The following is a 144,179-nucleotide window of genomic DNA, read 5'->3' as shown; positions in this document are numbered from 1 at the left end:
TTGCTCCACGAGGTAGACCTATATTGTTATACACAGTCCTCTTAGAACCACTTTTGCTGCATCCCAAAGGTTTTGGACGATCATGTTTTCATTTTTATTTGTTTCCATGGATATTTTTAATTCTTTGATTTCCTGGTTGAGCCATTTATTGTTTAGCAGCATGTTGTTTAATCTCCATGTATTTATTGTCTTTCCAAATTTTTTCTTGCAGTTGACTTCTAGTTTCATAGAAAAGGTGCATGGTATGATTTCAATCTTTTTGTATTTGTTGAGGCCTCTTTTGCGATCTAATATATGGTCTATTCTGGAAAATGTTCCATGTGCACTTGAAAAGAATGTGTATTCTATTGTTTTAGGATGGAATGTTCTGAATATACTGGAAGTCCTAGCCACAGTGATCAGACAACAAAAAGAAATAAAAGGCATCCAAATCAACAAAGAAAAAGTAAAGCTTTCACTATTATCAGTTGACATGATACTCTACAAAGAACATCCAAAAGACTCCTCCAAAAATGGCTAGAACTGATAACCAAATTAAGCAAAGTTGCAGTATACAAAATTGATGTACCCAAATCTGTTGCATTTCTGTATACCAATAATGAAACAACAGAAAGAGAAATTAAGGAGTCAATCCCATTTACAATTGCACCAAAAACAATTAGATACCTAGCAATAAACCTACACTAAGACGTGAAAGACTTGTACTCTGAAAACTATAAAACACTGATGAAAGAAAATGAAGATGACACAAAGAAATGCAAAAAACTTCCATGCTCATAGGTTGGAAGAACAAATATTGTTAAAATGTCAATGCTTCTCAAAGCAGTCTACACATTTACTGCAACTCCTACCAAGAGTATTTTTCACTGAGCTAGAACAAACAATCCTAAAATTTGTATGGAATCGCAAAAGACCCTGAATACCCCAGCAATCTTGAAAAAGAAAAATAAAGCTGGAGGCATCACAATTCTAGACTTCAAATTATATTACAATGCTGTAGTGATAAAAACAGTATGGTACGCACACAAAAAATAGACACCTAAATCAATGAAACAGAATAGAATACCCAGAAATGAATCCACAGCTATATGGTCAAGTAATCTTTGACAAAGTAGGAAAGAATATCCAATGGGAAAAAGGCAGTCTCTTGAACAAATGGTGTTGGGAAAATTGGACAGTCACATGTAAATGAATAAAACTGGACAACGTTCTTATACCAAACCCAACAATAAATAAATTCAAAATGGATTAAAGACCTAAATGTGAGACTTGAAACCATAAAAATCCTAGAGAAGAACACAAACAATAACGTTTTTGACATCAGCTGTAGCAACTTCTTTCTAGATATGTCTCCTGAGGCAAGGGAAACAAAGGCAAAAATAAACTATCGGTACTTCATCAGAATAAAAACTTCTGCACAGTAAAGAAAACCATCAACAAAACTAGGTTTGGAATGGAAGAAAATATTTGCAAATGATGTATCTGATAAAGGGTTAGTATTCAACATATTTTAACAACTTATAAAATTCAATACCCAAAAAACAAAGAACCAGTTTAAATAATGGGCAGAAGATATGAATAGATATTTTTCCAAAGAAGATATCCAGATGGCCAACAGACATATGAAGAAATGCTCAACGTTCCTCATCATCAGGGAAATATGAATCAAAACTACAATGAGATATCACCTCATACCTGTTGAAATGGCTAAAAACAACCACAGGATAAACAAAGGTGTTTGTGAGGATGCGGAGAAAGTGGAACCCTCTTGCACTGTTGGTGGGAATGCAAACTGGTGCAGGCACTCTGGAAAACAGTATGGAGGTTCTTCAAAAAGGTAAAAATAGAGCTCCCTTATGATCTAGCAATTGCACTGCATAATGGCCAAATTATTGAAATAGCCCAAATGTCCATCAGCTGATGAATGTATATAGAAGACGTGGTGTGTGTGTGTGTGTGTGTGTGTGTGTGTGTGTGTATACATACACACACACAAAGGAATATTATTGAGCCATAAAAAGAACGAAATCTTGTCATTTGCAATGACATGGATGGAGGTAAAGAGTATTGTGCTAAGTGAAATAGTCAGAGAAAGACAAATACCACATGATTCCCCCATATGTCAAATTTAAGAAACAAAACAAATCAACGAAGGGAGAAAAAGAGAGAGGGAGTCAAACCAAGAAACAGACTCTTAACCATAGAGAACAATCTGATGGTTACCAGAGGGGAGGGGAGTGGGGGAACGTGTACAATAGGTGATAAGGTTTAAGGAGTGCACTTGATGCGTTGTATAGAATTGTTGAATCACTGTATTGTACACCTGAAACTAATATTGCACTGCATGTTAACTAACTGGAATTTAAATTAAACTTTAAAAAGCAAATAAAATGTATTCTGTAACAACCTGTACCTCTCATCAACAACTAGTTTGAAGTTACTCTCAAGCCATGTGTGCCTGCTTTTTGTTTTTGCTTTAAATCACCATTTTAATTTCTATCTAACAAAAGATTATATATTAATTTTATCTGTTTTTGTATGATTTATTATTTTCTTTTCAAGAGTTTAACATTTCTTCTAACTTTTCCAAATTTATTGATGATATACAGCTTGTAATTTTTATAGTCACTATGGTATCTCTAGTTGCTTTTCTATCTGAATTTTGTTTATGTGTATTTCTTTTTGTTTTTTATTACATCTTATCATTTCTGCTTTATGTCCTTTTTTCCAAAGAAGCATTTTTTTTAAATGTCACATCTATTAAATTTTACTGTGGTCATTTTTCTCAATTTCATTGAGCCTATACTATTTATATATTCTTTATTTCCTGCCTTCTTATTTTGAGTCTGACTTCCTTTTCCTAGATCTTTCCCTCATCTTATTTTCCAATAAAATTTTTTAAATGCTTAAAAATAGAAAAAGGAGAAAATTGGAAGCAAGTATGAATAGGCAGTTCACATATGTGGTTTAGAGATCTGTGTAGAAATACCAAACTTTCTGGAAATCAGAAAAATGATACACCGTATTATTTCTGTCAGGTTATCAAATATTAGAGAGTTGTATAATTCCCTGTGTCAACCAGATTTGGGCAGGGGAGCAAGGGAGCTCAAATATTTTTCAAATTTTAAACTCAGCAAAAGTATTTCAGAGGGGATTCTGACAATGAAATTAAGACTGTATGCCATAAAATCTGGATAGTCCCTTTCCTGGATATATTCTCTAGAGAAAATCCACTAGTACATAAACTCTTTGAAGCCAGGGTTTTTAATATTTTTGTTCAGTGACATATCCTATAGGCCTAGAACAGTGCATGGCACTTATCAGATGCTTAAGTGTTGAATCAGATACATATACATTGAATTGAATAATTCTCACATGAGTGCTACGAATGGATACGTGTGAGAGTGTTCGCTGCAGCATGATTTTCAGGAGCAAAGACGCCTTCACTGAGTTCAGAATGAAGAGAGAATATAAGCAAAATGAAATCATAACATTCATTCAAGGGAACACTGCTGTAGGGAAGTAGCAAGCAGACAATAATCTGACTAGATCAATGTGGAGTGATGAGCAATCATCAAAACAAGATCAAAGCAATCTATCAACTGTTAAAAAAAACACATAAGAGAGGACTCTTTATTTTGAAGGAAGCATACATTTGAAGCACACGAGTTAAAGCGATTAGAGTAGGTAGGAGAATGGAGATACGAGAATAGGAAATTAAAGTTCAGAAAATAAAATAAAATGAAGACACAAAGGCGCCTTGCAGTGACCTACAGTGGGATGCCCTAGTTCAGCCTGCATGATGCCTCTGAAGTCCAAGCAAAAAAAAGCGTGCGCGCATGTCATTTGAACTTGTTTTGTCTTTTTAACACACCATTCAATTTACTGATGACATAGTTTCCCAAGAAGGCTTTGGATTCCAAAATTACTCTTTTGCTAAGTAAATTGATGCTCAACCCCAAACCAGGTATTTCCTCGAGATTAATTTACAATTAACAATCTGGCCTGCCCGTTTGAGGCAGACGGACCACCTGTTTGTTTTGGTGTTACGCATCCAGCACTGTAAACAACAGCGTCATGTTACAAAATAATTGAGGGACTGAGTAGCCATGGAAATAATACACGAGGAGAATATAAGCTACACGTTTTTATGTGACTTGTTAAGTCAGATTGGTGTCTAGAAACTGAAAGTTATTACCATCAGCAATTAGCCCTTGGCCTACTAGCGCACATGTGAAATGACTGTGGACCAGGCCCATTTTGCAATGCATCCCACCGTTGGCACCTGTGTGGTGAAGCTGGAATGAGGAAATGTCAGGCTTTCACAGTGAGACACCATCCATCTATGTTCACATTGAAGGCCAATGGTCATGGAGGAAAAACCTAATCTTTTTTTTTTAAGAGCAAACTATTTTCTCAGGGGTTTTATTAGAAATGGGTGAAATGAGTAGTAAAGGGGAAAAATGAAGTAGAAAATGCCCAGCTGATGCAAAGTTCTCCTTCTGGGGAAAGAGCACAGCTGACTGTGTAAGATCAGGGACGCACAGAAAGGAAGTGAATGGGTCCTCTTGTGCTCGAACTCCTCCAGGAGCTGAAGAAAAGAGACCAGAATGTAAAGCACAAGGAGAAAAAGGAAGATTACAAAAGAGCCTTTCTCTTAAAGGTCCTATTCAAAGATGTAATTTTGTTTGCAGGCAAGCACAACAGTTACAAGAAGTAGCTTTGTCTCTTTACCTATAAATTTCATGCTACCCCTTGGCATTTGTGACAGCAACATTTGAGAAGAAGGGCCCCCATTTTTTGTTAGCCATAATTAGGGGAGAAAGAGTTTGGAAAATAACTGTAACATTTCTGTTGTTTGATCACAGATCTTGTTTGATTCCACCATAACTTTTACTTTCTAATTATATGTATGTATTAATTATATCCATGTAATTCTAAAAAGGATTACTTCTTTGTAGTCTATATGCCAAGGTATTGTGTTATATTAAAAAACATTTTTGATGACCGGTAGATACTTTAATAAAACCTCAAATAAAATATTAAAATCATATGAGTAAGTGGACCTTAGAAATATTATATTGATATTATATAGTATAAGAACACATTTTCCTAGTAAAAATTGTAACAAAAAAGATAAGCCCAAGGGATCTCTCTTGAAGAAAACTTTTGGGGGGTGCCTGGGTGGCTCAGTCGGTTAAGTGTCCGACTTCGGCTCAGGTCATGATCTCACGGTCCGTGGGTTTGAGCCCCGCGTCGGGCTCTGTGCTGACAGCTCAGAGCCTGGAGCCTGTTTCGGATTCTGTGTCTCCTTCTCTCTGTGACCCTCCCCTGTTCATGCTCTGTCTCTCTCTGTCTCAAAAATAAATAAACGTAAAAAAAAAATTTAATAAAAAAAGAAAACTTTTGGTGGCAAATGACTGAAAAATTAACCCAACTGTCTTAAGCACCTGGGAGTACCAGTCAATTGATTAATATGATGGAAGCTCTTGGCTTCCCAGGGTTCGAATGGTGGAAGGATCTTGAGTCTCTCTTTATATAGATCTCAGCACCATCACCACAAAGCTGGCAAGTTCTCAAGCTTTTTCTCTCAGGTTGCAAGATGAGTGTAATTGCTTCTGTTTTGTATTTTATAAAAGCTCTTAAAAAGTTTCCAGAATTGACTTTAATTTGTTTTGATTTATAGGCCTGAACCAGTAACTGTTTCTAGGGAACTGGTAGACTTTGATTGCTTGGGTTTTGTTTACCTGTTTCAGTCTTCAATGAGCAATGCCCGATTCACCCAAGCCTATTGGTTGACACAATAGGTCACACAAAAAGTTTTCTCCAAAAGCAAAATCAGTGGGCTTTACAAAGGGGGAATAGAACTGGTGGGTAAAAATAATAGATGTCTGTTACACTGTCCTTTGATGATCTCTTTCAAATGCCCATCCCGTCCTAACTCCAACAATCACTCTTGCCAATGTGCATGTGTGTGTGTGTGTGTGTGTGTGTGTGAGAGAGAGAGAGAGAGAGAGAGAGAGGCTATTCATCCAGACCTTTCTTCTGTAAATTTATATAAGATATTCATATATGAATGGGAAGATTTTATTGTGTATTTCTATTCTTACACTTTTTTAATCTGCATTTTTACATTAATGAAGTAGCATTTTCTTCAACTTGCTTTTTACCCTTGATCTTGGAGATATAATGAAGTGAATCTATCTTGACAGTCTAAGTACACAGAAAGCTATCACAAGGAAGCTAGTACTTAGAGATTTACCTTAACCACTACTGCATGATTTTATATAACATACACATACCTCAGTAGATGTAACTATATTTAAGTACAGTGTATTTAGCAATTGCTTAATTAAGGATTTCTGTCTTTTTCTCTGTCTTCTACCTCTGCTTCTAGCAACAGTAATACCATAATGAACATTCTTGTGCAAGTCTATTCATACATATGGACCTATTTCTTTAGTTTCTTTGGTAAATATTGTACCAAAAAGTAGCATCATTGGATAATGCCACATTCTCTTCAAAATGTCTTTACCAATTTGTACTCATTGTGATTTACAGTTTACTTTTATAGCAGTACATTAGTCTGTTCACCCTCTCACCAATGCCTGATATAATCCACTTGTAAATTTTGCTAATGTAAAGATTAAAAATAGTATCAGTTTTTTTTGTTTTAATTTGAATTTCCCTATTGATTATGGAGACCGTTCATCTTTTTATGTTTTTATGGTCTTTTGATTTTTATTTTTTCTATGGATTTCTTGTGTGTATATATATATATATATATATATATATATATGGATATATATAAGCATATATATATATATGGATATATAAAAGCATATATATATGCATTTATATATATGCATATATATACATAAGCATATATATATAAGCATATATATATATATATATGCTTTCCCAAGTCAATAAATGTGTTCCTTTAACTGATCTGTAGAATTTTTTTCATGTATTCTGAATACCAATTCTTAGTCTTATTATCTAAGTGATAAATACTATTACCCAGTGCATTATTTGTGTTTTTAAGTGTATTAATTTTTTGCTTCATAGCTTTTTTTTATTTTTAAAAATTGAGATATAATTGACATATAACAATGTATCCATTTTAGGCATAGAAGATAATGATTTGATATATATATATGTATATATATGTATATTGCAAAATGATGATTACAATAAGCTTAGTTAATATCCATAGCATACATAGTTACACTTTTTCTTCTTCTTATGCTGAAAACTTAAGATCAACTCCCTTAGCAATTTTCAGATATCCAATACGGTACTGTTAACAATAGTCATCATGCTGTACATTATATTTTAAGATTTGCTTGTCTTATAACTGGAAGTTTGTAGCTTTTGGCCACTTTCACCCATTGTGCTCACTGCACCTCCAACCTCTGGAAACCACTGACCTGTAATGTGTTCTCTATGTCTATGAGTTAGGTGGTTTTTGGTTTTCGTTTTGCTTTTTTTTTTTTTTTTTAGATTCCACATATCAGTGAGATCATAAAGTATTTGTCTCTGTCTAAATTATTTCACTCAGCATAATGCCCTCAAGGTTTCTGTAGGCCTTCATGTTTTTGTAAATTTTTGCTATATGATCATAAACATATGCTTATACTTTTCCTTTAATACTTGCTTAGTTTTATTTTTACATTCTTACATTTGAGACATCATTTCACTTAGTATTTATGTTTGTATAGTATGAGTAAGCATCTATCTTCATTTTGTTTTATTTTTAATTTCCACAACACTACTGACTGGAAAGTATAACTGTTCCTTACTGAGGTGAGTTGCACACTAAATTCTTGTGTATGAATGATCCTGGAGTCAAAATTTGAGGGTTTAAAATTTTTTCATTCTCCTGCTTGACACAGTAAAATCTCTTATTCTTCTTTGTTAAAATTGTCTTGGCAATTCTGTTTCCATAAAAATTAAGAATCAATTTTTCAATGGCCATAAGAAATAATTTTTATGCATTGAGTTGGGATAGATGGAAATTATGCACAAATAAAGAAAAATGAACATTTTTGCAGTTTTCAGTATACCCAAACACTAACACATTACAGCCCCCCATTTACTTTAGTTTTCTTTTATGTTACTAATTAAAGATTAACAGATATATTTTCTAAAAAGTCTAGTGTATTTCCTGGTAAACACTTTTTCTAGGAACATAACTGTTTGTTATCTTTGCTTTTAGATTAAAAAAAAACCCTACTAATTAAAAAAAGTACTGATGTAGTCATAAAGAAAAATACGTATACCCTAAGTATACAGCTTGATGAATTTTTCCAAACTAAATCTACCCATGCAAACAACAGTATCAGATTAAGATACTGAATGTGATCATACTTCAGAGGCCATACTATACTTCCTTCTGGTCAATATCCCAATCTTGATGACTGGTCACTATCCTGGCTTCTTATAGAGTAGATCAGTTTTGTCTTTTTATAATTTATAGAAAAGAAAGCATTCTGAGTATATGTGTCTGACTTCCTTTATTCAGGATTACATAGATGAGTTTCATACATACTGTTGCATGTGGTTGTAGAGATTTCAATCCATACCCTTGCTGTGTATTAGTCCACTTTATGAATATATGAAATATCGAATTCTACCATTGATAAGTATCATAGTTTTAGTCTATTATGTATAATATTGTGTTGAGTATTTCACTCAATGAATTTTGACGAACTTTTTTTGGTGCATTTATCTTGGGTATGTATCTAGAAGTGAAAATGCTGGGTCATAAAAATACACATGTTTATCCTTAGTAAACATTGCTAGTTTTCCAGAATGCTTGTGCCAATCCGCATGGTCATGCACAGCAACATAAGAGGAATCTGTTTACTTCACATCCTGGATGACAATGGGCATTTTCTGTCTGGTTGTTTGTAGTGGTATCTCATTGTGATTTTAATTTGCATTCACTTAATGTCTAATAAAGTTGAGCTTTTTTTTTTTTTCCTATTTTACTGCCATGTTGACAGTCTCTTTTGTGAAATGTCTGTTCAAGCCTTTTGCCATTTTAAAAATTGCTTTGTCTCTCTTTTTATTAGTAATTTGGAATTTCTTTATATTTGCTTAAAATGAGTCTTTTATTTGATATATTTTGTTTAGGTTCTGTGTTGTTTCTCCACCCTCTTAATAAGGTCTTTGAAGAAGTTCTTAATTTTTAGAGTTCTTAATTTTTAGAGTTCAATTAAACTTTTCTTTTATCATTACTGCTTTTTGAGTTCTGCTTAAGAATATATTACCTATCCAAGACCATATTTTCTCCTATATATTCCTCTGAGAACTTTGTTTTACCTTTCCTATTTAGATCTTCCATCCATTTGGAATTCATTTTTTTTTTTTTCTTTTAGGGTGAGGTAGGAGGTCAGGATTCATTTTTTCCAGAATGAATATCCGATCCATCTGGCACCATTTATGAATAAGACCATACTTTCTCTTATTACACTGTGTGTCATGTTTGTCATAAAAAAAAAACAGTGGCTAAATATTCTAGACTCCATTCTGTGCCAGCGATCCCTTTGTCTATCTTGGGTTGATATTACACTATCTTAGTATAACTTCAGAACAGGTCTTGGTAGCCGGTAATGTCAGTCCACCAACTTTTTTCTACTTCTTCTAAGATGCCTTGGCCATTCTCATATTTTGCATTGCAAAGCTTTGCATTTCCATCTGAATTTTAAAAACAGCCGGTCAATCAAAAGTATTGCTGAAATATTGACAGGAATTGCCTTGAATCTATTGTTTAATGGGGGAGAATTAACATCTTTACAGTGGTGAGTCTTTCAATCCACAACTTTGGTATATCCCTCAATTTACTTAGGTCTTTTAAATTTTCTCGGAATATTTTTTATAATTAATTTTTATAATTTTTAATACTTTCATATTTTTAATAATTTTTAAAATTTATACTTTTATAAATTTCCATATAAAGATGTACATATCCTTTGTTAGATTTTTCAGAGTTATTTTATGTTTCTGGGTGCTACTATAAATGGTTACTTTTTTTTTTTTTTTGCTGGCTGGTATATAGAAATACAATTCATATTTGAACATTGACCTTGTATCCAGTGACTTACTATACTTTTCAACTCTAATAGTTTGTCTACAGATTCTTTGGGATTTTCTTGGTAAACAAACATGACTTCTGTGGATAATGACCTTTCATTTCTTCCTTTACAAACCTTAGATCTTTAATTTGTTTTTTATTTCACTGGCTAGAGCCTCCAGTACAACACTGAGCAGAAGTTGCATTCTTGTCTCATTTAAGGGAAGAAAGTTTCAATATTGAATATGACACTTGCTATAGATTTTTAAAGATATTATTTTTTGATATTGAGAGCATTCTTTTTTATTCCTGTCTTGCTAAGACATTTTATCATAAATGGATGTTAAATTTTATGATATACCTTTTATACATATTTTGAGATGATCACATGTAATTTCTCTCTTGTTTTAATGCAGGAAATTACACTGTTTTCTAATATTGAAACATACTTGCATTTCTGAAATAGACATTAATTAGATGAGACATATTGGACTTGGTCTATATCACTGGATTCTTTGTTCTTATACCTGATTAAACATTTTTGCATCTCTGAGTTAATAAATTCACCTGTAATTTTCCTTTATTTTAATGTTCCGGTTAGGTTTGGAACCAAGTTTTGTTATTCTCATAAAGAGAGTTATAAAGTTTCCCTATTTTGCTAATACACTGAGAGTTTAAGGTATGTTATGTCTTCCTCAAGTTCCTGGAATAAATCAAATTCTTGGTAAAGGCTGAGTAGTCTTCAATTTTTTTTTTTTTTTTATTGATGAGGATTTTAATTACAGATTAAATTTCTTTTGTATGTGTAGGATTATTTAGATTTTCTATTCTGTCTATCATTTTAGTTATTTTTAGTGAAGATTGCATCTATTCTTTACAAATAATCAGCTTTATTGATATTCTTTTTAAAAAATTTTTTTTTAATGTTTACTTATTTTTGACAGGGAGAGAGACAGAGCATGAGCGGGGGAGGGGCAAAGAGAGAGGGAGACACAGAATCTGAAACAGGCTCCAGGCTCTGTCAGCACAGAGCCAAACGCGGGGCTCGAACTCACAGACTGCGAGATCATGACCTGAGCTGAAGTCGGACACTCAACCGACTGAGCCACCCAGGCGTCCCTATTGATATTCTTATATACTTTTATTTTCTTTAAAAGTTGGCAAATGTATATATAATGTCTACTTTAAATTTGTGATATTGATAACTTGTGTTTTTTCTTTTTTTTTATATAGATCAGTCTTACTAAGGGTAAGTCAATTAGTCTTTCCATGAAAAAAAAAAAAACAGTTTTTGGCTTTGTTTATTATTTTACTATTTATCCTCTTTACTTTGTATGTACCATAAATTTAGATTTATTATTTATTTTTACTTCCTTAAGTGTGATTTGTTGTTATTTTTCTAGCATTTTAACATTGAAATTAGAAATACTGAGTTTTGGGGCACCTGGGTGGCTCAGTCGGTTAAGCGTCCCACGGGTTCAGGTCCTGATCTTGCAGTTCGTGAGTTTGAGCCCCGCGTCGGGCTCTGTGCTGACAGCCCAGAGCCTGGAGCCCGCTTCCGATTCTGTGTCTCCCTCTCTCTCTCTGCCCTTCCGCTGCTCACAGTCTGTCTCTCTCTCTCTCAAAAATAAATAAACATTAAAAAATAAAAAAAAAAAATAAGGATTCAATCCTTAAAAAAAATTGAGTTTCAGCTTCTCTTTTCATATATATACATATTATATATAAATTAAATATAATATTTTTAAAATACGTTTTAATGTTTTAAATTTATTTTTAAGGCTAGAATGTCTTAGAAGTATTGCTTTAGCTGCATTCCATAAATTTTGACATGTGGTATCTTTATCATTATTTATTCAAAAATATTATTTAATTTCCATTTTGACTTTTTTTTGACCTATGGTTTTTCTAGACCTATAGCTTTAACTTCCAGACATGTCAAGTTTTTCTACTCATCTTTTGTTATTGATTCTATCTTTTTTGCAATCTGATCAAAAGACATAATCTGAAACTTTTTAATCTTCTCAAGTCTGTTGAGGCTTTCTTTTTTGCCCCGGTTTGATATCCTTTGATAAATGTTCCTTGCACACGCTTGGGGAAAATGTGAATTATGTTACTATTAGATACAGTGTTCTATCTGGGTTAATTAGGTTAAGTTTTTTAAATGTGTGGGGTTTTTGGTGTTGTTTTTTCTTTGTGTTTGTATTTGTTCTGGTTTTTGTTTTTGCTGTGACTACAGATTTAGCACTGTGATGTTTTCTGTTAGGATGACTCCTAAAATGTCTTTTTATTTCCTTATGTCTAGTGATGTTTCTTGCCTTCAAGCCTATGTTGTTTTATAATAATTGTCAAGAAGGGCGCCTGGGTGACTCAGTCGGTTAAGTGTCGACTTCAGCTCAGGTCATGACCTCACTGTCTGTGGGTTCCAGCCCCGCATAGGGCTGGCTCTGTGCTCACAGCTCAGAGCCCGGAGCCTGCTTTGGATTCTGAGTCTCCTTCTCTCTCTGCCCCTCGTCCACTTGTGCTCTGTCTCTCGCTCTCTCAAAAATAAAGAAACATTAAAGAAAATATCATAATTGTCAAGAACTGTGAAGGCCGTGAGACTTTGACTTTTCTGGCAAGCTAACAAACTAGGCTGGGATAGTTTCATGGATGTCGGTAGAAGCCCTAAGATAAGAGCAGTAACAGTAACCAGAGCCTCAGAGTTTTATTGGGCTGTCCCCCTGAACCCCAATTCCCACAAAGTGTTGCAGTCCATTGCGTACCTCTTGATCTTAGCCTAGCCAAATTACTAGCACACCCTGCCTCGGCATTTTGGGGGAACTCTGTGAATCAAGGGGCACTTCGTACCCGTAGCTTTATTTCTGGAGACAAATGGAAGAAGAAGATGTGTCGGAAAGGAATTTAGCCTATTTGGGCTTCATTCGGCTTCTTAAAAATGTGGGTTGACAATTTTAATCAGTTATGAAAAATTTACACAGATATAGACTTCTTTTACATCTCCTTGTTCAACTTTTTACTAGTCTCCTTCTTTTCAGCCCTGCCTCGCAGTTTCTCTTGCCTCCAATTCCTGAGCCTTTTGGGGGGTTATGCTACATCAGTTGGCTTACTTCTCATTAGCACGATCCTTTTGAGACACCTGATGTTCAGATTTTAAATTCTTCTAAAGTCTCTTTCTGCTTTCCACCTTTGAGAACTGTGTTGATGCCTTTACCCACTGTTTTCTTCTGTTCTCTTTGTCTGTATGCCTGTTTGATTCTTCTTTTCGTTTTTTGAGGGAATTTATAGGAAGATCAGAGATAAATAATGTATTCATGCCATCATATGCAACTGAAAATCTCCATCCCATTACTTTCAATTTTCCTCTTTTATTTGGGTTTTAATATGTCTCTTGTAATTATCAGTTAACTGGATGTAAATCTAGAATGAGTATCTCTATAATCCAGTTTAAACCATTCACATTACATATTATTCACATTTATCGTCACTGATAATTCATATTGATGGCACTTGTCAAATGTTGGGTGATTTTATATTTTATATTTAAATTCACATTTAAAGTTCTTTGCCTCTGTCGGTTTCGACTTGGACAGTCATCCTATGGGATGGCTTGGGAGCTACTTGAAGGTTGTGGTCCACTTTGTTTTAGCAGAGGGTGACAGGATGTACAACTATATCACTGCCTTGTCTCTCTTCCCCAAACTCCTACAAACATTCCTGCTGACAGTACGGTACCTCAAACGCTGCTGTTTGGCCCCGGGGTTAGAGGTTGGTATAGGCCCATCTGTCTGTCTGGTTTCTCTCACTTTGTTATTCTGGTTGTGTCCCCTGCTCCTGTCTCTGGATGTTCTTTGCTCATGGGTTCTGCCACCATGGTCATGCTTAAATTTGCTACAATCTTCTGGGTCAGTACAGCCCTATAACCTAGACGGTGCTCAATATGCAGGCCATATTATGAAGCATACCCACCCAATCATTCTGTTTTTCAGTCTCTTATGGATTTTTCATACTGTGAACCACTAAGAGTATTCATTTCCATTTAGAGCAATGCTATCTATAAATTATTTATAGGATTTGGTGTGTGTGGGGGTGAGACTGCTGATGTCAGAGATGATCAGTCTGCCTTCCTAAAACCATATCTCTGAAGCGCAGCCATATTTAGATACTGGACAGCTCAGTATTTCATTATTTCATTAGAATAATATTTCATTATTCTTCAGTGAAAATTAGACTTCTGCTAAATCCTGCATTTTATATTGACGAGTACAGTTTGAGCTCTCTGTTCCAAAAGCTCTTAAGGATTCGATTAAAATTCTCTCATACAGTATGAATATTATATAAAACTATAAATCATTTGGATTCTCTATGATAACACGGCTGTGTCCTTCCCTTTAAGAACATACAGCACAACTTTAATTTCTAGATTAGATTAGACTGATGGCTGAAATCTAATGTCACCTGTGATTGGTTGCTCTTTTTTTTTTTTCAATCTCCAGAATCTTAAAATTCTTACTTATTCCTGATGAAAGTGCATTTTGAGAATGGTTTGGGAGATTGTTCTTATTTACGTTCTATTATGAGCTATTTTGGAGGATGATATGATAATCCATTTCTCTATTAATAAATTTAGGTCTTTTATTACAGTCATTAGTGGATTTAACTCTTCCATTTCCCTAACTTGTCTGTTTTCTAGAAAAATAAATCAATTCCCTTTTTTCAGTTTTTTTCCTTTTAAAAATACCCTTATAAAGATTGTTTTCCGTTGTATTCTGTCTCCATCCTTGGTCTCTAGAGGCTCTTGGAAGGCTAGACATGGAAGTTACTGTGTGCGAAGACTAGAAACACGTGCATCTCAGGTCTGGCATTGACTGGAGTGTTGACAGTTTGTGGTAGATGCAGTGATATTAAATTTAGTCAGGTATAGCTATGCTCTGAGTTATAGAAGACCCAGCTGTATTTAATTTAAATTTAACCTACAAAAGAGTGAAGAATTTTTTTTAATAGAATGTTTAAATATGGAGGCTTATAAGAGGCACCGTTAGGATTGCCTGTCAGGCAACCATGGGGGAAAAAGCAAAAGAAAGTGCAAGAAGATGGAGAAAAAGAATGAAGTCTAGAGAGCAAAATATTCTTACAAATCAGCTTCAGAACAGTAATGTTCTTAGATTACAAATTAAAGTGATCTTAATCAAGAGCTTAAATTTGGAGACACAGGTTGTATCTCCATATAGCTACATATAAATAAATTTCTACGTATGTAATCGCATAATCACATTATATATATGCAAATGTTTTTGTATCAGTGAAGGTGGAAAAATAAGTTTCTTCATGTGACCAGAGAAGTACTTGCTGTTGAGAAGAGAAATGAGAAAAAGAGTATTGGTAGAGGTCCCTTCGACATTTTCCCACCAAGGCATCTGTATAGTAGACCGTCAGCCACCCTCATGTCAAAGCCTTCCTTGGACACCAGGTCTCTATGTTGTTTCTTTGTTCTATCTTTGTAATTGATATGTGGATAGCAACATGTCATGGATTATGTGCGTGGTCACATAGAGGCAGAAAAAAAAAATGTGGATAGACAGGGGCGCCTGGGTGGCTCCGTCAGTCGAGCGTGGGACTCTTGATTTCAGCTCAGGTCATGATCTCACGGTTCAGGGTTTGAGCCCCTCATTGGGCTCTGTGCCGACAGTGTGGAGCCTGCTTGGGATTCTCTGTCTCCTTCTCTCTCTGCCCTTCCCTCGTGCACGTGTGCACGATCTCTCTCTATCTCTCAAAAATAAGTAAACGTTAAAAAATGTAAATAGACATATCTTTTCCCTTTATGATGTTCTGGACAAACCCTTTACTTCTCTAGCCCTGTGCTAATGTACCACACTGGGGTCTTATTCAGAAAAAGTTAGGTAAAATTAAATGACGAATTCCAGGCAACTATCTTAAAGAAGACTCAAGAAAAGTGCATAGTTGGTAAGTAAGGGAAGTTGGTGCACGTTTGTTAGGCCCCATACCCTCCATAATGGAACTACTAAGTTGCATTTGCCTTAGTTTCAATGTTTTTGTCATTTTTTTTCTCACTCCCCAGTTGCATAAAGCAAACAAAATACTATTTTGGAAAGATGTATGTTTTCCTCTGCCCATCACATGATTTCCCAGACCCAATAAAAAGGCTTAATTGTGACAACTAGTTAGCCCCGGAACACAAATTTATCTACATTTACACCTCACTGAAATGTTATGATGAAACAATGTTATTTTTAAATGCATTAACAACATGAAACAAGGGTTAGATGCAGATACATCTGGGAAAAGCCAGCATCTGCCCAAATGGGAAAATGCCTAGCTGCCTCCAGTGCTCTGAATTCTAATTTATTTTATCTTATTCTGGCCCGTTTACAACATTTCTATCTTTCTTGAAGCAGCTTCTTGGCCATCCTTAATCTCAACATCGTTTTTGTTTTCTACATCTGCTCCCTTCCCTACAAACAGATGTTTGAGGAGCAAGCAGGGTTTCTAAGATTATAGAGACCTTAGACCCCTAAGGTGTCCCTAAGACATATATCCTGGGTATCTTGATTTCTATAAGATTTTTAGTATTTTAATATTTCAAACATTTTTAAATTTAATGATATTCTAAAACAATTACACATATATTATGAAAAATTTAAAAATGATGTTATAACAGAATAATGTATAATTTCAGTGTTTCTGTTATCCTTATTGTCACTGTCCTGCTTGTGCCCAAGGAAAACATATATATATATCCATATATATATATCTATATCCATATATCTATATCCATATATATATCCATATATATATCCATATATATATATATCCATATATCTATATGGATATATATATATATATATCCATATGGATCCCGCCACCACATTTTCTGTTCAAGTCGCTGAACAACTTTGAGGTTTATATAGCATGACATATGACCATACATATATCCAATACCTCAAAGTTGTTCAGTGACTTGAACAGAAAATGTGGTGGCAGGATTTGACCATCACATGACACACGCAAAATACAAGCAGAGCATGCTTTGTAGCCAATACCGTGGCCACGTTTTGAGCGCAGTTCTTGAGCAGATACTCTTTTTGTATACCCCAATTAAATATGAGAATTGTAGGAAATATACAGTGAAACATTGTTTGGTCAACCATACTTTTGAAATTCTTTCACTATTGGACTTTGGATGCAGTATTAAATTTATTAGCTTATAAAATAGCCGACCAATGTTTAAAAACTGCCTCATTGCTAAAACAATAACAATAACCACAGTGACTTATGTGACTGTCCATTGCTAAAGCACAAAAGGACCAAGATGATAGAAAATGAAGCATCAGGCACAGAAAACTGAATTCCCTGATTATTACACCCAACTTAGGCAATGGATGCTTAACAGTGAAACCCCATCCACTACTGTAATGTTTTTACGTTGGAGCATAATTGACTTTGTAGTTTTGTCTTCATTTAATTTTTTAAATGAAAATCTCTAAGGTATGGAAGTACTGGTGAGTTTTATCACTTTTTGTTTGTATGTGTTAAAGTTGCATCTGAAAACAAATATCGTTAAGTTAACACAGGATATGTCAGAATTAATTTTATCCAAAGCAGAGCTACATATTATGTGAGTTGCTTAACCGCTCTGTATGGTTTTGCCCCACATAAAGAGTAAATTCGTCTTGAGAAAAGATAACGGTGCAGGTAAGCGGTGAATAGATCGTGAAGGGTAGCAGCGGTAGGAAAGAGCTTTATTTCCTGTCTTCTAAAAACTGTACTGACCTTCACGGGATTTGTTCTGTGTCCACGGAGATAAGTTGCTGTTACATGGAACCTTATATGACTCTTGTAGAAGAGTTTCAGAAAAGTATGCAAACTAAGTAAAAACTGAAGCACCTGTTTTGGCACTAAGTCAAATGTAATTGCACAGTCGTCTCTAATAAACTCTGAAGTCAAGGACAACACCTATTTCTAATTTCGGAAATATTCCTTTCATGGTGTTAGTCACATGTGGGGCCCCAGGTGGTATAACAGAATGAAGATGAGCTTAGGTAAAAAGATGGATAATGCTTTATTTTGGGAGCAAAGTGAACTTACAGACACAAGTGAAAATGCTTCCCAAAGAGCCTTTACATTTGGGTGGAAAAATAGACGCATGTTATTACTTTATTTTTTTTTTTAAACCAGAAATCGATTTTTCTGTTTTAAGTGAGTAAAAAATCCATTTTTGAAAAATGCCTCAGGGGAGTTTCCCAAATTATAGGAAATAGCAGTCTAGATAAGTTTACAAAATAAATGAATAATAAAAATATAAATGTCCCCAACTTTTGTTATAGCTTAGATTTAATGGATAATACGTATGTCAAAATTATATTATAGAAAGCAGTACAATTTTCGTAAAGAGCATTTATAATCATGTTTTAGTCATTGGGAAGTAATTTAATGTACTGAAATTTCCTTTCTGAAATCAAATTTCAGTTCTAATCCAAACTTAGTGTAAGTTGTTTAAAAAAAAATCTGCTGAGTTTTTTGTTCATTTGATGAAAGCTGACTTTACTTGAGCAAAACATCATTTAAGCTCAGAGGTTTTCTGTTTATTATTCTGAAAAATTATTAGACATAGGTGATGATAGAGTTTCAGGGAGAATTTTTAACTTTTTCTAGAACACTTCTTTATTACCAAATAATGAACACATTCAATTACTTGGGAAACAAATTTTTTTTTTTAAAGAAGTGAACTTTAATTCACATTTCCACAAAGAAAGAAATTATTTCTCTTGAAAAGAAACAAGTCTCTTGGGAATGTAGCTCCATAGAAAAGAGTTCCTGGTATAAATACAATCAAATGGCTGGTGGATCTAAATCATTTTAAAATTGGTGAAAATCACTGATGCTTCAGAACTCAATAACTGTTATTGGTGATAGATAAAGCTGAGGCATTTCGGATTAGTAAAGGGAAGAAATAAGATTGAATTGGGGCTGTGTGAAAAAAAAAAGGAAGCAAGAGAGAAAAAAAACAACTTCATGGATGAGTTTGTCATCTGTGGTTTCGCTATAACTTGCTCAGAGTTAAAACTGAACATTTGTGGCTAGCTATAGGTTAAGGATTGATCAAATTTCACTTGATTAAAAAAATAGAAAGAGTCCAGAAAGAAAGAAGCTCGCACCACAATCACAAAAGATTTGGGAACTCTCAGCAATGCTTCCTTTAACTGCAGTGGCGAGAAACAGAGGAAAGGGACAAGCCATTTCTGCACACCACGGATGTGCCTTCATCTCACAACTTTGGCTATTCAATGTAAATGACGTTTTACTGAATGTCACCTTTTCAGACCCTTGCACTTCACCAACACCTTGCAAATAAAATGAACTATTTTATTTGGAGAAATCAAGAGCAAGGCGTACTAAAGTACTGATTTTATTCTCATTCTTACAGAAAAGAAGAAAAATCAATTTCTTTATACAGACCAAAATAACACACCCTCCTGGATATTTGCTCCCATCTGTTGTCCAAGAAGCCAAAGACAGTCACACCTGTAATAGCAGAAAAACAAACTGAAATTGCATTGGAGATCTTGAAAAATAGGACTCTCTCCATTATTTGCATATCTTTTTAAAAACATTTTGAAATTTTTTTTTTTTTTAATTTTGAGAGACAGAACAAGTGGAGAAGGGGCAGAGGGGGGCGGCGGGGAGAGAATACCAAGCAGGCTCCGCACTGCCAGTGCAGAGCCTGCTGCGGGACTTGATCTCACGAACTGTGAAATCATAACCTGAGCCAATGTATCCAGAGTCAGACATGTAACCAACTGAGCCACCCAGGTGCCCCATGATCTGCATCTATTTCAGAGTTACACTCAACAGGTTTTCTTCTCTCCCAGACAGCAGAAGTAGTCTGCATCACTATTTATCCACATAAATAAATCTCGTTACATTCCTTTGTACATCAATTGTTAAAAATCCTTCCCAAACCATTACAACTGAAACAGGTATGCACTGAAGCACTTACGTAGAACCTGTCACAAAATAGAGATTCAATAAATGCCAGTTATAATACTTTGAGTGTGAATTTATTTTTATAGTTTTATGTACATTTATGTGAATATATAGTTTTGAGGAGTATCTCCATATCTCTCAATAACACGACTATATTGCTTATATTAAATTCTTCCTGATTTTTTCAATGTTTCACATGATTTAGGAACTTTCCATTCTATCATGGGAAGATTTAAACTTTGCTTTCTTTCATTCCTGTGTATCTATCATATAAACTTTTCCTATTACCTGTTCTCTGTGTCTTTTTATAGACACACGCATGTATAATGACATTAATAAATATAATACATAATATATGACATATAAATATATATATTATAGAGAGAATTCTGGTTAAATCAATATTTCCCTTTATATTCATTTGTAAATAAAATAGAAAAGATTTCACTTTATATATTTTTATTACATATAACATAATAGCATTGTTTTTAATATTATATTAATTTTCTGATTATGATTCATTCAATCCTAAATCCAGCAGCTGCCTGACGCTCTTCTCCCTGTGTTCAGATATGTGATATTTTTATCAATCTCTTCGGGGACCTTCTAACTTGACTCAGTATGGACTGGATCCTCACTTTGCTTATTAGACAGCCATTGTGTCATATTACTGCTTTCCCATTATCCTGGATATATTGTTTTACTCCTATGTTAAATCTCTTGGCTTCTAATGCTCATATCTTCCTTCATCTTGAATTATCTTTTCCTTTAAAAAAATATTTTAGAGACAGAGTGAGAGTATGAGCAGGGGAGAGGGGCAGACGGAGAGAGAGCAAATCCCATGCAGGCTCTACACACCGAGCACAGCGCCTGAGGCAGGGCTCCGTCCCACAACCCTGGGATCATGACTGGAGCCAGAATCATGTGTCCAACGCACAACCAACTGAGCCACCCAGACAACCCTTACCTTTTTCTTTTAAAGGACTACACACCCTAATAACTTCCAGAGAAACAGTGCATGGGAAGTAATTTGTTTGTGTGTGTGTGTGTGTGTGTGTGTGTGTGTGCGTGCGTGCATGCGTGTGTGTGTATGCATGTCTGAAAATGGCTTTATTTGATTCTCAGAATTTTAAAGGTTTGACTTGGTATAGAAATCTAGATGCAAATTTATTTCAATCAGAATTTTCAAGGTGCCTATGTAGTTTCCAATGTTACTATGGAGACATTAGAGGCGATAAACATTTATAATATATTTTTTAATGTGGCCTGGTATTTGTAATGAAAAGTTGTAGGAACGTTTCTTGTTCCCAGTGTTCTGAAATTCATAATGTCATGTGTTGGTGTGAGTGTAGTGTCATCCATCTAATGAGCTGGAAACACAGCTGCACACAGGGCAAATTTTTAATCTAGAAACGGATGTTCTTTGATTTGGAAAACATTTGTTTAATTATTTTCCTTTCATGTTTTTTGTTCACTTACGGAAATTCATTATTTGGATGTTGGAATTCCAGGACTGGTCTGGGAATCTGATTTTATTTTATATTACTTTATTTTTATTATTGTTTGAATTTAAACTTTTTGATTTACAAGAAAATTGTGAAGATAGTACAGAGAATTCCCTTATACCCCACACCCAGATTGCCCTAATATTCACATTTACATTAGTAAGTTAGTAACAAATAGTACATTTGTTACAATTAATGGAAAAATATTGATTGATGCATTATTATTAAGTAAAAATCCATTATTTATTCAGATTTCCTAGTTTTTACCTAATGCCCTTTCTCTGTTCTAGAATCCTATCCTATCCAGAATACCACATTCTATTTAGTGAGCATGTCTCCGTAGGCTTTACAATTTCTCAGACTTCCCATGTTTTTGGTGACCTTGACTGCTTTAAAAAATACTGATCAGGTATTTTGTAGCATGTTTATCAACTGGAACTTGTTTGATTTTTTTTTCTTATATTAAGAATGGAGTTTTGGATTGAGGAGGAAATCCACAAAGATAAAATGCCATTTTCAGCGTATCCCATCAAGGGTAGATGCTATCAATGACTTATCACTGTTGACATTAACCTTGTCCATCTGAGATAGTTGTGTCACATTTCTACACTTTCTTTTCTTTCCATTTTGTGATCTTTGGAAGAAAATCACACGTGTAGAGCACTCAGGGAATGGGGAATTCTGCTGTACTTCCTTGTGAGTAGGGCATCTACATAAATTATATGACACTTCCTGATGTCAAACTGTACTAAAGCAATCATAGTCAACACAGTATAGTACTGGCATAAAAACAGGCAGATAGATCAATGGAACAAAATAGAGACCTCAGAAATAAACCCAGGTATATACAGTTAAGTAATGATATTTGGCAAAGGAGCCAAGAACACTGAATGGAAAAAAGGCAGTCTCTTCAATAAATGGTGCTGCAATAATCAGATATTCACATGTAAAAAAATGAAGAGAGACCCTTATACCATTCACAAAATGATTTGAAATGGATTGAAGACTTAAATGTTAGACCGGAAATCATGAACTTCCTCAAAGAAAACATAGGGAAAAGATCTCTTTGACATGGATCTTGGCAATGATTTTTTTGGATATGATACTGAAAGCACAAGTAGCAAAATAAGAAATGACTGGGGCTACATTAAACTAAAGAGCTTCTGCAAAGTGAAAGCAATCTCAACAAAGTGATAAGCCAACCTACAGAATAGGGAAAAAATTGCCAACCACAAATTTGATAAGGGATTACAATCCAAATTATATAAAGAACCCATACAACTAACCCAACAGCAACAATCCAAATAATCTAATTTTTAAAATGAGCAAAGGACCTGAATAGACATTTGTCCAAAGAAGATTTATGAATGGTCAACAGATACATGAAAAGATGTTCAGTATCATTAGTCTTCAGGGGAAATGCAACTCAAAAACTCCATGACACAAAACTCAGAAATCTCATGCTTATTAGAATGATCATCATCAAAAAGACAAGAGATAATAAATGCTGGCATGCATGTTGAGAAAAGGGAACAATTTTGCACTGTTGGGATTGTAAATTGGTACAGTCACTACGGAAAACAGTATGGAAGATCTTCAAAAAATTAAAAATAAAATTATAACAGGACCCAACAATTCCACTTCTGGGAATATATCCAAGGAAATGATAACTAACTTCAAAAGATAACCGCACCTCAATGTTCAAAGCACCATTATTTACAAGAGCCTAGACATGGAAACAACATAAGTATCTATTGATGGATAGGTGGATAAAGAAATTATATGTATATATATATATATAATGAAATATGAAGAAATTCTACCACTTGTGGCAACATATATGGACCTTGAGTGGGCATTATGCTAAGTGAAATAAATCGGACAGAGAAAGACAAAAATGGCATAATGTCACTTATATGTAAAATCTAAAAAAAAAAAAACTCAGAAAAAGATCAGATTTATGGTGATCAGAAGTAAGGGGGGTAATGGATTAAGGTGATTAAAGGCACAAAATTCCAGTTATAAGATTAAATAAGTATCAGGGATGTGATGCACAACATCATAACTATGGTTACCACTACCCTATGATATATAGGAAAGTTGTTAAGAGTAAATCCGAAGATTTCTCATTACAGGGAGAAATTAAAAAAATTTTTCCCACATCTTTTTATTGTATTTATTGTATTTGTATTGTATGATGGTGGATGTTAACCACACTTCTTTTGGTAATCATTTCACAATATATGTAAATCAAACATTTATGATGTATCCCTGAATCTCATACAGTGATGTATGTTAATTATACTTAACAAAACCGAAAAACAATTATTTAGAATTTTTCTGCATGTGAAATTTATCTTTTCTCCCCCATTAACTAACTTATTCCATCATTTATTTATATCAGGACTCAGATATTTATCTTATACTTTGTGTTATAATCCAACACTACTTTATTTCTATTTCTGAAATTGGTGCAGCTTTGCACATTGTATATGATTGCATTTTATCCAATTTAAGCATTCCTATTAGTCCTGGTTCCAGCTGAGGGCATCTTCTCCCGGGCTTGTGCTCCTGGTGAGCTGTGATTCTCTGCATTTTCCTGTTTCTCCAATTTTAAGTGTGCTAGTTTTCCATCACTTGAGTGCTCGCATGGATCTTAGAGTTGTTGACTCTCAGCTTTTCAGGAAAACTTTTCAGTTTTTCTTGTTGTGAGGGTAGGATCGATGCCTTTCAGGGTCTTTACGTATCTGATTAGAAACTGGAAGTTGACTGTAGTTTTTTATACATACTGTCTCTATTCTTTTACTGGGGTTTTGGAAGGAGCGAAAGACAACATGCTTGTCAGTTCACTGTTACCTGACAGTCTGTATTCATGTTGTATACTTCCTTTCATCTCATTCTTCTTTTTCTTCCTTCTTTCTTCCCTCCCTCCCTCCTTCTCTTCCTCCCTCCCTCCCTCCCTTTCACCCTCTTTCTAGTTTTCTGTTGCTAATAATAAATGGTCTTTAAATAGACAACAATGCTGCATCTAAAAGGTATCAGTAGGCATTTAGTTTCCCAACCTACTCAGATGCAAAGTAAAACAAGCAGGTTTAGCCGGTTTTGATTTATACACTGTTTTGGTAGCACACGAATCCTCATAAATGGTAATTTTCATAAACACTTAAATCATAACAGGAATCCGCTCAATCTTAAATGCTTTTGTTAAGCAAATCTCTGTTTGGCAACGTTCATCTGACAAGAGATACAAATACTAATGTTATAGCTCGATGATACTTAGAATCTGGGAAAGAAGACATACCTACATAAATGCAATGAGATGGTGTTGTAATGAGAACGCGGGTACTAAGAAGCTGGCAATGTCCTATTCCGGCCATCAGTCTATGGGGATAAATTTACACAGGTGGAGCCATGTGAACTAGATATTTAAGGATAAAGATAAGCTCGCCAAAGAGATAGAGCAAGACCATTTTTTTCAAGAAGGAAAAGAAAATCTGTTTAAGAGCCGAAGAGTGTAGTCACATAATTTTTTTGTAGGAAGGTAATATGCTGATAGAAGAGAAAGTTGGTAGGTGTCCTAAGATCAGAGTGTAAATTTTTTTCTTTGAAATGCTAAGTCGTTTGAAATTTCTCAGATAAGCCGGGGGACAGAGTCAAATATGATCAGTTTTGTCGTTGTTTACCTTATTTTCGTGAAGAATGGAAAATACGGATGTGATGTAGGAACTGGATGGAAAGAGAAGAAACAGAGAGGGTGAAGAAAGCGAGGACACTGGTTAGGAGTCATTCATAGACCTAGAACAAAACTGGAGGATTGGAATAAAAGCAACATTTTTAAGTGTGGTGGTAGAACCCCAGAAGGGGCTGCAGGTAGACCTGAGATTCAATTCCGACATAGAGTCAATAAGGCTTGGTAATGGATTCAGTGTGGACACGATGAGAAATAAAGGAGTTTCTGAAATTTCCCGTTAGAATGACTAGGTGAATGGCAAGGCCATTAACCAAGATTGAACTCAAGGAAGAAGAAGTTTTATGCAGCTGGCTTGGGCAGAAAACTAAGTTTAGAATATGGTAATTATAAAAATATGAATGAATAAAAAGCAGTTAAAAAAAGGTTTAGGGGCACCTGGGTGGCTCAGTCAGTTAGGTGTCTGAGTCTTGATTTCGGCTCAGGTCATGATCTCAGGGTGGTGAGTTTGAGCCCCTGCATTGGACTCTGTGCTGGGTGTGGAGCCTGCTTAATTTTAAGATTCTCTCTCTCTCTCTCTCTGTTCCTCCCTCATTCATGCTCTCTCTCTGTCTCCCTCAAGGGGGAAAAAAAAAGGTTTGAAGCTCAGGAACCACCAAAACCAATCCTTTGTTTTTTACTTTGTTAGTTCTTAAGCATCCATTCCTGGCACCAGAATCGATAGATTTCCCTAAAGCTATTAAACTAAAATCTTTGGTGTTTTATTCTCCATCACGCAGGATTTTATCTTCCCCAGAATGCTACTTGTTAAAGAACATGAATCTTACCTTATTTAGTTTCATTTCCTTCAGGATCTGGCAGAAAATCTGGCATTAGTAGATGCTCTATAAATATTTGACTGAATTGAGATATAATATAACTTCAAAACATTTTTCTTCTGCATGAGAACAGCTGTTAAGCAGAGGATGGTAACGGACAACGCGGGGCATTCTGGGACATTGGTCAATGTCAACTGAGGATGTGAACTTTATTTACATTTATTTTGTTATGGAAGTATAGTTAACATAGAGTGTTACGTTAGTTTCAGATACGCACGATAATGATTCAACAATTCTGTACGTTACTCACTGCTCATCAAGATAAGTGTCCTCCTAGTCCCCTTTGTCAATTCCATCCATCCCCCATCTGTCCCCATTCATCCCCCCACCTATCTCTGCTCGCCCTCCCCTCTTGCAACCACCAGTTTGTGATACCCGATCAGATGAGAGTTTGCTTTTGTGGCAAATTGCAAGCAGGTCACAGTGAAGGGGGCAACTGGCCCAAAGTTTCCAAATTTGGCTACTACTGGAATTTTATGCAGATTGCTCAAAAGTTCATATTCCTCAGGTTCTAGGCCACAAACAATGAGATTCTGACCGCTAAGGGAGCATGCAGTGTATAATCACACAACGAGCCCAATGCTGATACAGAATTTGAATAGTTTGCTTGGTTTCATAATGTGCTATGATTTTTCTGGTCATCTATATATGACCAATGATAAGTAAAGTACAGTTCAACAGTTTTCTTTCCTGTAGAATGTTTCAGTTTTTAGTGTGTTAATTTCTTCACACATCTCCAAGGCAGGGACAAAGCACATTGCTTTTATCAGGGTGATTTGATCATCTTCTTCTGCTGATTACCTAATAGGACAAGGGTTTTGTGGAGAAATTCAAATCTGTGGTAGCTAGGTAGGGATCTAATTACTAATTTCAGAGCAGAATTATCAGCAAAGTTAATTTGGTGCTAAGTCAAAGGAGTTACCGACCCAGGGCTCTCTGGAGTTTCCCCTCATAGAAGCCAAATGGATTGTGGTTTGGGGGTGCTGCTTATCACATCAACTTCCTGAATTATAGAGATCTTCAAAGGATGGAAAGCAAGCATGTCCCAGGAACTGGGTGTTTGACTGCCTACCTAATAACCTTAAATCTTATTGTTCCAAATTAGTACATTCAGATGGAATAAAGAGAAGAAAGTTTTACACTATTAGAAAACACGGGGGCTACTGGGTGGTTCAATCGGTTAAGCGTCCAACTTGGCTGGGGTCATGATCTCGCGGTTCGTGAGTTCAAGCTCACAGCCTGGAGCCCGCTTTAGATCCTGTGTCTCCCTCTCTCTCTGCCCCTCCCCCACTTGCACTCTGTCTCTCTCTCTCAAAAATAAATAAGCATTAAAAATTTTTTACAGAAAAAATTTAAAGAAAACACAGAAAAATGAGTGTAATTTTAATGGAGAGTGTTTTAGACCAGGACATAATGATTATAGAAATAAATTCACTACAAGTGATCTATCATGCATCAAGATGATACTTCTTGCCCAGAACTAGCAGAGCAAATATTTCATAGAGAGTATTGACAAGTATTTATAGGTTAAAGTAGCATTACAGGGAATAGAAACACTTTTTTTCTCTAGGGTTTTTTGTTTTTTGTTTTGTTTTTGTTTTGTTTTGTTTTGCCTTGGCTTTGTACTATTTACTATCCACGTGATGAAAGTACCCCAAACAAATGGTTTATTTTCACATCTTAAGATACGAGATGATGCTTGGGATGCCTGGGTGGCTCAGTCGCTTGAGCTTCCGACTTCTGCTCAGGTCATGATCTCACAGTTTGTGAGTTCGAGCCCTGCGTCAGATTCTGTGCTGACAGTGCAGAGCCTGGATCCTGCTTTGGGTTCTGTGTCTCCCTTTCTCTGTGCCTTTCCCTCTCTCTCTCTCTCTCTCTCTCTCTTTCTAAAAAATAAATAAACACTAAAAATTTTTTTAAAAAGATATTGGATGATGCCTAAATTGTCTTCATTATGTCCTACTGAGTGCAGCTCACTTACTAAATGAAACTATGAAACTAGCACCTTCAGGGGCGCCTGGGTGGCTCAGTGGGTTAAGCACCCAGCTTGGCTCGGGTCATGATCTCACGGTTGATGAGCTTAAGCCCTGCCTCATGCTCTGTGCTGACAGCTCAGAGCCTGAAACGTGCTTTGGATTCTGTGTCTCCCTCTCTCTCTGCCTCTCCCCTGCTTGTGCTCTGTCTCTCTCTCTCTCTCGAAAATAAATAAACATTAAAAAAAAAAAACCTAGCACCTACAGGAATAGGACATGAAAAATAGGATGATTTATTCATAGGAAAAATGCTTTTCCATTTGTAGTAAACATAAACTATTAATTAATCTGAAATGCTGATACTACTTTTTATGTTACTCCTAAATGATGTTACAATATTATATTAATACACATTAAAGAATAAAAAGGTGACTGTTTAGACCTATTTAATCAACAACATACTAAAACCCTCGGGGTTTGAAATGATCTTTGATAAAGTTGAGAAAAATTAGAAGATTAAACTCTTAATCGATGAGCTTAATTGCCTATTTCTTGGGCAAAGGTAAATAATGTGTAGTCAGTCATTTCGTAATAACACCCATTTTAAATCATTTCATAAACTGTCCAAATCAGCACAACTGTTCTCCCACAGTGAGTGAAGAATTTATTCAACACATCCAAATATTTTCTTTGTGTTTACCTCAGGACCGGCTACCAATAAGATTTATGTAAGTGATAAAAATAGCAATCTAAAGCTGCCCCCCAATAAACCATATTTCCACTCCCCAAACCTGGTAAAAAGATATGGCATTAAATTTGTTAAAAGTTGTCACTGAAGATATGGAGATTAGATTTTATGCCATAGCCAAGACCTCAAATGTACACTTGGTTATAATACCATATTGCCTCATTACATAAATCCTCAGCATCACCGTTTTCCACTTAAAACAAAATCTTTGGAAAGAAAGACACATTTAAGGGTGAATAAAATATTATAACTATAAATACTCAAGTTTTGCATATATGGCTTAAGTTAAATATTGTCTTTTCTGGAATTGTTCTAATAAATTGATTTTAACATTAGAATCTTAGTGTAAACTTGGCATACAGAAATAAAATCTTATGGCTGTGATTATTTTTCTCGTCACTCTATGTTATAAATTTCTAAAATGGAAACCATAGGGCTTCCACAAGAAAAACGAGTTTCTAGAAATATGACCACAGGAAAAATGTTACCCGCTTCAGTTTATGTTGTTTTCCCTGGAGGTAATACTTATTTGATAATGAAAATACATTAGAAAACCTATAATGTCGTCAGAGGTAGGTAAAAGTAACATCTTTATATTGCTGAATAGAGCAATTTTATTTTTCACATACAACTTCTTTAAAATATATATTTTCAGTCATCATCTCCTTTAGACCTCAGGTTTTTTTTTTTTTTAAATGTTTATTTATTTTTGAGACAGAGAGAGACAGAGCATGAATGGGGGAGGGTCAGAGAGAGGGAGACACAGAATCCGAAGCAGGCTCCAGGCTCTGAGCCGTTAGCACAGAGCCTGATGTGGGGCTTGAACTCACGGACTGTGAGACCATGACCTGAGCCGAAGTCGGATGCTTACCCGACTGAGCCACCCAGGCGCCCCGACCTCAGGTTTTTTTTTTTAAAGCACAAAAACAAAATCAGTGGACTTAAGTGTTACTTGTGATACTTTACAAAGCCAGATTAATCACAGTTAGCATATTAAATTATATCATTCACGCTGTTTATTCATAGCAGATGTTGAAATTACCGTATAGTGAATATTGGACATCCTTCTTGTTTTCTTCCCTCCTGTTTTTCGCTCATCAGTTATTAAAAATACACACTTAAATATTAATAAATATTTAAGACTAATGTATTTCTTTCACAGACCAGGTTCTTAATAAATATTTTAAGTGGATGAATGAATAATTAAAAATCAATAATAAATCCCGAGAAGGTATTTTTTATGGTACTAGTGGTATTTTGATTATTTAAAATATAAATAACCTGGAGATTATTACAGAGTCATAGTAAAGTCATAGTGTAATATGTAACTCTCAGGTTACCCTCCCTAACCTGAGGAAGAGCGCAAAGCATAAATACTGAAAGTTGAGGGGAAGGGTTAACTATAATATCAAGTGGCATGTCGCAAAACTGGCCAAGCTTTTGTTAAAAGACTAACATGGACGACGTACAAAATTTTTAGGGTTAGCAAGGAAGCTAATGGGTTAATCTACATTGCGCTAAATGCCTTATTCAACCTATGTGCTTTTTAATCCTTGTTTCCTTTCCATCTTTATAGATTTATTAGTAGAAAAACTACATTTCTCTGGCCTTGCCTTCCGCTGTTCTATTAGAATGCTACCATGACTTCCTATACTTAAATGATCTCCTATTCCAACTTACCCTGAAAAGTTTTCCATTGTTGCTGATGGCCCAAGAAGTGGTTGTATTGCCAAGACCTTCTAAGGATACCACTATGGTACTTGCTGGAATCTATCAGCGTTTTCTCAAGACTTTAGGTACTGAATGATGGGGATTCTTATGTCTGTATCAAACAGGGATATTAAATATCTTTCATTGGTGAGGGTATTCCTGTTGCTACAGATTCACATCAACGTCTCCTCACGTCTGTTTGTTATATGTGACATCAAATATCCCGCCATTTGCATGGAAATCAGCTCTTCTGATCACTGTAGTACGATGCCTTCTCTTATTTTGGTAAAATAATTACTTTTCAGCGTTTTCTTGTTTATTCCTTTGCTTTATCACTGAGGCATGAATCCCTACAAGCTTGATCTGGGAGCAATACGGAACAGACATGATGCCATGTTTCGGAATCACTGACTTTTTCTTCTTGGAATAAGTTGACTTCCCTGACTCGATCTTTAACACACACTCCTATTCAGGCAGCACCCCAATCTCTGTGTCCATAGAGCCCTAGCTGACCCAAAGGATGGGTTCGCCAGACATCCCGGTATGACTTGAGTCCTAGGGTGAGTCGAGATGGCACTCAATGCAAGAGCATCTGCTATGTATAAAATGCTCTCCAAAACCCAAATCAAATTATGAAATCTTTTATTGCCATTTATTCCTTTCATTATTAGCAATTATCATACCACTCTAACTATAAAAGCGTAACTCACTGAAAACACAATCATAATTTTAAGTAATGGCTAATTAGTAATGTATTTTAATACTGTAGTTTTGCTCACTCTCATTCATAATTAAACCTATTACAGTTCCCTTCTTCTGCCCATAAAGCTGTTATGGCTAAAAACAAATATGGGCTAATATCTGTAAGCAGGAAGGACCAATTAAAAGTACTTAATTAGGTTTTGGTGAGCACTCATTTTATCAATGCAGGTTTTTTGAGCTAAAACTTTCCTGTCTTTATTCTAGCTATTCATCTTCTCAGTGTTTGAAAACCTAGCTGTTAAATTCACAGATGAATTTCATTTTGACATAGGTAACGGATTCAGATAATGTTTCCACCTATGATCATGCAGATACATGGTATTTACGCTCCGGACTGACTCTCTCCTCTTCCAACCTCTCTATGGGTGCAGGCTGAACAACATGATTATATTGAAGAGGTGCCTTAGAGAAGGTCCTTGACTTGGGTTTAGCTAATTAAGCTAATTTCCCTGGCAGAAAATTGGGAGGAAGGAATGGCGTGAAGTCAGGGTAATTTATTCCTCTGGTTGGCTGTGTGATTGCTTCTTGCTGGTTATGTCACTTGAAGACTGAAGGTACTGCTTCTCTCAAGGTGGTCTTATATGCATATTTCTCTTCCGGTAGGTTCCAGTAACGGCCCATTCTCTGGTCCTTTTGGGCTTATGGGTAATGACAACTTTTCTTTTTCTAGCCCTGAGTGACTGTACTGTCCTTTGTAGTTCCTCCGTATTCCAGCAACATTTTGTAGATAGTCCCTTTGTAAATGAACTCTTCTTCAACTTTCCTTGGTTGAAGACACAGTTTTTCTTACTGGGGCTCTGATGAATACTCTGAGCTACAGCATAGGATCTTAACATTAACACCAGATTATTAAACTTACATTAGAACTGTACATCCTAATCGATAAATACATCCTCGATGCACACATTAGTCTCTGTGGAGTTCTCAATCCCCAGTATACACTCGACACTTTCTTGATGCTGGAAGAAAAATAAGGCGGTCATTGGAAAAGCAATCTGATTAGGAATTTGGTTTCTTCAAGCTGATTAAGGTTTTCTGGTCAGTCACAATCACGTAAAGATACTTTATGCACCTGTTTGAGTAGCGACTCTATTGTGAGAGAATTCAAATTTAGATAACCACTAATATTTAAGATAGCATTTTTTTTTAAGAAACCTCCATCATCAATGTCTTCACTCCTTATGAGTTTCTTACTCTTCGTCCTTCTGCTGCCATGACAGAAATATGGGTTTTGGCCTCATTCTGTGCTCCTCTTTCTCATTACACAAATCTAATCTAATCAACTGCAATATCTTATTGGTTCTGTCTCCTGTTCTGGAACTAACTCTCCAACTCCCCTGCTAGCAACCTAGTTTAGGCAATGCAGAAGAAATTCTAAAATTGCAAATCTGTTCACCCAACTCTCCTTAACACCATCAATAACTTCTTTGCCCTTAGGATAAAATCCAAATGTCATCACTCAGATTGTAGGTCCTAATGATTTAGTTCATAGCCATATCTTAGCTTCATTTCTCAAAATGTACATGTTAAGTTCCAACCATATTGAATTTCATTCAATTTTCCATCGTCGCTGTGCTTTCTCCTTAATGTGGGCTTTCACATTGCTCTGCAAATATCTTCCCACACTTGACCCCATAATATATATTCTCCTTGCAAAACCCTGAATTTCGTTGCAAGTCACTATAGCGTAGTGGTCTACACCATATGGATATTTATGGTTTACTAGAATACCCAGAGGTAAACAGGTCCAGTTTCTGGTTGGGTTTCTGCCGCAGCCAAGAACCCTAACTCTTTCTATCATTCTGTCGTTTCACATCTTCACACGGTCTTCCATCCGGAAATGTGTTGCTCTCTGTTCACATGTTGCATACTCCAGGTCCTAACATCAGACAGTGAACAACTGTATTCACAAGCAGGAAGGACAGGGGCATCGGTCTGTTAAGTGTACGACGCTTGATTTTGGCTGAGGCCATGATCTCGTGGTCGTGCGATTGAGCACGGTGTAGGCCTCCGTGCTGGGTGTGGAGCCTGCTTGAGATTTTCTCTCCCCCCCTCTACCTCTCCCCCTTCTCTACTATAAAAAAACTAATTAATTAAAAAATGAATTTAAGAAGGACGGGGGACAGCATGAGAAAGAGACTACTTTCTCTTCACCTCACTCACCTTTCTAGTATCCGGGAGAAAACCTTCCCCTAAGTCTTCAGCTGAGTTCCTCTTGTGGCTTGTTGACCAGAATGTGACCCTTTGCCCACTGTTAACCAATCACTTGCAGAAGATTGCTGTGACTGGTTCATATTAGTCACGATTCACTCTGTAGGACTAAATACAGTTGGGCTTGAATAAGCATGGAGATCTTTACCAAGGAAGAACGAAGGGTTGAGTTAGCAACTGGTGATGTCTGCTGAGCAGACTTTAGCTCTGCAGCCTTTCTCTTGCTGTTGCAGGATTCATCTCCGTGCTCCCCATCCCCTCAGTCTCTTTCTACTTCAGCTCTATATTCCAGTTATACTGAACTTTCTTCAGTTTCTAGAATGTTCCATGTGCTCTTGGCCTCCAGGCACTTCTGCACCTGATGCCTACAACAGTTTTTCTTTCCCTTTGCCCAGCTAACATCTATTAATCTTTCAGGTTTCTGCTGTGACATCATTTGCTCGGTCATTACATTGTGCACAAATCAAGTAAAGGGACCCTCCTTGTAACTAGAAATTCTCCCAATTGCAGATCCTGCTAGACTACACTGTCTATAAATGATATTCTGATGTAATTGAGAAGTTCCCCTTCCTCCCTCATCTTTGCATTGAGCCTGAGATCCCTTTCCTGTTTTGTCAAAAAGGAGTTTGTCTCAGGAAAGGGCTATTACAGCAGAGAAAAGTCTTTCGAGTTTCGGAGCTAGGGACCAAAGGAACTCAGAAGACAGAGAGTTGGAGTAAGGACTCTGTCCCAAAATGATTTCTTGGATTGGGCAGGAGGAGAGTTTGCAGGGACGAGGGGCAGCCAGAGAAGATGTGTGCTGACAGGTCTTCCTGCAAATGGAGTTATGAGCCCGACAGCAGAGGGGACAACAGGTGCTTCCCATGGGTCTGGGAGAAGAGAAACCTTGCTTGGCAGACCTGAAAAAAGTGGCAAGGCCTCAGTTTCCCCACATGCGGGTGTGGCTCAGATGGCTCCAGTAAGTGGCTCTTCATTCCAAGTGACATGGGGGCGACAAGGTGGCACTGTGTACCTGAGGGGGATGGCAAAGGGGCAGAGAGCCTGAGAGGGCTATGTGGCCCCAACAAGGTCCTCAGGGTGACAAGTGAGGATGGATGAAGGAATATTTAACAGAAGGATATCTCAGGAAATGCTGCTTGCCCAGGGGACAGCCGGGGCCAGAGCTTCCTGGTGATCCCTGGGCACCACATGAATCCCTGAGGACACCGGCAGCCCCGGGAAAAGCAAGGAGAGAGCAGTAGGGAGATGGTGATAAATTGATTAAATCTATAGTAACTAATATAATGGGGACTTAAAAGAGAAATTAAATCATTATGGAAAGAAAAATTATGTTCCGGCTTACTGAAATTCCTTCCTGCAATACCTTAGCCCCTGCCTAAGTCATAGGGTCCTTGGGCATAAGCCTGTACCTCTTGAGGTTGCTGCTGTAAAAGCAGAACCTGGCACAGGGCAGATGAATGCTTGAAAAGCATTATGTGAATCAACCAGTCATAAGATAGCATGGTGGTAGATCGTAATTTGCAATGTTTGGCAGAGGTAGGGAGAATTGGATGAAAAGGAGTAACACTGTGGATTAAGTCTCCATTTAGTTTAGAAACAACATTCAGATTCTTCCCGCTGCAACTTACGTTATATCGAAATACTTACAAGAAAAAAGTCACTTACACATCAAATGCGTTTGTGCATTTCTATGGAATTCATACTTCAAAGAATATGCAAAAATGCTCCAGAAAGCCACGATACATGTCTTACGATGGGGCTTGTACACTGAAGATAAGCTTTTATGCAGATGTATATGTATATGTATTTTACAAATGTGTACGTACTATTGGAAAGGAGACAATTACACTACATGCATTCATTCTTGACTGAATTTTAGGCTAGAGAAATAGAATAATTTGAGTAGAAGATTAAGCTCTGGCTGAAATACCATCATGTCTCCAATAAAAACTGAGCAAATTTCACAGTTTGAAAAGAGTTGGATATTACGGAAAACCAGCAGCCTAGTAACCAAGATCACATAGGAGTCCAATTCAACAATTCCTTGTTACGATCATTATGTGCCTAGTTCTGTGGTTACCCTTTCTTTACCTTTCACATGGAGGAAAACAAAAATTATAAGTTCCTGTTCAAAGTATTCCGAAAGAAAAATAACCCACCTGCTTCGAATAAACCTGTTTCCAATCTGAAAACATAACATATTTGGGTTGTTCTTCCCAAAATGAAGAAAAAGAACTCAGAAATAGAGGAGGAAAGCAAACAAGCAAAAGAGAGGAAGTAACCACACAGCATATTACAACTTCCCGGACGATGTCAGATTATTGTAGGAGAGCCAGCTGGTGAAATTATTGGTCTTTCGCTGTTTTCTCTGCTAGTTTCAAATTTGGTTTGAGCCTCTAGGGAAATGAGTTTGAATGTCTCATCTCATTCCTAGAAGCAACAAATCTCAGGGAAAAAAAAGAATCAGTTCGGTTCTCGGAAGAAATTTGCACTGAATACGAAGCTATGGAAGGCGGGCAGTGCGTTCAGGGTTTGCCCCGGTATCTTGCATCCGGGTCTGGTGGGGCCTAGGTCTGTGCCTGCGTGAGTCTTTGAAACAACTAATGAGCTCCTCGGAGCCTCTGCCTCTCCACGTAGATTCGTGGGAGGTCTCCTCTTCAGCGGTGCTGGCACATGCCAGTCTGATGGTGCGCCCTCTCCCCGTCACTGCTTCCATCAGAGAGAATGAGTGATGTTTGGCAAAATAAAACAAGACTGGGGTGGATGAGAGGAGAGAATGCTTGTGAGCTGCTAAGCAGAGGTGGCCCACCTTGTCTCTGCTGTCCTTCCTGTCCTCCCTGAGGGCCTGGAAGGGGCCTCAAGTTAAGTGTTTAGCCATATTTTAATTGTTTCATAACTGTTACTTCCTTTAAATGTCTGCAGAGCATCCCCATGGGATGAGATACTACTGTTCCTCTTGTCTCATTTTATAGTCGAGAGAAAAAGTGATTTGCCCACTTAATGCAGAGTCAAATAAGAGTTGGCCCGCTCACTCCGGGGCCAGACGTCTCTTATGAGGCCATGCCGCAAGGTAGGGTTATTTACGCGGATTCACCAAAGAAGCCAGATATGTAGAATGTGAGTTAAAAGCCAGTAATACATTGCCTGCTGGGATAGATTGCTGCAGTGCTGAACACGCACTAATGTTAATAAAAAGAATGAGATGCCGGGGTGTCCGCGTGTGTTTGGAAATTCATCTGTGCAGGCCCAGCTTTTCAGCAGCAGGTCAGAGCTCGGAGGGCTGTTCAGCCAGGAGCTCAGGAGTACCCGAAGACAGCCATACTTTTCGTATAATGACACAACCAAACAAGACTACTCCGCGCTGATATTTCTTTCTTCAATTATGTAATTGGATTGTGTGTGAACATTGGCTCCCAAAGCCTGAGCTGTGGTCAATTATTTAAACAACAAAAAGCACAGAGAAATACATTTTTGTTGAAAGAACAAAATATTTCCCATAAATTTGTGAAGTGTTAGCTGAGCCTTGCAATGAATAAAATATGTGAAACATTCCATCAAGGCAGTCACATCTGAGCCATGCCACCATGTGCAATATCCTTTTGTTGCCTATAAATCATTGTTCCATCCTAATAAGGAAATGACTCTGGGTATAATGATATGTTTTTTCCCCCTTTCTTGGTAATGAGTATATTAGTCTGATACAAAAGGAAAATCTGTTTTATATTCTTTCTCTGGCATGAAGCTATAAACAAGTACTCCAGTACCACTTATAAAGAACTTAGCAAAAGTTTTGTGTTTTGGAATGTGCAACATTTCTGAGTCATTACATTCCACTGGACTTGTGCAGAGTAGCATAAGCCACGTATTTTAGTCCTAAAGCTATTCAAATGGCATAGGTCTACTCAGTCTGTCTTGACCTTGAGTCACCCCCCCCCCCCCCGAGACTTGCTTCCTCTCTGTGTCCGATAAGCAGTTGGCAAGGAGGTTGTGGAAGATGTCAGAGGAACCACTGTCCCCCGGAAGCTCCTTACTCCCCGTTAGCTCTGGCATCCTCTGAGCCAAAATATCTTTCACGTTATCATAATGATTCTTTGGTGGTAGTAGAGGCCTTGAGGGCCGTCCATGGAGGCAAGCGTTTATGGTAATCTGTTTGCAAATATAAAAATAATATAATCCTCAGGGCACCCACAGGCATTGTAACTTTCTATTATCTTTGCTAATGACGATTACCATTATCTCAGCCTTACCAGAGTTGTAGCAGGCTGTAAAGTGATGGACCAATGGCAGCCCCATCCTTCTGGAGGATAACGGACACAGAGATGAAACCACAAGGTCAAGAATGAATGAGGACGCGCAAATACCGTGATTAACTCTGCTGAGCATGGAGTAGCTAGGCACCTTGACCTGAGAGTCCACCCTCTGGGGACATTTTTCTGCAACAAGGAAACCATTTTCTGCAGAGGACTACTGCAATTTGTTCTGAGGGTGCTCTATTCTGCCTTTTGCAGCAAAGGCTCTAACATCAGAAAACAAGGAGCTTCCTTGTGGAAGTTGCTGTAGCTGAGTGAAGGATATATCTTAGCTTGGACTGCTGTAACAAAATACGGTAGCCCAAGTGGTTCAAACAACAGAGATTTATTTCTCATAGTTCTGGAGGCTGGAGAGTCCAAGGTCAAGGTGCCAGCACATCCATTTCTCCGTGAAGGCTCTCTTCCTGGCTTGCAGAATGTTGCCTTCTCTGGGTGCTCACGTGACCTCTTTGTGAGTAGGTGGAAAGAGAGAGGGGGTGAGTGTCTCTTCTTCTCATCACCTTATTGAAACCTGAGTATCTACCAAAGGCTCCATTTCTAAAGACCATCACACTGGGGATTAGGGTTTCAATATATGGATCTTATGGAGACACAAGTTAGTCCACAACAGGTGTGGTGAGCTTTGTGTCACAGAAGGACTCTATCTGTCACAGGTGTTTCCTTTCGGATACAGCACTCCCACCTTCCACAGACACGGTACATTCCACTTCGTTGGGCATTGGGATGCTGGACAGCTACAAAAACAAAACAACAGAAACACAAAAACAAAAGTTTTATACAAGATTTCTAGGTTGATGTTATTAACTCTTCTTCTGAAGAGTTTAGGATTAATTTCATGCCTGTCACAGGGAGAAGACTGCCCTAACTCTATCACTTTCCACTTCACAGAATGAGAGCGTTCTGATAAGATTGTTGGAACCGGGTGAGCATGGGCACTGGAAGGTCTTTAAAATAGCACAGGCCAGTTTCATAACTTGGCAAGGACAAGTTTTGTGATGATGACAGATGGCCTCACACCCCAAGAGATATGCTATCGCTTTATTTACAAATATCAGGCTCATAATTGTCAACATGGCAGAATGAATCACATTACTTGGGTGTTCGTCTAATCACATTAAGCAGAAGAAAAAGCAAACATTGTTATAGACTTTACAACACTGGAAACATCACACACCAAAAACATTTGCTCAGCAACCGGTTGGCCCAGGCCTAGGCTTTATGAGTCTCTGGGTAGTATATCTAACTTTTTCCCCCATTCCTTGGCTTTAAAACTTTATAATGTATTAGAACCGGAAAGGAACAACATCATCCAAGTTTGAGTCCTGGATTTTGCCGTGATACCCTGACTCTTTGACCTTGGAGCTGAGTTGTTCAGGGGAATCTGCTGGGAGGGGGCCAGTTGATGGATAGTCTCCAGCTGCTTTCCCTTCAGATCTACCTCAATGTTCATGCTGAGTCCTCAGGGGCTCTAGGCTGCTCCTAGTCAATGAATGTACAGAGTGGGAGTCCTAGACTTTGCCATTTCATCGCAATGGTGGACTCCTCAAACTAACAATCTTTGCTCTGCGTTTCCCCATCGACCTGGCCAAAAATGTCTTGGAGCTCCCCTTGCATTTTGGAATGCTTCTTCCCTAATCCTTCTTCCATCTTTTTTGTTTCACAGAGGTCAGACTCGCACTGCAGCTTGAAGGCTCTGCCCACCTACTCCTGCTCCCTTTCACCTTGATCTTTCACAAGTTGTCCCCTCAGCGAGTCTCTGCATATCTAATTTTGTCTTCAGGTGTGAGTTTCTCAGAGGAACTGATGCACTCCCCCAGGTACCATTGGCTCAGCCTTCTTGTTGACTCTCCTTCACAACACTCTAGGTTTGTTTGTTTGTTTGTTTGTCTCTAAGGACCTTTTGAGACCAAGGACCTGGATAGTGTCTTAGTCAGTTCTGACTGCTATAAGAAAATACCGTAGACTGGGTGTTTTAAGCAACAGAAATTTATTTTCTCAAAGTTCTAGAGGCTGAGTCAAAGATCAACATACTAACAGAATTGGTTTCTGGTGAGACATTTCTCATTAGCTGGCAGACAATACTTCATCACTGGGTCCTCACATGGCCTTTTTTCTGTGCATGCATGTGGAGAAGGAGAGAGCTTTGGTAGCTCTAACTGTTCTTATAAGGACAGCAGTCCTATAGGATTAGAGTTCCACCTTTATGACCTCATTTAACCTTAATTACTTCCTTAAAGTCCCCATCTCCAAATACAATCACATCAGGGATTAGGGCTCCAACATATGAATTTTGAGGGGACACAATTCAATACATCACAAGTAGGTGCTACAGAGTAGAGGTTCCCCCTCTTAACTGAATTGTAATGAGCCACATGGTTTTGGAAAGGGCATTTTAACTCTCATGGCCCCGGTAAAATAATAGGATTGAGTTGGCTACCAAGCCTATGAGCACTAAGGGGAAATATTCTTCCAGAACTCAAGCTCCCGAGAGAGAAAACTAGTGTGGTTACATAATTTTCTCCATTTAAGCAGGGCTGAGAATAAACTGGATAAGCTAGTGCTCGAATGAACAAGGTTCTTGCAGCTTGGAAAGCCCACCTCATCTTGTCACAATGGAACAGTACAAACTTCATAGTGAACAGAGAATTTTCGTTTCTTGAATTCTCTCCAATGTATTGCCTTGCATAGTTGCTGTTGGGTGATGGACTATTAAAGCTAGTTGTGTGTGTGTGTGTGTGTGTGTGTGTGTGTGTGTGTGTTTTAATAAGATAGGTTGCCTATCCAATGTCATGGAACAATGTTAATGAGTTAGTCTTTGCTCAAAGATAAAGAGATGTTAACAATGAATGCAGGTGTCATATTTACCTGGCTACTAATACCACGCTTTTGTTGAGAATGTGGACAGCAAAATATGTGTTCAGCATGAGGTGTATACTCTGAAAGTGGTTACTGAATGAATAAAAGCTGAGTGGTGAGTGAAGTACAGTGAGAGCTTTTATATTTCAGATAAAAACCAGAAGAGACTCAGGACTATAGATGTAGGAGTTAACTGTCACAAGGTTTAATACATATGCATTGATTGCTCTTCAATTTTTAATTGCAATTAGATGATGTCTTTATCCATTGTCATTTTGATTCCGTGACTTTGCCTAGATTTATTAACTCCGTGATTGCTAAAAAAAATATGAAGCAATTAGAATAGACCAAATGGTCTATTTTGCCATCTTGCTACTCATTCCTGTATACAATCCTCAGAATATAAAATCTCAATAAGGGATCCCACTAATTAATATAACATGAAGGTAATTATATTCTTTCTGTTTCTAGCAATATTTAATCGATGTGTCCAGAGAATTAGAGAATTTAGTAGCTAGATCCAGAAACTTGAAATGAGAAATGAAAATAAAATATTCTTTTTCTCAGATCTGAATCTTTTTTCTTATTATGATCGCAATTGCTTTATATTAAGACAGAAAGCAAGGCTGGGTAATAGGGACTAGGTAATAGTTTCCAAAACAATTGAATAAAATGTTGACAGTGGCCTCTATTTCCTTTCACGGGGAGGACCAATCACGGAAAACTGGTTAGGCAAAGATTGACTCAGAAAGCACCCTTTTTCTCTTAAAATGGCATTTGAAGGCAGCTGATGATTCAGATAGAGGAGAATCCTTAGGAGCCTATGATGAATCACTCCAAATGTACCCCCCCCCCCACTTTTCATTGCAACCACTGTGGAAAACTTTCTCTAGTAGGAGTAATGCCAAGAGAAAGAGAGTAAATGAAACTATTTCTAATGTGTTTTGGTATTGTAAACATACATGCATTATATTCAAACACTCAGGATAACTTACTTACTGCACAAGCCAATTAGATCATCTGCAATCACATGTGGAAAGAGCTCAGGCTAATCTAATCAGTTCAGGGATGCTCCATTTCTTTCTGTGTTTCTGATGCCTTTATAATATTACGAACTGATCAGTAAACATGCTCTCCAGTGAGGAGAGCTCCTGCTCTTAGAAATAGACGTTCAGCAGAATTCAGTTTGGAGAAATGAAATCTTGTCATGGTTCTCAACTTTGGAATTAAAAAAAAATCATTTTCTTGAAGTATGACCATCATACAAAAGGCTGGACATAATTAATGTATACAGTGTGCTGAGTTTGGAGAGAGGTATACGCCTGTGAAAGCATTGCTACAATCTAGACTACTAGAATATCCATCACATCAAAAAGTTTTCTTCCATCCTCTGTTGTTGTTGCTATTTTGGTTATTATTTTATGACGAGAATACTTAAGATCTATCCTCTTAGCAAATTTTTAAATATGCAATACAGTATTGTTAACTGAGTTCTATACTGTAGAGTAGATCTCTAGACTTCATTCATGTGGCATAACTGAAACTTTGCACCCTTTGACGAATACCTCCCTGTTTACACTCCCTCCAGCTTCTGGCTACCACCAGTCCACTCTCTGCTCCTAGGAGTTTGACAATTTTAAATTCCTCATTCAGTAGCATCATTGTATTCTCTGTCCTTCCGGGTCTGGTTTATCTCACTTAGCGTAATGCCCTTCAGGTTTATCCATGTTGTCACAAATGGCAGGCAGGATTTCCTTCTTCTTTAAGGCTGAATAATATTCCATTATATTTACATACCACATATTCTCTATCCATTTACCCACTGATAGACATTTAAGTTTCTCTCATATCTTGGCTATTGTGCTGGAATAATGCTGCAGTGAACATGGAATGCAAGTTTCTATTCAAAGTTCTAATTCCTTTGGATTATATACCTAGAAGTTGAATTGCTGGGTCACATGGTAAAGTTCTTTAATTTTTTTTTTATGTTTATTTATGCTTGAGAGAGAGAGAGACAGAGCATGAGCAGGGGAGGGACAGAGAGAGAGGGAGACACAGAATCCGAGGCAGGCTCCAGGCTCTGAGCTGTCAGCACAGAGCCCGACACGGGGCTCAAACTCACCAACTGCTAGATCGTGACCTGAGCTGAAGTCAGACACTCAACCGACTGAGCCACCCACGTACCCCGGTAATGTTCTGTTTTTTAACTTTTTGAGGAAACTCCATACTCTTCTCCAGACTGCCTGCATCAACATACGTTCCCATCAACATTGTACAAAGTTTCCCTCTTCTCCACATCCTTGCCAACACTTGTTATCTTTTGTTCTTGTTGTTTTTGATAGTAGCCATCCTAACTGGCGTGAGGTGTTATTTTATTGTGGTTTTGATTTGTATTTCCCTGGCAACAAAAGAAAAAAATTGACAAGTGGGATTACATCAAACTAAAAAGTGGGAGGGCAGGCAGAGGGAAGGCAACAATCAATGAAATGAAAAGGCAACCTACAGAATGGGAGAAAATATTTGGAAGCCATATATTTGATGAAGGGCCAATACACAAAATATATAAGGAACTCCTATAATTCAGTAACAAACAAACAAATTTACTGAAAAACCCAAAGAATGGGAAAAGAAAGTTAAGAGAATTTTCCCCAGAAAAGACATCGTATAGGGTCAACACGTATAGGGAAAGGTACTCAACATCACTAATCATCAGGAAAATGGGATTTTAAAAAAACTCTTACGAATACGATTTCTCTCTAGAAAGTGTAACATTAGTTTATCACTTAACTAAAAATGTGGGCTTTGTTTTTCAGATTTCATTGCACTTTTCTGACCATTTGATACTTTTTTCTACACGATTCTTAAGGAAAATAGGAAGAGGGTTGTGGGGAGGGAAAAAAAAGTTACACTTTCTAGAAGCCCAGCTACAGTGGTAGGTACTCTGCCCAATCCCCTGGCTCTTTAGATGTTGTGAAACCTTCTCTTTAGAAAGGATTGGGGTAAACCTTCCATCCAGAATACTTTCAGTGGCCAGTATCTGTACCTCTTAGGAGATGTTCCTCAGGCTGCTGGACCCACTTTGTTTGCAGGGGCAGAACTGAAAGGTAAGCACAGTCCATCTCTGAGTAGAGGACCACTCATATTTTGACTCTTTGTCAACGCTACTTCGCCATCACTTCCTTCCCACCATTACTAATCCTTTCTGTGGTCTTAGGGGTAAAAAACTCCTAGAAGTTAAAAAAAATTTACATGGAGGGCCTGGTTTTCAAGATCATGTTCTTTCCTTCCCAGGCCATGACACTTTAATTAGGTAGCATAAGGGGTTGTGCAGAGCTTTGGGTTGGGCTAAGAATCAGCTAGGAAATTCAATTTCTAATCCCATAAATCTGGTCTTTTTCATTGGCTTTACATTTAAGAGGAGAGAATCACCACTTAAGTATACATCTTAGATTGTGGTCAACTGTTTTTGCAATATGTTATATTTGACAGAATAATCATGTAGTGGTATTTGTTAAGAAATGAAGCATTATAGAAAATAGGAATAATATTGTTCTGGCAGGACTTAATTTATTTTTTAAAACTCTTTTGGCTAAATTATAGAATTTTTAAAGGCCAATTTAAAAGTAACTGGTTTTCTAGACAGGTGCATGGACTACAGGCCTTTTGAAAGTTTGTCTAATACACCAGTGTCAGGGCAGTGAAAACAGACGATTCATGTCCACACAGTGGAGTCTATAATGACACTGAGCATTTGCTTATTTTGTTTTTATTCAGGAAAGCAATAGTACTTGGAAATCAAGTAGTACATTATTTATTAAACCCACAATCTCAGTTCAATAAAGATCCGGGGGGAAAAATAAAAAGTTGCAAATCTAAAAACATAGATTATTACTCAAAAAAATTTTAAAGATATAAACCCCTATAAACATAATCCAACATCAGGAGCAGTAATGAATAAATTTGCGTTGCTTAGGATGGTAAAATGTTATTATATAGAGAGCTCATAAAATGTTTGTCCCACATTATATTCAGAGCACCTCAGGAACAAAGAGACGTCATAAAGATGTCTCCCTATAAATGCCAACTAATAGGTAAGCCTCAATGAAATGTGGATGCAGAGTTGAGGAAACTTTGTAGTTAGATAGCAATGATAATACTGTGAATTAGTATAATAATCTTTACTCTTCAAAGGGACTCATGGAAACTCACAGGAGGCAAATCTGGTGCAGAACAAGGACATACTCTCTCATATGTATATGAAAATTGTCATCATGTCAACAGAATATAAATATTACTTTTATTGTTACAAAATAAAAACACTTTTATGAAAGAAAGAAGTTAATTTGAGAAGTAGCAAAATAAGTCCGCTTAAATCCTTTCCTAATGTGCTTTTTCACACCACGTTGATCCAACGACTTCCCACACACAATCCCTGAAAGATAAAAATCAAATGTATCATTTGATAAAAGGGATGGATGTGACCTCAGAAGCTACTAATATAAGATCTCCTGTGATGTTCATGTCTTTTTTATTACATCAATATTTCCTTCATTCTCTTGAGAATAAAACAACAATCGTTGACTGTAACTGTATGCGAGGAGTTAGCACTAGGTCTAAGTCCTGAAGATCGGAGATGAATAGATCTTTCAAGAGGTCCTGGACAAATAGAAAAGACGTACATAAGTATACATGCTCACCATGGAATGGCATTCGTTCCAAAAAAAGAAAAAGAAAACAATGAAAAAGAAAACAGAGAAGGAGAGAGAGAGAGAAGGAGGAGGGGGAGGTGATGTGGTGTGGTTGACTGGAAGGTAGGACAGCTGGGATTTGGGGGTAATAAGGCTGAAAAGGAAGGAAGACTGTTATCTTTCATTAACATAGATGCAAAAAGCCTTAACACATTACTAGTGAATGGAATGCAAAGAAAACATGAAAGTCATTTTATACACCTTGAGCCAAAGTGGAATTTATCCTGGGTATGCGGGGTTGGTTCAATATTTGAAAATCAAGGACTTCAGGGGAAGATGGCGGCGTAGGAGGACACTGGGCTCACCGCGCGTCCTGCTGATCACTTAGATTCCACCTACACCTGCCTAAAGAACCCAGAAAACCGCCAGAGGATTAGCAGAACGGAGTCTCCGGAGCCAAGCGCAGACGAGAGGCCCACAGAAGAGGGTAGGAAGGGCGGCGAGGCGGTGCGTGCTCCACGGACTGGCGGGAGGGAGCCGGGCGGAGGGGCGGCTCGCTGGCCAAGCGGAGCCCCCGAGTCTGGCTGGCAAAAGCGGAGGGGCCGGACGGACTGTGTTCCGACAGCAAGCGCGACTTAGTGTCTGGGAGGTCAGAAGTTAACAGCTCTGCTCTGAAAGCGGGAAGGCTGGAGGACAAAGGGAGGGAGAGCTGCTGAGCCCCCGGACGGCAGAGCTCAGCTTGGTGGGGAACAAAGGCACTCGCCAGCGCCATCTCTCCCGCCCATCCCCCAGCCAAAATCCCAAAGGGAACCAGTTCCTGCCAGGGAACTTGCTCGCTCTGCGCAAACACCCAACTCTGTGCTTCTGCGGAGCCAAACCTCAGGCAGCGGATCTGACTCCCTCCCCCTGCCACAGGGCCCCTCCTGAAGTGGATCACCTAAGGAGAAGCGAGCTAAGCCTGCCCCTCCTGCCCCTGTGCACCTTGCCTACCCACCCCAGCTAATACGCCAGATCCCCAGCACCACAAGCCCGGCAGTGTGCAAGTAGCCCAGATGGGACACGCCACCCCACAGTGAATCCTGCCCCTAGGAGAGGGGAAGAGAAGGCACACACCAGTCTGACTGTGGCCCCAGCGGTGGGCTGGGGGCAGACATCGGGTCGGACTGTGGCCCCGCCCACCAACTCCAGTTATACACCACAGCACGGGGGAAGTGCCCTGCAGGTCCTCACCACTCCAAGGACTCTCCAAAATGACCAAACGGAAGAATTCCCCTTAGAAGAATCTCCAGGAAATAACAACAGCTAATGAACTGATCAAAAAGGATTTAAATAATATAACAGAAAGTGAATTTAGAATAATAGTCATAAAATTAATCGCTGGGCTTGAAAACAGTATACAGGACAGCAGAGAATCTCTTGCCACAGAGATCAAGGGACTAAGGAACAGTCACGAGGAGCTGAAAAGCGCTTTAAACGAAATGCAAAACAAAATGGAAACGACGACGGCTCGGATTGAAGAGGCACAGGAGAGAATAGGTGAACTAGAAGATAAAGTTATGGAAAAAGAGGAAGCTGAGAGAAAGAGAGATAAAAAAATCCAGGAGTATGAGGGGAAAATTAGAGAACTAAGTGATACACTAAAAAGAAATAATATATGCATAATTGGTATCCCAGAAGAGGAAGAGAGAGGGAAAGGTGCTGAAGGGGTACTTGAAGAAATTATAGCTGAGAACTTCCCTGAACTGGGGAAGGAAAAAGGCATTGAAATCCAAGAGGCACAGAGAACTCCCTTCAGACGTAACTTGAATCGATCTTCTGCACGACATATCATAGTGAAACTGACAAAATACAAGGATAAAGAGAAAATTCTGAAAGCAGCAAGGGATAAACGTGCCCTCACATATAAAGGGAGACCTATAAGACTCGTGACTGATCTCTCCTTTGAAACTTGGCAGGCCAGAAAGGCTTGGCACGATATCTTCAGTGTGCTAAACAGAAAAAATATGCAGCCGAGAATCCTTTATCCAGCAAGTCTGTCATTTAGAATAGAAGGAGAGATAAAGGTCTTCCCAAACAAACAAAAACTGAAGGAATTTGTCACCACTAAACCAGCCCTACAAGAGATCCTAAGGGGATCCTGTGAGACAAAGTACCAGAGACATCACTACAAGCATAAAACATACAGACATCACAATGACTCTAAACCCGTATCTTTCTATAATAACACTGAATGTAAATGGATTAAATGCACCAACCAAAAGACATAGGGTATCAGAATGGATAAAAAAACAAGACCCATCTATTTGCTGTCTACAAGAGACTCATTTTAGATCTGAGGACACCTTTAGATTGAGAGTGAGGGGATGGAGAACTATTTATCATGCTACTGGAAGCCAAAAGAAAGCTGGAGTAGCCATACTTATATCAGACAAACTAGACTTTAAGTTAAAGGCTGTAACAAGAGATGAAGAAGGGCATTACATAATAATTACAGGGTCTATCCACCAGGAAGAGCTAACTATTATAAATGTCTATGCGCCGAATACCGGAGCCCCCAGAGATATAAAACAATTACTCACAAACATAAGCAACCTTATTGATAAGAATGTGGTCATTGCAGGGGACTTTAACACCCCACTTACGGAAATGGATAGATCATCTAGACACACAGTCAATAAAGAAACAAGGGCCCTGAATGATACATTGGATCAGATGGACTTGACAGATATATTTAGAACTCTGCATCCCAGAGCAACAGAATATACTTTCTTCTCGAGTGCACATGGAACATTCTCCAAGATAGATCGTATACTGGGTCACAAAACAGCCCTTCATAAGTTTACAAGAATTGAAATTATACCATGCATACTTTCAGACCACAATGCTATGAAGCTTGAAATCAACCACAGGAAAAAGTCTGGAAATCCTCCAAAAGCATGGAGGTTAAAGAACACCCTACTAACGAATGAGTGGGTCAACCAGGCAATTAGAGAAGAAATTAAAAAATATATGGAAACAAACGAAAATGAAAATACAACAATCCAAACGCTTTGGGACGCAGCGAAGGCAGTCCTGAGAGGAAAATACATTGCAATCCAGGCCTATCTCAAGAAACAATATTTGAAAATCAATTAGTGTAATCCATCACATCAATAGACTGAAAATGAAAATAATGAAGGCAGAGATTTGAGAGCTATTTAGAAGGAAAGACTGACACCCTTGGTGGCCAATAGGATGGGAAAATGAGAAATCAAGGATAATATCAAGACTTGTATTTTGGATGAAGACTTTCAGGATAGTTTGTTTTATCAAGAGAAAATTACAAGAGTAGGAAATGTTTATATTGGATGGGGATGGAAATGGTTGGTAAGTTGACACTGAATTCAGCTTAAACTCCTGCTTTAAAAGCATATACTAAAATTCCCCTCCCTTTTGAACTTGGGCTTCACGAGACATCCTAGAAAAGCTAAATAAATCAAAGATCCCTCCCAGCTCTTGTCACCCTTCTCTATTCTTCTCTTTACGAAAAGTGAGAAAGAATTATAGGTTTCAGCCAAGATGTTGTTTGCAAACCCCACATATTTATAGCTCCAATCACTTAACATTTTGTATTTTTTTAAAAAAAATCTGATCTCTTATTGCTTCCTCCTACATATAGATTGCTTGAAAAAAATGGAAAGTTAAGTTAATTTTGTCAAAAAAATATTTTTCAGACTTCTTTTGTGGTAAATATATTTTAAAAATTACCATCTCGCCCATTTTAAGTGTATCATTTAATTTCATTAAGTACTGTCACAAAGTTTGCGTAACAAACACTATTATCCATTTCCAGAATTTTTTTTATCGTCTCAAACAGAAAATCTCTGCAACTCAATATGGACATATGATCTACTTAAAAGTTGTATGTATGTATTACTATAGGCAGCCTCTAATGTGGTCCTGAGAGTTCCATAGTTCCATGGTACCATAGACACTACCATGGTGAATGTGGTCCTGGATGACCTCCACCACTTGACATTCAGTTCTTGGGGAGATTCCCCTTAGCCCTGAACATGGGTTGGACCTGGTGGTATACCTCTAACGAATATGGCAGAAGTGGTGGAAAGTCCCTTTGAGATCAGGGTACGAAAAGACTGTGCCTTCCATGTTGAACACCCTTTCTCAGTTTGTCCCTCATTCACTCTATGGCCAGCCAGCTGCCATGACGTGAGCTGCCCTATAAAAAAGCTCATGTGGATGGTAAGGAGTTAAGATTCTCAGTCTGCCAGGCCATGAAGAACTATGGATTTTTTTTCAAAATCCACGTGAGGGAGTTTAAAAGCAGACCTTTCCGATCATGTCAGTTCTGGAGAAGACTGCAGCTTCTACCGACAGCCTGAGAACCACATGATGGAAGACCTGAGCCAGAGGCACCCAGCTAAGCTGCATTTGCTTTCCTCTCCCACAGAAACCTTGATGAATACTCTTTTCAAGCCAGAAGTTTCTTTCTTCTTCTTTCTTTGAGAGAGAGAGAGGGGCAGAGGGAGAGGGAGAGAGAGACTCCCAAGCGGGCTTGCACGGTAAGCGCAGAGCCCAAAGTGGGGCTCAAATTCAGAAACCATGAGATCATGACCTAAGCCAATATCAAGGGTTGAAGGCTTAACTGACTGAGCCACCCAGATGCCCCTCAAGCCACTCAGTTTGGGAGCAATTTGTCATGTAGCAGGAGGTAACAAAATACACTATGCTAATTATGTAATTTTATGTTGTAAAAAAATACACAGCACATCAAAACGAGATAAACAGGAAACAATATTTTATAATATTTTACTTTAATTTAATTACATTTTTGTCCTAATTAAAATATTCAGTAGGGTGATTGAATATGATTAATACTTTTTTTTTTATCTCAAATTAACCTTTTGCAATGCCTGGTTTTAAATTCGGTTTATTTTGATATTTGATTTTAACTACTATAATGAATAAAAAAATAGTTTCAAAACAGGTTAACATAGAATATTGTTTGCACTTAACAAACCATGAAATTTATTTTTCATTTTTCAATATCATAAGGTTTTTCTTTACAGTTCCTTAAACTTTTTCCATCTTTCTTGATAACAGTCTTTGATATCAAAATCTAATGTACTTCTTTATTTTGATTAAAAAATATTTTTGTACTGTTTTTATTTATTTTTGGGAGAGAGAAAGAGACAGAGCATGAGTGGGGGAGGAGCAGAGAGAGGGAGACACAGAATCGGAAGCAGGCTCCAGGCTCTGAGCTGTCGGCACAGAGCCGGACGTAGGGCTCAAACCCACTAACCGTGAGATCATGACCTGAGCCAAAGTCGGTCGCTTAACTGACTGAGCCACCCAGTCACCCCTATTTTGATTTTTAAAATAAGCTATGAATTTTTCCTCAAATTTCTTAGAAGCATACTGAATATTTACAGTTTCCACATATTGTATTTAATAATAAATAACATAATGACGTAATTGTTCTTGATGCTGACTGAAAAACATTCTTCCAAAAGAATGTTAACATAAAACCATTCTTTCATATTATTTGTTTCATTTTCTCTTTCACGGTAAAAATACTTTTCTTTATTTTGCGGGGCCCAATTAAATGTGTTTATTTTTAAAGTATATATTTATTTGCGATTTGTTTTCCTTAGATATCACCACCAAATAAATCAACAGAATTGGAACTCTTGTTTATATATATTATATGTTATATAATATGTAAATTTATATATTATGTATTACATATTATTAAATATTATTCATATAATATATAAACATATAATGTAATATATATGTAGATACCAACTTTAAATTAACAATTCCTTTTAACTCTTTTGCCATAATAGAACTAGAGAAAAATCTTTATTTGTTTCAAAAGATGTCAATGGGCATTCCAATCTCATAATAAAGTATTTTAAAGATTTTCTTGTATTTTAAAAGACTGGGTTTTATTAAATTAAGGGCGGTGATCCTCCCATAGCACTTCATACACCCCTTTGTTGCAATAATGTTTCTGTGAGTAAAGCTGTGAATAATTTCACATCTGGTGCCGTCTCTGTAAACTTATTTTAGAAACCTTTAAATAATATTACTATTTTTATTTTTGTCACAGCAGCTCTTCCATCAGTGGCTACATTTACACAATTTTTCTCCTTCAAATATTGTTTCACCTTCTCCAGGACCTCTTTTCTTTAGTGACTTAAAATAATTACTTCTATATGCATTTTGTGTTAGTACAGATTCTAGCAGACAGCATGATACATACTAGAAACATCTCTGCTTTTATTAAACTATACAGCACACCTTTCAGACTACACACTTTTTTGTTCTTATTTTTTATAAACATTCAGAAATGCCCTATACATATATCATCCAATAGTGAGTAAAGAATGTGTTTAGTTTGTTGCCGTGTTTTCTATTCAGTGTTACAAATACTTTACCATGGCAGAAAGAACAATCGTTTCCCCCAATGGTATGTATCTTTCTTTCCACTGTCATTATAACTTTAAAACTGCAACCATTTTCAAATATTTGACATTACGTTTGGTGAAATTCTGTGAAGTATTGGATCAAGGCTTGCATTACTTAAAAGTCACTTGAAAGACCATAATCATTGTTTTCATGTTCTGGATAAAAAGTTTTAAGTGTGTCTTAAGCATAATGGGTTCCTCTTACTATCGGCTAATATTACAATAGACAACTTAGGTGAAAGTTATACTTATTAATAGTGGATATAAATCTGTATTGAAAACATTTCTTTTTGATAACTTTATAATTTGGGGGAAATTTTTTCATCCAGTTAGAATATAAATAGATGTGTGTGTGTGTGTGTGTGTGTGTGTGCATGTGTGTGGTATAAAACAATTTTTAAGGTTATTTACTTATTTTGAGAGAGAGAGAGAGAGAGAAAGAGAGAGAGAGAGAATGCAAGCAGGGGAAAGGCAGAGAGAGAGAATCCCAAGTAGGCTCCATGCTGTCAGCACAGAGCCTGAGGCAGGGATTGATCCCACAAACCATGAGATCACAACCCGAGTGGAGATCAAGAGCTGGACGCTTAACCAACTGAGCCACCCAGACGCCCCCAATTTGTAATATGTCTGACAGTCTACACCACGCATAGAGTGTCAACTCTGCCATTTTCTTGCGTTTCTTGTGTTTTCTCGTGTTGGCATTACTCACATCTTCCTCTGGGCTGGAAACTGGAGGTTGATACTCAGCGGCCATTCCATTCTCTGTTGGACTTGCCCTTGTGCTGCAGATCTGGAAAGCTTTCCCAGACTCCCTTGCAAGCAGGTTTCTCTGTACAGTTTAGGTTCTGCCAACAAAATGCACTTCAGTAGACTTGTAGGGTGGGATGTTGCTCAAAGTCATTCCATCTCCTCCAGGCGGGGGTGGGTGTTTGGGCTTTGGCAGCTGAGGGTGGTGACAGTGGCTGGCCACATGGCATCTTCTTACTCCCATCGTCTTTACAGGCCCATAGCCAGTGGGAACTGTGACCTTGGTCGCAGATTCCTACATTTCCTAATCTTTGATGGCAGCAGGGCTTCCTAATTTTCAATATCAATATTGATATCAATTTCAATATCAATTTCAATAACAAGTGGGAACTATTGGTGATCTTGATTTAGCTCTTTCAGCCCCTCCAGTGGTCTTGTAGTCACTTCATTCTCTGAAATAAGTCCATTTAATACTTGCATACTTTAATGCTCGGAATACTTAGAATGGCTTCTTTTTTCCTGACTTAACCTGGGATTATTTAAAGCCATTTGTCCATTTTGACAGATTTTATTTCATTAAAACTGGACAAAGCCAGGCTCACAAAAATGGCAAGACATCATAAAATGCTTTTAAAAAGGCACACTAAAATGCTTTCCTTAAGGTTTCTTGTAGGGACACCTGGGTGGCTCAGTCAGTTGGGTGTCTGACTTCGGCTGAGGTCGTGATCTCATGGTCTGTGAGTTTGAGTCCCATGTTGGGCTCTGTGCTGACAGCTCAGAGTCTGGAGCCTGCTTTGGATTCTGTGTCTTCCTCTCTCTCTGCCCCTCCCATGCTCACACTCTGTCTCTGTCCCTCTCAAAAATAAATAAACATTAAAAAAAAAAAGATTGCTTGTAATGTAGGAGCTTAATTGCTTCCTTACCTTTTTAGATAAAAATATGAAAAAAGTTTTATTATTTTCTCACCATATCCAGGAGATTATCTTGTATTCTCTAGAATGAGTGAATTTCACCTTATTTAAATTTTCTAGACTTTCTAACTCTTGTGATGCTTTAGGCAAAATAATAGGATGAAAACAGTAAGGCTTCCTTCTTCCATTTTCCTTTGAGTTTCCCTTTTTTTTTTTTTAAATGTTTCCTTTCTAATCCAATTCTTACCAAAAGATCCCCTCCCTTATTTGAAGCATCACTCAGACTTTTGTGCCCTGATATTTAAAAAGTTCTGAACAATGAACGGAAAACTTTTTAGTTCTGATTATAGAAATCATATGAAGTAATTCTCCTTAACTCAACGTATATAGACTATTTTCAGTTTACATGGCACGGTACTTGGTGAATTAAATGCTATGGGCTGAGTGTGTTCTCCCCAAATCCACATATTACAGCTCCAGTCCCACATGTGATGATGTTTGGCAATGAGGTGTTTGGGAGTCAATTAGGGTTAGACGAGGTCATGAAGTCATGTACGCACTCAGCGAGGGGTGGCTGTTTACAAGTCAGGAAGAGACCTCTCACCAGACACTGACCACGCTGGCATCCTGACCATGGACTTCCAGGCTCCAGAACTCTAAGAAAACAAAGCCCTGGTTTTTAAGCCACCCAGTCTATAGGATTTTCTTGTGGCGGCTTAAGCAGACTAAGACAGTGAGAAATTCACAGGGGTTAATGAATTTAAAATGACTCACAACACAAACAACACAATGTAGAGTAACAATGCAAGGTAGAATAGTCCGCGATTATTATAGAGATTTAGAGAAAAGAGATCATTTTGGTCTAGGCCACAGCTCAAGGCATTGCAAGATAAAATTTTATTTTTAATAGATTGTGCTATCATCCAACAGATGACAAGGAGGCATAAAGCTTAAATTTATTCCACAAGTGAGGGCTCTTCCCTGTAAAATCCATACCCCTCTCTTATTTTTTATTTCTCTTTCTTTTACATTCTCATTTCTCTTCTGACCCATTTGTACTCACCAGCACATTTCAGCATGCCTCTGAGATGTGACTGATACTGTGATGGAAAAAAGATCCACTAAGAACAACGGTGCTTACTTTTTTATTTTAATGATGAATCTGGAAAGCTTCCCGGATGAAACATTTATTATACTAAATGTATTCTGCTGAGGAGGAAATTGACCAGAGAAGCATCGGGCAACTACATGTATTTACAGTACGTTGACCTCTCTTCTCCCCATTTCTGTGAAACATCTGTGAGTGATCTTGCCAACATTTTTGGCCCATGACTGGTATTTGAAATCAGACATTTGAATTTCAGATATGTGCATTTATATTTATGTAGCCAATGAGCCATCCTCACAAGACGTTTTGAGATAAAAATGCCAGTTGCCTTGTTTAATAGAAATTGACAGAAAGTTAGAGTTTTGTTTATTTGTTTGTTTTGTTGCTGTTGTATATTTAAGTCATATTATTTTGTGCAAAGACCTTAAATTTTATAAGAATAATGGTAACAGTGCATTCCTTACTTGTCATGCATGCAGAAGAGAATGTACTCGTTATACTGTTAGGCATTAGCAGACAACCCTTGGGCATTTTTCCTAAGGCTCTAGGTTAGTAGTTGGGTTAGGAGAAAAGATCATTTCATCAGCTCATGGAGGGTCTATGTTCTGGGAAGAATGGGAGAGTAAGTAATCCTGAGAAGATAAGTTCTTTTTTTGTTAATGTTTATTTATTTATTCTGAGAGGGAGACAGAGAGAGAGAGAGAGAGAGAGAGAGAGAGAGAGAGAGAATCCCAAACAGGCTCTGTGCTGTCAGAGCAGAGCCCAATGCAAGCCTGTCTCTCATGAACCATGGGATCATGACCTGAGCCAAAACCAAGAGTTGGACACTCAACCATCTGAGTCACTGAGGTGCCCCGAGATAAGTTCCTTTGGGAGGGAAGGTTCTGAGATAATACTTGAGCCAATATCATTTGCCACTAATTTTACATGGAGGTTTTGAATCCTCCCTTGAGTCAACCAGGAAGGTAAACTGATGGCACCTTAATCTACTCTACAGTGTTCTTGAGGCCAGGTCCATTTTCCATAAAATTGCGTTCCAGATTTCTTTCCTTTTTTTTTTCCTGAACGGAAAATAATCACATGACATACTAGTCATCTAACCAAATTAAGCTTTAAGTGGACAGAAGGCTAAAAAGCATAACTGCCAAAAACCTCATACGATTACTGACTATCAAGATGGATGGTAGTGTTCTGGAGGCGAAATAATGTGCTTTGGGGATCACTGGGTTGGTGTCAGACGTACCCACCCTTCCAGAATGAGAATCCCACTGTACTCAGCTATAATAACGGGAAGGAAAGTATGGGGAGGCTGTGACCCCCAAATTCTCTTTGAGTACATATGCATACAGTAATCGCATAGAGTTAATGACGCCGGAGCAAGCAGAGATGTGAAGTTGCTGTTTATGTTAAGTCCCTTGTGCATGCATATGTGTGTTTATCGTCATGGTATAAAACTGCCTGATGAATCAGCTGTGTCTACAATCAACGTGGCAGCGAAAACAACATAAATAGCCTATGATGCTTTTCTGGCAAAGCATTTTTTTTTTTTAATTCTAATTTTTCTGAAGGAGATGCAATTCTTTGGTCAGCGATATTCACTTTTTCATGAGTCTCTTTTACACAGGGCCTTAGGGCAACAGTTGGGAAGGGCATTGAATGTCTCCAATAACATACCTCGTCTCTGTAAAGTGCCTGAAGTAAAGCACAACATTTAAGTTCTGGGCTGCTCTTCAGTTGAAATGTAATGATCTGGACTTACAGTATGTTACAAACTTTTGTCGTTGAATAAATTCCACAGTAGGCAAGGTATATCGTACGTCACAGGACATTAAAATGATCATTCAACCAAAAGAAAATAATACACTGGTTAGACCATAAATCTCAGGCACCCTCAGTGACTATTAAAAATCTGCCAAAATTCACTGTCTAATGATGTGATTCCAATCAACCCAATTTATCAACCTTATGGGCTGATTAAAACTATATTACTCCATTAAGATTAACTCCTCACTTCTGGGAAATAGAATTTTGTGAAGTAAATCACCAGACTGAGAGCCTGCGATCTGGTCACTACAGATTGTTCATAGGAATGGTTCTTAAAGCTTTCACCTGATTCAAGAACATGAGTGTAAGTCTTTATGTCTGCACGTTCAGAGTATCCTGTTATATATCTTCTGTAGTTTAAAAAGTGTGCATTTCTCCTGAAACAGGTTCCTTCTATACTTTCCATTTTCAGAAAAGATACAATTCAGTGCAGAAACACCACACCAAACCCCTCTCCCTGTGTCTGTAATCTTTGAGCTCCCTCAGGTATATAATCAGGAGGTGTCTGCTTACATGGGCGGGGGGAGGTCCATTAATCACAGAAAAGCATTCTTTATGTAGAAAAAGGGGTTCACTCCACACTTTTCCACATAAAGACGTGACATTCAAGTAGAAATGGATGGAATTTGTTTTTATGAATAGGGTCCTTGCTGACTAATTCTTTTCTGGGGAGGGTAATGGGCAAATGCTATCCAGATGCATTCCTCTGGAACGATTCCCAGTTTGGGAGAGTGAAAACTACTGTACTTGCAGGAAAATACCAGGCAGTCAGAGAAACATGGTATCTCCACAAATAGGGCAGTACTGTTCCCTTCCCCTTGTCTGGTGCCACAGGGGTTCTTCCATGGTCCCCGAGGAGGAGATTCGCCCAACCACCTCCACTTCCTGAACTCATTTTCTAGCAGCGGTGGGATGAGATCAAAATGACCTAAATTTACTCAAAACCCAAACCAGAAAGGAACGTTCCAACATCTACTTGTGTGTTTTCCTAATTCAACTTATAGGCAAAGGAAGACAAATGACCCCCCCCCAGAAACTTTCTTCTCACTTCTGACAAATGCTCCCCCAAATCTATCCCTCCACCTCTTGTTTTCTTTTTCTCTCTGGGTCTCATTCCTTTGCTTACCTGTTGAATTGGAGGCATCCGTATCTCTATCCACACCTCTCGTCTCACTGTACAGCTTCTCCTAGGCCATCTTTTTTCATACCTATAATCCCAACTGAACCATTCGTTTTTATCACCGTCTTATTGCCAAGGAATACATTATATATAGCCTTGCTTTATTTATGCGTATATTATTTATATATGAACTTAAATATTTGAACAATGTATATAGTTTGTTCTTTGTTCTTGCATGAATTTAATTATAGAGAGGCTGTGGAAGTTTTAATAGCAACTTCTGCAGTCCTTCCTCATGGCACACTGTAACATTATTTATCACCCTGATTTAGTGAGGTGAAAATGAAGTATTTCTGGTCTAGGGTGGAATCAAGTGTCCTGGGCTAGGATTCCTGCTTATTCGCTTATTCGCTGCTTATTGTTTGTGTGGCTGTAGTCACGGTATTTGGCCATTCTGCCTCAGTTTCTGCTTCTGAGAAAGAAGCGAACACTTCACACTATGCATGGAAAAGCCCCACGCTGTTCCTGGGAGACATGACATGGAGACTGATTTCTGACACTTCTCCCACTGTATCAGTCAGCACCGGTGTCCATAACAAATGCCACAGGCTAGTGGCTTACACAACAGAAATTTAGTTTCTCACAGTTCTGGAGACTGGAAGTCCAAGATCAAGGTGAGAAGAGAGGATTTCTGGGGAGGCTTCTCTTCTGGCTTGTAGATGGCCACTTTCTTGCTGTGTGCTCACTTGGCCTTTACTGTGTGTATGAGCAGAGAGGAAGAGAGCTCCTAGGGTTTCTTCCTCTTCTTGTAAAGACACCTGTCCTATCACACTAGGGCCCCATCTTTTTGAGTTCATTTAATCTTAATTACATCCTTAAAGATCTTCTTTCTAAAACAGTCACATTCTGAGGTACTGGGGGTTGAATGAGGGCGGGGACATTTACATATTCAGCTTATAACACCTCGTAAAATTATTAGACTTTAAAGGCAAACATTGAAATAACAGAGTACATATCATAGTACAACTGGTAAAAAGCATACAAATTAGCATATTTGGATGGTTCCTCAAGTGACATCTCTAGCTTCATACTCTTGCCAGAGCTCCAGGTCTAGACATTAAATTGGATATCTTATCACTAATGTTGCTTGCACACTTCAGGTTTCTTCTTCTGTCCGTTTCTTCCACCCCATCTGCCTCGTCTCCACTATCTACTTTCTTCTGAACTTGCTGGCTGATCTTCTCGCCTATGGAAATCCTGCAGAAATCCTAGTCTCTTAGTGCCTATGCCTGATAAAGCATCAAGCATCGCCAATTTTAACTCCAAAATGCCTGTTACACTCTGCACCTCTTCACCTGTAAGAGTCGTTAACTTTAAGTTAGTATCATTGACTTTATGCTAAAATAATCAATTTTTTGTAAAAATCATACACTTTCACTGAAAAAAGTTAAAATAATTCTAAAAAGTGCAAGAAATATTTAAAAACAACTACTCAAATATTACCGATATTTTTAGTATTTGGGGTATAATATTTCCAAATATAACTTCCTGTATGCATATTATATATACTTCATAATTATTTGGTACTTTATATTTCATAATATATTATTAAAATATAGAGTACTTTCTAATTAGATGTATATTAAGAATGGAATACAGATTATATATTGTAAAACAAATGGAATGGTTATAATACTTTCTATTATATGGAAAGTACGTATATAGAGTGGATGGCATATATGGAATTATAAGAGAGTATATAACATAAAGATACATCATAGTGTAGTGTCCTTTGGTATGATAAAATCCAACATATAAGGTATTCTGTAATAATATAAAGGTACTCTATAGCTGCTTTATAATTTAGTATTAGGTAACCAGGACACTCGTCATTGATATCTCTGTCTCCCATGTGTCTCTCATTAATCCAGAATCCATTTCGTGGAAGGTATTAGCAGATCTCAGGAATACCTCCCCTAGACTTGAGGATAAAGTCCATGCTTCTTAGCATCGTTCCTTAATCAATGACAGAAGAATAAATGGATAGATGGATAAATGCAGCCATTTACGATCTTCCTTGTTGATCTTTCCAGATCAGTGTCTTTTTGCTGCTCTTTGCATTCTGTGTTGCAACAACATTAGGCTACTGGTTATTTAATAAACCCTTAAACAACTTCAGTTAACATATCTGTGTCTTTTCTTACATGTTTTCCCCTAACTAGAATGTTCCTTGCCACTGTATCCAACTAGCAAATTCAGATATGCTCAATATTCTGCCTAGATCTTTTCTCCCCCTGTGTCCAATCCAACACAATCATGGCCGTTAACTTCTCCAAATTCATTTCTCCTACATTCAGGGGTATTTTCTGTTAACAAAATTATCTTGCACATGATTACTTTTATACTTTATCTCCCTTCCTTCTCTTTTTCTATTCTGTAGCCTCTCTTTATTCCCTGAAGCTAAGAGAGTGTGTAGGTTAGCAAAGACAGTCAAATGTTTGCCAAATCATCACTAAACTGATTCCCAAATAATTGGAGAGGATTTTAAAAGTCATTCTTCAAGCATTCTAAACATCTATCATTGGGATGAAACTTTTATGAGATTTCTATAACATAGATGATTAATAAATACTAAAAGATTATGCATTCTCTCAGTGTTGTTAAATACAATGAATATTCATAAATTCTAAATAGGCATTTGTTCTGTGGGTGAAAACTATCCTCAAGATGAATGCAATATTGTATACCTCCATTCTGACAATGCTAACTGTCTAACAATACGGAGCATTTCTTAGACCTAGGATTTCACAGAAGCGTTGGAGTTTTATAATGTACAAACCTTTTCCCTGAAGCTCGGTGGTGTTTCAAATATCATGCCCACAACCTCATTCATCTAGCTACTATCCTTGTTAAAATATAAAAACTTCTGTGACGTTCACTATAACGATTTAAGTTATTGTATGCCCTAATGAAAAGTTTTGATTTTTAAGAGAGGATGGAAAACATTAAGCCATTTTGGCTTATGAGCTGATAAAAAGGCCAATATAAAAAGTAAAGTTAACCTGTGACTATTCCTTAAATCTTATTTATTCTTATTCTTAGAATTCATAATAGAATCTTATTGAGATAAGTGGGTAACATGAAGTCTCGTGAGGGCTTTTTGTTGCTACAGATTATCTGACACTAGAACAAAACAGAATGTTCATTACTTGGGGGCAATAATGTGAAAGGTGGGAAGAAAACCTTTTGTTCATATTCAGTTAGATCAATGCAGGCTTTTCTTTATGTTCAGGAGGATACTTACTTCATTCCAGTGTTTATACCAAAGCCTTAACAAATCACAATATATTGAAAAGAGAAAAAAAATCCAAAATGGACTATATGCCTTCTCTCCACAGGAAGAGGATAGAGTTTTTTGAGAGATGGAAAAGCCACTTGATATAAAACCAACCCCCTAAGAAGGACTTAGTAATTAAATCAGTAGGAAACAAGAGGAATAATCCACAGTATTTTCCAGGAGTCAAATACGAGTCAAGTTTGCTTTGAGATTTGTCTATTTAAATGAACTTATAAAGCCAAGATGAATAAAAACACATGAACAAAGTGTTAAAACAAAGCATAGTTTTGTGATATGGAATTAATTGAAATCAAAGTAACAAGGATATTTAGATACCTAAGTATAAATATATATCTAAAGAAAAATAATCTATTTAAGTAACCAGACACTAATGAATGATTTAAATATGATAAAACAGTTTGGGACTATTTTTGTGACTGGTAAGCCAATATATGACTAATATTGCTATATTATCAGAAACAAATACATGCAAATACAAGAACAGTAATACATACTTCAAAACAGTACTTTTCCCTAAAATAGTGAGAACTGACATCCCAATTCTATGCCTCGGTTTTTGAGTCAATGCACCCAGTCAAAATCCCCCTGAGGTATTAATGCTGATAGAAGAAGAGAAGGGGACACAGGGTACAGCACCAGAGGGTCTGAACCACTTCTGAAGCACATTATTTGTGACTTCAGAACTCCTTGATTCCGACATGTTATTTAGCCTTTCCGCTCGGTGTTGGATTGCCATTATACACCTTATCATGCGATGTGCCCAGGTCTTTTTATTTCATAGTGTGAAGTTCACTTGTGCTGTAGTCATGGGTTCAGTCTCCTGTAGGTCTTAGTAGCAAGCGAGGAGATATTTCTCCAAAGAAGAAACGCAAGTTACTTGCAGAAGAACACATGTCTTAATTCCAAACTGTTTGTGCTGTGATTCCTATTAGAGCTCGCTAAAGGCTCCATACAGCATTCCAATTGTCACTCACACTTCAAGTATTTGAGGGCCAGAAGTCCCGAGTGGGGGAGCAATTTGTACTGTGGCCTGGACTTGCTACAGAAACGGATCTGTCTCTGGATCCCACACAAAACTAGCAGCCGTAAACTGCTATTTCGTAAATAAGTCAGAGCAGCATGCTTGAAGCTGGTGTATTTCCTTTAAAATCTGAAAATCTCTCTTTTTAATGGTAGCTATTGTAAGATACAACAGTCTTTTCCTATGGAAAAAGTATCCTAATGTGCTTTAGTCTAATGCTTCTAATGGTAGGACCCCTCAATTTTCATAGTTGACTTCCCACTCTCTGGCACAGTCATGTTTGACAAAGGTGTCTGTGATACTGTGATACTTCATGTTTGCTACTTTCTGATTATCACCAATTCGGTATGATGCTCACTGTGTGGTAGACCAGTGATGTTTTGTGGGATGCTAAGAAAATGAACATCTCCATCATATAAATCATAGATTTGGCATAACATCAAGGCAAGGTAGAGAAAGTATATTGTTGTCTTTGCCAGGTAAAAGCCAATGGTTTCGGTAGTCTACAGAAAGACACTAAATACATAACAGAAAACACACACACTCTACTCATAAAATGAAGACACGTCCTGATAGGGTGATTCTACCTCTTATTGTCTTACCCTTTATTTTGGGCCAGGCCAGAATGGGTAAAGTGTGCTGGACCAGAGAAGGTTGTAGAAATTTCTTGACCATCGCTATGAGAAAAACATGAAATTTAATGTGATTTCTGTCTGAGAGAGAGCATGCAGGGTCAAAGCCAGACGAATATGTGCAAACATGTTCTTAACACAAAGAAGAACTGAGGAGCCTCTAGGTGAAACAGAAGATAAAACATAAAAAAAATAGCAAGTCAATAGGGCTGTCATAAAAGGAATATGAAAATGTATAGTGAGGTTTTTATATTCTCTTTAGAGCTTTAATATGCTTATTTATAAGGTCTTGGACAAAAAGCATATACTTCTGTATACATAGTTCATTAAAACATGTATTCTTAAGGTGCCAGAATGGCTCAGTGACCCAATTTCAGCTAAGGTCATGATCTCACGGTTCGTGAGTTTGAGCCCCGTGTCAGGCTCGTTGTCAGCACAGATCCTCTGTCCCCCTCTCTCTCTGCCCCCCACTCTTGTGTGCTCTATCTTTTCCTCAAAACTAAATAAACATTACAAAATGTATTCTTAAACATTTAATATTTTAGAGGCAAGTTCAAAATGGAATTTTGAAAAATAATATTTACCATCTTTTTCTCCACCTTTTGACATCTAAAAGACTAAGTTGAAAGATAGACAGTGTTGATTACAGAATTTTCCTTTGAATACACATTGTGCATATTACTTAAATTCTTGGATTTAAGTAGTGGATTCAAGTAGCCTGTAGTGATTGTACCAAGTGTGTGCGTGTGTGCATGTATGTGTGTGTATTTGCGTGTGTTGGAGTACATCCATTTATGAGACATACACACTTACATACACATACACGTATGTGTCTATATACTCAAATGCATACTCTATGTGTTATAAATTGATACCTAGTTTTCTCCCAAAATGCAATATGTACAAAATGGCTGAGATCACTTACCCATCTCCTAGCCTTCAAACACAAGTAGACAGTCATGAAACTATTACTATAAAAAGAGTGAAATTAATTGTAGAGGTGATGAATTGTAGAGGTGTAGAGAATATCCTTTTACTCAGTTTTCCTTTGGCTGCTGGAATGTAAACTCATGTATAACAAAATGTATAATTATACACTTCTCAAATGAAAATATAATTATTAATTCTTTCCACATTAATGTCAATATTAAACCCATTCAGTGAACTGATCAAATGGCTTTCAAAAAAGGGAAGCTGGATATGTGGAGAGTCTGAACAATGACTAATACCAAGCACAGTGGGAAGGAAAGGAGCCCACAGATCTGTGGTAGACTGAAAAAATTATTCTTCTCCTGCTACTGGCTATGCTCCAAAATATTCAGCTCATTTTTCTTCATCCACCTTTCTTCTGTCATCCTGTAGGAAAGGCTTCTGAAAGACATAATTGACTGTGTCTACCTCTGTTTCCTTCACTGTCTGCTTTTTGGGAGTCCTGTTATGATGCTTTCATGCTTGGGACACTGACATCTTAAGTTTCCTAAATTTAGGGATTGGCTATATATTCTCAGAAAAGGCGTTGGTTGTCCAATAGGCATAGTAACCACAACCTTCAGTGCAGACAGTATGCCCCACTTGGATACAATATCTATCTTTGTGTTCAGAAACACTGGTACCATGGCTGGTTCAGCACACAGGTGGAACACAGAAATGAGTGAATCAGCGGCAGCTGTAGAACCCAAAATACACAATTATTTCAAATCATGAGAGGTATTATAACAAGTTACTTGGTAAATATAGCAGTTCTAGAAATTTCACATACACACACACACATGCAAAACCTACCTTAAATTTTTACTGGTGACGGGTCATTAGAGCAATCCTAATTTAATTAGCAATTTTTGTCTGCATGCTTGTGTTGGGCAAAGAGCTAATGACATATCTAAGATTAGAAATCTAAGTCCATAAGAAATACCCAGGACATTGCTCACTTCTCAGAGCTACTTTTTTTTTTCTATAGGACTTTTAGAAGTTTGTTCATTTTGGATTTCCATCAAATCCTTGGCTTCTCAACTGAAACTTTAATTCTATGGAAATATTCCCGATGCAACTGTCACTGCATCATTTAAGAGCTTAGGGCTATATGTGGTGCTGATTGCACTGTGGATATCTGGCTATAAAGTAAGGACAGAAACTATTAACTTACCTCGTATGATTCACAGAATTTCTATCAGATAGTAACATGAAATTCAAATAAACATGTTAAATGATAATGGCTCCATAATCCATCACCAATCTCCTGAGTTATCCTATTCCCTACTGCTTAGCTAGTAAAGTAAATGTGCCATTGATCCATGGCCAAGAAAGGTGAAGTGCTATGGCATGGAATTGGAAATACTAATTCTTTTTAATTGGACATGGATAGAAAAAATATTAAATTTTTTTTAATGTTTATCTAGTTTTTAGAGAGAGAGACAGAGAGTGTGAGCAGAGGAGGCGCAGAGAGAGAGGGAGACACAGAATCAGAAGCAGGCTCCAGTCTCTGAGCTGTCAGCACAGAGCTCCACGTGGGTTCAAACTCATGAAATGTGAGATCATGATCTGAGCCGAAGTCGGACCCTCAACCGACTGAGCCACCCAGGCGCCCGGGATCGAAAAATATTTTAATATGTAGTTTTCAAATTAGAAATTGGTGATTTTATAATTTAGAATTATAAAATGTAAGGTAACTATGTGCCTCTCAGAACAAGATGAGACCGCATACAGAGTACAATTTAGAATCCCTTTCCAAAACAGTTTCTATGTGAATTTCCCCCAAAAGGACCATGACTGGTCTTGCTTGGCTCACATGTCCATTCTCAACCCATAACTGAACACAATTATGTATTTCCACTTCTGTGGAGGAGGACATCATGCCTTTTAATTGACAGCCTTGCCCCCACTCCCCTCTAACACGTAAAGGCAGTTATCACAAAGAAGGTAGTGAATATCTGCCACAACTCTCAAGAGGCCTAGCAAAATGGTGGTGTGCTAGAACCTAAAGAGAGATCTAGCCAATGAGAAGTTGCCCATAATGAGTATGATCTAATTGTAAGAAAAGCGGTATCGTGGGTTTGATTTACACTTACCTCCTTTTCTGGGAAATGATGTAGAATGAGAATTCTATGCCCCAAAGTGAGTAGAGACCAAAATTTTGGTTTGAAAGTAGAGTATAATAGATTTCAGCATGGATTGTTTCAAGGACTGGCACGAGAAAAACCCTAATTGTTCTAGAATATACCTTGAGTAAGATGTCCTTGGATTTGGGGGCAGATGTTAAATATTGTTTTATGGATTAAAATAATTTAGACAACTGACACATATTTTTCTGGCATTTTAGTGTATTTGGGGAGAAAGAGAAGACTTATTTGAACAGTCTTCAACTATAAGAATTTACTTCTACCAGTTATGCCATATTCTTCTTGAAAGGAGATTTAATGGATAAAATGTATACATTTTTAGAACTGTACTTATTATACTACAATAACTATCAGTCCATACCTGAAATACAAAGTGCTTTTATATCTAAAAGGGAGATGTGCTTTGATCTAGAACCCTCACATATTTTGAGTATTATATTGCTTATGAAATTTTGTGTTAATATAATTCTAACTTTCCTCTGTAGTGAGCACATCTAAGAAGCAATGATCAGAATCCACAGGTAATGAGTTCTTTCACTATCATCTGCAATAAAAATATAATTTCAACATTTTATGGTATATCAGTTTTTTTTCAAGGCTAATTGTTCTAATGAGTTAAACTATAAAGACATTTGTTGTATGGGTTGGATGACAATATTATTCTCCAGAATCAGTCAATTTTTAGTCTATGTAATTCTCCTAAGCAAAAAAAAAAAAAAAAAAGTTATATTCCCATCCTAGGAATAGTCAACAAGGCAAAACAAATTGTTTTATGTTGTGTACCATATTTGTGACTTTTACTTAATTCAGTACATTCAGCATGCATTCAAGGTGCTGATTTCACATTTTACTATTGTATTTATTGGTATATTAATAAAGTTAAACACAGAAATAAGCGTATATATCTATAGAATTTAATTCAACCCCTTTCTTTTTTTGCTAAAATGTAACATTTCCAATGTATTCACAACCATGCTGATAAAATAACCTAAATGATAAAGAGGAAGTGGGTTGTATCTTTAGAAGAAACGGAAGTTCTTCATAAACATAAAATTAGATAAAAGTTCTCAGAAATTTGTGTTGCTTAGAATTAGTAAAAATGAGGGGCTAGTCATTTTTAAGAAAGGCATTTCCTTAGAAAATCTATTGATCTTTTTCCTCTGTGAACAAAGTAGGTATTCCATAAACTGAATAGCAGTCTAAAGAATCTAATTTCAAGGAAAATTTAGCTCAGGAGATTTGATCTTTTCCATGAACCCTTTTCAGTTCCTTTACTGGATTCAAAGAAAAGTGTTTTAGACATCTGTCCCAGTACTTTTAGGAAGGGAATATTCATTTTAGGTACCTGCTTAGGTAAATTTATTGTACCACCCTATAAAATTTTGGAAAGCCGGCGCACCTGGGTGGCTCAGTCCGTCGGGCATCTGACTTCAGCTCAGGTCATAAGCTCTCAGTTTGTGGGTTCGAGCCCACATTGGGCTCTGTGCTGACAGCTCGGAGCCTGGAGCCTGCTTTGGATTCTGTGTCTCCATCTTTCTGCCCCTCCCCCACTTTCTCTCTCTCTCTCTCTCTCTCTCTCTCTCTCTCTCTCTCTCAAAAATAAACAAACATTAAAAATTTGGAAAAAAAATTGGAAAGCCAGTTACAACTTAAAAACTAAGACACTTTCAGTAAATTGATTCTATCAATCATTGGCTGTATTAATTAATACTTCCTTCAGTAGTGTTTGAGAATTTCCATTGTTCTACACCCTTATCATATTTTACAAAACTGGTGGTAGATTTTTAAATGTTTGTGAATCAGGAGCACCTGGGTGGCTCAGTAGGTTAAGTGTCTGACTTGGATTCAGGTCATGATTTCATGGCTTGGGAGTTCAAGTTCTGCAGTGGGCTCTGTGCTGACAGCTCGGAGCCTGGAGCCTGCTTCGGACTCAGTGTCTCCGTGCTCCTCCCCTACTTGTGCTCCCTCTCCTCCCCCCCCCAACAAATAAATAAAAATTAAATTTTTTAAAAAATAAACGTCTATGAATCTAATGATGAAATCGTATCTTGTTTTTTAATTTACATTTTCTTCCTTTTTAGTGCAGACTAGCATCTTTTCACGTATTGATTTATTTTTAAATTTGAAACTTCTTCGTGCTCTGTTCTCTTTCTTTCTCTGTTTTTCTCTCTGTCTCTAGAGAGAGAATTGTCAATTTTTTTAAATTTTTTTAACATTTATTTATTTTTTGAGAGACATAGAGAGACAGAGCACAAGTTGGGGAGGGGCAGAGAGAGAGAAGGAGACAGAATCTGAAGCAGGCTCCAGGCTCTGAGCTGTCAGCACAGAGCCCGATGCAGGACTCAAACTCGCAAACTGTGATATCATGACCTGAGCCACAGTTGGACGCTCAACCGACTGAGCCACCCAGGTGCCCCAGAGAATTGTCAATTTATATATACATAGAACATATGTGAATGACTTTAATTTGTGTGTTATATAAAAATTTCAGGTACTTTCCCCACTATATCATACATTTTTAATACTGTTTAACATGTTTTGGGTTATACAGATTTTTTTTAAGTTTTATTTTTATTTATTTTGGGAGACAGAGAGTGTGAGAGTGGGGAAGGGGCAGAGAGAGAGAATCCCAAGCAGGCTCCATGCTCAGTGGGGAAACTGATTAGGGACTCGAACTCAGGAACTGTGAAGTCATGACCTGAGCTGAAATCAAGAGTCAGATGTTTAACCAACTGAGCTACCCAGGTGCCCCTGTTATACAGATGTTTTATCTTTTAACTTTAATATGGTGACATTTCTGTCTCTATTCTTTGTAGATTGTACTTTTTTTTGTGTTTTATGTAGGAAGCCCTTTCTTACGCCAACATTTTTTCAATTAAATGAATGTGTACAGTTTGCTTCTCAAAGCAATATTCTTACTTTTTTTTCTGCTTCATCTGTTAATGTTTGACAAATGTATACTAAAATATCTTAAATGATAGTGGATTTTTAAATTTCTCCTTACAATTTTTTATGTCATATATTTCAAGACTATGTTGCAAAGTGTGTAAAATTCTTATTTGTATTTTCGATAGATTATTTTCTTATTCCTCTTTTACCTCTTATGCTTACCTCAATTTCAATATTATCTGAAATCATCTTATTAGTAATGGCCTGACTTATCTTTTCTATTTTTTTAATTTTTGTATTAAAATTTTAAGTTTCACATATTTTTAGATTGAAAAATATTTATTTGACAATCTTTGCATTTTGTACAGATAAGTTAATTTTTCTATATTTATTGGAATTTCTATTCTACATTTTGGAATTGCTATTCTATCTTTCTGAGTAATCTGTTCATCATTTTTCTATTCTTTCCTGCCTTGTGTTCAGTGTATTTCCTTTTTTCTTCTCCTATGCTAATTTGGTAGTTAAATTTTGGTCTATATTGTTCTGTTATAAACTTTGTAATAAACTCTGTATTTATAAGTTGCACAAAGATATTAACATAATTGCCCAATGTATACCAACCCCCTTTCCTCTTCCCATCTTGTTAAGGTTTTGGGCATATAATTTGAGTATTACCATTATCCCATAATACAAAAGAGGTTTCCATTTGACAGATAAATACTTTCACAAATATTATTACTCAGTAGTCCCCCTTATCAGCAGCTTCACTTGTTGCTGTTTCAGTTACCTGTGGTAAACCATGGTCCAGAAGGAGATGATCCTCTTTGTCAGACGGTCAATAGTAGCCTAACACCATGTCACAATGCCTGCATCATTCACTTTGCTTCATCTCATCACGTAGGCATGTTGTCACCTCCCATCATCACAAGAAGAAGGGTGAGTACAGTGTAAGGTACTTTGACAGAACATTCACCTACTTTTATCACACTGTATTGTTAGAATGGTTCTATTTGATCATTAGCTATTGTTGTTAATCTCTTACTGTACCTAATTTATAAATTAAATTTGATCAGATTTATGTATAGGAACAAAAAAACATATGTAGAGTGTTGGGTACTATCTGCAGTTTCAGGTCTGGGAATATATCCCCCGTGGATAAAGGGGGAAGCACTACTGTACTAATTTTCAAGTTCTTTTTGAGAATTTTATTTAAAATATTTATTTATTTATTTATTTATTTATTTATTCATCATGATACATGTCATCACCCTAAAAAGTAGCTCCATAGCCATTAACATAGATTGTTCATTCTCTGTACCTTCAGTCCATGACAAAAACGAATCCACTTTCTGTTTCTATGAACTTGACTATTTGGGATATTTCATGTAAATTAAATCACATAGTATGTGACCTTTTTATCTGTTTTTTTTTTTTTTTCACTTAAGGTAATGTTCTCAAGGTTTTTACATGTTGCAACATGTATCAGTACTTCATTCACTTTTATGGCTATGTAATAGTCCATCGTATAGATATACCACACTTCACTTATCCCATTTAAATTACTTACATTTAATTATCCAATTTAAATTACTTAAATCACTTAAATTTTTTGGCTCTTATGAATACTATTGCCATACCATTTGTATGTAAAGGCTTTAGGTGAACATATGATTTCAATTCCCTGGGAATATGTACACATGGAAATGAAATTCCTGAGTCATAAAGTAATTCTGTGTTTTACTTTTTCAGGACTCACCAAACTGATTTCCCAGGGAATATATATTCCCTTTAGGAATAATATACATCCTCACCAACCATTGTCATTGCCATTTTCTTTATTACAGACATCCTAGTGGCTATGAAGTAATATTACAAATTAGTTTCAATTTACATTTCTCTGAAAATCAATGCAATTGAATATCTTTTTATGTACTTATTGGCTCTTTGCAGATAATTTTTGGAATAATATTTATTGATACTTGCCAATTTTTAAATTAGTTATTTTCTTTTATTTTTGATTTGTAAGAATTCCTCATGTATTCTGGATGGTCGTCCCCTATCGGATATATGGTTTTCAGATATTTATCTTTAACTTTCATGGTAATCTCCTTTGAAATATGAGTTTCTAAATATTTTAAATGAACTCCAGTCTTTCTATTTTTTTCTTTTGTTCTTGCTTCTGGTATTTATATCATAGCTAAGAAACCATTGCCTAATCCAAAGTCATGAATATTTTTGCCTGTGTCTTAAGATTTTTTGTGTAGTTTTGTTTCTTATATTAAACGTTTTCAGTCATTGGGAGTTACTATTTTTGCGTATGGTATAAGGTAGGGGACCAGTCTTAGTTTTTTTACAGGGATATCTTATCTAGTTGTTCTTGGACAATTTGTTGAAAAGACTCCTCTTTCTTTATTAAATTATCTTAGCACTCTTGTAAAAATTGATGATGAATGTAAAGATTTCTTTCTGGATTCTCAATTCTAATCCAATGATTTATAAATCTACCCTTACTCTATGCTGGTACCAATGTCTTGATTGAGTACTATCTTCATTACCGAAATGAGTTCTCCAAAAGTATTCTTTTTGTACAAGATCATTTAGGCTTTGCTGGGTTCCTTGCATTCCCATGTAAATTTTAGGATCAGTCTGTCAATTTCTACAACAAAACCAGTTGGTATTTTGATAAGGATTATGCTGACTTTATAGATCAATTTGGGGGACTATTATAATTTTATCAATATTAAGTCTTCCAAGCCATGAGCATGGGATATCTTTGGATTTATTTAGGTCTTCTTTAATATCTTTCGATGATACTTTGCATTTTTCAGTATACAAGTCTTGTACTTCTTTTGTGAAATTTGTTCTTAGGTATTTTATTCTTTTGGATGCAATTTTATATAGAAAAATTTTATTAATTTCAGTTTTAGATTATTTCTAGTGTGTAGAAATGCAACTTATTTTGTGTATTGGTCCTGTACTATCAATGCATAACAATCTAAGTGGATAATTTCTACATTCAATGCTATATACATCAAAGCCTCAAGAATAAAAGCTTTCTCTAAGTGGAGCCAAATCTAAATGATCATACTCAATGCTCCTAATTTTAGAGTAAGGAGTATGATTAGGTAAAGAAAACCATATAATGCTAGAAAGAGCATGTTATTCTTTATAAGCGTCATTTTTAAAAGCAGAATTATCGGTTCAAATCCTCTGAGAATGTCTATAGAACAGCCAGATAGCTGTTTCTTTGCCTGGGCCAACATATTTTTCCCACAATGAGGAGCCCGCATGTTCAGCCAATGAAATAAACTGTCTGGCTGAACATCCTAAGGTGCTTTAAAATTCAGAAAATAATACTAATCACTTCCATTTCAGTATTGATATTAAAGGCCCTATTCATGCCAAAAACAAAAACAACAACAACAACAAAAAAACGGAATGCAGCTGTTCTGTGCTTTCCTTTAGAATCTGTGTGTGGAAGTCATAATGAGATATATGCCTGTATTTTATATCATTTGTATTTAAGAGGTTTAAAGAAGGCGTGCATAACGACATAGTAGGAACTTGAGGAATACACCTCTTTTGGTTCAGAGAGGGGGTAACATGGAGGTGGGGCTATGATGTGATCAAAAGTGGAGGGTTTCTATTTTTAGAAGAATGTTGACTGCATCGAGCTTACCTTGAAATTTTAATTGATTGATGCTGTGAAATGCATCTTTGTAGAAATTTCAGAAATACTCTTAACAGTCATACGTACCTGGTGCAGCAAAGAGTTTCTAGATATGTATTGCATTTTTTAAATTTAAATTCTCAACTTTATATTCTCATTGATCCACTGTAATTGTAGTAAAAATACATTCTGTGTTGAGAGATTTCTTTAAAATGTCCTTAACCTTTCAAAAAATTATTCCTCGATCACACCTTCTAATTTGTACGCTTCCTTGGTTGCTGTTTGTATTCATTTTAAAGCTCCAGCTCAAAGTACAACTGTCACGCATTTACTATGTGTAAACACTGGTTTCTTTGGTGTTTCAATAAAAGAGCAGGATTTTCCGGAAACATAACTACCTGTGAAAAACCAAATTTCTATTTCTTCAGTCAAGAATTATTTCTTTAAATTTCTTTCGAGGGGTGCCTGGCACGCTTAGTGGGTAGAGCATGTGATTCTTGATTTGGGGGTTGTGAGTTCAAGCACCATGTTGGGAGTAGAGATTACTTAACAATTTTTTTTCTTCTGAAAAGCACAAGCCACATTTTAATTTGGTTCTGCTAGAACAAAGACTCAATTACAATAATAATGAATGAAAATTCTTTACTGTTTACTATATTTCTTGCTTTTTACATACCCTTTCTCTTATGAGGTGATGGGGAACACAAATAGTTGCCCAAGTTCAATTGACTTTTAAGTGTAAGTGTCCAAGCCTTTTCTTCATCTTAAATGGATAAAAGTCAATTCTATGAAAAAAGGGTCTGACAAAAGCGGCCAAAGATTTTCTTATGAATTAGAGAGGGAGTAGAACACAAATTGCATTTCATCTTTCCTTCAACTAACCCCCCTGTACATGAATCTCCAACACTATTCTCTCCTGGCCCGCTGTCTGCCCATTCACCCACCATGCTCACCCCCACATCCCCCAGTCACACATACGCATACCCTTTCCTCGCTGTGTGATGAAAATAGCCAAGAAAACTCCATAGTGCATTTTTTAACTTACTGGTCTTCAATCTTCTGGCACATGGAACCCATCATTTACTTTAACACCCAAACACAAGGCTGAAGCTTCCATGGCACACAGCAGAGGAAGAGCATCATACTTCTAAATACTTTGAGGTTGACTTCTGTCTTACCTTTTCCTCTCCATTTCTATCCCTCATTAGATGCTGAACCTCCCTTGCTACCTCACCTCCCTACAGCCATTATCTTGACTCTACCCATATTGTCTCAAGGGTGGATACTTGCGTTTCTCCTCCTTCCCTAAAGCGCCACTGACACAAAGTTGTTTGGATGAGAGATTTTCACTACAGGTTTGAAAATAGCTGCGGCTTATTCTAGAACAGAAGAGCACACGTTTTCCAATATAATCTCTGACATTGCTTTTTCCCAGCAACGCATGTCACAAGTAAACTCCTATTAAACCCTTCAGGCCCAATCTCCCATGTGCAACTGAGGCTTGCTTGCCTACTTTGGTATTTTTCTCACCATCGAACATCAGGAAAAGTCTCCAATTCCTGCTATATTATATTTCCTTCACTGAAGTAGTTACTCATCTGACCTAACCATGGGCTTCGCCAAACAGTTTGAACTAAAAATGCCATCAGGAGTTTCTGCAGATGGCGGTTGTCGGTACCAGTTCTCCACAGGCCTAGTGGCACAAACTGGAAGTCCCTTAAGATCAAATTTTTGCCTTCCACTGACTGCTCTGGTAAAATTCTTAGACGGAGATGAGAATCCACATATGTCTGCATTCTTTCAAATCAATAAGTCAGTGGAGAGCACTTTTTCTACCTGTCTACAGCAGATCTTGACCGTTTTGGTTGTTTATCTTCAGATTTCATGGCTTTTTCTCCAACGGGCTGACCCTGGGAAAATTTTGCCTTAGATCGCTTACCCAAATCATGACTTCCTACCTTGTGAGTAACATAAATTTGATTTTGTTAACCATATAATACCTCCAAATACAGGTATGTGGAGAACTCTTATTTATTTTGCTACAGACTATGTGTGGTTTATGTTCAGATTTGCAGAAGCCTTATGATACTCTTGATGTCTCCAGAGGCTGAGGTGCATAGATGGGAAAATTGAACACAATTCTGTGCAACCCTCTGGTTTCCCTTCCTTACCTGATTATGCTGTGTACTGATAGATCCTTTTTCAGTGAACATAAACCAATGGGGTGGACCCTGTAGGAGAGGAAGAACTCCTTTCTTCTACCTATCTTGGGTTCTCCAGTGCCCTGTAAATGACAGTGACCAAGACAGATTAATAAGAGAGTAACAAACAGATCTATATCTCATTTATTCATGGTAATACTCAGAGATGAGTAACTCAAAGGTGTGGTTAGGTTTGGGTTTTGTAACTGAGGTTAACAAAAAAAAAAAAAGAAAGAAAGAAAGAAAGAAAGAAAAGAAAGGAAAAATGAGTTCTGGGCTGGGAAGTCAAGTTACAGGAAGATAAACAGGAAAAGTTAGGGTAAAGAAGGATTGCTTAGTAAGGTTTTCATGCAACCTTCTTCTGGTAAGGAGGTCGAAGACATATCTACAAATGCAAACTTCCTATATGAATGTAAATTTGCTTTACAAAAGGGACATTTGTGCCCTGTTTTTGGAGCTTTTCTCCACTCAATGGTTTTCAATTAAAAAAGAATCCAAAGTCTAAAGATGCATCTCTTAGGGCAGTGAATTATGGTTATGGGTTCCCTGCAACTCCTTAGGCCTTTTCTTTCTTTACTAGTACATAAGGAAACATGACCATTTAAACATTGGCTTTTGGGCAGAGTGCCTCAACCCAAAATAAAATTTCCAGGGACCGGGCTGATATTTTCAGGTAGTATGGGCCTTCTGGTACTTCTCAAATCATGGCAATAGGGAGGATACATACACATTTAAATCTTAGGATTGTTTATACCAACTTTGTCTTATGCAGACTGTCAGCTTCCTGGAGGTGAGTTGTCTTGTCTTTTCAACCTCTTTTATATGACACATAGCAGAGTCCCTGTGGCCAAAGATATTGAAGGAAGCTTTTGATAATGTATTTTTGCCAACTGGAAGTCTCTTGTTTTAAAAATTTGGGCACCTTATTTTTAGAGTGAATTGGCTAAGTAATAATAATTACCTCTCTGCTGACATATGGCCAAATTACTATGGTTTATTATGTATGTTATAAAGGGTAAGTAATTTCATACCAGTATGTATAAATATAGAAATTTTCCTCGAAGATGGCTAAATATATAGGGAAAAATTTTTAAACACATGGAAAAAGTAAATTAATACATCAACTTTATTGATTTTTTTGTGAGATATCTTTTTTTTTCATTCTCTAAGTTCTTCCTAAAGTTAATATGTGAACAATCTGAGGCTGCAATAGTCTAACACATTCTATTTTCTGCATGCATATTGCAAGAGTACTTTCGGGTTCATCCTATTTCTCCGTTGTTAGAAATACTTAACTGGACAAGCCTAAAAGGGTTAATCCAGTTGCTAAATCAGTATGAATCGAGATCAGTGATTACATTATACACAGAACGATGTTGTCCCATTTGCAGAAATAGGAAAGAACTGAGCGTTGAAACCTCACAAGCAATTGAGTGATGCCTTTAGGAATGCATCTCAGGTATATAAAAATTTTATAGACGTTGTCATTAAAACCTCTCATTCAGCAATTAAAACAATTTGCTTCATAGAAATGGACTTCACTTTGTTGTTTTATGCTGTTCTGAACATCTTAAAACTTCCTGAATGCCAGTCTTTTGATCTATAAAAATGATAGAGATTTTAAGATACAGCAGAGAAAAAGTAGGGCATTTCACAAGAATTGTAATCTTCCAAATGTCTCTTTTTGTTAAAGTAACTATAAATGTTTTAGAAAACAAAATGTTTTAGAAACCTTTGTAAGGATTGCTGGGTGTCTATGTGTTCTCTGTGTCTTATCTCTGAAAGAAAAATAAAAATCAATGATTTATAAAAATAACTTGAAAAAGATTCAAGAGAAAATTGACTTAAATTTAGCATTTTCTAACTTCTCCTAAAGAGAGAAAATCAAGTCTGCATAATTTTGTATGGGAATAAATGGGACAGAAATACCAATTCAACTAATGTATTTTGATCTTAATCTTCACCAAAAAAAAAAAAAAAAGTTTTACATTCTATCTCTGTCCTGGCAAATTTTCACTTTCAAACTTATCCCTCTATGCGAGATCCAAAGGGTTTATTTAAAGGGCCAGGCATATCTGATACTTTGGAAATATATACATAGCTTTCCAAAATAATGAAAAGAAGTATTCAAATATTAAATAAGCATTTGGAAATGATAAAGTATTAGCATTTCTTTAATGTTAATAATCAAATTTCAGTGACTCAGCTTATAAAAGCCTTGTAATGTGCCATGTGTAACTTACTATATATATCATAGACCTAGAAGGACATGATTCTTTTGTATGTCCTGACAAATAATGAGTCATTTAAAAAAATTAATGTTTTTTAAATTTACTTTTGAAAGCGAGACACAGAGCATGAGTGGGGGAGGGGTAGAGAAAGAGAGAGACACCAAATCTGAAGCAGGCTCCAGGTTCTGAGCTGTCAGCACAGAGCCCAACACAGGGCTCGAATCCGTGAACCGTGAGATCATGACCTGAGCCAAAGCTGGACACTTAACTGACTGAGCCACCCAGGTGCTCTTAAAACAGGAGTCATTAATGTCTGTGACCCTTTGTGGGTAGTAATAAATTTTTATTTTTTAAATTAAAAAAATGATTTAAAATATTTATTTATTTTGAGTGAGAGAGAGAGACAGAGCACGAGGAGGGGAGGGGCAGAGAGAGAATTCTAAGCAGGCTCCACACTGACAGCACAGAGGCAGATGTGGGGCTTGAACTCACGAACCACGAGATCATGACCTGAGCTGAAATTAAGAGTCAGACACTTAACTGACTGAGCCACCCAGGTGCCCCTATGAGTAGTAAATTTTTAAAGATGACGTTACTTGGCAAATATAAAGCAGACATATTATGAACCATTTCTTCTATAGAATCATAAAATATTGGAAAGCCAAAAAAAAAATTCATGGAAAAGATAGACTTATCTTTAACAACGGTGATTTCACAGGACAGTGAAGACATAAGTAGATCTGAGGCAGAGAAAGAGGAGAGGCAGAAGCCCAGGAGGAAGAGAGAGAAAGGAATAGCGAGTTTCTGTGTCTTCTATGGACAGCTAATGAGTGCCTACCCCAGGCTGGCCATCACACTGGATGCTCGCATCAACCATAAATAAGGCATGCTCCCTGCCCTCAAAGAGCTTAGAGACCAGAGTGAAGGCCGGCATGTAAACAAGTAATTACAAAGCAACGAATTAATAAATTCTATAATAAGGTTGTACACCGAATACTATAGAAGTACAAGAAAAAGACAATTGGTAATTATAATCCAGCTCAGCAAAGTCACCGGAGAGAATTCTAGCAGATATGTAAGGTTCTTTCTATTTTTGCTTCCTTCTTTTTCTCTCTTTTAAAGCTATTTCTATAGCAGGGGGAAAAAAAGGAACAAGAGAGGTGGATTTATCTTCACAGTGAGGAGTAGCATAATTCCACCAACACGTTAATAAGAAAAGAAATTTCTCTTTCTGGAACAGCTGACTTGTCCCTAGAAGAGGCATTTTTATTTACTTAGCTCATCCTGAAACAATTCTAGAAAGAAGCCGGATAATTCTTTAAAAATGAGACAAAATATTGGCAAGAAGAAATAGCGACACTCATTAGAGGCGAGAAATCGGTTTTCATCCCCTTCCATGTGACAAATGGTATCCTAGCCCCTTTATGTATGTTTTCTCACTTGAACATCAGAACAGAGGCTTTCCCTAAAATTAGCCCAGGTTGGCAGAGGACTCCTCCCATAGTCTGGCAGTAGGAAAACCCAGAAGACCTCTCCTTTTTTGTAAAGGTTGGACAGGGGCACCTGAGTGGCTCGGGGGGTTAAGCGTCTGACTTGGGCTCAGGTCATGATCTCACAGTTTGTTGGCTCAAGGGTTCAAGTCCCACATCTGGCTCTGTGCTGACAGCTCAGAGCCTGGAACCTGCTTCAGATTCTGTGTCTCCTTCTCTTTCTCTGCCCCTCCCCTGCTTATGTTCTCTCCCTGTCTCTCTTTCTCTCAAAGATAAATAAACATTAAAAAAAAAAGAAAAGAAAAGGTTGGACAGGTGATGGAGAGGAGTGGAAATGTGAATGCCACATGAGTGCGATGACATCAGCTCTTGGGTGGGCAAACATCAGTCTCTTCACCAAGAATGCTCAAGAGTCGTATTCCTGAGTTCTAAGTTACTCATATTCCACCCAAGTTTCTAATTCTTAAGTTGTGCTTTTCATTTTAAACTCTTTTTCCTGGGGTTCCCGGATGGTTCAGTCACTTGAGCGTCCACCTCTTGATTTAGGCTCAGGCTATGATTCCAGGGTGGTGGGATGGAGAGCCACGTTGGGTTCCATGCTCTGCTTGAGATTCTCTCTCTCTCTCCCTCTGCCTCTCCCCCACTTGTGTGTGTGTATGCACACAGGCGTGCTCTCTCTTTCTCTCTGTCTCAAAAAAAAAAAAAAAATCAAGGCACCTGGGTGGCTCAGTCAGTTAAGCAACCAACTCTTGGTTTCAGCTCAAGTCATGATCTCACAATTCATGAGTTCGAGCACCTCATTGTGCACAATGCTGACATTGTGGAGCCTGCTTGGGATTTTCTCTCCCTCTCTGTGCCTCTCTCCTACTTGTGCTCTCTCTCTCTCTCAAAATCAATCAATAAATAAAACTAAAGTAAATAAACAAACTTAAAACAAACAAACAAACAGTTTTTTTCTTTGGAGAGAAGCTGGATGCAATCCTTGCAGGAAAGTTATTTGAAAGTTTGTCCTTTCTATTGTTCATCGTCTACCTTGGGCTGCTTGGATCCAAACACCACGCCCCAAATACTCACAGGCCAAGATGTGTACTTCCCATTGTTAACGTGTGCATTTCTTCCATTGTTGCTTAGGTTAAAATTGATCACTTGTTTAAGATAATATGTGCCAGATCTTTCCATGTTAATGATACATTTTTCCTTTAGTAATAAATAAGTAATCTATGGAGGGTTACATGGAGATAGTGTGAATATCCTGTTTCCAACCATCTTTCACCCTGTGGTCTTAGCGTTTGTCAATAACCCTTTCCTAAACCATTTATACTGAATGCTGCAAACTGGTGTTCCTTTAATCCTATCATTCCTTCTGCATTTATTATCTGGCCTTCTTCAGTATAGAAAAGATTTATCCTCTGTCTCACCACTCATATACACATCCTATGAATAGCACTATGAACTCACAGATTCATTTTTATTCAATATGTTCCAATCTCATCACTATCATTATTTTGTGCTTGTATTGTTCCAAATTTGGCCAGTGGGAGTTCTAGCAAGCCATCTCCTGAATGTCTTTTGACACTCTCCATTAATCTTTGACTACTTCCTATTCTATTTCACTTTGCATTTTTTCCACCCCAGCCCTGGGATCAGCCATTTCTCTAAGAAAACTTAGACCCTTTATATGGGGAATTTGGTAATTGATTTTCTAATGTTAAACCATCTTTGCACTCTTGGAATAAATCTTAAAGAATTATTTTTCAATCTACTCTTTGTTCCTATTTTGCATAGAATTTTTAACATAAATATTAATGAGTAACTTTGGTGTATGGTTATCCCTTTTATGATATATTTATCAGGTTTTAAGATTAATGTTATCTTGCTTCATATAAAGATGTTAAAGCGTCCCTTCTTTTTCCTATCATCTGGAACAATTTAGATATTATTGGGTTACCTGTTCTGTGACAGATTATTAAAATTTCCCTGGAATTCTACAATTAATAAAAGTTGTAAAACCACCTAGGCTAGTTTTGTTTTTGTTTTTGTTTTTTTTTTTTTCATTAGGGAAGGGTGTTTGGCCATTTCTTTGATAATTGTTGTTATTTCTTCTATGAACATTGGTCCATTTCATTATTCTGTCTTTACTGAGATGACTTTTAGTAAAACTTACTTTTCCTACAAAATTATCTATTCCTTCTGGGTTCTACAAATTTATTTGCATAATATCGTCCCAAGAAGACTGCTATGAAATTTTTAGTATCTCTGTTTCAATGGTTATTTCTTATTCCCATGTGTTGTGTTGATTACTGTAGCTATTGGTTTGGTTATTTTGTGATTTTTGTAAAGGAAATAATGTTTTAACTTATATAACAATAAAACTGCTAGTTAGTACCCTCTAAAACGATTTTATACCTAGTGGGTTGCAATTTGCAGTTGAAAAGGAACTCCTCCAAGATCTCTTCATTAGTCTTCAAAGCTAGAAAGTTAGCATATGCTTGAAACATTTTTAAAAGCTAAGACTTTTGGAGAATGTACTCACGAGGTGCAAAATTGCAGGCTGTTTTATGCCAATTATTTTTGGGGATCCAAGGGTGGGATCTAATGCTATTGTGTGTGTATGTGTATGTGTATGTGTGTGTCCTTAATGCAGTTCAATTCTTGCCCCTGAATACACTTCAATTAGTGTGGAATTATACTTAATTAATCTATATCTTTGCCTTCAAACCTGACTTATTTCAAACCAGTGAGAATCTTAGTCTTAAATGTCTCCAAAGGAAAGAGATTTTATTTTATTATCATTTTAAAAGCATAGATGATTTATTGATATTTGGCCTTGTGCCCATCCCCAGTTTAGTAACAGGTATATGTTTAACTCTTCTTGTTCCTGTTAAATCTTCAACAACTACAACCTGGAAGATTGGGGGGGGAACAAAGGAAATGTGGATCTACTTCTCCATGCAGTAACTATGGTTTTCACTTATACCCCTCACTTGGCCATTGTTCGCTAAACCAAAACACCCTCTTCAAAAAGACTCTCAGCTGAAGTTCAGATATCAATAGAGCAAAATGTCTAAAAGGTCACTTTTAATAATGACAAAAATGAAGTTAAATATACTTTAGAGCTTTTATAATCTTGGCAGTCAAGGCAAACTACAGGGAACATGTAGTCAGTTGACATTTGTTCAACCGATATCCGGTCAGAGACCAAGTATTTAATGAATCTCAGTGGTAGTCTTCGTAAAGTGCAAGGCTAAGTTCTAGAGACGGCCAGAAAAAGAGGAAAAGAAGCCTGGGTGAGCAGCATTGATTACCCATTAATAATTTTTTGACTATCCAGAACCATATAGCAGCCTCAGCGGGGCTCCAGTAGTAAGCATCTTCTCATTGTTTCTCACTAAGTCTTAGGCTTATGTCTTATAAGTCAGTCTTTTGCTACACGAACATATCTCTCAATGTTTTTATTTCTATCTTCTTTCTTGTCTCTCTGTGTGTGTGTGTGTGTGTGTGTGTGTGTGGTGGGGTGGGTGGGTGGGTGGGTGGGATTGTGTACCTCTTACCTTCCTTGCAGATAATAGAAATTATGTCACGAGCGGGAAATTAAATGCATGACTAAATGTTAAATTTCTTTGCCTCTTCCAGTTTAAAAACTATTACTTAGCATTAAGAAGTCTCCTAAAGTGAATGAATCTGATTTAATTTGGAAAAGGTTAAGCCCTGTGAAATTAAGTGGGCTTTTATCGCCTTATATTCTCAGCCTTTTTTCATTCTGCCATGGCCTTAATATATATTTGTGCTACGGCATTACCTTGGGTGAAACTATAGCAAAATATAAAAAAAGGAATGTTTTTATTTCATTTTCTTCTGCTTTTCCACTTACAGTATAATCTGCCACACTGTTATTAAAATTATGTAACAATTAGAGCTAGAATATTCCTTTAACTTCTCAATTTTCGGTACACAATAACTTACCCAATGTACAGCACAGCATTTTTTTTATCCAAAGTAAATGATATTCTTAGAAATAATAACCTTATTTAACAGCTAGGTCTCATTTCATAAGTTTTAATGAAGATATCAAAATATGATGAATTCCTCTATAATAAAAAATAGAAATATTTTCCTTTTTATATACTCACATTTACTTCAGATTGATTTTTGTAATTATATAATTTTAAATAGCTATCAATTTTTTCTTTGGAAAAAGTGTTTTTTTTTTTCACTTTACTCCTATCACAAAATTCATAGGAAAATACAACAATTGTTATTTTTTAGACAATCGGCAATTTTTTCTACTTGTGTTTTAATAGGTAAGATAAAGCATCAATTCAGATATAATTAGTGTAAACGGAAAATAAATTTTGCAAAAATAGCATGTTTCTTTTTCAATTTACATGAATGAGATCTGAAACAAAAAGAAGGAAGCTTTAAGAAAAATACCCACAGACTTCTGCAAGGTAAAATTCTTCCTTAGTTCTCCCAAATGCAGTTAATTTTCATGGAAGGACATGTGAAGTGCTATATTTAGTAATACTATTCATAAAAGAATCACAAATGATATTTAGCTTTTCAAATAGATTCAAATAGGTTATATATACATATATACACACACACACATATATATACACACACATATATATACATACATGTAGGTGCATATGTGTATGTGCATATATACGTGAATGATGCCAGTCAGACATAGAGGAAATAACAATTCAGTTATGGAATGGAAACATGCTACCTGAGTCATTATACATATACTTCCCACCACCGTTTCATATAACTACACTATATTGAAACAAAAAGCTTCTTAGGGATTGTATGGACCAACCTCCTCCATTTATAGATGAGTAATTCCAGGGCCGATGATGTTAAAGATGTGATTTGAGGGTGCTCAAGTGGGAGCCATGCACTACTGGGGCAGCAGGGGAGCCAATGGAAAGCTGTTTCCTAAGGCGTAGGAGTAAATCTCTCATGTCTTAACCTTTTTAAACACAACAGTCTAAGCTGGACAAGGAGACAGTGCAAGGTTCTGTATGCCTAGTATCAGGCTGAAGCTCAAGGCTGGGACAGGGAATCCACTGTTAGGAAGTCAACCCTGGAAACTTAACAGTAGGAGAATGCAGCAGTCAGGCATCTCACAAGTCAGTCCGGGGTGATGTATACCAGGAGATTGAGGGAGAATGTGAGCTAAGGGGCATGAAATTTATCTTGAAACAATAGGAAATTACTGAAATGTCTAAGGGAATGGTATGCTGTGATCAACTTTGTGTTTTTGTAAGATCATCGGTTGCAGCTTGGAGGAAATATTTGAGAAAACCAGATTTGTTCCAGGGAAGTTATTTCAGAGGCTATTGAGTGATCCGGGCAATAAACTCTGAGAACTAGAACAAAGGCGGCAGCAGTGGTAAATGAAAGAATGGATTCCAGAGGTACCAGGGAGTTAGAATACATGAAAAGTGGGGACTGCTTGTAGGTGGACATGAATGAAGGGCGGTAGTTTGCAGAGCCTGGGATTCTGAGTCAAGGATAACTGGATTAGGAGAGAAATGGATCTGTTGGAAATATCAAAAGAGGATTAAGATTCGGTGAAACATGTTGCAATTGAGATGTAGAGGGGCTACAAAGTAGAAATGTTTGTTAGGCAGCTCTACAGACTTTTATGGAAAAGATAGAACTTTGAGATCCTTTGATCTGGAAATAGCAGTGAAAGTCATGCGTGTAGGTGTGGTCATTCACAAGTCATGTAGAAGCAATGAAAATTAGGGCAGGGAGGATGGAACACTAAGATTTCAAGAGGAGTATATTTAAAAAAGGGATATATAATATCCTAGAAATCAAAAGGTAAAGGAGTTCTCTTCTGAAATGGTTATTAATGTAGTAAAGGGCCCAGGAGTATAAGTTCTGATGAGAGTGTTTGATTTGGGCAATATGGTGGTTGATAGTAATATTAGTGAGAGTAGTTTCATTGAGTTAGTGGGGCTAACTGCTTGAGAACTGTGGGTCAAGGGATGAATGGGCATTGTGGGAGTATTAACAATAAGTATACACTCAGTACAGCATCTGGAGAGAAATAGGAGATCAACAGAGATTTATTTTACAACCATTAACTTTTAACTAAACTTTTTATTTGAGAAAATTGTACACTTACGTGCAATTGCAGGAAATAAACCAGAGATACCCTGTGTACTCTTAACCCACTTCCTCTTATGGAAACCTATTGCAGACCTATTGTAGTAGTGTAGTAGGTATTGTAACTACTACAACCGGGATTCTGACATAGTGAAGATATAAAAATTCTGTCACAAGGATGGCTCATTTTGCCTTTAATAGGCACACCCAATGTCCACACTCCCACCCCTGGCAATTACTAGTCTGTTATCCATTTCTTATAATTTTGTTATTTCAAAAATGTAATATCAATAGTATCATACAGTTTGGTATCTTTGGGGATGGGCTTTTCTTCACTCAGCATAACTCTATGGAGATGCATCAAAGTTGTTAGGTATGTAAATAAGAAAATAATTCATTGGTTTCCATTGCTGATTAGTATTCCTTGATCCGACTGTACCACAGTTTGTATAGCCATTCATCCATTGAAGGACATCTGAGAGTTTTCCAGTATTTGGCCGTTACAAATTAAGATGCCAGAAACATTTATGTGAAGGTGTTTATGTGAGTTAACTTTTCATGTTTTCTGGGATAAATGCCCCAGAGTGAAATTGCTGGATCACAAGATAGTTGCATGTTTAGTTTTACAAGAAACCAGTAAACGTTTTCCAGAGTGGCTGTACCATTTTATATTTCCACTGGTAATAGATGAGTGATCCAGTTTCTCAGCATCCTTGCCAGCATTTGGTGTTGTTGTTACTCCTTATTTTAACCATTCAGATATGTGTATAATGATATATTGTGGTCTTAATTTGCATTTCTTTAACGGTAAATGAAGTGAAGCAATTTGTGTGTTTATTTGACACCTGAATGTCCTCTTTCGTAAATGCCTGTTCACGACTTTTGCCCATTTTGTAACTGTATTATTGTTACTATTTTTACTATTGAGCTTTGAAAGTTGCTTGTATGTTCTAGATACTAGCTCTTTGTGGTATCTATGCTTTATGGTTTGCAATTAGTTTGTTCCATTCTGTGCCTTGTTGTTTTTGTTTTTTGTTTTATCCTATTTTTAAAAACAAAAGTTTTAAATTTTGATGAAGTTGAACTTGTGAAATATCGTTTTATGAATCATGCTTTTGGTATGAGTCTAAGAACTCTTTGCTTAGACTAGGTCACAAAGATTTTCTATTTTTAAAAACTATTTTATGGTTTTGCATTTTACATTTAAGTCCTTGATGCCTTTAGAGTTAATTTTCGTAAACGTTGTGAAGTGTATGTTAATGTTCACTTTTTTGTTTTGTTTTGTTTTATTTTGTTTTTGCCTATATCTAATTGCTCTAGCATCCTTTGTTGAAAAGTCTATTTTTCCTCCACTCTAATGTTTGCGTACTTCTATCAAAAATCAGTTGGAGGTATTTGAGCAAGTCTATTTCTGGGTTCTCTATCTGGTATCATTGGTCTATGTGTCTATTTCTAGGTCAATATTAAATTGTTCTATTATTGCTATACACTGAGTCTTAATATTGGCTAGAATGATCTCTCCACTTTGCTTCCAAGATTATTTTATTTGTTCTAGGGCTTATACCTTTCCATACCAATTTTAAAATAAACTTTTCCATGTCTACCAAAAACCTTACTGAGATTTTGAAGAAAATTGAATTAAACCCACAGGTAAATTTGGGGAGAAAATTAACATCTTTACCACTGAACCTTCTAATCCTGACCATAGTATATCCGTCCGTTAATTCAGGTTTTCGTTTTGTTTTGTTTGTTTTTGTTTTTGCATCTGTAGTTCGTAATTTTCAACATAAAGACCCTATACATTTTTTGTTAGGTTTATATCTATTTCATTTTCTTTGGAATGGTATCGATTTGAAATTTCGGTTTGCACATGCTCATTGTCAAGGTGCGGAAATGCATTTGATTTTTGTGTATTGTTCTTAGATCCTACAACCTTGCTGAGTCAGTTACCATTTCTAAGAGGGTTTTTTTTTGCGGGGAGGTGGTAGATTTTTTTGCGGGGAGGTGGTAGATTCTTCGAGAAGGAAGATCATCTTCTGAAAGCGAGGGATTAAGGAAAGGATAGCTTTGTGAAGAGAAGTATAAGCTTGAAAAACCATAGCATCAGAGGAAAGCTGGCCAATAAAGGACTTGTAAAAAGATTTCCTAGTACTACGGAAGCTGAAGTCGGAGACCTCTGTCAACATGGCGCCGTGGTGTATCTCTGTCAGTCCAGGTACAAGAGTGAATAGTGATAATGTTTGGATGGATCCAATGCCAAGGTATTATAGGGGATAGGTGTGACAAAAGGAAGTGGAGAAAATAAACACTGATGGCAGCTTGGGGAGATGTTTTCTAAGTCACTGTCTATTTAATGACAACTACTGTGAGTTTAACCTATTATCATTGTAGCATGGTATTATCTTTCTTACTGACATAAAGACTTGCTCAAGAAAGCTCACTTGGGACAGACGTGGGAAAGTTTAAAAATTTTAAATGATAGCAGATTGCCTATTCTCTCCAAATTATTTCTTTATTTTTTGCGTTGCTTTATCTCTCGTTTAGAATGAAATTATGAGAAATAGGAATCATTATTTATGTACTCGAAATAGATGTAGATTGACTGCTGAAATATACAGAAATGGTTTGAAGTAGTCCTATCTTTAAAGAAAAGTATAATTTTGTGAAGAAGTGAAAATAAGAATTTGGATCCATTTCAGAATAAAATAAGAGGTTACATAGTATATTGACATTTGCAAGTAAACACAACATATGACCAAAGAGATCCTAAAATAATTTAATGGTCATGAATTACTAGCTGAATTAGTAAGAATGTGTTTTTCTGGAGGCAGAACGCTGGAGAATATGTTTTATTGTTGTATTTTTTTTTTATCAAATGAAAGCTTTAAATATTTTTATATTTGAATCTCTGGTTGTTATAATTTCTCACAGAGATCTTTCTTAGTGATCTTCAATTTTTCTATTTTATGTTTGCTGAGTGATGCCTTATCTGGCAGTAACAAAACAGCTGTCATGAATGTTCGAAAAGCACATATTGGCATATTGGGCCCTTACTTGGTAATGTAACCCAAGCTCACATTTCGGGGAGTTTTCTTTTAGTGAAATACGATCTGGATAGTAGTGATTCTTTTGGTGTATTATTGTAGGTTTGTACAAGCTATTTTAAAGCCAAGAATTCCATTGTGTCCCTGATACAGCACTCTATATTTTCTTATTCTTGTGTTTTTTTCCAACGAATGGGAGCGGGGTTTTATCTGAAAGAAAAAATAAAATAAAATAACTCGCTGAGGCTGGAATCCAGTGAAAACCTTGAAAAAACAAAACTGTATACCTGATCAAAGACAGATCTTGCCTTCTCAAGTATATTATCTCAATTTCTTTAAATGAATAATTTTAAAACAAGCTTTCTCCAGTACTGTGTTTTCCCCACCCCACCTCATATGCTATCTCAGTAAACACGCCTCTCTTTGTTTCTTTGTCTCTATTTTCATTTCAGAAAATAGCAGCCCCTTTAGTTTGCCCTGAAGTCATTGTGTTGATAAGCCTACATAAATTATGGTTAACATAAAAACCCGTATTATTGTAGGCATTAATAAAACTTAAGAATTTATTAATGTTAGGAATGAATACAGTTCCTGTAGTCATCACATTATCAATACTTACACTGCATTTAGAATTGTTATTTTCCATTTATATTTTCACCCAGGTAATCAAATGAAGGCATTTTTAATAATCTATTTTTCAGAGCAGGCTGATTGATTATAGCAAATGTAATTTCCCATCCTACTTGAAGATCCATTTTCATATTACACAAAGCATTTGAACACTGAGTTAGTGCAGGATAGTAATAGCATGAAGATAATGTTTTTCTATAGGAGGGAATCATGCAAGCTTTACTATTTTATGATATTCTGTAGAGGTCATATATGAGTCCTTATATCATCTACTTCCCCAACAATGCCGTGAGGCCATTGCACACTACTTTCTGCCTAGGTTTTCTTAATAATGAGCAAAAGAATTAGATACTTCTATTAGTTTTCAGGGACTGCTATGACAAAGTACCACAGACTGGGTAGTTTAAACAACAGCAATTTATCGTGTCAAGGTCTAGGGAACTAGAAGTCTCAGATCAAGGTGTTGATGGGTGGGTTTCTTCTGAGGGCTGTGATAGAAGCATCTGCTCCAGGCTTCTCTCTTTGGATGAGAGATACCCCTCTTGTCTCTGGGTCTTCACCTTATCTTCCCTCTATACTTGCCTGTGTCCACATTTTCCCCTTTTACAAAGATGGCAGTCATGTTGGACTAGGGCCCATCCCAGTGACTCCGTATTCATTCGATTACCTTGGTAAAGACTCTATCTCCAAATAAGGTCGAATTCTAGAGTACTAGGGATGTGGGTAAGCGCTTGATTTTACTCTATTTTGTCCTGCCATTCGTCTTTGCGGTGCTCAAGGGGTCAGGGAGGGCCTCCCAGAGGTGGTAGCACACAAGAGAAAGTGGGGAGTGCAGCAGGACGAGAAGATACGTTTTGGGGAGAGCGACACAAGACAGTCCTTCAAGCGTCCTGGAAACCTTAAGTTTTATGCATCTGTTTTTGAGACACTTCGTTCACTGTGCTATAGGGAATGGTGTAGAAGGATGTTGCCCGCTAGAAAACATTTGTTGAGTTCCTTACGGGTGAGAAGTGCTGTGTTAGACCCCACGGAGGCACAGAGATGAGTGTAATGCTGTTCTTGCCCTGAAGAAGCTGTGATTTATCCACGAGCATGTGAGGTTGCTACCTATACTAATGCCATTGGCACTGGAAGAGTATAAATGGTGTCTTATTTTTTTCTCTAAAACAGAAATTGCCAATTTTCCCCTCCCCTCCTGTGCAGGTATTAATCATTCAAGCTCCACTGTTAAAAGGACAGCATTTATTTAGTGGGTCAGTGAGCACTGAAGCGATTTACTGATATTATCACATTTTGATATCCATTGTCAAGTTTGCTAGAGGGCTAATTTGCTCTCATCTGCTCAAATTTGTGAGATCGTGGGTTTTTAAAATAAAATCGCCAGAGTTTCTCTGACAAAATATGTTAGATTGTAGAAAAGATGTTTTAGAATACTGGAAGGGGTTAGTAGCTCGGCCGTATGAAGAAATGGCCTTTTTTTTTTTTTTTTTTTTTTTGTCAAATATAGTTGGTTTCATTTATGACTCAATATGAAAAGACAGGTTCCTAAAGAAAGTTTGCACATTTTCATACTGTTCATAAATATTTTAACTTGGTTTTACTTAGTGCCCAAATGAATAACCCATGAAAGCATTTGATCTTAAACCATTAATTGTCACAGATTCCAAAACCTCCCTAAGAGTCAATGAATGTAGCATTATTATGAATTATAAGGAATCTTAGCAAGATGCATTCCCATTGTCATCAAACCAGTTAAAGCCAGTGAGGCAGGACTAAATTGTTGTGACATTTTCCCAGCCCCACTATTACCTGTCAAACTGGAAAAAAATCAAAGCATCAGGACAAGCTTATGTATTGATGTGCTCACTCTTGTTATTAATTGAAGTAAATGGATAAGCTTGTCCATCAACAGTACCAAACACATCTGCTCATTGTTTAAAAAAAATCTCCTTAACCTTCTGTTTCTTACAGGTCCCTGGGATTTGAAAAATGCTTCGTTCTCTATTCAAGAACCATGATGACGATTGTGTTTGTTCTACAGTTTTTTTTTTTTTAATTTGCTGACAAAGTGAAATATGGAATACTGTATTCGCTTATTTCATGTTTGGCTCACAATGGATTGAGTTATATAAAGTAGGACATGGACAAATTGCAAAAACCAGAACAAGCAGGGTCCCTAATAGTCTTATATAACTGCAAACATTCTACATCTGCTTTAATCCATCATCTTCTTTGCTCCTCGCATAAAATAGTGTGGTTTTTCTCTCTCTGATTTTTAAGCAAAAGAGAGTTTTCTGGACTGTAAAACTGAAAAACTTTTGATGGGAAAGTAACTCAAAAAAAATGCAAAGGGGGAAATCTCTTCGGGTATTTCATTTGTATGAGTCTATTAACTCCCAAAGTACACTGCAAGCTGTGATAAAGCAAAGCTATTCTAAATCTTCTTTTGCCTGAACAAGGTGTTTGTGACAATATTTCATTGGCATGAAAATAGAGAAGTCATCCCCAATGCATTGAGATGTGTAAGGATTTTCACCTAAGTTGGTAAACGAAAGGCTAACAACAAACTAGGCAACAAAGTAATACTTTTAATTTTTAAAAAATGCAGCAACGTGATTAGCTTATGTGCCTCTGCAATGTTTTAGTGTAATCGCGAATGTGATGTTTATTAGACCGGACTAAAGAATGCACCGAATATCATGGCTTTTTTTTTCTTTATTGTAACGATACTAATGAAGACAACTGTTTTTGTCTTGCCTTCTGACAATATTTAGAATTTCTGGTGAAGGGTAGGAATAATAATCCTGAAGTGTCTCAATGTTTGCAAAATATTTGCTACTAAACATTATGAAGCCACAGAAAGTGAAAAGGCAATTAAGATTCACTAATGCAACACGTCTTGTTTCATATAAGAAAATCAGACAGCTGAAAGAAAAGGAGTCACCCACTAGAGAGGATGGGGAAATTTTACACATAAAAATGAAAGCAGTGATGGTTTAGAAGTGTCTCCATATGTTTTTATGCATTATGGTATTGAAGAGTCCTTCCAAGTTTGACAAAACTCGAAGTCCTATTGAAGCTAGAGGAGGGGTGAATGCTGATGAAGGGGACAGAAATAACAGATTAAACCTTGTCTTGCTTCATCCCGTGTTCCCTTTTGTGTAATCTATATTGGCATTTTGTGTCTTCCAGAAGGGTCTCCTGAGCTCCCTAAGGCTCTGCCTGCAACTCCAGATTGCGGCCTTTTGTAAATAACGTACATAAAGAAGGGCTGTTAAACTCTTGTTGAGTTATTTTTGTTTTGCACTTTGCACCTTCAGTGCATATGAGAACTACTCCCACGCCATTTCCTGACAAACCAGATCTTGCTGTGAAGGCTGAAAACTTTACTCGGTCGCACCCTATTTTTAGGACTTGTAATGAAGAGAAAATGTGGTGTTATAACACCCATCCAAATGCTGGCGCCCCGGTAGACGACAGCAGCGTTTTAAGAGCTAATGTAGACAATTTATCCAAAAAAGACCAAATTGTGACCGATCCTGCAAATAAACAGACAACAGATCACTAGGAGTTGGGATGCGGTCTAGCCAGGGATTGCAAACGGCCAACTTGGTTCTACTGAAGATCACAGATGGCCTAGAACAGCAAAAGCAGTTACCCAGGAACCGGACTTGGAAGGATGCTAATTTTAGTATTAAAAGAGGAGAGTGGAAGTAAATCCAAAACTCTCTCCTGCTGCTTTGGAAATCACATCTTAAAATGCCTTCTACTTTCCAAATAATAACAGCTAACTTTTATTGAGTGGTCACTGTATGCCAGGCATTTGTCTATATGCTTTCCATATATCAGCTCATTTAATCCTTATGACAACCCTCTGAGGGAGGTACTATTATGACTATTATGACAAGCCATTGAAAACCTGGCCAAGGTCCCACAGGCAGCCAATGCAGAAATCCAGACCCAGGTAGTTCTCTCCACTGCTTGCCTTTCTTCTGACCTTTTTATTGCCATGGAGGTCATTTTCAGAAGCTACCTTTCACTTTCTTGGTAACTTCACGCTCCTTCTTATCTCTTCTTCACACACTTGCAGGGCGGACAGATACAGAAGAAAAGGGACAAGCTGGAATGCGTGCCAGTTACAAATGTCAAATGCTGGTGAAATCCCTACAAATAGAAGGCCTATGGTACTTGGTATTGCGGGGTATGCTACCGATGGGCTGCGAACATGGCTATTATCTTGTTGAGTCCATGCTGGTTAACCTCTCAGCCTCAGCTCTGTAAACTCCGCCACTGGAAACCCTTGGGGTTCTATATCTGATCAGATTCTGACCTTTTCCTCTCTTTTCTCCCCATAGATTTGCTGTAAGTCTAAACAAACTTAAGCTTCAAGGTCCCTAAATAAACGGGTCCTAAGTCGATGAGAAGGAGTCTAACAGTGTGTTCACACGATCATACATTTTAGTAAAATTGGCAAAAGTAGGTATTTTACTTGCAATCGGGTAAGACTGCTGTCTCTTGTGTTTACACTTCCCCAGTGGCATTGAAGTAGATTCAGGTATTTTGGGGATCGTGTTAAGGAAAAGTTGAGCCAGGGATCCATGTAATTTAAGTAGAATGGATTCAAATTACTGGCTTGCAGTCACTCCTACATGGTTATTGCTAGCCGTTCAAGGAGAAATGGCTTCTAGTGATGTTCAAACCACCATTTGCACTGGCTCACACAGGGTCATCATGAAAATACAAGGCCAGAGGTCACATCCCCCTGTGAATGCGTGCTATGCCACCCAGCATGGGAGTGTATGGCTAGTGGAGAAGAGTGCATTTTGAAGTGTATAAAAGCAGAAGCTAGACCATTCATTTCCTGAATGTTGTGATATTTGTGGTACTTGTAAGCTATTTTCAATTTATAATTTATAAGCCGTTTACGGTTTATAACTTTTTCTTTTCTAGATAAATACCTTCATGCTAAAGGTTTTATTCCAACCTTTATATACTTTTCCTTAAACAGTCTTCCCCATACAAATCGCACAAATCAAGGCAAAATAAAAGTTAGCTACGTCTCTGCTCACAGAAGGCTGGTGTGTAAATCCAGAAAAACAAATCATCGATTTACAACGCTAAATATAAATGCTGAGTGAAGGCTTGCATTGACCTGTTTAGCATATTTTCTTCCTTCTGGGCAGGAGCAATTCTTCAGATATATTCTTCAAGATAAATTCATTGTTTGTGGAGAACAAGGAATAAATGAGCTGAGAGATTTTCTTTTGATTTAAATGTTTGACAGCAGCAAGTTCTGCTGGGTTAATGCAATGGTTTTTAAAGTGTAGTTCTAGGACCAAGGGCTGGGAAATGGTTGAAAAATAAATTCTCAAGCTTGACTCCAGGCCTTCTGAGTCAAGAACTCTGGTTGTGGGACACAGCAACCTGAATTTTAACAACTCCCCCTCCCCCCCCAACACACATGACTTTGATGCACGCTAAATTTTGAAAAACTCTAGTGTCTTTTCATGGCAGTGAAACAAACATCAGACTGACAGACTCCTCTCCCCGGGAAAGATTTTTCTAGACGTTGTCCATATTTGTTTACCTGATTCTTGATTTCCTATGTTTTCGCTGAAATCTTCTCCTTTCCTTCTTGTCTTCACACCTTATATGCTAGGGTAGACTGCGTATTTCTTTCTGTTGCTCTCTAATAGTCTATTAGACTATCTAATTCTCAGAAGGCAACCTGGTTTCCTCACTTCCAGGTTCTTGACAGGTCCCTCCCTGTTGTCTCCAGATATAGCAGACCTCTGACATTTGTAAGGAATATGACAAGACTCATTTGTAAGTCCTCGAATAACATTGCAACACAAAGTACTCAGGAAATTGGTACTCAAACTAGTACCTTAACTAAAACTATTCAACAGAGTTACTCTCCAGTGACATGAGATCTGTAGAACAAAAGCACAAACCGGACTTAAATGGCAAGCTTGCTACTTTCTTACAAATCAGAGGATTAGGTCTACTTTTTTCAATTCTAAGTATGGTGGAGGAAGTGTTTTCTTCTTATGTAGGCAGATTTCATTCATGTAGCTAATTAACCTTTCCTGTCTACGACTTTTGCAGCTGTTTAAACCTCACACTATGAAAGTAAAAATACATCTTAAAAACCTGAAAACAAAAGTTGGTTTGGTGTTCATACTGGGTGCCTGTTGCTTTATGTAAATCTTGAAGGGATACTTAACATTTGATGACATTTCATTTTCTGCCAATAGTCATATATCTTTTCATATATTTTTACACCATCAATTAACCATTTCTTCAATTTTCAAAAAGTATTCCCAGGTTACTTCATGATCAATTTTCACACTGATTAAATACAACCTTTTCCTAATACCAGAAACCTGCTAAGGTTAAGGCAATTGACTTTTACATTTATAATGTAACTCAAAGCCAGGAAGGCAGAGGACACTTTGTTAGCACTAAGAGAGGTATACAAGAAACAGAGCAGCCAAGTTTTCTATTTCTTCATGATTCAGTCTTGGTAGCTTGCATATTTCCAGGAATTTATCTATTTCTTCTACCTTTCTAATTTGCTGGCATGTAATTGTTCAAAGCAGTCTCTTATAATCCTTTGTGTTCCTGTGGCATCCGTTATAATGTCTCCTTTCCTCTCCTTTACTCATTCTGGATCTGAACCCCCATCCCCCCACTTACGCAGCAGCAGGAATGACTGACAGCCTACCCTGGAGAACAAGGGACCCATGGACTGTCAGAGAGGGGAGAATCAGAAGGCAGGAGGGATGATTTGTTATTATTATTATTGATGGAGGGGAGGTATGCTTTTATACCCTTAGAGTGGTGGTGGCAGTCATTGACTGTGATCCTGTGCCAATGGATGGGGTAAGGGGAAATATTGGGAAGCCAAGAAAACTACTACTGGACCTACCACCATCATGTGAGTTCTGTTAACCTGAAATACAGCTCTTGAAGGTGAGGTAAAGACTGAATCTCCTGTGTTTCATACGAAGGGGCATACTGACTCACGCCTGCACAGATGTAGATTTTCCATCCCATACCTCAACTTCATTACCACATCCCATAAGGAGCTCCGTGATCTCACTAAAAGAAAGATATGGTTAACAATACGTTTTATGGAGAGTATGGTGTATGTAGTGAATCTTCGCAATTTAAAGGTTTAGAAATTGTATTTTGCCTTCCTTGACTACTGAGACCAGATGAATATATTTTCCCATATTTTTCTCTCATGAACAAGCCTCTCTTCCTTACCCACTGCCAGAACCCAGTCTGGTAAGACCCAGCTACACTATGGATTAAAATGGATTTTGGTAAGCAAATCTTAGAACTAAATCACCAGTCACAACATTACTTCTTCATAAAAATATGTTCCATATTTTAAACAATTAACTGAGAAACTCAATTTTGGACTAAACACAATCATTATTCATGATATATACGTTAGAAATGGTTTTTGTGAAGTGATAATATGTATAGTCCTTGTCCAAGAAACATATTCTTGGCCAAAAAAAAAAAAAGTCAGCAACTCATACCTTAGGTCATACAGAGCTAAGAGAACCAATAAAATTCAGAGAGAACTATTTTGTTGTTGTTTTGTATCACTCTACAGTACATTCTAAGAACAGCTACCAGGTAGGAATATTGATGCATTTAAAGTTTTTAAGTTAGTTTTCTGTTACTTTCCCTAACTTGGGGGAAATTTTGTTAAGAAAGAGCATGCCTAAAAAGTGGCTAAGAGAGAAAACAGGAAGATCAGACTTGTTTTCCTGGGTCTTATAAATGAGATTCTTAAAAGAAATCACATTGAGATATATTGGAGAAAGCACTGAATTGAGAACTAGGAAATGTGTGTTATTACTCAAGCCTACCCACTAATTAGTCTAGAAAATTCTTTCTCAATTTGCTTAACTCAGTGGTGCCTAGCCATTTGATTTCATGAATTATTAAATAGTTTTAAAAAGGAATAAATTGTAAACAAATGACTGATTCTATGTTGCTCAATAAGGGTAGTAAAAATTCTATTACTTACTTTTATTTAATGTGAAGACTTTAAGACAAAATCATAATATGAAAATGTTAAATAAGTAAATTTAGCTTCTAACAACTCACACCATTAAAACATTTTCTTATTTTACCGTGGACCAATACAAATTTGTCAAGTGTTGTCACTGTTCTCCATGATGACATTTAGATAGCACTGTCATCATCTATATGCTCTTTAGTTTCCTCATTGGAAAATGAGGGAGTTAGATTAAATAACCTTAAAGGTGAATTATGATTCCTAAATTTGATTTATGACTACTTCATGAAATAGCTATCTCAATTCCTCACTTACTACTAACTGATTAAATACACAGTTCTTACCATGTCCTTTCTTACCATGTACCTGTAAGCACTGATTAGGATATAATTATATAATCAAATTTTACCATATGAATAGTATCAGCGAAGATTCAGCCCTTAAAATCTTTGGGCATAATAGGCAATTAGCCATTACTGCATATGGGATCCACTGTAACTATACTAATCCCTAAATTTTTCTATGAAGTTTAACATAGAGGAGACTGTCTTTTGCTCCTTTTTTTATTTCAAAAAAGAATCTGTGCTTAGGAAGATAAAAAGATAGCTGAGATTATATCCTTGGCCTTCCATAAAAATCCCTTAAAGGATTTCTACAGTTTGTTGAGCATTTATTACAAACCAGGGAGTATCAAACACTATCTTGTTTAAACCCAGAACTCTATAAGGAAGATGGCATTACAACCAATCTATAAATTAAGCCTCAAGATAAAAACAAGCCCAGAGTCTCAAAGTAACGGTAGAATTGGGATTCAAAGTTTTCTCTGTTGTCAAAGCTATGCCTGCTCCCTATTGCTGTTTCCAAAACTCGTATCGTTGACTTTCCTCTGTCATGTTTTTGTTCATCTGATTTCCTCTCCCTAGAACGGTTTACTTTACTACTTTTCTTATTAAGGCATTATCTATCCCATTTCAAATATCAAACCCTTTCTACCCCAAAAGGAATTTTTCTCATCTTTTCAGAATCCGGACAGCACAAAATCTGTGTCTTCCTTTTGGCTTTTTCCCCATTAAGCCTTCTCTCCAATCTTTTCTGTTATCTTTCCATCTTTTCCTGATTGATGGTAAACTTTCTGAAGAGCGTGGTGGGTGTCAGAATAAACTTTACGAGCTCACTTAAAATGTCACCACCTTGTATCTACAGGAACCATGGTGAATATAAATGGGGGGGGGGGAGAAGGAAAGTAGAAAAGTAGAAAAAGTAAAAAAGTAGAAAAAAAGTGGAAAAATCATTAAGGATCAGAGGAAGTGAAGTCTCCCCTCACCACCAAAGTTATGTTTGTGACCTTACCTGTTGGTTTCTTTAGTATTTAGTATTTAGTATTTTATTGTTCTAAGCAGCCAGTCCAGTTTTACAGATTTCCAGTGCTCATGTCGGAAGGCAGCTAGCTAATCCGCATACAACCATCTAAATTTTCTCAATATCCCATGTTCCTGAAAGCTGTTATAAGGGTCTACCATAGTGTAAGGGAGATCCTCAATGATGAATAATTACTGATATTTTTGAGTCACAGAGGGGTTGTGTTTTCCACCTGAAATTTATCAAACTAAATATATAATGTTTCTGTGAGAAGCTCTTCCAAAGACAAGGAAAAGCACAACTGTTCTCCTGAACATGTGATAGCCGCTCTGAGGAATAACAATACATTAAATCTTAAGTCAAGGAAATAAAGCGCAGGGAATGATCTGGAACTGCAAACTGGAAATAGGAACATTTGAAAGCTAATATGTGAATTGATGTTACCTTTTAATATACCTCTAAACAATTCATAAGGTTCATGACAAGAGCTGACCCCTGCTATAGTTCTCTTTTCTCTGATTCTTTTTAAAAAGTGCTATTTCAAGGATCTATGAAACAGTGTGTGGTAGAGAAATGCATGATTTGAAGTACTTTAATGGGTAACACGCTCAGATATCCACACACATAGTGACTGCAAGCTACAAATGAATTCTCTTAGGGTTACCAAAAACAAGAACATTTTCAACTCCTATAATTCTAACCGGTCCAGCTCGTTCATCTTAAGTGGCTAAATATGGAATTATTAATAAGGTGTAAATATCTATTAAAATTGTAACCTATCGCTTATTATTTAAGCCATCTCGTGGACTCTATTCAACAATACCATCCACATGACCTATAAAACTAGAACAAATGCTATTATAGCTTTAAGTCCCGAAAACTTTAAAAAAAAATTTTAATATTTATTTTTAAGAGAGAGAGAGAGAGAGAGAGAGAGCACAAATGGGGGAGAGGCAGGGAGAGAGGGAGACCCAGAATCCAAAGCAGGCTCCAGGCTCTGAGCTGTCAGCACAGAGCCCAGAGTGTGGCTCTAACTCATGAACCGCAAGATCACGATCTGAGCCAAAGTGGAACGCTTGAACGACTGAGCCACCCAGGCACCCCAAGTCCAAAAATTTGTATATGCAGCTTAACCGTACACATTTTGAATACCACATTGACATCTGTGAGCAGAAAGATTGGCTGTCAGTGGCCCCTGCTTATTTGTTCTTAATCGTGAAAAATTTTGTAGAAGTGTTTGTTCCTACCTAACTACTTAAAACTAGGAGTGTTGAGAGGCACAATCCAGAAGCTGGGGGAGCGGGTGGAGCAAGGTTGGTCTTGGGGCACCACCAGACGTGAGCCCAAATCCAGAATGACATAGATCTGAAATAAAGCAGGGGAAGGAGATTTTGTTGAAGTGATGCAAGCTGAGTCTGGCTAATGGAAAATTTCAACTGAGGAGGAGCGGGAATTTGGCTATAAAAGCTAAAGTTTCCACTATTCTGGTGACTCAGAAGAGTCTAAGATGTTGTAAGAGGGGAGAACCGAGGCTCTAAGGTTCGTTTCATGCTCAACTTCCTGAGAACTTTGCCTCATTTAGTCTTGATTGAAATCATTAAAATTCTTACTGTACATATTCACCACCAAGGAAGCAATGTACAGAGGAACAGGTCATGGGTCTTTTACAATTAGAAAAAAAAAAAAGTCAGTAATTATAAAAAGAAGCAGGCATTAAAGAGAATATTCACTACTAAGAAATAACAACTAAATGTACATTATTTTCATACACTTATAACTTAATTTACTTGAAGGATACACTTCTAAGTTGCCAAGAAAAACATAAAAATGCTAAAAAATATTTTAATAAATATGATAGGCCTTGAAACATACTCATGTTTCTTATATGCTTCCCATAAAACTTTACCCCCTGGGATAAATACCAGCCTGAAATAACATTCACTTGGCTCCAATTTTTATGGGTGTTAGGCATGTATTGAATAGCCTTCATTTAGTTTGAAAGCTAGAAGCCTAGTAGTGCCTTTAAGGTGAGTTGAAATGTGATTTGATAGAGAAGGAAGTTCTCAACTTAACTAGTGTCTATTTTGAATTTAATGGCTTATTTTATTAATAACTTCCTGGTATAGACAGACTCAATTGTTGTTTTTGGTTTTTTTTAAGCACAAGTTCCTAACTGGACAGTTAATCTTATTTTTTGCATGGCTAGTCAATTTTAGTATGGTAGGAGTCAGAGCAAGGGCTCACTGAATGAATTAGTTGAGGTGTTCGCCTTCTGTCTTCTCAGTGTCCATCATGCCTAGCTGAGAAGTCCTCCTAATATGTATGTTGTCAGGCCAACCTTATTGTTCAGAATAATGGACAGTGATTTTAGGGACCGTGTGGAAAGTTGATTTCCCAAAAGCAAAATGATGGTACATACAATATCATCATTAGACACGTGTTTACCCACTCCTTTTAGTGGCTTTTGAGAAAGCAAGTACTTTTTATAAATGCTACAAATTGTCATTTGTACCAACGTGTGAATTAGATTTTCAGATGGTACCATAAGAGTGTAGTTCTTGCCAATGGAGTGGCTAAAAAGTGGGACAAGTTACAGGAAGAAAAATTGGAATGTGTAATAGACTACACTGCTGACTTCAGAACTCAGCATGAGTCTATTGCTGGGAGGTGAAACTCTCCAGATGGAGATCTTCTAGAAACTTCTTGCAATGGAGCAGTAATAAATGAAAGTAGCAGGCCATGCTCTCAAGAAGTGCATGTTTATACATTAAGAATTTTAGGACCGTATAGATCATTTAGATTTTCCTTTACCTTCCTTACAAAGCTGCCTACTGCAGGAAAACTTCAAAGGTGGCCCTCAAGCTACAGTAAAGAACAATGAGTGGCAGACTGCAAGGCCTCATGGCTTCCATCTTGAAGCTGTTATCCCAAGTTGAGTTTGAGGCTGCAGGTCTATATGGTAGTTGGTCTGACTGAGCACCAGGTAATCTAAGATCACCTTGGGATAATACAGAACACAAGGAATTACTAGACAGCTGATCTTTCTCATGGGTTGATTCGGATGAAGTCTAGCAGCTAGAAATGCTCACAGAGATGACTAGAATAGGTTAACCTCTAGTTTAACATCTAGCTGAGGTATGACTGAGGATGGGTGGCCAAGTTCCCCTCTAGAACACAAAAAAGGGAAGTCCCTCAGGCTCATGAGGCGGGGATTGGCCAAGGACAGATAAGGTCACCTTCCCATTCTCTTTGTTCTTCATTCTAAACCTCCCTGTATCTGTCCCACGAAAGAAGGTCAAAGATCTGGGGTGGTATGAATGTGTCCTGCCGTGCATCAATTAGACATTGTTTACTTTTCTGCTTTCAATTATTTTGATTCAATGTGATGATCAGAGATATGCAAAGTATAGAGCCTGGTGATTCCACTGTGGGCTGTGGCCGAGAGACTACTTGTTCCCAGTCCACGAGGAGGTGAGGAACTCACTCCAGAACACGCATGGACTAAGTCACTGAGCACCCCTCTCAGTTCTGTGGACATTTCCTTTGTGGATAAAGGAAACAGCGTGTTGACATAGTTGCTGGAAAATTCTCCTCATGATAACTCTGAATAGTGCTGATTAGGCAGTCATAAATTAATAAAAAAAATCACTAAGCAAAACTTACGATATGGTCAGGATCTTTCAAAAGTGGTCACCCCCACCCCCGTATGGACAAAAAAAAAAGTTAATAATGATAACACTACTGAATGCTCCCTAAATACCAGGGACTACGAGGTTCACAATTTGCCAAGTGAGGACACTGCAAAGCATGGATTTTCTTCCATTTTCCCACCTAGACAGCTAAGTTCGAACACAGACACTTCACCATTACACTCTCTCGGACCCTCGTAGAGAAATTATATGTGAAAATTATATTTTATATTTGACTTGGAAATACCAACATTTCAGAGAGATACCTGACTCTTTCTTCTAGCTTATTTATCAAATACCCTTATTCTTACTCTCCAGAAATTTCTAGCCCCCAAAACTTCTCTGTCCCCCCCATCATTATTTCAGAACAGATTTTATTCATCTGTTTCTGTTTTTTTCATCTGTTTCTTGACTATTATGACACTTAGAGCTCTCTACACATAACTCATATTTCGTCTCATATGCCGGCATCTAGACTGTGTCTTACAACAATTAGGCACCTGATGTATACTTGGTAAATTCACAGAGAAACCTTTTTCTGTAAAAAAGTTTTTAAAAGAAACTGGAAGCCAAAGATATAAATTAATTGGTGTTACCCTTATGGGGCTTCAGTATTTTTGCTTCCATTCCACCACAGAGAACATTGGCTCAGTAAATATGACAGAGTGACCTAAAATGGAAACGTTGCAAATTGAACTTGGTTCTCAGATTCAAAATCAATGCCTAAACCCCTTTCCTGTTGATTCCGTCAGTTTTAGAGATATCGTGATGTCCTTGGATGGCACACAGCTCAGAACGGAAGAATGAATTGGTGAGTATCTGGCCAGGGGCATGTTTCTATGTTCAACACAACTCAGCTTCAATCACAGTGCTTTCAGGAAGAAGCTGAAAGTTGTCAAGAGAAACAAAACGTACCGATTACTGATATCCGCCCAAGCAAACAACTAGAAAAAACAAATAGAGATGGGCATGCAGGGTATCTACACTGTAGCTCCTGACAGACAAATCCCGCAGGTTAATTCATTTTTAACGGCCACAGATTTTTAGACTGGGCTTCAAAATCCCCTCAGACCTTCTGAATGAAGGTGCTGGCCAAAAATGTCGTTGCCTGAACCTGATGTTTGTATGCCTTTCTGGGGTGGCAGCGAGAATTCCAAAATGATGAATACAGAAGTGAGCCCTCAGGAGGCTTTTAGTAAGCTTCGTAGAATACTACTGAAGTCATCTGCCCTTTGGATCAAGGCATAAATTAAAAGTTAAATAAATATTCACAGCAAATAAACTGGATCGGTCCCTGATAAACCGTATTATGTTTGCGTGATCATGAGAACAGCTGGGCAGGGAAGAAAGAAGAAGGGGATGAGAGAGGGGGAGAGAGAAGGGCGTAAGAAAGACAATGAGAAAGAAAGAGACAAGACACCTGGAAGCCATTTTAAAACTAATATTTTGGTTTAGATGTAAGAGAGTTAAAGAAAATCACTTTCTCATATCATAGATGGCTAAAGAAATTTCACCCAAGCCATGTCTGTCAAAAGAATATCTGCATGCACTAAGTAGTTTCTGGGGAGATGGGTCTAATGGTGAATAAGAAGACAGTGAGAAGGGTCTGACACTTGAAGGGTCTTTGACAGCCTGTGGCTGATTGCTGATAGCGTTAGAATAGACTTATTATCAGCTTCTATGCACCTTATCAGAATGAACATGCCTCTTTGAAAATTAAAGTATATGAAAAAGGACATCTTGTATTTCGTTTTTGATAGTTTTCCCTAAAATGCACATTTAAAAGAAATGGAAGAAACTCCTTATCATCTAAAGTACTTTTTCTACTTGATTGATTAAGTTCTCTTCTCCCCCTTTATGCCAGGGGGGTGGGGTGGGGAGGATGAAGTCCCTTGAAATATCCAGGGGTAGAGTAAAAGGCACATTGCTGGTCTCATTCAAGACCAGAGTAGGAAAATCAGACTGGAGTATTTCAGATCTGAAACAAGGAGTTTCATAAACCAAAAGGAAAACACAAACAGCAGGGATTTTTTAAGCTTTCTTTGTTTGTTCCTTTGTTAATATCTTGCTCTGCTAGGTTTACAAATCCTAAATAAATAGAAATTAGTGCTCCTTCCTTTGCAGTCCATTTGCTTTAGATGTTTGCCTTGAGGGACATTTGTGTATTCTGCTAATGGCTGCAACAGAGTGCTGTCTCATTTTCATTCTGGCAAAAAAAAAAAAAGGCCGTCACCATGGTTACAGTTTCATTTGCTAGAGAGAAACTGATGGCTGTTAGTGATCCCATCATAAGCAACTTCTGTCAGATTTCTTATCAAGTAGACATATTTTGACAAAGTGAAAGATAACACCGTAATAAGAGAACTGAGTTGCTACTCTATGTAATGAACCATTTAGCATTAAATGAAATGTGAAACCACATTTTAAAAACTGAAGGTGGGGAGAAAAAGTAATATTTATAATTTACACACACACAAAAGGAATATTCCACAGTGTGTAATGATAGCTTGTTTTCTTTCTGTTGTCCCAGTAACTCCAGCAGAATAACATTGATTTATATTGCGGGGGGCGGGGGGGTCCTCTGCAAACCACCCTGAAGCCACACAGAGATTACGTGGGAGGATATTAAGATTTTCCTTTGCCCATTTACCTGCGTGGAGCCGAAGGCTATGCCAGGAGCTGATTGTCAGGATAGAGGGTCTAAATATTCTGATAAAAGGCCTAGCAAAACATATGGCTCATTATAGACTAGGAATTTGTCCTGTTGTGCAGACGGGAGACTCTAATTCCGAAGCAGATCATGGGGATCAAATGCAGCACCTTCCTTGTCCATGTTGATAGACAATGGAGTATTTCCAAAGGTTGGGCAAGACTTGCCAATAGAACCACAGAGAAAGAAATCTAGCCCCTCGTGTTCCCACCTGAACTTCAGCGGCAGCACCTGGAATTAGTCCACATAGGAGCCGTGGGGATAGGGAGTCAAGGTGAGAAAAATATGAATTTCAGACCATCAGGCAGAACTCCTGGCAGTGTGACCTTTCAGATTGTGAACTAGGTATCTGATGAGCACAATTGATGTTATTTTCTCTTAGGACAAATGAAAGTGGAGACAGACTTAACAGGAAAGTCCCCTAAGGAAAAGTCCTTAATGTCTATTCTTTTTCTGACTTTTACAGTTTGACTCTGTCTTGGCTTCAAACCCATGTAATGATACACAGAGTAGATATTTTATTTCAAGGGAAAAAAGTGATGGCTCTCTTACATGCAAGATCAAAGGACAGTTTCCCTCTGATTACCAGCCCTGCTGGTACACAGGTGTGGTACTGCTCATTAAAATGCCCATTTGAAAGAATTCTCATAGACTTTGGGGACTGGGAAGATAAGATACGGACATATTTCGATTACTTTCCTGAGCGTTGCTTCTGCAAGGTTTTTCATCGCAAATTAATGAAAACCTGGGGGGTAAAACGCACTTTTGCAGTATATTCTGTTTATTTTTCGGTTTCAAAGGCTTGCCTTGTACTAGTTTATTTCATTTCATTTTGTATTTTACCTTATCTTTTCGATGAGGGCAGTCATGCGATTAGGGAGTACACACCTTGCCCAGAAGTAATCTGGATGGAATCACTTCCTGAGCGTGAGATTCTTCAATTGTGACTGTCTCTTACCTGTGATGTCCACGTATGTGTGTGTGTGTGTGTGTGTGTGTGTGTATAAAACGTGAAGAAAACCATGAAAAGCACAAGTTGCTAGTGTGACAATAAGAATCATCAAATGAACAGCCATTAATAGAAATCTAGCTATCTCTAGAAATCAGCTAGAGTCATCTGCTACCAACCAGGTACCTGAGAAATCAATGCTTTTTTTGGATAACTTTGAAATGATCAGTCATTATTTCCTTCTTTCAAATACAGTATTGCAAGGGGCACCTGGGTGGTTCAGTAGGCTGAGAGTCCGACTTCGGCTCAGGTCATGATCTCGCGGTCTGTGAGTTCAGGCCCCGCGTTGGGCTCTGTGCTGACAGCTCGGAGCCTGGAGTCTGTTTCGGATTCTATGTCTTCCTCTCTCTATGACCCTCCCCTACTCACGCTCTGTCTCTCTCTCTGTCAAAAATAAATGAACATTATTTTAAATAATTTTAAAATTAAAAAAATTTTAAAATATTTAAAAAATATTTTAAATACAACACAGTTTGCAAGAAGTTTAACAGTATTAGCACCTTTTAAAACCCATTTCTAAACCCGTCCAACTCACATGGCAGAGTGGCACAGTATTTGTAATGAACATAAATATAATTCCTTATTTGTCTTGCCAAAGGAACCCTCAAACTCATGCCTGCATTTCACTTGTAAAGTTTGAAGGAATGTTTTTCTTGATCAGTCTAATTTAAAAGAGATGTCTTATTATTCACCCAGTGGCCAATCAAGAGCCGGGATCCTGCTTTTAAAGATCATGTTACATCAGGTGGCCTATTAACCAGAATAACATATGATTTTATTGTCTTTCAAAGAATATAATACCTTAGACTTATAGAGAGCAAAAGAACACAGATCACTTTACGAACATTATCTTACCGACAGCTCATCTCTGTCTACCTAACACAATGTGAACGAACAGGATATACAACTTGCAATATGCATTCTCCCTCAATTACAAAATAGAGTTGTTTCTGAAAAGTCGAACATAAATCCAAATTTTCCTGGTCACATACAATAGATTGGAGATAGCGACAGAAAAAAAGACATGTTCAATGGAAAAAGCTGTAGGCAAGGAAAATAGCAAAATGGTACACGATCCTGAGCAGGCTTTTGCCCCAAGGACATCTGCTCTTGGCATGGTTTCCAGGATGACAGAGGAATTCCTTGAATCAAAAATGCTCAATTTAATATTTCTTTCAAATAATGATATAGCTCACATTGCTTCTCTGTCAACCCCCCACACAAGACCGGTTGCAGATTGGCTGTTCTGAGAAGCACCCAATCTGGAAAAAAGGAACCATCTTGGCAGATGATGACATTTAAGCATTCATAAACTCCACTCCAAATAAGTTTCTAGTTATGATTATTCTGATTTATAAAATAAACTGCCCAGTAGATATTTCTGTTAATAAAGTAAAAAAAACCTTTAAAGAGAAAATAAACATCTAAAGAGAAAATTTAACCCTCTTGAGAGACGTTCAAAGTTTCCTTCAGAGTTCCTATTTTGTCATAGAAGTTTCCATCAACCCAATTAGGTTAAATTCTTCAATTTTTTTGAAAAAAAATCACCTCTTATTTTAAAATGTTTGAACCACTTCTTTCCTTTATTTAAAAAAAATTTAATGTTTATTTATTTTTGAGAGAGAGAGAGAGAGAGAGAGAGAGAGAGAGAAAGATGGAGTGTGAGCCAGCAAGGGGTAGAGAGAGAGGGAGACCCCGAATCCCAAGCAGGCGCCAGGCTCTGAGCTGTTAGCACAGAGCCCAACACAGGGCTCCAACTCAGGGACCGCGAGATCATGACCTGAGACAAAGTCGGATGCTCGACCCACTGAGCCACCCAGGTGCCCCTGTTTTAACCATTTTTTTTTCAAACAGTGGTTCTCCTCTTGTTAATCATGGCAAATGCACAATATTTCTAACTATTAATAATATTATTTCACAAAGAAAATGTATTTTTTGCATGTTTAAACAGTTGCTTTAAAATGATCTTATGGGGTACCTAATTGCAGATTAAATAATCTTGAATTGCGGAAGCTGTACAATGGTAACATAGATATGTCTGCTGCATCATATTGATGACTATCAACACCATCCGTTTTTCAAGATTAGCATTTTTAAGGTACTAAAGACTTTATGATGAAACATATTGTAAAACAAGAAGCAATAGATCTATAATTTTGCCTAAAAAATTCTCATTCCCATCTTAATTTAATCAACTCTAACCCTTGCCCCCCACATGTAAATACATAATAACATAGGGTACATATAGTTTTGAGTCACTTAAAATCTGGCTGAGCTCATAATAATTCCACTGAAATTAGATGTCATGTTTTACTTAAGTATTCCATATTGTTACAAGTTGGATCATTTTCCTGTGTTTGCTATTGTAAATTTTTCTGAAATGAACACTGTTCTGGGATTCTACTTCTCTTTGATGATTTCCATCTGAGAAATTATAAAAGTGGGAGTATAAGGAGCAAGTAAATGAATTTTTAAAAAATTCTTTTAATTTTTACGTTTACTTTTATTTATTTAGAATTTAAAAAATTTTGGCATTTATTTTGAAATTTTTAAATCAATATTTTGAATTTTCTTTTGGTATTGCATTTTGTTTTGAATTATGAATTTCACTGCAATCATACTTTGATGGTATTTTGTTTCAGGTTAATTTTAAAAAGGTTTTTTTTTTCTTTTCTAGCAGATTGGTTTTAGCCAATACTAATAATAATACTGGAGATTTTTAAATTTGCCACAAATATGTACAATTATAAATATTCACTTCTTTATAGATTTCACAAGAACTGATTTTTGTATTTTCAATTTACTTATAATAGATGCTATATGTACTATTTTAAGACATTTTTAAAGTACTCTTAAAATATTATATAATTACATCGACTTTTCTTTTATGGGTCACTCACAAGTCAATATGTATGAATCAAATTATTAAAAATAATAGATTCATATCCACTTACTGAGAGGGAATGATTCTGAAAACCTCAGCTACCTTTTTCATATTAAAGAAAAAAAAAATTTCTTTAAAATGCTAATTGAAAAATTTCACTTTAAGCTCCCACAACTGCATTGTTCAGAATACTCATCAACAGAAAATCAAGATTCAGGATTTAAACTGAACTGAAGTTCTTGGAAGAATAAAATTAACGGCATTATTAGAATCTGGAAATAATGATTCTAGGTCACATATCCCTGTATTTCTTTGGAAGTGCCTTGTCAAAAAAAGAAAAATGAAGAAGAAGAAGAAGAAGAAGAAGAAGAAGAAGAAGAAGAAGAAGAAGACAATTTCAATGTGTAATAAAGTGCAAGAAATTCATTAATAATTGCATGTTATTATTTTATTAAATAACTTCTGATAACAATGAGTGTCTCACAGCACATAATGTCCCCCTAAGAAATGTACTGTTCTAAAAATATGTGCTCAAGAAGGAGGTTCAACTCCCAAGAAATCATCAAATATTATTTTTGTTAAGTCATAAAATTTCATGTTTATTACAATTATGGTGGTTGGTTTGCTAAAAAAATAACTTTATTCACATTTTCAAAGTATCTTGAGCACAGAAGATTAATGTTAAAAAAAGGAATTTGGGGTTTGGCAAATTATATTTTATTTTCAAGAAGAAAAATAACTACAACCCATTTATCCAAATACAGGCCATCTTAATTATCACTCTGCGAGGGCCAAAATCTCTTTCAAATGAGCCAGTTCCTTGAACCTCAACCCGGCAGCCAACATTAAGAAGAATAGTCAGCCCACTTGAATTTTGCTTCTCGAAACCAAAGTCCTGAAGTTTAGCCTCTCATCAAGGGAAGTGAAATTGAATGTTCCAGCCAAAAATTAGCCAGAAACATCTTTGGTTGGCCCACTCTGACTTATACTTGAAATTGAGAAATTACTTGATGGACCCCTGTTATTTTACTTACTCCACACATCATGATGAACGATGGCTCCAGTTTTATTGAATCTTGTGCAACTGCGGAAGCATATTTGAAAAATTATCCAAATCAGCAAAGGTAAAATTGAGATAATCTGAAAGGACATGCATCCACGTATCTGCAAAAAGCTTGCTCACAAATTAAAAAAAAAACACGTTAGTAAGGATTATCCAAAGCACAAACCAAAACATCAGCTGGGCTAAAAAGCTAAAGAATTAAATGAAAAAAGATATGGAGATTGAAAAAGCCAAGAGAACTAACTAATGGTTAGCTATTAAAGCAGAGTTTTCTTCCTTCAAGGTTCAACTTCCTACAAAGTAATATATCTGTAGATTTTTGGTTTTGTTCCTACTTATTATATGGAACTGCATGGACAAGCCAAAAATTCTTCTGGACTTCGGCTTTATCCCTAAAGTTACTGGATGGAAATGATCTTTATACATCTTCCTATGCGTTATATTCTACATTCTACATTCTGTTCTAAGTGTCCATCAGAGTAAAAAGGCTGATTTTTATACAGCTTGCAATACTTGAAAAGAATTGTCACTGAGGCCGCACAAAAGTGGCTGTACCTTCTAATTCCTGATACCATCTCTTAAGATTGTAGAACAAAATCCAATTTCATAGAGTCTTAGTTTTTGCCAAAATCACATTTAAAGTGCAGTGACTTTAAATCAGGCCACCTTTTCATCCTAGCTAAAAGGTGATCACTTATCTGAAGTTGCATTTGCTACAGTCATAATGGAAAATTGTAGAATACCAAAATAGAAACGGAGCGGTATTAACAGATGTGATCTCATCAGGGTTCCATTTGTTAAAGAAAACATTGAATATTAATTAAAAGTTAATTAGAACTAATTGCCAATTAGAAAGAAAAAGTAATTTGAAGCTACTCACAGCCCTTCTATTATTATTACCTTTGAGAATCCTACACACCCAAGGGCTTCCAAGCCAGCTACCTTTCCTTCCTGTGATATCACTATTGTGCCCCATCCTGTTGTAGTTAACTCCCTGCATGAAACTACAGATTATGGTACCCAAACATACAATTGCATCACTCACCGAATACAACCCGGAAGCGAGAGTCCTGGTTTTGCCGAGAGGGAATCCCATGTGTGGCAGAAAAGAAGAAACCACAAAAGGAGGAAAGCAAATGGAATCCCTTTGACGGGATACAGATGTCGGAGTGACATTGGTAGTGGCTTTTTGCAGGCTGCCTCCCTGCCTCTCTCCCCCTTCCTCTAGCCACATACCTGCATTTTCATTTGGGGATCCATGCTTTCTCTGCTCTTGAGACCCATGTCTCGGAAGAGGCTGTACCGCCCAGAATCCAGAATCCAGAATCCAGAGAAGAGGTCATAAACTAGGCCTGAATCAGAGTACGAGGATTCCACCCCCCTCCCCCCAGTGATTGAGCCCACGTAACGATGACAAGGTTTCTCTTAGAATTTCCACCAAAGGGGCTCACTCTGTCCTGCCAGAGTCAGAAGTGAAAGGTGAAATAGAATCCAGGCTTACAGAAATGGGTTCCCGAAGCCAGCTTGCCTTGAACTTGCTCACCAATTTCTTTCTTTTTTTTTTTTTTAAACTGAAGTTAGTTTGTTTTACATTGTCAGTTACTTCAAACTGAAAACAAGACAGAAGAACAAAAGACAGGTACTGAGACAATATTTTCAAGACATTTATAAAATACGTAGTCGCAGGAAAAAAAGACAATCTACTGATAGTTCCCTCAGAGTTTAGGAGTATATATTCTTCCAAGAGAATCATTGCTTCTGTACCCATTCCGGGACCTTCCTTTGAAGGTACCAGGGTGACACTCGAGAGGACAGTAAAACTCTGAGTTTCTGTTTCTTAACAGTTAGACTGAGGGCCTAATGCAAGAGTATATTTCCTGTGTCCTAGATCACAATAAATTTTCATTCAATGGAAGCAGAACCTAAATCATTGATCCAATAGAAATGTTTTTTTTTTTTTGTTTGCTTGTTTGTTTTGGTTTGTTTCTTAAGAAGGAGACTTCAGGGATCGGAGAAATGAGATTCCGTTTTGCTTTTCAAGAAAACGTTTTGGATTGCACTTCTCCGTCTTCTTCTGTGCCCCAGTTTGGAGATTCTGACTTGGATCTCCTAAACCACAGGTGCCTACTGAGAGTAAGAAACCCACTAATATTTTAATATGCTTCTAAATAAAATATAGAAGTAGATGATGAACACGGATTTGCTTCTTTTAGTTTTTAGCATTTCTTTTAAAGCCCTTCTCTGATTTCTTATAAGTATTCACACAACACATTCACATACGTTGTTAGGAAGAGGGCCATGACGTCACGAAGACTGATCCTGTCGTTTACCCAATGCCATACTGAATGGAGCCATTTTTTGTGTCACATTAATACAACTTGAGCGACCTGACAATTTTAGCTCTATTTAATATGGAAATTTATTAGAATGATATTAAACATGCTAATACTCATTTGGCTTGCCTACTTATGAGTTTGATTGAGCAACTTTTACCTATAAAAGAGTAGACACTTCTAAAATTTGTATTTGTCAAGTACCAGACTAGTTTTTTAGTGCTTACTTTGAGACTTCAATATCTAAATAAGGTAGAAAAAAATGAGATTTTGCCTTTTCAAACATTCTTAGCTCAAATGCTGGACTGAGTCCATATATTTAAAAAGCTTGTCGTTTATTAGAAGTATTATTAGTCTGAGCCTTCAGGCAGCTCTAAGAAGGTTATACAATGAAACGAAATTCACATTACTGAATCTGGAAGTTTCATTCTGACCTAAAAGCTCCATCAATGAAGTTTAAATGTGGCACAGAAAGGTTGCTCAGATTTTCAATACCTTAATAGTATTTTTGCCTCGGAGGCTGTAAGAAATATTTAATATTTAACTTGTGACTCACAGAGGCAACATGGTTTTTTTTTTCAAGTTTCTGTATCTCTTATTTCATGAGAAGAGTGTGAATACTTTGATTTCCAGATATAAAACCCTTTCCAATGTGGTGCTCTTTAATTCTGATTAATTCAATAGTCTGTTTACAGGTAAATAATAAGCAATACAAATATTAACAAACCAGAATTCTAAAGGAACTCCCCTGAAGTTTATAAAGAGAGAATTTCATCTTTAGGAGTTTTATCTAGGTGTCAGATGCTTCTGGTTAATAAAAGATACTTGAAATGTATCATCATATAAATGTTAAAATACACACACACACACACATTCATATACACACACAAGCACACGTGGATTGAGCAACAGATTTAAATAATTTAGGTCTTAAATACTCCATTCTACATGACATGGCTGGAGTTGTAAATTTTAAGGGAACCATTGGAAACACTCTAGGCCTGAGATACAGCTGCAATCCAGGATATATCGATATTTTCAGAATAAACTATATTCTGTCAAATATGTCTGCTTCACACAAAACGAAAACCCATATTTAACTTATCTTTTTAAAATAACTTTATGCTGGGAGGTCTTTGGAATTTGCTTCTAACATCCCTAACTTCTTATTGTTACCATTCACGCAGATTTCCTGGGTAACTTTCATCAGATTCAGGTTATCCATGCCGAAGACTGTGACGCAGGTCATGTAAAAATGCAGAAACACCAGCATCATGTACATCCATGCCTGGAACACATTTTCGGCTGCCCTTTTCTCCCCTGCACATTTACCTTCCTAATTATGTTTTACTCAGTCTAATCTTTAAATTAATTTGAATTCCCCGAGCTTGCAACTGACAGTGAGAAGAATGGAGGAGAAAATTTCCTGAAGGGGAGGAGAAATTAGATTAAATCATAATGATCTCTCATGTTCCTGTAACACTTCAGAGTGTGCAGCGTGATTTTGTTTATTTTAACTGGGTTGCTCCCCACCATCACGAGGTGGATGGAGGAGTGGATGTGTTTTATGTGAAAACGGGTGACAGCTTCTGCAAAGGGCAGCTGCTGTGTTCCATCAGGGCAGGGATTTGGGGGCGAACAAACCCCCCCAGCGCCTCCAACAGTGACGGGTGCATCGTTTGTGCCCGGGTTGGTATTGGCTGAAAAGCTGAAAGTTCAGCTTCCTGCTGAGGGGGTCGGTCCTGGGCCAGCCTCCTGTCCCGGGCGATCCCACCTCCTCCTGGACAGAGCTGAGTGGCCAAGAGGAGCAGCGTCCCAGGAACAGAGCTGCTGAATGGCCACATTCTTCTCCAAGTCGGCCAGCGGCTAATGGAGAGTTAGAGTGGAAATCTGGCCCAAACAAGATTGAGACAAGCCAATCCACCTCTCACAGGAATTTTAATTAGAAAATAGAGAATCAGGGGCAGGCTCAGGCCAAAGGCAAGCCAGAAAAAGGCCCTAAGTTAATATAGAGCCATGGACTTTCCTTTCTTTCCTCCTATTTTTATACATATTAAATGTATATATTTATATACATATATTTTCCTCTCTCTGTATTCACAGTCTCGTATCAACCATATCCCCAGGGGAGGGGGGCAGGGACAGGATCTGTGACTCTAGCTGGCTGCTATTTTAGTACCACACATCCACCTGCAGACATATTCTTGAGGAAGCTAGAGTTTAAAATAGTGTCATTGTTTGGGGAAACTGATTACGGTATTAAAATATATGATCAAATACCAGGATTCTAGTTACTGTGCAGTTTCGGTGTCTCTAGGCTGGAGACAGCTGCTCATGGGATGTTTTTATCAAGTCCTAATTCAACCCTTCAAGAGTTCTGATGCTAAATTGTTGAATATCCTTAACATTGGGAAGTGCCTACTGTTTATTTTCTACCTGAATGACACAACGTGTCCCTGGCTGCATGATTTTGTAACTTAACAGCAGGTATGAGGAACATGTTCAGTCGATTCTTTAAATGTGCTTTTCTGATGTTTTCATTAAAAGATTTTGCTTTTACCTGAAGTCATTGTTAATAACAAGTCATTTGCATCTCAGGGTCTTATATTCATTTTATTTGTGTAATATTTTGTTTTCACGTAGGAGCACCGAGTAAGTTTTAAAGCAATTTTATGATTAAATCCATTAAAAATGAAGCAAACAGTCACCATCACAATCAAATTACTATCATCACTGTAAATACATTGGTACTCAAGCACTGAAAATACATTCTTGCATTTCATTTCTCTACCCCTCCCTCAGAGTTGATAAAATCCGGCCTTTACAATAGCAAAGACATCTTCTGCTTTTGGCAGAAATGGATTAATCATATTACAGCTAGCTAGTACCTGTTTCTCATGTAAAAGTAATGACATGCTAACAAAAAGGAGAAATATAGGTATACAGTAGGAAGAATTATGATTAGCTAGGTTTGAAATAGAAGTGTATAATTTTCTCTGCGCAGTAAAATTTTCTCATGAATGTAAAACCTAGAGAATATAACATTTAGCTTATCTTGTGTTTCCTAATGTAAAGTACATATATCTAAGGATACAAATAAAGATAATTACACCATTCATAAATTCATGAAAAACATAAAATGATTTATTTTGTTGCTCTCATTTATAGTGTCATTACATCAAAAACTATATAAGAGGAATACGAACTGAGCTATAGAAATTCTGTTGTTATCAACACAAAAGATTTCTTAGACTCAATTTTCTCTTCCTACTCAAGCAAAATTTCCATCCTTCTGAGGAAATAGAATAGCTAATTATAAAAATATGTGCTATTGTTTCCACATACTACTGAAATTTTGTTGTTTATTTAAGGGTTCCCACTCAAGAGGATAAATTTGTCATTTTCTAGCACAACTTTACATATCGATTCTTCTATTCTGTTCTAATAGGACATGAGTATTACCCAGATACAGAGGGAGATATGACACAAAAATCACGTTCTTTTGAAAACACTGCACAAAACATACTAGTTTAAGGAATCGCTGATGGGCTTCTACCTGACCTGCTCTAGTTAGAAAAGCATTTTATTTACAGCTTATTAATTTATTTCTTTTCATATTTGCAGAAGGGATCGTTTCTGTGTGCCTTAATCGCACACAGTGTGAAGAAAATCTTCTATAGTATGTTCATCGGACGAAATCGACTCATAAAACATAAGTGGGGCACACCAAAATGAACATAACCTACGATTCAAACAATTCACTGAAGATATTAGGATGGCTGCAAATATTCTCCTGCGTCTTTGATTTTTAAGGACTGTATTAAAGTCGCCGTGGTTTATAATTTTACCCCACTGGAGAAGCCACTCTACAATTAATGCTGCTTACTTATTATAATGAGTCATTGTTTACCATGTCAAGCTATTAGTTTAGCTCAGGGTCTTGAGCCTAAAAGCACTGGTTTTTTTGCAGAACACTTAAGGCAATCATAAGTCCATAGAAGCCTTCTGTATAACCTATTTTACTGACAAACAATTACATTTTAGATTGAAGAGGTGAAATGATTAAGAATATTTGACTTAGTTGCCATGACAGCATACATTTTTCATCAGGCACAGTGTAATTACTACAATTTCAATGATGTAAAATCAAGAAAGATGATAACAAACAGCAGAGCCGTGGAGATATTGCCATTGCAACCGGGTTGCCATAGCAACAGTGATAATAATCCCGGTGATAGATGTTTTCTCTTGCTCTTTCCATTTTGTACGGTTATAACATTCAGAGCCAGTTTTTACCACAGCTTTTTATAGTTTATTAGACTGTCAAAATAGTTTATGAGATGTTGTTGCAAAGGAAATGACTGAGTTCCGCAGCCTAATAAAAATGCCAAATACTCTGTTTACATACTGCTCCAGCACTTAACAAACATTAAAAAATTGTATGAAAAATGATTTGATATTGTATCTGTATTAATCAATTTGCAAGGCATAAGCTCTGTCACTCAAGGTCAAATGAATAGTTTCCAAACACTACTTTGGGGGAGGCTCGTTAAAGTTTCTTTTTTGCCCTCCCGCTGGCCACCCCCTTCACCTGGATAGGAATATAAACCACCCACAGGAAATACTTTGCACGGCTACAAGATAAATAGTTATAGAAAATTAAAACCACATTTGCTTCTCGAATAGTTTTGGGGTGGGGGGACATCTTTAAAGTTTATGGCCAGAAGTATTCTCAATTAACTTTTTAAAGACAACAGGTTTTGAAGGCACGACCGAAGATAAGGAATGTTAATGGAACAGGCTCAGGAATAAACACCGTGAGGGTGAATCGTTTGACAAGAAAGCATAAGTGATACACAACGGCACCAAACTACACAACCTACATACACACCACGTAATGAATACAGTTCGCCAGTGGAAGATATCTGTGCCAATCATTAGACACAGCACCCCCCCCCCCCCTTATGCAAGCTGTTCTTTCGCTTCCAATGGAAACACGTTACAGAGGAAGTACTTCAATGCAGACCTACCCTGGGTTTGGCCTGTGCGAAAAGGTACCCTAAGATGCGTGCATTCACACGAACCTGGAGACTTTCTAATTTAGTGCAGTCATGTCGGGCACTCATGAATAGACGGCAGAAAATTGAGTCAGACATTAAAGCTTTGGCCCTGCTTATATGCAGCAAACAGAAAACCCTGAATCGTTTCAAAGATGTGTACAATTGTGAGTTCACAGGCAGTTTTACCAAAATGGATAAAGGGTATAGAAAGAATTTTCAATGATGAGCCCTCCCTCTATATCCAACCGTTTGTTCCCCCACCAGTGTTTTCCATTTTAGTGGAGTACCTTGGATCTCGTCGGACCAGAGACCAGGTTAGTCACACTAAGAAATTTAGGGCCACGTTCCACACACACTAATACCTCTTTTCTCGCCATTGGAAGACAAAGCGAGAGGGTGTAGAATTGCCAAAGTGTTTCTTACTCCCATGTATTGGTGATCTGCTCTTTAACACCTTCCGTATACTGTTACCGTTACTTTCAAATGGGTGTCACCAGCTGTGGCCCTACGGATTTCAAAACCAGAGTTTTGGATCACTTCTCTCTCACTCTCTCTCTCTCTCTTTCAGCTTCAGTCTCTTCGTGGGAACAGGTAATAGAAACGCTTTCCTTGAGGCCCCTGGGTGGCTCAATTTACTGTCCGACTTGATTTAAGCTCCGGTCATGGGATGGAGCCCCAAGTTGGGCTCTACACGGCTTGGAGCCTGCTTAAGATTCTCTCTGTCTCTCTCTTTGTCTCTCTCTCCCCGCCCCCACCCTCTCTCTCTGCCCCTCCCCCCCATTCACTTTCCCTCTCTTTAAAATAAATAAATAAATATGGGGCGCCTGGGTGGCTCAGTCGGTTAAGCGTCCAACTTCGGCTCGGGTCATGATCTCATGGTCCATGAGTTCGAGCCCCGCGTCGGGCTCTGTGCTGACAGCTCAGAGCCTGGAGCCTGCTTCAGATTCTGTGTCTCCCTCTCTCTCTTCCCCTCCCCCATTCATGCTCTGTCTCTCTCTGTCTCAAAAATAAATAAACATTAAAAAAAAAAGAAAAATAAATAAATAAATAAATAAATAAATAAGAAAAGCTTTTCTTACATGTTAGTGGGATAAATTTGTGCCTGTGACATAGTACATACTAGTTGAATCTGATAAGGCTGCCCGGAAGGCCAGGCAGAACCCCTGTCGTTTCTCTCAGGAGTGAGACTCAGAGTCCTATAATGTATTGTCCCTAGGAAATTTGTATTGCTTTTCCAGGCAAATATATACTGAATTATGATTTTTAACAACTTAAATAGCAAGTTGACACAGTTAACGAGACTTTCCAAGTGCTTCTTACCTTGCTCGTTAAGTACGACCCCAACACCACTCCTAAAAATAAATCGATTGGCATATTTTGTGATCAGCGGCATCGTATCCCTATTTCAAACACTCTCCGGTCATTAAATGAAGCCATCGTCGGACAGCTTCTGTCGCTAACAAATACTTAGCAGTAAGCATCCTACCAGAAATGGCCACTTTATCAGATAAGCTTATCGTTTGCTTGGACAAAAATATCTTCCCTTAATTTAAGCAAAGAAACAAATTCTAAGCGCTCAAGTACGTCTTTTTCTTACTCTTCTCATCGTTCTTCTGTCTCAAACCCTTCCAATAGTGACAAATGCCATAGTTTTTCACGACATGACTGCTGTCATATTTAGTGCATCCATTATTAACAAACACCCAGAGTAAACTCGTTACATAAAGAAGTCGTATGTAAGATGCATACACAGACTCTCAGAGACATTACAGTTATAAAGAAGGAAAATCAAAGGCCTTAAGAGAGAAAGAAAGGTATAGGATCAGGGGCGTGTTTAAATCCTCAAAAACAAAATTTTTGCCATTGCTCAAAGTCAAGTTAGCTTTTATTCCTTCCTTACGAGAACGTTCTTTATCTATAATCTTAAGAGAATGTTCTGTCCCAGGAAGTAATACGTGTTTCTTAACTGGAATTGCTTTGATGTATGGTTATGCCATCATATGTAACTCACACAACTGCCCTGCTGGGACGTTCATTATTTAGTATCTAAAGAGCAATAACTCTAATCCTACAGCATTTGAGTTAGTTGTAAAAAAAAATTCAATCTTTACAGAGCAGCAAGTATCTAGTTTTAATACCTCAGAGTAATGTGTAGAAAGGGGCCGAATGGCTTATGGTTTTATTTTCAAAATTATTCTCTACTAAGATTTTAAGGTTTATCCATGACTTTTTGTGACTGATTAAATTAAAACGTCCTTGAAATGTATCTAAAATATTTCAAAGTTTATGCTACTCCACTTTATTTTTTGCTTAATAGTTCCCAACTGTGAGATTTCCATTTTCACTCCCCCGAGCGTCTCATTCTATGGGGGACACAGACCTTCAGGTACCTGCCAAAATTACACACCAGTCCACAGCATGAGACCCAATAATTCAAGTGCAACATCCTTGCCCCCACACACAAATACAAGTCCCACACAACAATCTGGAGAATTCAGAAGGCTGCGTGGGTTATCTTTTGCGAGTTATCCTTCATATCTGATAATTAAGGTAATTCCTTAATTTTCAATGTCTATTACATTGATCCTATTCCCAACTGTACCACTGTGTGTGAAACTCTGAAACTCAAAAACTTGCAGTAGCCGCAGTTAAGAGAAGCTGGAGGTACCAATAGATACCTGGTCCACATTATAGGATCTTCATAAGGTTCGAAAGAAGTAAGAGAGAGGAAAGTTTCAAGAGGTTCAAAATACTGATGGGTGAAATAGATGTAGGGGAGTAAGAGGTGTGAACTTCCAGTCATAAAGTGAGTCACAAGAATGAAAAGCACAGCATAGGGAATCTAGTCAATAATGTTGTAACGACACTGTAAGGATGCCACGAAGATACATAGAATTTATACAAACATGAACTTAGTCGTAATCGTAATCATCCTATGAGCTGTCAGCTGACGCCCCCTTGTCTAATTTTACAGACAACGGTGCCCGCTGGAGAGTTGGTAATGCTTGGTCTTAGCGGAACTATGAAATCCGTGAAACATGGTAATAAAGACACTCAGCAGAAATGCAACTGAAGTGACCTTCAGCTGCGGAGGAATTATTGCAGGGTTATTGTAAAGAAATGGATGAAAACGGAAAGAAAATGTTAAGGGAGACATTGTGCTAAAGAATGTGAGGACGGCAACATTTTGCTGGTAGTCAGAAGCAAAAAGGCTAAGAATGGATAATGGGGTAATTTGTGAAGCGCCCGGTGGAAGTCGAACTCACTATTATTCTGTAGAATAGTTAATTCTATTGCATATGGGGAAGCTCGCATTAAAGGAAATTTATACATCAGATAATGACCTATTTTCTACTTTCCTACCCCCACTACCTAAGTATCCTCTGATGAGCCATCATTATTATTTCACAAGGATAGCTTTGCTTCAGAACGCACGTGGATGCTCAACCTTGATTATCATTTCAAATTCGTATCAATATCGTGGTTTGCCTCCCGTCCTCCGGCAGCGTCCATTCTTCTCGCCTGGAGGGAACATCGGTACTTGGTTTATCCCACACCCACCTGGAAAGATCCAGGTCTAATCCTGCGCTTTGGCAAGTCGATAATTACTGCTCTGAGATACCAAGTTTTCTTAACACCTGTTTGCTGAAGAGACTTATCCATTAAATGGTTCTAGATGACAAGATGAAATCATCTCTGAATATTCACCTGTTCGCATAAATGCACCTTATAGAGATTCCCAGTCACAGAGACTCTTCCGAGATTACTGGGCAGTGTCCGAACTCGTGATGTTCAGGTACCGAGCAAAACGTTTGCCACTTTACAACTGCAGAACGAAGACGCCAGCCTTGCTGTAAAGCAAAGTTAACTTCGTATGTACATCGCTCCGTCATCATGCCCTTACACGACCACCTCTTTGCCTGCTGATATTAGTTTATTTCCCACTGTATTTTTCACATTCACCGTGCCAAGAAAAGCTGAACATATTTTTAACCTTCCCCAGGGAAAATCATCTGAAGCTTATTTTTTATATGTTAGATTTTTCTGCAAAAGTTGAGAATTCTTACAGAGAGATTGCTCTGTAAACGGAGCGTGCTGTTTATCACGGATGTCTCTGATAGCGCCACACAGAAGACACCTTTTCACCTTGGCTCAAAATCCATACGTACCTTTTCCATTGCTAACGGAATTTTCCAATGTTATGGAATTCCCTCAAAACTAGTTTCGACTACTTCAGAGGAGGAATGAAAATGGGTATCTGGAAATTTTCCTTTCTCCTTTCAATATCCTCTCACTTCGCAGGTACTTAAAAACATGGATCTTGCTAATATTGAAATGTTTTTACAGCATTCTTTACTTTGTAATTCTGGAAGGAAATAGGAAAGATTAAAATTCAAGATCTAACAATGGCTGCTGAAATTACAAATCACCTCTGTCCGTCTGGGATTTTACAGTGAGTATTTCCGTCTTGTACATTTAATCTTGTTCTATTTCCACCAACTGTTATTCCTTTCTGTAGCTTTATCCTGGATCACAATTTGGAGGAGAGGTAGCCTTAAAAGACAGAACGTGTTTCACGATGCCAGGGTGCATCTTCTGTTTTCTAGATGAATATTTTAAGGAATTTGGGGAACACCAGATCAGATTACCTCTTCTGAGTTATGCAAACAACTTTGATTTCCAGGCAGCCCCATAAAAGCCTTACGCACTTCACCTCATAGCTCCTGTTTTCCTTGACACCTCATCTTTGGTTGTTATTGGTTCTGTATTGTTTTTCTAGCCAGAAAATGCAAAGGAAATTGCAATGATTCATGCCAGGTGAAAATTTAGTTATAATACTGAGTATTTATTTCTTAGCATTCTCTGAACTGTAAACCAAGGGGACCTGATTAGATCATGCTATTAATTTAACGCCAATCTTATTTTTAAAGGCAATGAAGTTGTTTAGCAATTAAAACAAAGAAAAAAAATCAGAGACATAAAATTCAGCTTCAAATGTTTCCTAAGCATATTTGCCATTTTATTGGGTTCATTTCCAAGAACTAGAATGAGACAATCTGAAATTTTGCTAGAAGGGAGTGCTAAAAATGAGAAATCACACTGTCCTGAAAAATCTTTATGGTCTTTTGGTGTGGGCGGCTGAAATTTCGAGCTTTCTTCCGCTGAGGTCTGATAGGTTTCTGATCTCAGCTACATAGAAGTTCCTCCATGTCAAGGGAGAATTAATGTGCTTCCCCCAAGAAATCTTACTTACTCGAACATGATAACAGCTCCTGGTGAAAAACACTGAAGAATCTTAGATAACCATCTGTGCTTTTAGTTGCTTCTTTATAAAAAGATAAAAGTGGAACGGGAATATCAAATTTAGACACATTATACCATCACCTTGACTTCTTCTGGAAAAGATATAAGGAACACCTATGACTTTCACCTTAGACCATTTAGCGACAATTATTAAACTCTTTACAATATATAGAGTCAGGGCTAGTGATGATGTTTTAAGTTTGACAGTTGTGATAAATTTTACTGAGAAATCATAGGTTGCAATTAACTATCCTTGATTCTGTCCTCTCCCTCAATGTAGCACACAATCATCGGTCAATAAATTGTGTCAGACAATGTCCTTAATACTTCACGAATCGTTTCCTTCTCTCCATCCAAGTGCCATCTAATGTCCCTGTCGCCACCCTTACTCGCTGTTTTTCTCCACCCCATCCTCAACACCACAATCGGTGGTAATTCTCTAAATGACTCATCTTTACCATTGCTTAGCGTCTTTGGGATGCCCAAGGTTTCTGATTCTGCATTAGAAAATTCCACATTCGGACTTCCAAGTCAGGAAAACCAGAGAAACCAATGGAAAGCCAGACACCTACGCTAGGACACAGGACCAGGAAGATGCAGGAAGATGCAAAAATCAGGTCTTGTCCTGGGTCTTCAGACCAGCTACAACAGCACCACCAGGGGACTCATTAGAAATGCAGATTTCAGGGGGCACCTGGGTGGCTCAGTCGGTTGAGCGGCCGACTTCGGCTCAGGTCATGATCTCGCGGTCTGTGAGTTTGAGCCCCGCGTCGGGCTCTGTGGTGACGGCTCGGAGCCTGGAGCCCGCTTTAGATCCTGTGTCTCCCTCTCTCTCTCTGCTCCTCCCCTGCTGGTGCTCTTTCTCTCTCTCAAAAAATAAATAAACATTAAGAAAAATCAGTTAAGAAATGCAGATTTCAGTCCTACCCCAGTCCCATCACATTGGAAAGTCTGGGGGAAAGTCCCCAACAATCTATGCTTTGTTGCAGGAGGTCATCAAGAAGAAGTGATCACAGGTTGACCCCTAAACTGACCCAGGAAATCAGAGGCTCGTCAGGTGTTCCCCTGTCCTTGGAATGTGCATTCTGCTTGCTTTCCCAGTTCCCAGAAGCTGCCCCAAGAACATAACCTTGAGATAGTGACGTGGCATTGAGACTATCTGGACGGTGTACGTGACTGAACCCAGCTAAGGCCTCTACATGAACTCTTTTTTTTTTTTTTTTGAGACAGAGAGAGAGAGAGCGAGAGCAAGAGAGAACAAGCCAGCATGAGCAGGGGAGGGACAAGGGAGAGAGAATCGTCAGCAAGCTCCATGCTTAGCACGGAGCCCAACACAGGACTCCACCTCATGACCCTGAGATCATGACCTGAGCCAAAATCAAGAGTCAGATGCTTAACTGACTGCGCCACCCAGGCGCCCCAAGGCCTGTACGTGAACTTTTAAGATTCGGCAGGCAGGTGTGGAGATTTGCTTATCGACACCCAAGACAAGCTTTGGAAGTAAAGCCTGCCGCCTACCAGCATGAAACGGGCTGTCTCTTTCTTCAGTCTCTCCCTGCCTTCCGTGTACAGCGGCCGCTTTCAGACCACAACCGAGAAGTTTCCGACGTTCTGTACCCATAGTTTTAGCAAGCCCTCTAGGTGACGTGATGCCTACTGAAGTTTGACAACCACCGTCCTAGCAGAGAGGAAGGAGTCTAAACCTGCAAATTGGAACTAAGGGGTCCGGCTACAGAGAGAGACGTTCTGCCTGCCGCATCTGGGGAGGAGGGTTTTATCCTGGGAGCACTTAACACTGTGGTTCCCACCCATGCTGCACATTATAACCACCTGGGAAACTTAAAACTACTGATGCCTGTGCCTTACCACAGGCCGATTACGCCAAAACCTGTGAGGGTGGGCCCCGGGAGTGAGGTGCCTTAAATGTTGCCCCAGTGAGTCTTCCACGCTGTCAGGATGGAGAACTGCTGACTTAGGGGGATCCTGATCCCCCCGCAGGATCCTCCCCTGCTTGGCTGCATAAATATCAGGGTGCCCCCCATTTCTAGGATAATAACTATACTGCTGCTTAAAATCGGGACCAGATCACCTAGCCACACTTCTAGAGCCAGCCCTGGTAGTCCTTGCCGAACTGCAAGGTCACTGCACTGCTCAGTACCAAGGGCACCTTCAGTATGGCCAATGGGGCAGTCGTAGACAGCACTCCCGAGCAGTGCTAGAGAGAAGCTTATACATGTTTCTGTACTTCATCCTGTCCCCTGATCCAGGCTGCTTCAAACAGGGGCTCATGCATCGCGCCCAGCGAGATAAGCAACTCTATGGTCGTGCTTTACATTTTAACCCAGGCTGCCAAATAAAAGGAAGACCTTGCTCTGTGTCCCATGACGCAGCTCTCCTCTTCTTAAAGTTGTGTTTTACTGCTTCAAGTCTGAAGTCGTAAATCGCCCAAACGAATGTATCATAGTTTGAAACTGCTTTTAGCATTCACACAAATAAAAACATTATCTCTGGTGTTCTTTTACCAATTCCTTGTAACCGGTGATAAACTCGAATTTAATAGAAAAGGGAGTAACTCTCACTTTGATAATTGCTTTTTGTATGTTAAACAGCTATCCTGGATACATGACATAATGCCCTACATTGAAGCATGAAGTGATCTAATTTACACAATAGAAACTGGAGACTTTATAACATGAGGTGATGGCCTTAGATGTTGCTGGTCCCAGCGTGTTCCCCCCGACCGGATTGGTAGCACCTGAAAACATGTTAGAAAAGCAGAAACTCACACCCAACCCAGTCCTACAGAAGCAGAACTTAAATCTGAATTTGTATTTTAACAAGATCCCCGGGTAATCTTATTGCACACTAAGGTCTGAGAAGTACTGGTCTTGGAAATGCTGAAGAAATTGCTTCAAATTCAGGTGTAGAGAACTAAATTTACTTGGTAGCCATAAAAATCACAAAATATTTGACATGCTAATTAAAACTACAAGTAAAGTAGACTTTTCTTTCTCATTTAGCAGAAAAGAAGCTTGAAATGGATGTACAGGAAGGAAAACCATGGTTTCCGGAAGTTACAGCATAATGTTCTTTGCCCCAGAAAACATACCCTCCAGTTATACAGGCGTATTGTATGTTGTAAGATGCGAGGCTCAACGGTGGGGCAGGGCTGGTGAAGATAGGAAACTGCAGGGGACCAGTGCCAGGATGTCAGAATTTGGCTGCCTTGATTAACCTATTCAGTAAACATTATGGAGCATCCAGCATATGCCGGAAACGGGGTTCGGTGCCAGGAATACTTGTTTTTGGTTTCTTCACTGTCTCTATTTTGGAGGCAGGCATGGGAATGACCACAATGCATCTTGGTAAATGCTGTAATAAAGGCATGCGCTGCTATGATGAGGGCTCAGCAAAGGAAGCCATAAACTGACTTGAGAGGAAAGAGCATGCTTTAGAGTAACTTCTTAGAAAGAGTGACAGTTTGGTGTCCTTTCAGATGACTGGAGGTGAGTGTAGCTGAATTCCAGAAGGACAAAATAATTTCTTTACAGGCTATCTGAAGTCTTTTTTTTTTTTTAATGAGCCTTGAGGGTGAAATCAATAGGATTCTAAGTGAGTGATACTTAAGGGAAAGCCTTTGGAGAACAAGCAGTGGTTGATGATGTGGTTCAAGAAGAGACAGGAGGAGTGGAGATTCGGGGCACAGATGGAGAAGTAAAACCTTGAAAAGAACAAGAATGTTTCCTTCTGTACCACTGGAGAAGAAGGTGGGTGAGTATGAGATTGGAGGTGAGGAGGCAATAAATCGAGAAGCTTTGAGTCTGAAAAGTCCCTATTTTCTCAAGGGAAAAGAATGCACATTCTTCCAGAAAAGAGTGAGATGGGCTGAGACAGGTAAAGAGGAGAGCAGTGCAAATGACAAATGCTATTTTTGGTAATGCGACCTGAAATTTGCAAGGGACACTTAAAAAGGAGGCCGTGAGGGTCCGTGTGTGGTCGAGATCATGACTACGTGACAGCAACAATCCTCTACGTTGTGTGGCTCTGTATACTGGTCTTCAGCAGTGCAGACGTTTGAATTAACCGAAGGTTCCCCGGTTGTTTGTGTGAGTGCAGTAGAAAGGCGGAGGTGGAAAGATCTTGAAGATGATGGTCAGGAGCAACTGAAGTGATCTGTAACGTGCTTTTCTTAAACTTTCATGTATGTATGAGTCACCTGGGGCTCTATGTTAAAAGGCAGATACTGACGGAGTGAGTCTGGGGTGGTGACTTCAAGTCCTCATTCCTAACAAGCTGCCAGAAGATATTTATTCTGGAGTTCCATAGACCACGCTTGGAAGTGATAATATTCTAAGCTGTGAAAGGGATGAATTAAAACCCGAAGTGTGATGGGCCTGGAAAAAAAGGAACGCGTAAATGTAGTGAATGTCAACGAGCAATTATACCAACACTTTATCCTCATCGGGATGGCTATTACAAAAAAGATGTTGGTGAGGGTGTGAAAAAGTCGGAACCATTGTGCACGGCTGGTGGGGGTATAAAATGGTGCGGCTGCTACGGAAAACAGCATGGTGGTTCCTCCCCAAATTACACATCAGATTAAGATACAAGCCGGCAATTCTACTTCAAGGCTTACGCCCAAAAGAACTGAAGGCGAAAACTCAGATATGTGTTCACTCATGGTCACAGCAGCGTTATCCACTGAAGCCAAAATGTCCAACCCAAATGTCCATTGATGGATGAACGAGTAAACAGAATGTAATGTACACACACAATGGAGTGTTGTTCAGCTTTAAAAGGGGAAAACACCCTGACAGAGGCTACAATGTGGACAACCTGAGGATGTTATGCTGAGTGAAATAAACCAGACACGAAAGGACAAATATTGTCTGATTTCACTTCTATGGGGACCGTAAAGTAGTCAAATTCATAGAGACAGAAAGCAGACTGGTGGTACCAGGGGCTGGGAAGAAAAGGGTGGGGGGGGGGGAGTTATTGTTTAATAGCTACAGAGTTTCAGTTGGGATGACAAAAAAAAGTTCTTTAAAAATACTGCTGCCTAGCTTCCACTTCCAGACATTCTGGCTTAATTGCTTTGGGATGCAATCTGGGTATCAGGATTTTAAAGTTCCCAAGCGATTCTAAGTGCAATAAAATTTGGAATCCACCAGATCAATTTCAAGAGAAAAGCAAAAGGGATTTAAAAATTAACAGTTATAACCCTTCGAGAATGTTTTTACGTTCACTTTTGAAGGAAACTATACAGTAGCCTTCAGAGGCTGGCTCTTGTCTCTGGAGACACACTCAGAACGGTTTTAACAGCAAAATGGGTTGGTTGGTCCACTTCTACTTGGTCACGGATTTTGACCGGCGTCAGACCCTGGGCTCTGATCAAGAGAAGCCAAGAGCTTGGACTAGGTCAGCCCAAAGTTGCGGAGCAGGTACTGATTCCATCATGGTCACGTGGTCCCTTGAGCCCCCTCCTGACTGCATTCAGCCTCTTCCTTCTGTGAATTTTACACCCCAAAGAAAATCAAGGGGAACTGAAATCCAAAGAAAAGCAAAAGGGATAATAAACACCATTCTCAGTCTCTTAACCTTGGACTTTTGTTTGCTAGAGGAAGTCAGAATGTGTGGGAAGATTGGCCGAGAGGACAGCAAAGTAACCACTGAGCCACTGAAGTTACCTCTAATGTGTGATTCCAAGAGTATTCTGTCTGAAAAGAGAACAGTTTAATAACGACGAGCTCTTTTCTGCAAGGTATATATAAAAAAAAATGTTCCTGAGATAATAATCATGAAGAAACGAAGATTGTAGAACACACCAAGTCAGATTTTCTTTCAAAATGCTTGATGCTACCCTTTTCTAAAGAGGCCAAAAAGTCTTAAATGACTACTCCATAATTTGATTAAAATGTTTTTTTTCTGGTAATATATACATACATATATATACACACATAAATATACTTATGTATATAAATATTTAAATTTACCTATATTATATATTCATTTATATATAAATATAAAATATACATTATATTAGTTTATAAATAATATCAGTGACTTCCTTGTGATCCCAAAGAGGCATAACATTGCAGTACTGACCACAGTTTAAAATGCTTGCCATTTTTCGAAGCGCCTGGGTGGCTCAGTCAGTGAAGCGACTGACTCTTGATTTCGGCTCAGGTCATGATCTCATGGTTCATGAGTTTGAGCCTTGCACTGACAGTGTGGAGCGTGCTTGGAGTTCTCTCTCTCTCTCTCTCTCTCTCTGCCCCTCCCTCGTGTTCTCTCTCTTTCAAAATAAATCAATAAATTAAAAAATAAGTAAATAAAACGCTTGCCAGTTTTTGCCTGCAGTGCTGCAAATTATTCCAAGTCACTTAAATTCTATTTTGAAATGTGGAAATAAGGAGAGAAAAAGTTGTCTCTATTTCCCAAAATACTTGTAATCCTAGGAGACATTATTTGTAATTTAGATTCACCTTTGGTGGTAAAGGCAGGTGTCAAAACCAAACCACAGTGGTATATGAATAACGTGACCCAAACTGCCTTACTCTGACTTAAACACTCTTAACAACATATTAGATCCCAAGGCATCTCTCAAACCCTGAAAGAAGGTGTTTATATTCTTATTGATCTTAAGACCACAGAATAAATATAGGCCAACAATAAGAAGTTCAAAGGCATTTTACTGCATGCATTACATCTAAAATATAATAATGTTAGCAATGCTACCTGATAGGATAAAATAAAGCTTATCTCATGGAGAAGTCTTTTCTCTCCCCTCTCTCTAGAAATCATCCTTTTTTGTCTGCCCTTGATCTACAAAACCATCCAAAGAAACTTTCCAGTGCAGTTTGCTAAATTCCTCCAGTTATAAGTTACTCCCTAAAAGTAACTTTGGCACTTTCGAAGGCTCATTAAATCTTTCTGGGCCCTCGGGTATCACTAAGGAAACTGCTACAATAATTTGCTAAATGGTATCCTCGGGACCTTAAAAAGTTCTTGTTCCTCACAAAAAACGAACTTGCTCTCAAGAAGAAATTTACTTCCTACCAGGATACGACTAAGATCCTTTGTTTATTGTTCCAAGAAGGCTTTAAGGGGGTTAAATCAATTATTTGTTTTAGACACACTCTGTGGTCCAGAAAACTACTATTTTTGACTATCAGTGTTTAAAAAAAGAAAGCACCAACCTGGCTGTCTTCTCGCTAGTCCGTCTGTCCACCGGGAGAATCATCTGTTTAAATGGTGTGAGGCGTTTGGTCTGCCTTGAATTCCAAATTGGCTGCCCTGGAAATGCATCTGCTGTTTCTTTAAGGCCCACAGAAGTTTTATAAACATTTTGCTCTAAGTTGAAGTGAAACTACAACTATCTTCAAACTCCTAAATGACATAATCTAAATAAACGAAACTAACATCTCTAAAGGAATTTCCATTATAGTAATGGAAGAAAAGATGAAAAGCTGCATTAAAAGTTATGTGATCTTGCTATCGTGTTCTCCCAATGTGTGTTAATTTCCCTATTCCCCCATCTTGTACTACATTCAACCAAATAAAGTATAGCATCAAGCTCATGCGGCTCTATCTGCCTAAAGCTTTTCTGGAAGAAAAAAAAAAAAAAAAGATTCTCATGGAAGTAGCAGTAAAAGAAGAAACAGGAGAGAGCTGGACCTAAAACTCAAATCTGGCATTCAGACAAAGATCGAAATTAAAATCGCAAGGAGAAAATAAACAAAGTTCCCCGGTTCAGCCCCCAGCCTCCTGCTCTATCCTTGGCATGCTTTACAAGGAGGGGATTGGGATCTGGCCCTGTGTGTTGTCAGTAATATGCACTTTCCAAAAACACAGGTTTGGGGGAGTACTGGCAAGGAGGAGAAGGGGTCATAAAAACCTGGCACGGACCCCCCCCTCCCCATCCTTACACACAGACCAGGCTCAACGGTGCAGGGAAGGCAACTGGTAGATTCCAAAAATAACTTGCCAAATACCACAAAAACAACAAAACACCTTATACCTGACTCATAGGACACTAGTGACTTTAGTATAAGTGGGGAGATTTACAAAGCCACGAAGGGTATTATCATGCTCGTTTATAGGTTAGTAAAGGAAACTCAGAAAGATTAAAGAACTTGGATCACAGAGCTAGTAAATGGTAGACGCAAGATCAGGGAATCATGTTGTTAGCTGTTCAGCTTTTGCTGTTTTCAAAGAAAAACACACTCCAGGATTTTTTCTTTTCATCCATTGTTCTCTTCTATTTGTTCTAAATCATTAATTTTTCACCGCTACTAATTGCTTTCTCTTTCAGTATTTTTATTTTATGATTTCCTTTTTAACTTATGAAGTTGACTGGATATTTTCTTTCTTAATTATCTAAATACTAAAAAGCTTTAAGGCTATTTTCCTACTGGTACATATGTTTCTGTTAGGATTTTAATATGTACTCTTGTCATTACGGTCACTTTCTGATATGCTTTATTTCCAAGTGGTTAGAAAACGCTTAATCCTTTTGTTATTAATTTTATATGCAATTCATTTTCTCACAGAACACGGCCTGAATCTTTTCTACTTTGGAGAATTTCCCCTTTGTTGGGATTTACTGTATTTTATTTTTTGAGAACCAGCATTTCCTAAAAGGAAAGGCATTTTGGTATACATATTATCAATACGCACACACATACATGTATACTCCTTCTATCTGATCTCATTAATTATATTATTCAGATTCTCTAAAATGATTTAATTTTTTTCTTACTGCATCTGTCAAAGACTGAGAAACACTCTTACTGTGTTTTCAGTTGCTCCTTAAATTTTTAGTAGTTTAGCTTTATATGTTTTATGCATGTTGTTTACCTCAAGTAATAACTATAGATTTTATCATCTTTAATCAATAAAATTGCTCTCTTTATCCCGGTAAAAGCCTTTGGCCTAAAATTCCACTTTGTTTGATGTTAATATAACCCAAATGACCCCAGACTTCATTAGCCTGTGGGTACTAAGGATGTTCCATTAATATTAATATCCTAATTTGCCAGCTCATTAACCCCTACCTGTATAACAGTAGGACCTTGACCTCTACTTAGGAAGTCCCTAGGCAGTATCTGACACGTACTCTGGAATCAGTAATCTACTCTTTATCTCCACTGGCTGCTCTTTGAAGATGGACTGTGGATTCCTGTTAGCTTTTTTTGCTACTGCTGTGTACCGTGGGCCTCAGGTCAGAGACATTCAGTCCTCCGGCTGTCGTAACCGTGAGGCTGTCTCCTGTGCAAGCAGAGAAGAAATCTTTTAAGAGGGGTTTCTTCGTGAAGGTGCCTTCTTGGGGAATCAAGACCCCAACTCAAGTGGACGTTCAGCTTTGCTTTTTCCCAAGACACGGATTTGTTGAGAGGAATTTGAGTAGCAATTGCTACTCAATACAAACGCGTGTCTCTAAATTCCAGGCCTGATGTGAATTCTGGTTCACCGTGCTAACCCCTCTCTGCGTCCAGGACTGATCTTTCAACAACCACACCTTGAAATGTGCATTCTTCCGCAATACCTTCTCTGGCATTTTGAAAGTCTGTACAATAAGCTTTTATTTTTAGAGTGCCCATTACTTTGCTGGGCATATTTTGAGTGACCTTACTGAAACCTCCGGGCATCTCTCTCACAAGAGCTGTGATTACTCCAGTATTACAGACGGGAAACCTGAATACAGATAGGCTAGTAAGTTCTCCACAAAGAACATGCTAGAGGCAACATCGCCCCATCTTTCATACTTCCTCTGTCTTGAGTTCTTTATTTGATTCATGTTTCTGGTGACTAACATATATCATCGAGTGCATTTTTTTTCATGAAAAGTACATTAGGCTGTTTATTTTCCGAGTCTTTAAATACAGGTGCTATATAATGTCTTCACTGTGCCTTTACTCATGACAGTAGTTGGATCATTCTTTCTCTCTCTGTAAACTAGAAGTGTGGTCTAATCTACCACAGAGTAAAGAGCACCAGGCTGGGGCTCCCGGGGGGTCTCAGTCAGTTGGCTGAGCGCCCACTCTTGATTTCGCCTCAGGCATGATCTCAAGGTTTGTGACTTTGAGCTCCGCACCGGGCTGGCTCTGCACTGACAGTGAGGAGGCTGCTTGAAATTCTTTCTCTCTCTCTTTCAAAAATAAATAAAAACTTAAAAAAAAAAAAAAAAGGATCACAAGGGTTATGTCCTTAAAGTGCAGGTGCCTGTAGGATGTGAATGGTTTGTGGACCACAGGTTGATAAACCCCTGTCCGGTGGTTGGCGTTACAGTCTGACATCAAACAGACTTTTCTAGTCCCTGCTCTGCTTTTTTAATAGTTTTGTGACAATAAGCTTATTTCTTAACCTCTCTAAAGCCTCAGTTTAGTCATCTGTACAACGTGACTAATGATAACATCTTATAGTTGTTTTCAGGATTAAATGGAATGATGCCTATAAATATGCAGCATAGTTCTGGAACATAAGTAATCAACAAATGTTTGTTATTTAAGGAAGTATTATTATTAGTTGCCATGCTATTATCTACCTTTACATGTTATAAAAATAATGATATAGCCCCCAATTTTTCATTAATTTTTTTGACTGTTTTCCTACGTGAACTCTAGGAGAACTGTATATTTATCTTTAAAATATAAAAATGTATAAGTTTAGATGTAGCTTTTTTTTCTATTAATTAACGTTTACAGCTTCATAATAATAATCAGTAAAGTTTTTCTTCTATTTTGTCTTTAATTACTTTTAAGTTACTCTTTCTCTATGTTCTGGAAAAGCCCAAGAGCATGTATATTATATTGCCAATGTCATAAGGCCATGTCAGTCCTACTTTTTGCCATTTTTAATGCTACTTAAATCATCTTACGGGGTTGTTAATTTATTTAGTTCTTTCATTTCATCTGACATATCTAAATTTTCAGTCACCTTACTTTTCTTTTTTCTTTGATAGACTTGACAGTTTCTTGAATTTATTCAAGATTTCAAAACAGCAGAAATTTAAAATTTATGTTCCCCAGAGTAAACAGATTTCTCTGGAGGGAATAAGGAGATAGACCATACTTGGTGTTGTGGAAGTACGGATTATGACTTTTTAGCTGAAGTGTCTAATATGGTGATGAAATCTGGCAGAGTAGATTTGGGAAGGTGGAGACAGACATTTTAAGTTTACTGATCTTTGGGCCATATGTGGGAAATCCAAAGAGAGCTGACTATCAGAAAAGGATAGTCAGATATGGATTTTGAGTAAGCCTTATCTGGAGATAAGTGTTTGAGTGTTATACGCATGATAATAAGGGTAAAGAAAAATCAAGTGGAGAAGGGACATGAGACAGGGACTGAGAGAGGAACACGAGAAATCACATTTCCGTGATGAGTTGAAAGACAAAGAACGTCCACTGGACGCTGGAAAAAACCTGATGAAAGAAGTTACAAGGAAAAAATTCAGGAAACAAAACTGAAAACAGGGACTGATGAGTGACCTATGTTGCCAAAACCAAATAGTATGAGAACTTAAAAGAAATGACAGGATTCGTACAGAGAAATGTGGGAGAGTGGGCATCGACACAACATCATAATGATATTTTGTAATACAGAAGAGGTAGAAAAATAGGAGCAACGAGTTTGGTCTACACCTTTAAGTTTTTTTTTTCCTTATGTGCAAAAGGAGAGAGACAGAGATGGGAGAGATCAGGCATGCATTGCGTGAAAAGTCAGGAGGCAGTTGAAATGAAGAAGCCAGAAATACAAGTAGCATGAGAATAATTAATGGAAGGAAGTTCAAAGAATGTGAAAAAGAATGGGGATAAAGCACAGATGGAGGTAGGTGTTATTCTTGGATAGAAGAGACCTCTGAGGTTAGAGAGAAGGAAGAATACACGTGTTGACTCAACAGATTCGTTGGAGAGGTAGCATGTTAGAAACATCTGTGTGAGTGTGTCAGAGGATTGAAAGAACATCATGGAAAGGTGGTATTAATTCCAGTGAGGATTCCAGCATTAAAGAATGTCAAAGTGTCTTGACAGTCCACTCCATATTAACGACAATTTGTAATAATTCTGTTTTTTCTTATTTACCTTCTACTTTTTACTGTTAATGAATTTACATAGCTTTGTCACTTTTTTTCCTAGATTCATTTTGTATTTTAGGGACAATGGCATCGTGGACAGAGAAGATGTGCCTGAGAAGTGAAGCTGGTGGATCAATACAAGAGAGGATCTGAAAGTCTACAGTAATGGGATCTAGGCTGGCCTGGATGTGCCAGACACCTGCCACATCCGTGGTGCAACTCGGGAAAATGCAACTATAAGTCGCCATGGTTGGTATCATGCCAACTCCATGACCCAGGCACCACTGGGTCAGAAATAGGCACCTAGAGACAAGCAACAGTGGACGGGACCCTGGGATGTGTCAGGCATTAAAACTCTGCTGAGATTGATGTCTCAGTTTGTTGCAACATAACTAACCCACTTATATATATATGAAAAAGGGGAGGCTAAATTTAAGACCTTTACCTGGCATGGCTGAACTGCAAATATATATTTTTTTAATTTGGTGATTCTTCTTGCAGTGACGTAGATGGAATTATATACTTGTGTTTTTCTTCGTAACAGTTTATGAGATTCTTAATAATAAAGACCAAATAATATTATATATTCTATGCACAAAACTTGGCAATTTTATACATTGGTGTCTTTATTGGCAAAAGGAGAGCATCAAAATAATGTGGTATTATTTCTTGTCTATTTGGAGATCTGAACTTTCTTTTAATTAAGAGCTGACTAATACCAAGATTTGGGGTAAGAGAGTTCCGAAGTGTCGACAAGAAATACAGACTCACAGACATTTTACTCCTTTCCATATTGGCATTAACTTTTAAGAGCTGGTGCTGAAGAGCCAGGCTATTATTTTTGGTTTTATCGAAATTCATTTTCAAGTAATCCTACTTGTAGGATAGACAAACGGGATAACCAATGTGCGATTTTCTCTGATATCTTAAATATCTTGGAGGTGTAGTGATGACCCTGGGTAGTTGGTAGAGATAATCTGCTCCCATTGCAAAGATTCTTTAAAAAGTAACGATAATAGTAATAATAACAGTTAATACAATTACAGTAACCACTGATCAAGCTCATGCCATTTTCTCTAGCTCTCTGAGAGTTATGTCTGTATATATTACCCTTATTCTTTATATTCTATATAAAATCTGATAATTACAGCAACCCATATGGTGAGTACCATATTAAAGTTTAAGAAACTGAAGTTCAGAGATGTTATGTGACTTGACTGAGTTCCTACACTTACCTAAGTGTTGTACCAACAGTTTGAATATAAAAATTCATCTTCTTTTCTATATTCTTCACAATCTGTCATGCCTAATTTGTAGACCGATCAATAGGAGGATTCGTTTTCTGGAAATATAGTATTTATATTCTTGAAAGTACCAATATCACATCTGTGGTCTGTTTCTAGGGCCATAACCATTGCATTCTAAGAAAAGAATTTTTAAAGACCACTATTTTTAAATTGTTCACTCTAGATATACTAAAACTCTAAAACAAAGAAAAAAGATACGAACCTTTTATACTTTTTAGTAATATAGTCATCTGTATATTTAGTACAAGACAAATAACATAATATAAAATAAGAGTGGGAATATCTTCTATGTAAAAGCATAATTTGAATGGAACATTTTAAATTTTTACATGATGATTTTGAGTGAATTACATTTATCATATTTTGAGAGTTTGAAAATTTGAAGTATGTATTTGTAGGTAAGATTGTGTCAGACTAGATTACCATTTCATTTGTTGGTACCACTAACATACAGTGTATATTTCATAAAAACCTATTTTACGTGATCGGATGAGCATCATGAGAAAATTATACGTTGCAGCAACACTTTAAGACAATTGTAGCTCAATTTTGCTTCTCTAGAATAATAAATAGCAGAATTGCCCCCCCCAGCTGCCAACAACATCCCAAAGTCAGAAAGATACAAAGATTAGATTATAAAGTCTAATATTTCTTGTACTGTAATATTTTAACGTTATTACAAAAGAATAACATTCAACCCTCTGGTAATTATTAAATTAAGCTCTCAATGTTTTATAGCATGTATGAACTCAGAATAGAATCTGCAGTATGAGCAAAACCTACAAAGATATCACTTCTCAGACTCCATCAGCACCACCGCCATTATCTGACGAAGGGATCGGCCAACCTCTCAACTCGAACATGTCTGAGGTTACAGAATTTTCTACCTATTATGAGATCCCATTCCAACAATGTTCAGTTCTCATTCTGAGAAAGCACTCCTTTGAACTGAATTCTCTAAAAGTTTTATTCATTTGTCCCAGTTCTACTCTCTGTGGTTAAACTAACAAGCTATAATTCTTTTTTTTTTTCCATATGGAAGTACTTTTGTTACTTGAAGAGAGTTATCAAATCTCCTTGCATCATCTTATCCCAGATCCTTCAACTATTTCCCTTGATGTCGAGACCCTTAGTCACTCTCTCCTGGAAAAGCTCCACTTACTAAATGTCTCTGAATGATGGAAAGTAAGTCAGTGTTATCGCTCACTATTTCTAGACTTTTTTGCAGGGATCCATAGGGTGAATAGATTTAATTTTGACTATCCATAATTTTGACTATTTTAGAGAAAATTCAAAGGCTCATGATATGACGTTGTTAGTAATTTTGCCAATTAAAAAAATTGAACTAAAGGGGTATGAAGACTGCTGTGCAGATGCCAATCACTTAATGGGTAAGGGTGACTGAGTAAACTTGATCAGCTGACTTCCATATTTCCACATAGCCTTTTATTCTATAATCCTCAATGTGTATACACAGGTAAGTTGTGTGTGTGTGTGTGTGTGTGTATGTGTGTGTGCGTGTGTGTGTATAAAACGTGGCCACAAAAATAAAGTCAGCTGCCAGTGTAGTGTTGGAAATAAAACAACACTAAAAGATCTAAATGTTATGAGGATAGCCACAAGAAAAGATTTTGATAATTCATTCTTTAATCTATGACATGAATGAGTCTACCATATATACTTTATGTAATTTAAAGTAATTAATAAAAAATGTCAATGATTGCCTGATCAATGTGCATTTTTTCAACTAGTGATGAATAACAAGTTATTGATAGGCAATTACCTTCCGGGCTGATGATATTCCCAACAAGTGCAATGCGAAATTGATTTGAGAAAGATCAAGAAAATTAAACCTTTCTGCAAATAGAACCTTAGGATTCAAGAAGGTCTCAAGATAGGTCTTCCATGAATAATATCAAGTCTACAGAACTTCTTATGAAGGTAGGGTGAGATAGTAGTATAGATTTTTCAGTCATATGCACACTATTAACTGAAAATAAAGATGTGCACATTAGTACTGCAAAAAAAAAAAAAGCCTCAGTATTGGACCCTGTCACAGGCCGGATAATGGTTACCGAAAGATATCAGATAAACTCTCTTAACTCCATAATAAAAAGATAAATAACTCAATTAAAGGATGAGCAAAAGATAAAATAGACATTTCTCCAAGGAAGATGTGCAAATGACCAAGAAATACATGAAAAGATGCTTGGCATCGCTAGTCATCAGAGAAATGCAAGTCAAAACCACTTTGAGACTCCACTTGACATCTAGTGAGAAGACCAGAATAAAAAAAACTCAGATAGGGGTACATGGATGGCTCAGTGGGTTCAGCGTCCAACTCTTGATATTGGCTCGGGTCGTGATCTTGCCGTTGTGGGATTGAGCCCCCCATGAGGCTGAACATGGAGCCTGCTTGGGATTCTCTCTCTGCACCTCTCTCTGTCCCTCCCCCCCTTCTCTCACTCTCTTAAAATCAATAAATAAACAAAAATAAAATAAGAAAAACTCAGATAAAAACAAGTGTTTTTAAGATTGTGGAGAAACAGGAACGCTCATTACTCTGCCCCCACTGGTGGGAATGTAAAACGGTGCAACCATTTTGGAAAACAGACTGACAGTTCCCCAAACGATTAAACATAGAGTTACCATATGACCCAGCAATTCCATTCCTAGATATATACCAAGAGAAATTTAAAAAAATGTTCATACAAACGCACGTATGTGGATATTTATGGCAGCATTATCCATAACAGCCAAAACGTGGAGATAATCCAACTGTTTATCAATGGATGCATAAACAAAATATGCATTTCATACAATGTACTATGTAGCCATAAAAAGGAATAAAGTATTGATAAATGTTACAACATGACTCCACCTCGAAACACTATGCTTTATGGGAGAAGCAGAAGTCCACCTATTATTTGATCCCATTCATATGGAAGTCCAAAACACGGAAATCTATAGAGACAGAAAACACATAGATGTCTGCTTAGGGTTGGGGTGAGGGGGAAATTGACTCTTACAAAACGGTACAGCGTTTCTTTTTGAGGTGACAAAAGTGTTCTAAAACACATTGTAGTGATGGTTAGACATAACTGTGATTGATCATGCTAAAAGTCATTGGATTGTACACTTTAAGTGGGTAAATTATAGGGCATATAAATCTCAAGAATTCTGTAAACAAAAAAGAAGAGTGAAGTTAACCTCCTTGTGCTGAAACAGAAAGATACTCAAGGGAGCATCGCTAAATTGAAAACAAAAATCACCATGGAAGGAAATCTGTGCCGAATGGAGGGCTATTCCAGATCCTACTAACAAATGCGATTATATAATCAGTAGAAGAGCTAAAGTGTTCCGTCTGGCTGGAGGGACTTCTCATTCATCTTCATATTCTTTGGGCAAGTCAACAAATATCAACCACAATATGGTCCCATAAGTGATATAAACAACTAAGGCTGGGGTCTCAGGTGAGGACCATAGAGGAGAACCCTCTTTTTTCATGGAAACATTATGCTATTACCTTATAGCATCAAGTATGGCTGTTGAGGACTTTATTATACATTTGAATATTTTTTCTAAGAAAACTTTTACTTAGTTATTTTTTTCTTATAGCCTTTTAGAACCTTCTCTTCGTCCTTGGAGATCTGAAACTTCACAAAAATACTCCTTAGAATGGATTTTGTTTTTAATGCTGTTTAGCTGTCTAGCGGCCTTTTAATCTGAACACCTTTGACTCATTTCTTTTGTGTTTTTTTCAATTCCATTTGCACTCAACTTTCCCTCACAGCGCTCAAATTCCTTTTATAGTTTCATTCTGAATTTTTGTGTTTACGATCTGAGAGGTAGTTTCATTCATACCTCTGATCACCAGCATATCAGTTTAGTGCAAAGCAGTCGTATCGTTAATTTCCAAGAATCTTTTCTTGTTCCACAGGTTTTTTTTTTTTTTGTAAAAGCCTGTTCTTATTTTATGGCTACAAAATCTTCGACTATTTGTGTACACAGTCATCTGTATCAACTGCTGATTTTCCTTTAGCGTATGACAGGAAGCAGGAGCACCTCGAATCAGAACAAGAAGGGCTCCACTCTGGCATGTTCCATTATTATTACGTCACACTAGAATCCTAGCTATTTCTAGGCAGATTAGTTCCTTTATTCTAGAGGATGGGCCTTCAGGTTTCTTCTCATGGTACGAACTTCAAGCCCAAAGTCATGCTACATTTATGGGGCCTTGGGTTGTACTGATACCTCATGGATGTTGCCAAATGAGGACACCGTCTTTTTGCCTCACTGGGTAGTGCATCTTGAGTACCTATGGCCTCTGTCTGGAGGCTCTTCAAGAAGCCCCCAGTACAATAGCCCTGGATATGACTTTCTGAACTGATCCTCTGTTTGTTCTGGTTTGTGTTATTCCTGCTTTGTTTCACCTGTCAACACCCAAGTCTGTTTTTTGTCTGTCAGAGTTGCATTAATAACTTTAGTCCACTGTTGGTCCTCACTCCCATTTTCTTACTGTTGTGGGTTTATTCACTTTTGCAGTGAATTTTCATTTTCATTTTCATTTCAGTGGTGTTTTGTAAGAGTCAGGGGCATATGAATGTTCCCAGGCCACCATCTTGAACCAAGAGGTATCAGAACCTAGAAAAATATTAAGTGGTATTTTTAGAAACATCCTGACAAAACCAGATGAAACCATGGGTGACAATGGAACGTATGGGAAAGAAAAGTCTATCCAGGAGCAAGATGGAGGAAGGGCCTTGTGTCTTAGGACTTCGAGGGCACATTTTTGATAATATGGATAACAATGGGGCTCTGTATATACTTGAAAAGGAGGACGACAGGAAGAATTCAATGTTTGGAGAACATTATCATACCAGTTGTATAAGCAACAGTCTGGATCAAAGACAGACTTGACCAGGCGGACGGCATGTGAGTTTGTCAACGTAGTCCAGGAGCAAGGGTCTAAGGATGTGAGGATGTGGCTGTGGAAACCGAAGGCAAGAGGTGAGACCTTGCTGCTTGATTTTGCTCCATTTATTATATTTTGCTTCTAAAAGGGAAACAGCAAAACAAGAGCAACAATTACCAAAAAAGAAACAAATCAATAGGATCCGAAACCAAGCGTCATTATCTGTGAAATCAGAGTAGATGATTTAATAAGTGGATATTACATTATTTTTCTCCGTTTCAAAATATTTTTAAAAAATGAACTGAAAGAAATAAAGCATGAAGGGAAGGCCTAAGAATTGTAAATGATAGGTGTTGTGCCTGCGACTCTGCAGCATGGGTTTGAACCCCGGTCCTACAACTTGCTTGCTCAGATAAAGCTGAGAATTTAAACCGTATGAGGCCCAGAAGCCTAATCTTTAAAATGAAGTTGATAGAGATAGTATCACCCTTAGAGAGTTCTTGGGAAAATAAAATAAGGTGATGCATGGAAAACCAAGGTTGACTCTTATTCTAGAAGACTTGCAAACTTTTTTTAAAGGTACGAACCTTACAGGAAAACAAGGCGTATCTCAATCTCTGCCCACTATAACTTTAAAAATCTGCAGTGTTTTGCCACAATAACTTGTCCTAATAAAAGACATTATAAGGGAAGAGTGCATTAGCTAAAATAATTCTAAGTATAAAAATTACTCACTAAATCTTGATTCTTATGGCAATTAGAAAAAGTCATTTGACCATGACTAATTTTCCGTATGAATTCAAAAATATATTTTAAATACAAGATGCACTGGAGTTTATATTTTATCTACTGTAGTTCCAAGGGATCTAATACTATTTTTCCAAATCTCCAATATATGTAGTCACTAGCATATGTTGTCTCCCTTGCTAATTCTGCTCTATAACATGCTTATATGAGACCTTTTGCATTAAGTATTAGGTGTGATGACAAACTTTCCTTCTGGAGTTGCAAAATTCAGGCAAAACCAAGATTATTAAAGTTTTTCAGGCGTAGGAGGTAACTAACAAAATACAGTACTATTTTAACAAAAACACAGTGCTATTCACGGTAATTAATTTTCTCAATATTACTCAAATACTAATCCACATTGCATTTTATGTCTAGGAAATGCAATATCCCCAGAATACAACATCTCACTTCTGTTCATTCTTTATTCACGAGAATGGCTATTTAAAACAATTGCCAATAGCTGCCTGATTTTCATGTCCATGTTTAATGGCTAAGGAAAGCCTAGTGGTTGTTACTGTTTACTGCAGTATGTTGGAGGAAAGAAATTGAGTGAGTTAGAAAATTAGAGAGCATTTTCTTTTTTTACTTAGTGTAGCATTCTCCTGAAGAATTACCAAACCAAAATCGTATGGAATATCACTTCTCAAAGCATTAGGATTGCTAAAAGTCCGGGTTTTTTTTCCTTGGTTGGTTCAAAATACTCATCAAGACTTATAGAGACTCACCAGTAGAACTAAAATCAACTATTATATCACTGTTATATTACGACAAAAAGAGCTCCAGATTTTTTTAAAAAAGGACATTTAACTAACATTATTTCTATTGCTACAGTTTCCTTTAAAACTTCCGAATTGAAGGAATAATGCAATCAGAGCAAAGTCTCTTTAACCAGAGGTTAACAAATTAAATCTTTTAAAAGACAAAGAACTTTTGCAGAGAAAGAAGTATGCCAGCATATCTAGATTTTGTTGTTTTGAGTCCAACAAGTCATATGTATAAATATCAAAGGAGGCCAGTTGATAACAGCATTTCTTCTACAAAATAAGCGTCCAAAGTGGGATGGGTATGTGTGTGAAAGCGTGACTTGAGCATTTGTTAATGAAACCTGTTGGCAACGTACAGCCGGCTTTGGGGCAGGATCTCGCGTCCTTTGTATCAGGCAGGAGAGAAGCGAGACTTCATCTGAGATGCTAGATCTCGGTTGGTGTTGTTATCTTTTGCTTCTCCCACTCTGTTGTGAAGTGTTTGGCAATTTATTTTGATTTGGCGTCTTTTTGCCATCTCATTTCAATTTTATGCTCCGTTATGAAAACGGGTGGGAAACACACAACATACTTATGTAAGAATCATGAGGCTTACCCTTGTGCTGTGGTGATGAGTTGCAATTTTGACAAACACCGGGAATTACTAGTCAAATGTTGGATTATCTCCGTGATGTTTAGGTTTTATAGCTGTAGGCATGTAACTTTAAAAACTATTATTAACAAGCAGTCCTGGAGGAAAAATAACTTTGTTATTGTAAGTTGGCTGCTTTCTAGTTCAAATCTGTTTTTTTTTTTTCAATGAAAATTGCTTTTATGGCTCAAGTATTTTATAACTTGAGATTTCTCGGATGTGACTGGGGAGTTATACCAGAACCAGCTATCCAGCCATAGTATACAGAATGGGAATCAGCTCCAGTAACTACTCATCCCAAGGGTACATTTTTTTTTTGTTAGAGAAAGAGAGAGAGAACACACACACACAAGCAGGGGAGGGGCACAGGGAGAGAGAGAGAGAGAGAGAGAGAGAGAGAGAGAGAATCTTAAGTAAGTAAGCTCCATTTTCATGCTTAGCTCAGTAGGGAGCCAGGACTCATTCCCATGATTCTGGGATCATGTCCTGAGCCAAAATCAAGAGTTGGACGCTCCACTGACTGAGCCACGTAAGCATCTTGTGATTCGTGCTTTAAATGTGAACAGTAATTCATCTTTCAAGATGAAATAGTGAAACTTGGCCCTTCTTATAATCTCTTTCTGGTCATTTTTCTGATCATGTAATTGTTTTCTCAGTAGGTAGGTAAGAATAACAGTGACACAAATAGAGCATTCTTTTTCCTCCTTTGTGTGTTTCTTTGATTCAAACTTGGAGCAAGGAGTATGATCATCCCTCTTGGATGTTTAAGCATGCCACGGCTTTCACAGAGGTTAGATGGTTTCAGGTGCAAGACCGCAGTAGGGCCCAACTTTCATCTCATTACCATAGACATTCATAGCAATGGCTTAGATTTAATTTCTCACGCTGTAAATATTTTTAGAATACATCAGAAATGTCTGTTTGATATCAACATTTTGAATATGAATCCCGATGGACAGGGAGTGCTTTGTAAGAGCGTCAGATGCTGCAATTGTAAAGCATGGCGTGAGTGATGTTGGAGCCACATAAATGCAACTCTCAACGGCTTTTCCTTTGTTTATTTTTTCCACGTCAACTTCCTCCACATAACACCTGGACCAGGGAAGAACTGCATTTCATCAACAGATTTTGGTGGCAAATCAAACAGACAAGGTTTTATGTGTTTGCGAGGGTCCTCAGAAATCATACAATGATGGTATTTTAAAAGTTTTATCTTCCCAGAAATACAACATTTTTAATTACCTATTAAAGATATTTTTTGGGGGGCACCTGGGTGGTTCAGTCGGTTAAGCGTCCAGCTCTTGATTTCGATTCAGGGGATGATCTCATGGTTTGCAGGGATCGAGCCCTGCATCGGACTCTCCACTGACAGCGCAGAGCCCTCCTGGGATTCTCTCCTCGTCTCTCTGCCCCTCCCCAACTCTTGTGCATGTGCTCTATTTCAGAATAAATGTATAAATAAGCTTAAAATATTTTTTCCCATCACTGTTTATTTAAAATAGGAGGCTCCACATATGCTGATATTATTTATCTCTCCAACATTCAAGCACAATAATAACATGAACACACTAAGTCCCTTAGTTTATCTTTGGATGGATGCTTGAAATGGTTCTTCTAATATCTTTAGACACATTCGATCATGTGGAAAGGAAAGAGAAAGGAAATTAACTCTCCCTGAGTGGATGTATCAGACACTATGTTACTTACTTAACACCCAATATTTCCCTTCATCCTTAGTACTGTCCTTCAGGAAAGATGTTAATATCCCCATTTTTATGGATGCGGAACCTCCAGTGTCAGTCAGCTAAGTTACTGGTCCAATTTACCAGAGTGATGAAATATGGTTTTGAACAGGACTGCCCATGCTTTCCACTATGTCGCTCTATTATTGGGTGGTAGCAGTTAAGGGACTAAGGCTTTATTTTCTTTTTTTCCATTACACTTGCTTTGAAAATACCTTTTCCTTTGACTATAGTCATTTTCAATACTTGGTAAATATAGTAGGGAGGATCTCAGTGACTTTGACGAAATTTAAGCTAAGTCCAGAGTCGATATTTGTCAGATAACAAAACTTTTTTTTTCCCGCTTAACATTAAATTCATTAATAACACTACCACAAAATTACTTCTGCCTAAAACCTCATAAAACAGGAACTAATCAAAGCAAACACACTTAACAGCTAATGATGATTTTAATTTAGCTGTAAATGCCTCAAAGGCTAGTAATTAGAGAGCAGTTATAC

General features: G+C 37.5%; 2 long non-coding RNA genes across 5 annotated transcripts; both read left to right on the top strand.

Moving 5' to 3' along the window:
- The first annotated feature begins 66,069 nt into the window (after positions 1-66,069).
- On the top strand, positions 66,070-107,945 carry LOC122235011. 2 transcript variants are annotated; one of them, XR_006213078.1, is made up of 3 exons: positions 66,070-66,243; positions 69,395-69,547; positions 89,972-91,227. It is a non-coding gene; the product is annotated as an uncharacterized LOC122235011 (long non-coding RNA). The 2 variants fall into 2 exon arrangements; XR_006213079.1 differs by lacking the exons at positions 66,070-66,243; positions 69,395-69,547; positions 89,972-91,227 and adding exons at positions 74,161-74,242; positions 101,842-101,900; positions 107,858-107,945.
- Positions 107,946-110,148: 2,203 nt separating this feature from the next.
- LOC122235009 lies at positions 110,149-115,540 on the top strand. Of its 3 annotated transcripts, none has more exons than XR_006213073.1 (3): positions 110,149-110,394; positions 110,748-110,875; positions 114,713-115,540. It is a non-coding gene; the product is annotated as an uncharacterized LOC122235009 (long non-coding RNA). The 3 variants fall into 3 exon arrangements; XR_006213071.1 differs by having other exon boundaries at positions 110,748-110,888; XR_006213072.1 differs by lacking the exon at positions 110,748-110,875 and having other exon boundaries at positions 110,161-110,394.
- The last annotated feature ends 28,639 nt before the right edge of the window (positions 115,541-144,179 follow it).

The sequence above is a fragment of the Panthera tigris genome, chromosome F2 (genome assembly GCF_018350195.1).
Source record: "Panthera tigris isolate Pti1 chromosome F2, P.tigris_Pti1_mat1.1, whole genome shotgun sequence".
NCBI classification, from domain to species: domain Eukaryota; kingdom Metazoa; phylum Chordata; class Mammalia; order Carnivora; family Felidae; genus Panthera; species Panthera tigris.
The sequence above is the reverse complement of the archived record's forward strand: the minus strand, read 5'-3'. Positions and strand labels throughout refer to the sequence as shown.